Source organism: Sphaeramia orbicularis, chromosome 1, assembly GCF_902148855.1.
Source record: "Sphaeramia orbicularis chromosome 1, fSphaOr1.1, whole genome shotgun sequence".
In the NCBI taxonomy this organism is placed as follows: domain Eukaryota; kingdom Metazoa; phylum Chordata; class Actinopteri; order Kurtiformes; family Apogonidae; genus Sphaeramia; species Sphaeramia orbicularis.
In genome coordinates, this window is record NC_043957.1 from 28,048,907 (window position 1) to 28,173,812 (window position 124,906).

The window sequence follows — 124,906 nt, forward strand, 5'->3', positions numbered from 1 at the left end:
AGTCTCCAAGCAAAACACAGAATCCACCTGAGCACATCCTCCATATTGCATCTAACAGTATATTAAGTAGTTCAAATGAGCCCAACCTTAAACATGCAGCCATAAAAGGCTATTCACAGTTCAGTTCATCTGTAAAATTAATCTAAAACATAATTTATTATAGTAAAACACTAACAGGGGCCAATTTACGTGAGAATTACTACACTGACTTTTCATACTTTAAGCACATTTTAACTTAAGTAAGGATTGGATGCAGAATTTTACTTGTAGTGTTTTTTCAGTCTGCTTTTAAATAATCTGAATGCTGCTGCTGATAATTAAAGCTCCACAAGCCTGTCAAACTGCATAATGTCTCTCTTCATTTACACAGCACACCAGAATAACCAGATAGTAAAGATAAGCTATAAAACAGTAAATAATTTATGACCACTTGAGTAAGCCATTACTCCCAACCTATAAACCCTGAATAAAGTGAGTTTAATTAGAAAGTAGTAGATTTTTATTATTAAGATGAAGTATGGGGTGCAGTAAGTCCTTTATATTGTCCTGAAGTACCAGGTACAGTGGGTTGTCATTTCGCTTAACAGTGTCTTCCTTCAGCTCTTTTTAAGGACTTATGGGCTTAACCACTCAGCTTTCTCACCACAAGTTATGACTGTTTAATCCCATCAACAACAGGGATTGCTGTCAAAGTACCATTGAAGCTGACAAATGACAAGGGAGGTACAAGTGGGATTCACTTCAGGCTAAAAATGTTGATTCATGACTTCTGGCTAACTTCCTTGAAGCTTAGGGGACTTTTTCTGACCAGATTAATCTTCCGCCCTCTAACTCGAACAAGACTGAGACTCTTGCTGAGGTATTACAGTAGTTTCTCACCTACATTGCTTGAGAGATGCTGTGAGCTATTATGGAGGTGTTCCTGACTCGTTCAAGAAGTTTATAGCGGTCATCAGTTTTTCCTCTGGTCTGGCCTGTTTGTCCTGTTGGATGATTGAGTTCCTACAGGTGAGTTTTACTGCAGTGGGCAGATAATGCATGACTCTGTCTAATTTATTTCACTTCTTGACAGTGTCCATGAATGATTTATTACCCCCTGTCACAGGCCTCTGATTAGGCCACTGCTAGTTAATGAGGCAACATTACCAAACAGTTATACAAGGACACCATCCTCCAGGTCACACCCACTACCTGCCTTTAGTTGACTGGTGTCACTATTAACCCTTTTTAGAGAAGGCTCTGTGAGGTTTGGCCTAAGAGAACATTTGACATTTATAGTGTGTGTTCCTGTGTGTATGGACCAACAAGTGTTAAATACTACTGCTTAAACACTGGGCTAATATGATGTATGATGTGCTATTATTAAATCTGATATATGATGGAAATCCAAAATGTATTCAATAACATGTGCTTGATCATAAAGACAGGAAAGATTATAGCAGCTTTACTCAAATGCATAAAGTGTGATTCAAAAAATACAGAAAATTACACATTAAGTTTTTCTAATATTGGTTCTCTTGTATGTACTGTTTTAATAACACATTAGAAACACCTTAAACTGTAATACAATGAGGCAAGCATTGTCTCACTGTTAGTATTTGAGATACCTCTGATTATTTAGTATAATCGTGATAGCAGTTGCTATAGGTTTAATTTGAACATAGTAACAGGCACATAATGAGAAATTCTGAGCATCACTGGATTAATTTCCAGCGTTCTAATGCATTTTATGTCTCAAATTGTGCCATTTCTATTTCAGTTTATGATGGAAATGTGGAAAAGGCACCATGTAACAATTCACAGGGTAATGGAATATTATGACGAACATATGCACATGTTCAAAATACTCTTGGAGATCAAATCCTCTGCACTACCTTCTCCATGATGATACTCATCTCTATTCACCTGTTTAAAAACAATGGGTGAAACTAACAGAAACAAGATATTCAAGCATTATTTCCATAGTTTTCAATTGATTGGCTGGTGTTCTGTTATTGACATCATGTTATTCTTATTCTACTATGGCTTAAATGGAGAACGATTAAGTTGTACTACTGTAGTAAGTGTAATTCAACTATTTACTTATACTTACAAGGCTGGCATAAAGTTAACAAAATAGACAATAATATCACTGAAATAATTTATGACAGCCAATTATCACCTAAAATTTCAACATCAGCCCTAAAAACAATGTAGCATCATTTCATACTCCTGCTGCAACACTGAAAAGATTTTACAGAGGTGATATTACATACAGGTTTGGCATATTTAGTTATAGACTGTATATCAGTGTATCTACTAATGCACTGCATTACTGTAAGGTGTGATGAACTTTCATCTTTGTACTCACAGATTATGATGAGACATTGTAACTCTGGCTAAATGACAGGAGAAATTAACCCTTCGCGTTTGGTATGGAAGTGTAATGTGCCTCCACGGCCACCGTACATGTGCCTAAATCAGAAAAAACAATCTTATATATTTCTGTGCTAACAAGACTATACAATGGATGAATACTCTCGTGTAAAATCAACCAAGCTGGTTTTAAAAGGTCTTAACAAAGGGTAACTCCTTCCATTATTCTGTACTACTAGCTGCTGCGAGTTAAATGGCTATAAACCGCTAATTTACAGATGTATAGTAATCTATGCTAACGCTAGCTGATGCTAAAATGTTAGCCAGCCTTACGAAGAACGTTTGCATCAACGTGACTTCTAGGTGATTTGTATAGTGTCCAGTTTCAATTTAGTTATTTAACTAAACGTAAATATTGGTGTAGATTTTCTCTGACTATGAAGCTCATTCGACGGGTCTTGTGACTGCTAACTAAGACTTTAGCTTCTTGTTTGTTTCTGTCCTTGCTGATACTGATGGGTTTGTTGCTTCTTACGTGTAATGGAGATGTTTTTAGCCCAGTTTTACCAAACAATGCTTAAGATTGTCCACTTAACAGTCTATGAATACCCTCACAGCAGCCTCAATATAATAAGAAGATATTTAAAGATGAAAAAGCATGAGAGAGAGGCCTTGATCGGAATTAATTTAGATAGTATAACCCCAAATTTGGTTAAAAGTTATCGATGATTAACACACTAGATGTGTTTATTAACGCACATGTAAGTAGCAGATTGACGTTGTATTAGTCATTGTTAAGCCATATTAATATCTAATTCTGTATAAACTGGCTCTGCTGTTACTATGTAGAAACAAAGGAAGTTATTCATGAATTATGATCTTATTAAGTTCTCCTCAGTGTGGGCCTTAAAAAGTGGTAGCAAGGCCTGGATGCAGCCAATATGTATGATAATAAACATTTGTTTATTGATGAACCTTAATAAATTGTTGTACCCGTGTTTAAAGTTGGGAAATGTTAACATGATATACATTTGCCAAACAGTTCTGATAATTACTGTGATAAAAGACAGCTCACTATTTTAAGTTTTAAAGCTGAGTTTTGTTCCTTAGTGAAAGAAAGCAGGTTAATTGTGGTTTTACATTGTTGTGTAGGGTTAGAACATCATCAACATTCCTACCATCAAAAACACTTGTCATAGGAATCGTCTGATATTTTCTGATAATTTCACTTCACTTTCTTACAGAAAAAAGAAGAAAAACAAAGATAAGAAGCGAAAAGCAGCCGATGATGAAGAAAAAGTGGATGTTATTGGTATGTGTATCTACTGTCAACACCAGCATTAACTCTGCCAATGTTTTTCAGTTTAGATGATTAAAGTATGTCAGATTTTACAGATTTCTCTTAGATTTTCTTTTCTTTTTATGTGTCTTTCTTTGGAAACATGAAGAGTTTGTTCTTATACACACAAACAACACTTGTCATGTGATACTTGCCACCCAGTATTAACTTTCACAGTCAGCTTCAGGTATTTTCATATTTTTTGTTGCTTGAAAATTGTATATATGCCTGCACTGGCTTGAAAAACTCTGGAGTTGTCTGTTTATAAATGATACAACCCATATACAGTACATTGTACCCTCCTGAAACATGAAAAATCCTCTGAGCTCAACTAAAGGCTCTTATGTCAGGTTGCAGCTTGCCTCGTGTATCACTGCACTTTTAAGCACCAGTGTGTAATAATATGTCAGCTACAGGAGAATGAGGTGTCAACTTGGTGAACAGAGTTTCAGCTAAGTATGACACAGAGGGAAGATACATTTCTAATCCTAAACTCAAAGTACTTCTAATACAGTTTATTTTACAAACTCGTAGCTGCTGTGCATATGAGCATACAGCCGTGTAATGTGTCATTATATCTCTAACATGAGTCTGTCTGCTTGCCAGCCGGTTGGTGGTCTGTCAGTAGTTTTGGGGAAATTACTGGGATGGTTGCCATAGAGATGCAGAACAACGCATATGTTCATGCTCTGGATACTGGGCTCTTCACACTTGGTGCCCCGCACAAAGGTAAGAAAACACTGACATTAGTTAAAGAGAAATTAGTCCCTTCATCCAACTGACATGACTTCTATTTTTTGTTTGAAAAACTTGTGTATGTGGCTTTTCAGACTTAACACCACAGATGCATATTTAGGTCTGTGCTAGCAATATTCAAATTAATTTGTGGTAATAGAAGTTCTATAGTCTCAGTACGGTTATCAATATCAGCAGGAGTAGAGGCAGATACTGGCCATTAGCTAATGTGCAGGTTTTCAAGTCAAACACACAAACTTGGATTAATATAAAAGAACTTCAAAACTCTAAAAAAATGTTCAACTTTCTTTTTGCATTTTTTACGGAGTATCTCTCTCTGCTCAGCCACTGAATCAAACATATCACCAAATTCACTGATCTTTTAAATTTCCTAATTGCATGATTGTCCAGGCAAACACTGTGATTCAATTAGTTGTGCAACCCAATGCAAAAAAGTATAATTATATCACTTCACATGGGCCAGTAACAAACCTCTAAGATTTTGGTGTAGATTCATTAAAGGGATGGTGCTGGAAATATTTATGTATTTCAACAGTTCTCATTTTGTAAGACTTTTTTTATGTTTATTATGTATTTATTTATTATACATTTATTCATGTTTATTGTGGGTGACACGGTGGTGCAGTGAATAGCACTCGTGCCTCACAGCAAGAAGGTCCTGGGTTCAATTCAAACACCAGTTGATAGGGGTGGGACCTTTCTGTGTGGAGTTTGCATGTTCACCCCGTCTGCATGGGTTCTCTCCGGGTACTCCAGCTTCCTCCCACCATCCAAAGACATGCACTGACAGGTTAATTGATTAATCTAAATTGCCCACAGATGTGAATGTGAGAGTGACTGGTTGTTCATCTTTGCGATGAACTGTCGACATGTCCAGGGTGTACCGCGCCTTCACCCATAAGTAGCTGGGATAGGCTCCAGCGACCGTGTTGTCATATTTTACTGATTGTGGGGGGCATGGTGGTGCAGGGGTTAGCATTGTCACCTCACAACCAGAAGGTCCTGGGTTTGTTCCCAGGTCTGTGTGGGTTCTCTCCTGTTACTCTGGCTTCCTCCCGCCGTCCAAAGACATCCACTGTAATAGGCTGAGTGGTCTGAATTGCCTGTGGGTGTGAATGTGAGAGTGAATGGTTGCTCATCTTCAACATCGCTGTGACCCTCTTGAAGATTAAGCAGTTCAGAAAATTAAGGAGTGAATGAATTTTACTGATTGAATTTGTTGTCACACATTTGTTTGCACTGAACCTCAACTTGATCAGTTTATGTGCAGTTTTGCATACTTACCTTACTGTGTCATGTTTTTTTGTTTTGTTTTTTTTAATCATAAAAAGATGCACTGTGTGAATTATTCTAATGAATACAGTGCTGATGATTTCAGTCCTACAACCAAATCCCACTGCCTTATCCAGGGTGATAAATATGTTTTTGTAGCACTGAAAATGGGTACTTTACCTGAGAGAAATGGCAAATCGGGATTAGAATAATGCAAAAAGTGTACAATGTAGGACATAAGCCTTTATGCATTTCATTACACATGTCTGCATTTGAAATTAAGATGTAAATTATACAGCTGTTCGCTTATTTCAAAGTTTTACAAACTTGAAGAGCTTAAAACTCCATTTAGAGGCTGCGTTCACTGTAGGCTCCGGGCGTTGTGCATGGAGAGGATCTCCACAAAGAAGCAACTATTTAAGTAGTAAATCCAGGCTGCAGTCTGAAAAGGCTGAACAGGGGTTGAGTTGAGGGGAAGGGCAGAGCTAACTCTGAGTTTTCACCAAGTCTCTTCCTTCAGGCACTTCACAGGGAGTGGTTCTCATTGAAATCGTCTGCGCGAAAAGAGACACTGCAAACAATTAATGCAGCCCACGTTTTGTAAGAACCAGTGAAAATGGCTGGGAGATTGAAGCATCCCAATTCCCTTAGTGGGTCCTCTTCCTCTGCATGCACATAAGCTCATTTCTAAGATGAAAGAGGACGTAAGCTTGCAGTATAGAGAGACAGATTAAAGATTTCCCTTTCCTTACTGGATTTTTCTGCACAGGCACCATATTGTGAATTATACACCCTCCCTTTTAGACAGCTGCAAAAACGTTCCCATTCACCTGTAGGTCACAGGAAACATCCTGATGCTCTTTCCGCCAACGCACTGGGTCAGAATCTGACATATTCCAAAGATAATCAGCCTTTTGAAAAGAAACACGGTGTAACATTTTACCTATGATTTACTGATGCTGGCCTCATTGTTGTCTGTAAAGATCAGCTCTTTTATGACCAGGTACTGGATGATGCAAAATCCCAGGGATTTCACATTTTCATGAAACCACAAAGGACCCAGGAGACCTCAGTCTAAAATAAAGTATTTAAATGCAACACAACAGCTCCTCTCGTATCTTATTTAAATGTCTCAAATCAGGGGAACTGAACCCAAATGAGCACAGCGCTGTGTAGCCAGAGGGTTTGTGTTATTAATAATGAGAGTGCATAAGTAAAACATGAAGCAGGTCTCAAGGATAAACTTCACACAGAGGAAATTATCCACATTTTAACGATGACACATGATTGTTAATTAGCTTCAGTTTAGCACTTTTAAACAGGTAGAAATGGCCCTGTAGCACAAATGAAAACAGTGAAATCACAACCATATTGTGTGTAAAACAATACAAAAGGAACTTGAAATGTGTTACTAACAACTGGAGAATATTAAGAGAGTAACTGATTTAGAAAGTAAACGCTGTTTTTCATGTTTCAGATGATGAAGGTCCAGACCCCCCTGAGCAGTTTACCGCCGTTAAGCTCTCAGACACAAGGTGGGTGTACAAAAACAAAAATCATCCTCTGTCAACTCAATGGAAACCTACTTCTTATGACATTTTGAGTTCTATAATTGACAAATAGAACATGATTATTCATATTTGATTATTTTCCTCCTTTTATTTAGATCCTTTGTGTAAATTATAAATCAAGCATATAAAAATGCATAAATTATTCATTTGTAAAATATCAAATGGTAAATAGAAAGCAACGGTAGAGGCAAACAAAATAAATAGAGGTCTGGTCCCAGTGTTGAACTGAAATACATGCAGAGAAGCAGTGGGGATAGATCATTTCCTTCAGTATAGACACTAATACACACAGTGAGGATATTCCACTACAATAAACACTGTGCTTTCAAAACCTTACTTTTAAGATAAAATATGTCAGTATTGTTAATTTTCAGTGAAATAAAATGTCCCGTCAGTGTTTTACTATTATGTATGATGTTTTGGATTCATTTTACTGCTGCAGTATGTCACATCAAAACTTATTTATAGCACATGACAAACTTTTTCCAGTGCGTAGTTGTGAGAAATTTCTATTTAAACTGAACTTTAAAGTTGCATGAATTCTGATCTGAATGTTCAGACTGAAGTCACATTGAAAAACATCAGGTCTGTATCTGATTCAGGACCACATTTAGAAGTGGCTCAGACTAGACTTGAAAATATCAGACTCTATGTGTTTTACAGATTACATCGTCATGAAGAAACCATGAGTCATGCAAGTGAAAAGATCGGATGACTTTTCCTTACAGTGTGAACGTAGCCTGTTTGACAGAAGAAAACTATTTATGGTTTCTGGTTTTTCTAAACTGATTGGAGTCAATTCTCTGTTCAGTGTCATTGTACGATGCAAAACAGAGCATTGTCAGACAGTTTTGCAATAGATATTGGGAATTACAAAACAACAAAATAAATGATAATGTTAGGGATGCACAGATATATCACCCAAACATTGTTAATGTCCAACATCTGCCTTGTTCACTGACATTGGCCAGTGTTTTATCTGTTACATAGAATAGAATGGAATCAGGTTTATTGTCATTGCAAAATACAAGTTGTACAGTGTGATAAGATTATGTTTACATTAAAGGATCTTTCATGATTTTACATTATTGAATTTTTACCCATTCAATGATAAATACCTGAAATGGCTATTTTATACTGTATAATGAAAACATGTTTGTTTCTGTGGTTCAAAAGGAGGAAAAACATAATCTGATAAAATAAATAAATAAAAGTAGCCCTTTGACTGTTTATATTGTCATCCTCTTTGGGAAATTCATCCTTGATATAATCTATGTTTTTCATTATATTAAACATTTTCTGTCTTGTAACTTGTGTTACTAATAAGATAAGGCTTATTGTGTCTTATTCATTGATTATTCAGACATTTTGTGGTTTTCATTTTAGGATAGCTTTAAAGTCTGGATATGGAAAGTATTTGGGGATCAACTCTGACGGTGTGGTTGTTGGGCGCTCTGATGCCATTGGCTCCAGGGAACAGTGGGAGCCTGTTTTCCAGCATGTGAGTAAACACGTTGAATTTTTTCAGGGCCATTGCACAACAGTCCTCATCACTGTAAATGTGCCAGTGTTATCTAAATGGCTGGTTTTCAACCAATGTCCCTCGGCCAGATGTTAAATTAGCCATAAAACAACAGTAAAACGGTAATATTCAGAGTTAGTGCAGGGAAATCAGACCAAAACAGGATAAAAAGCTGAAAGGAATGAAACAAGTAGTAAATTATAAACAATGGAAACCAATGATATAAGATGCTGTTAAACAGAGAATAAAGTCATAACATTCAGATAAATCTTGTTAGAGGATGAAGGTGAGACACAATCTGTGTGAGACAGACAGAAGGTAAATGAATACAGAAGAGGAAAGAATGCAGGAGCTGAGTGTATTGGAAGGTCTGATTACTTTTTAACTAGATTTAGAGATTACATGCAAAGCAATGAAATGTGTTATTTATTATCCATTTGCCAGAGCAGTTTTCATGTGTCTGTCATTATTTTCTAGAGCATCAGTAGGCAACTCAATGATATGTTGAATTTATCAGTTATGTGGATTGTGCTTTTCTGTCTTGTCCATACACATTTTTGGAACCTATAAATAAAAGGAGAGACAGCTAATTATTATTATTATGCCCCCACCCACCCCAGAGGGTGGGGGGATATAGATATACCAAGAATTCAGTCCATCTGTCCATCCTCCCATCTGAGATTTTTGTCCATCCCATTTTTCAGACACTATTCACCTAGTGCTTTTCAGGAGGGGTGCAGTGCAGTTTGATGGCTGAATTTCCATTTATTTAATTTTTGAACATTTCAACTTTTTTTTAAAGAAAATTTCCAAGGCTATTCAAATGATTCTTTTCAAATAGGACACTATGTTCTTTATCTCTAGGAGAGGGGCAGAGCACAGTCTGATGGCTGAAATTCAACTTTGACATTTATTATAAAATTTTCAAACATTTTTTAAAAAGATTGCAAGTTAAGACTTGGACAGAATAATGCTTGTCTTGGTTTGACTGAACAACCCAAAAAGGACAGTTTAGTCTGGTTTACAATTATCTTTATTATTCCAATTATCTTTCTTTCCAATATTCTAATTATCTTTAATTCCAAATTCAAAATGGCTCTCTGGTTAGGCAGGGTATCAGTGAGCTGGAGGGGCAAAGGGTTGTGCAGCCGAGTGGGGGTATAGCGGGTATGCACATACGTCACTTCCCCTCTGGGCCACGCCCCTCTAAGTCAGACCGAGTGGCAAAACCCAACCTGCTCAACATGACAGAGTATAGCAGCAAACACAGCGAGACCGGAAAATGTGAAATATGAAATTAAATTAAGGACAGTTGGTCTGGACATGGATCGTATGAGCTACCAAAGAACAAGTGGCCCACGAACATTGACATGTGGCCCGAAATCACGTATCCGGACATCCAGGGTATAGGGGATCATCACTATTTTTACCTGAAACAAATATGCATGGTTTCATCGTTATTGACAACGGCTTGTCAGCTTAAATCAACAAAATTGTCAAGTTATTTAAACATAAAGTCGGCCCTCCGTTCCTTGTGATTTGTATATTTGTGTATTTACAGTGCAAGAAATGAACAAGTAATTTATAGTGGTTTCTCTCTCGATTTCACAAGCAGAATGCGCGACGGTATTAAACTGAACTCTGTCAAGTGAAGGAGTATATCTCAAAATAGCTGTCAATCAAATGGGATTCAGCCTTTCGACTGATCCTCCAATCAGCATATGGAAGCCCATCGTCCAGCCCAGCTGAGCTCCGCCCACAGCTCCATTCACCCCCAGAGACGCTGGGCGTCCGGGGGGTGGGACAACATCGTGGCATTTATCCAATTACTGTCCAGTTTTGAGACAATGAAAAAAAACTGTTCCGTGAAGTCACATTTTGAAGTCCCATTGAAGTGCATGGATGCTGAGCGTCTACAGGCAAATGCATTGACCATAGATCATATGAGAAAACAGCGCAACGGGAATGTATGAGGAGTGAACAACATCGAGTCTGTTGATTTGTGATAAAGCTGATTCTGAATGAACTCGTCTTTGAGATGAACGTGTTCTAACACATTTGTAGTCAATGAAATGTTAACATAACCGTACATATTTGACCATTTAATTGTCATAATTTTAGGGGAAGCAGAGCTTCCCTTGCAGTCTGTGAGAAATCGCCTCTGCTTTCTGCCACTCAGTAGGCGTAACCGTGGTGACTTCCGCTAGCGGTGAGGTCACATGCATACCCTCTATTTGTGAACTCCTCTTCTTTTTTCACTTGTTTGTTTGGTAAAGCATGGAAAAACAATCATTATAACCTAAAGATTAGAAAATAACAACAAATAATGATATTATACAGCTTGTAGAGCCAACATGTGCATAACACAACTATACAACTGTAAATATAGATCCGAGTGTTGCTGTATGTTAGTGTGAGACATTAAGCTAAAGATGACACTTTTCCTCTGCCTTTAACTGATCAGGGTTCCGTCCCTGAGAGACTACACTTAGCTGTAGTTCTTTCATCATCACCAACTGATTCATTATGCAGAATGCATCTTCCTTATCACAGAAACACACTGCTCACCTCGACGCTTTGTGTAACCTATAAACAACCTACCCTCTCACAACCTTGAGACTCTTTTACATCAAATATCAGGCTACGTTTTTAAGCCTGTCACAACAACCAGTCCCGCCGCATTCATATCTAATCTGTTGCCTCCTCCTCTGTTTTCTTTGTGTTTGGCCTCAGGGCAAAATGGCTCTCCTGGCAGCGAATAGCTGTTTCATCTCCTACAGCGACAGTGGGGACATCGTGGCCAAGAACAAGACAGCAGGGGATGGCGAGATGGTGAAGGTGATGTGTAAATTGTGTTCCTCAGCAAGGTTGCATGTTAATCCTTTTCATTTTAAGTGTGCAATCTCTGTGGGGACCTGAATGTTCAGATAGAAGGGGAAAGGCTTCTGACCTCACTTCAGGGAGTTCAAGGTATTTATTTAGTGCAGAACATCTTGCTCTCTAACTCTGTATGTGTGTTTTTTTCTTGAATGATAAACAGATCCGATCAAGTGCAGAACGAGAGGTAAAGCGTAAAGACGACCTTGCAGATGAGGACAGAGGCAATGTGAAGTCCTGTGAGATCAATTACGTGTACGTAACCTCTGTTGTGAGTAAATACACAGTTGATTTAAAACACAAACAGCCCGGTCTAAACCCATACTGAATTCTGTCTGCGTAGGATTGAATATCAGCAGTTTGTTTGTTTCAGAAGAACTTTTTGTGCTGCATTTTAATGTAGTTTAGGAAGGAATGAATCAGAAACCATGTCTCCATAGTGCTGTGGAAGTGGTTGATGTTAAGGAAGTTAAATCCTTTGAGTTTAATGTGCTGTATATTTGATTGATCAATTATGTGAAGTAGACTGGGATCTACACCAGGGGGTTTATTTCACAAATGTGTATATATATATATATATATATATATATATATATATATATACGAGGGCTGTTCAATAAGTTCATGGCCTCACCCAGAAATACTGGTTGTTATAATACAGGATGTTACATTCTTTCGTGATGGGATAGTGATGCTTGAACATCGATGGACCAAGTGCATTGCTGTAAATGGAGATTATGTTGAAAAATAAAATATAAATTATCAGTCTGTGTTGTTCTGTTCTGGGTGAGGCCATGAACTTATTGAACGGCCCTCGTGTATATGTGTGTGTGTGTATGTATATATATATATATATATACATATATATATATATATATATATATATATATATATATATATATATATATATATATATATATATATATATATATATATATATGTGTGTGTGTGTATTTGGGTGTTTTTTTTTTGCAGGGTTGAAATGAACATACATATTTATTTCTCATTCTCTTTTCTTCAGATGCAACAAGAAAGTACAGGAAATATGTGCACAGCCTTAAAAGACCCACCAAAAAATGGGTTCCAAAGGTTAAGGTCACTGTATAGTGTGACCTCTGACAAGAAGTTAGAAACATCTGACATGTGTTGAATGAAACCTGGTGTAAAACATCAGAAAATGAATGCAGTAAATCTCATATTGTCTGAACAAAAGTGTTAAAGACACGGTAAGTGCAAAGGGAGGTCACACTAAATACTACCACTTAGGTTTATCCTCTTGAGACCCAGCAGTGCATTTGTGTGCTCTGTAGTGGACAAGAGTTTCACAGCTTTACTAAAAAAAAAAAAAGTCCACCACAAAGGACATACCATAAATAAATAATGTGTCTAAGAAAAGGGTTGCATCATGCTGTTTCCAATCAAGGCGATTAATTAATGTAAAAACACCATAACCTCTACTTACTGGTTTTTAGGAGGTTATAGAAGCTGGTTTTTTTTCCTGAAACTTTACTTTTTACTGCTGTACATACTTCATATATATCCAGATCATGTTTTAATACAGAGACTGAGAAATGCATATATCTGGTCATTATAACTTTGCTAAACCAACAAAGCAAATGTTGGCCCAGGACTTTACACGGTACCCTACACACACGCACGCACACACACACACACACACGTATATATATATACATATATATATATATATATATATATATATATATATATGTATATATATATATATATATATATATGTTTGCACATTTTATCTTTATTAAATAGATTCAGTGGAGGGAAATAGGAGATGAGAAAGAGTAGGGCAACGATAGCAAATAGCCTCAGGCTGGAATCAAACCTGGGATGCCTCTATGTGTGATGTACTGTACCAGATGATCTACTGACTGGTCTGTAGTGTTAGCTTAGATTTTTTTACATCAGGTATTTTTTCCTCACTTTTACATGCGTTACTGTATTTATTTTTATTTAAACGATGGTGAGATTGTGATGCGAATGGTACAGACTTTATCCAGAATCTCAGGATGTTGGTGGTCTTCCATGTTTGTATTCACTGAGACTCCCAGGATGTTCAGATTGAAGCCATGTCAGTAAAAATCTGACATTTGTGCTGTTTACACTGTCATAAAAGAAGACAAATACGAGCAGCAGAAATCTGATTTAGGCCCCATGTGTTATGTTTCACAAGATTTCAGACATGTCTTGTGGGCTTTCTCAGTCGTCAATGGAAACTGTATGAATGTCATTACATGCGAGAACATGATAACAGGAAAATGTGTTAAACCCATTTCAGAGCAGAGATCCACAATGACTCCAGACCATTTTAGAACATTGCAAGTAAAGGTTGTAGTGACATGATATCAACTGTCACAGCTTAACTCCAGAGAACTGTATAATCTTGAGTGGCAGGTTTTATAATGTAATGTATTGTATTGAAGAACTGTAGCTCATGTTCTACAGTGAAGTGCAGTGTTTCCGTCACCCACTGTCCTGGTAAGGTCCTATCTTAAGAGTTTTTTTTCTCTTATTAGAGCGGACACCAACTCCAACCCTCAATTCTTGACCTTCTCATTTTTCATCATTATTATTTTCTATCCTTTCACAGTTTCATTAATATCAGAAAAGCTGCTCTGAATATCGTCATTCATATTTTAAGATGCTACAAAATAGCCTGAAAAGCTAGCTGTCAGAACAGAGCACAGAGTCTCACCTCTTCTAGTTGCATTAATGTGAACTGGCAGGTTTTCAGAAAGATGCAGAGCTGCACTTTGCAAGTACAGTACAATCTATAGGGATTACATCTGAATAGAATGAAATGATCGCTATAAGCAGAACTGTGATCAAACACTTTTATAGTGATGGTGAGGTTCATACAGCTGAAGTTGTTGTTGATGTTAAAAACAGTCAAATACAGATATTTTGGTACCTATTACCCTATTTGTTTATATTGATGTAACTGTGAGATATACCTGACATCTCCCACTCTGAATCACAAATGGCTCAGTTTTTGTTTTGTTTTTTTTTAATCAGGTCTTCACATTTATGGTACAAATTATATGACGTGAATACAGGAACATAGAACTGTTTTGTAATTTTTCTCCACATTTAACCTTTCTTAAGTGATGTATCACCATTTTTCATTATAATCTTATCATCTGCAGTTTTGCATTTTTCAGTGAAAATCAGTATTTTCCTATATTGAATTTACTGATCTGGTAGATGTTCATAAAAGCTCAGTAAATCTGAAGGTTATAATATTAAAACAGAGATAAAGTGAATTTTTAAGCAAAATATGTCATTAAATGCACATTAAACCAAGTATCTACAACCCCTGCCATTTGTTAAACTACATGAGTTTTATTGGCAAATCAGTGCAGAAGATGGTGGTGTTTCCAAAAGCTGAGAAACTTCTTATTAGATGTATTTCAGTGTATTGAAATAATTTTGGGGTTAATGATCCAAAAGTTATGAACTATTTTAGATCAGTAGATGCTTTTGCTTGCCAGTGGCCATTTAGGTCTTTTAGGATTAAACACAAACGGTTCATGAAAACTCTAAAAATGGGCAGCGACTCCTTTTTCCCTCAACACTGAGGCATCAGCATAAGCACACATTTTCCACACAATGAGCATGGCTTCCATCACAGATGCAAGTTTATTTTCTCTTTTTCATGAAGAGAAAATTATTTGAAAGTAGCATAGAGTTTAATGAATGAATAGACCTAAAATGGTCCCTGTGAATGGAATTAAATCCATTCTTCTTCAAACTGTTTTCACTATTTAGTTTTATTTATCACTGTTAATTCTGACTTTTAAAGCAATTATACCTTTATTTATTTGTTTATTTATTGCAGTTATTAAGATGTGGCTGAACTAAGTTTCACTGTACTGTTTAGTAGGGCAGTAACACTATAGTATCTTTCTAAATGAACTAGAGTTATTCTGTCCTATTTTTGTGGTTGGTCATGATCACTACATGCGGTTCACACTGTAGTTGCAAGGTCTCATTTTGTCTCTGAAATCTTTCGTCTGACCCTAGCATTAACACATGAAAAATACACATTCTTTAAAAGTGTCCACACTTTAAGACGTTGCTTCTTTTGATATTTATTTTATCACTTCAGCTCAGTCATGATTGAACAGATCATGCGTTGTCTGTATGCAGAGTATTTTCATCCTTTAAAAGAGAAGATGTTGTAATTTATGCCCTGTGTCTTGTTTGAAACTTTGAAAGTGACTTTAGAAATCGATTTATGCTCAAGTTGTCTCATTGCATCATTAATCAGACCCATGTTTTATGACAGTTTGACAGTTTACAGTTTAAGCACTATACCTTTAAACCTTCCTTGAAATGAGCACTTTATTTTGATTGAAGAAGAAAACACATCGCGCACTGATCTCTGCAGACAATGATTTCCTTCCCATTATTTTCACATCCTGCCGTTCTGCACGACAACGTTTTGACAACAAAATCACATCCCTGTGCGTGAGATTGGACCTCTAAGCTGCCGCCTCATCAATCTCATGCTTTAAAGAAGCAATTGATGGGGTGCTGTTAGGCCGTGATGGGAAAGTAAAGCATTTCAGCTTTTTCAGCTTCCTGCGCCGGCAATGTTTTATACAGCCCGTCTGTGGCCTATTAAGTTCCACACAACATGTCTGAAGCTTTTTTTTTTTTTTTTTGCTTTGACTTGTTACAGCTCTATTATTTGTTTTAGATGAGTGCTGGGCAAATGGACTCATCATGTTGACATGTTGATAATGGCTGCCCTTGAGCTTGTGTTTTGATGTAGTGTTTAGTGGCTCAAATGCCTTTCAGGATGGAGTGCAGCCTGGGAATCATAAAACACAGGCAGAGCAGAAAGAAACAACATGTCACAGGAGATGTTTTTATTTATTCATCGCATGTTTGTGCTGATATTCATTTAAATGACTGACGACTATTTTAAGCTGTTCCAGGAGCATTTGTAATATAAAATGTTAATGATGTTTTGCAATGAGAAGAGGTTAATGAGGTTTGTTGCACAGTTTTAGCTTAAATTAGATCAATACAGCTACAAATCATGTTTAAACAGGATGTTCCACCTTCATTAACAAATTCTACCATTAATGCTTTGACGATAATAAAACCCTGTGACTTGACTGTGTATTTAAATAATATACATAATATGATATGTTGACTTGTGGCAGCTGCTAGGCTTAGCTTTTCATCTTGTTGCTATTTGGGCGCAACATTTAAATACTCTGCTGTCATTACTACTCGGGCTCATTATGTGGATTAAAAAAATAGCTTCTTAGTGCTGCTGCGTTGCTTAAAAGAGAATATGTAGTTGAAATTTCAGCAGATTTTAAAAGGGTGAGTGTTTTTTCTGGATGCTTAGGTCTGTGATTCTTTCAGCTTAGCTCATTCTTTTGTTCACTGTTACTGTTTGAAATACAGGAAGAAGTTTCAGAGTTTCCAAGATCGTCGACTCAGGGTTAATGAGGAAGACTCCTCCAAGCTAAAGAGAGCCAGAATGGATGGGAAGTTTCATGAAGCTCTGCTCGACAGGTATAAAAATAAGCTCATTATAAATGGTATTTGTCAAATGACTTGTTTTTATTATCACTGCGTTGAATGTTAACTCATATCAAACTACAAATGCTTTGAATTCTTCTAAGATTTGTCACAAATTTAGATTATATCAGAGACAGGACCATGTATCTATACAAAGGTACAATTCTAAATGCTTCAGTGTTTTTCAGAATTGCATAGCACAACAAAAAAGACTTCATTCACGGTAGAGCCTTTTCATAGCAGACATGTTGGCTTGTAAAAGCAGGCAAAGCGCAGATGTCACTTATAACCTTTATGGCTCGATGGCTCGGTTCCTTTTTGTTGCCCCTGGAGACCGTTCTAGTTATTAAACATGTACAAATCAGCGCAAACCTGTTCTCCTAAATCACAGACCTCACAGATGTCAGCTGGTCAGTGGTTGAGTGTTTGAGGTTAGAAGGGTTCAAAATGGTTTAAAAAGGAAAGCAACAACACGTAGCTATGCATCATGCAACGTTAGCTTGGCAACAAAATGAAGAATGAGACTTTATTCTAATTCTTACAGAGAAATAAAAATGACTTACAGGGTGGGGAAGCAAAATTTACAATGAACATTTAGTTGTTTTTTCTCAGCAGGCACTACGTCAATTGTTTTGAAACCAAACATATATTGATGTCATAATCATACCTAACACTATTATCCATACTTTTTCATAAACTTTTGCCCATATGAGTAATCAGGAAGGCAAACGTCAAAGAGTGTGTGATTTGCTGAATGCACTTGTCACACCAAAGGAGATTTCAAAAATAGTTGGAGTGTCCATAAAGACTGTTTATAATGTAAAGAAGAGAATGACTATGAGCAAAACTATTACAAGAAAGTCTGGAAGTGGAGGAAGCAACAAAAAACGTACCAAAGCTTTTATTAAAGCTCTCAAATCCAAAATCCTAAAGGATCCAACCAAATCCATGAGAAAAATGGCAATTGAACTTGAGGTAGACAACAAGACCGTTAGAAATGCAGTAAAATATGATTTGAAGTTAAAATCTTACACAAGAACACCAAAACACTTGTTGACAACAGCAACAAATCCAACTTTAGCAATGTTTGGGAATCATGTTTATGGCCGCCTTCTAGCCCAGATCTAAACCCTCTGGATTATGCTATTTGGGGCATTTTAGAACATGCTACCAATAGAACACCACACAGCAATGTCGACTTTCTTAAAGATACTATTACAGAAGAATGGGAGAAGTTGTCACCCGAATATTTGAGGAACACTTGCGCAAGTTTCAGGAAGCGTGTGAAGGCAGTTATTGAGAAAGAAGGAGGACACATAGAATAAAAACATTTTCTATTATGTAAGTTTTCTTGTGGCAAATAAATTCTCATGACTTTCAATAAACTAATTGGTCATACACTGTCGTTCGATCCCTGCCTCAAAATATTGTAAATTTTGCTTCCCCACCCTGTATAGCTGAAAATAAGTCAAGCTAATTAGAAGTAAAATAGGTATTTAATTATTTAGGCTGCAAAAATAATAATTGTATTAAATGTTTACAAGCGTTTTGGATTTGCTTCTTTTTCTAAAAATGGTATTGTGAAGTAAAAATAAAAAGAAATGTTGGTCAAAATGGTGCGCAGTCATTTCCTTGCATTCTTGTGATTTGATGGGCTTCCATGAACCATTTTATATCCTTGTTAATGTAATATTTACTTATTATTCTCAGTGGACCGGTACACTACTGTATATTTTGTTTTTACCCATCAGCTGAGGGGCATTGTAATCGTTTTGTCGTCTGTCTGTCCATTCAATGACATAATCACATTATTTGAAGAATGCATTGAGATATCTGTACCAACTTTATACTGTGGATGCATGTTGGTATAGAGCAGAAGCCTGTTGAAAATAGGTGACCATGACCTACTTTTTCAAGGTGAAATGGCCTTGTGCCTTGTGCAGTTATAATATCTGAGTACTTTCAAATATAAAAATGTGTGTAATAAGTTTTACACAAGGACCATCTAATCTAAATTATAGGGCAGTAACTTTCAAAAGAATCTTACACTATATGTGGCCGAGGGGTATTAAAAGTATGCAGCACATTATGTTTCACTTTAGAAATTAGTGCACAGTGTGTCAAAATGTCTTTGAGAAGGTCTTCATGATTTGACTTTGAGACAGTCCTAAGTCCTCAGCAGCTTATGAGGACCATGTCTTCAAGCCTGTGAGTCTGAGTGTGGACATGGGGATGGGGCCTTCCTTACAAATGGACCCTAATTTAACACAGCCATTTCTCATGGCAGCTATTTCTCCTGACTCCAATTACAAACCGGTTGTCTTCATTAACAAGTCATAATGTCTGCTGTTAAAAATGTTTATATGAATGATCAATAAGAAGATAGTGTGTGCTGTAATGTAACATTAAGTGCAACATTTTCTCATTTTTCTGTTTTACAGGAGGAGTAAAATGAAAGCGGACCGGTACTGCAAGTGAAGACTCAATTTCCTGTGACACAGATCTTTTCATAAATGTCTTTATTTTTTACACCTGACCATTTGATCTGATGTGTAATGTTTATTTTTTATTGTAATAAACAGTGCTCTGTGAAATCGGTTGGTTGTCTTCTTCTTGTGTCGTTGCCTGAATTATTTTCAGATGACCCATATATAGGTTGGGAAATAATTAACTTAGCATTTTGTTTGCTGTGAGGTGGCTGTTTCTACTTTGGTTCATAGGTCAGGATGCTTTATTGCTAATATTTTGTTGTGCACAGTAATGTAGTGGTTAAGAAAATAATACAGTTAATTTAAAGTAATATTGTGGATCTTATTTGTAACGAGGTAAACAATTGAACACAACCTAAATTTAAAAATAAGTGGTGAAAAGTATTACATTTGGATGTAGACGATTTTTTAACAACAGATTTAAGGTTTCTAATGGATATATAGGTGTATAAATTCATTCAAGCATAAATACATGGCTGTTATTTTTCACTTCCGCATGGAAGATACCATTGGTTTGTCGACATATTTGAGGGGGTGTCGTATAAGTGCTGTGCTGTCTTATCCAACAATCTGCCCCTCACAGAGACCACAATCATATTGAATGTTTGTTTTTGTTTTTTTTAAATATCGGCAAACATGGCTGATTCGTTCAGTGCTAAGGCATTTAAGTTGTTTTATGCCCGGCTATCCGTGTCTTTTCCCCCTCCCGCTCAGTGAGTCCGCTCACTGTCACGAGGTAAACATTAGCAGCTTCTTCCGCAGCAACAAACCTGGTCCAGAGCGAAAAGGAAGGACGAGAGATTGACCGAGTTTTTCCAGAAATGGGCCGCTTCGTTTTTCTTATTTTAGCGGCATTTTGCTCCGTGACATGGGCACAGTTTATACCCCCGGTAAGAGGCTTTTCAGCGCCATTATTGCGAACTTAACCCTTTAGGTGACAAATACAGTGATATCCGTGTTAAGTAACTTAACTGAGCTTTTTTGTTTCCCTGAAGTCATGAATCCTTTTGGTTTACTGTGTTCACATGTTTTTATTCATAGTACACAGAGGACTGTCGAACAGATATGTACCCACCAAAGGGCCCTACGTAAGTAACTGTAGTTAATAGTCATTAATGACACCTGGGGACTCTTCTTCTTCAGTGAGCTGAGTCACTGATGTTTGGTAACAACTGGGATGAGTCTGGACTGAGCTCTGCTGCCTTCACTTGAACATGTAAATACCAAAATTACCAAATCCATCTAGTCAGCTGTCATGTTCTTGGCTCTTTGTTACTCAAATGTCAAGTAATGTTTGGACAACATTCAAGAATTAAAATCACATTTTCACATGTTCAGTAATAGCTGTAATTACCCTTTTGTCAATAGTTTTTTGTCAAAACAATTCTGACCACAAAACGTGCTTATCTTGCAAAAATATCAATTTTTTAACTGTAAGTTGTGTAAAACTAAATGTTTTTCTTTCTTGTCTGAAGTACACACAGGTTTTTACACACATTTACTTCCACCCACTGTTTAAAACCCTGCCATAAAAACTCTCAGCTAGAAAACCCATTATTTCCTACAGCACTTAAAGCAGCAGAAATTTAGGCAGACAGTCCAAATGTTACCAAACTTGTGTAAAAGATATAATGGATCTTGTTTTTCTCTTAAAATACACTGAGTAATTTTTATAGCCAGAAACAGGTGTTAAGGTTTCGATGTTTTCAGCTAGTTTGTATTGATTCCAAACCCAGTCACTTTACCTAGTCCTTCCACTTCATATCAGGGATTTTCCTTCAACAAAATAATGTGAAAAAGTTTCCTGTAAGTTCATGGGACCTTGCAAAATCCTTGAGCTCTACTCAAAATAGTTTTTGTTATGGATTTGGAGTTTTTCCCGTCAGAGCTAAATCCTTATCAATATTATTAGTAAATGTACTACAACCGTCATCAGTTACTTGTTTTCCATTGGGTTGAGTTTGCATTTGAAGTAAACAGCCTAAAAACCAGCATGTTTTCATATCAATAGGTGCTGAAATTTATGACCATAACAAAAAAACTCTTTAATTTTCCAAAATGAATAGATCCACTAGGTTTCACTTTCTTGCAACCAAACTTTGGTCTGTATTATTATTCTCTTTTAGACCTTGAAAGTATTAGGTCTGTATTTTCTGTTTTTTATGGTAAACTATTTTTAAAACATACCAAATATTTTTCCCACATATAGTACATTAATTAATACTTTGAAAACAGGTCATTTTTCTAATATTACATTAGTGATGGTCTTTTATTGGTATTGGTATTTGTGTGTGCATTTTATGTTCAAGGTTTTCTTCTCTTGAGTCTGTTTTTCTGTGGCTTCATGACCTTTCACAACTTACAGCATGTAATGGTTTGTTTCATTGCACATAATATGATGCAGTCTTGTTTTGTAACCTGATGACATATTTGGTTATTAGCTAAATAGTCATAAAGTATTTCTCAAGTTTATACTTAAGGCACAAGCAGATGTTTGATTTTAATAACTTAATAGTAGTTTTAACATTAAAAAAAAAAAAATGTGAATCCATATGAAAACAGGTGATGTCTCTGGAACGACCATCTCAGTTTAAGTGTATCACTAAAACTGTCTGAGCGCTGATGTGTCCTTCCTCTCAGTTGTTCCGTCTCAGAGCTTTTCCTCTCTGAATCAGGTTCAAAGGAGCTGTCAGCTGGTACACCGTGGACCTGGACTTACCCCCTAGCAAGAGATGGACGTCTGTGATCACAGACAAAAAAAAGGATGTAAGACAGATGCTGAGCTGCACGTTAAACTCGGCATATGTGTGGCTGCTTTTTATCTCCTTTTTTAACTGGTGAACTCTTCCTTTTAAGCTGGACAACATGATCCAGGCCATCAGAGACTTGGCGAATGCTTTTGTGCCCAGTGGGAGGCTGGTCGAGTTGGTCGACATTACTTTGGTGAGTGTCATCTGTGCAGTGGGATAACTGAAGCACATCCTCTTCATAAACGCTTTTACATGACTTCTATGGTTTACCCTGCAGCCTCTGATGGTGAACACACTGCCAAACCCGTTCAAGGATGAGATTAAAGGGATTGCAGCTGATTCAGGCATTCATCTGGGTAAGAAAATACAGAAGCTCAACTTTGCTTGTGCTGACGGTGTGTATAGATAAACATCTAATAATAGTAATATATATATATATATATATATATATATATATATACACACACATATATATATATATATATATATATATATATATATATATATATATATATATATATATATATACACATATATATATATATATATATATATATATATATATATATATATATATAAGACTTTGCCCTGCAGAGGTTTGTTGTTTAAATGCATTATATGTATCACTTCTATTTTCAAATATTTAAACAAAAATTACCTAAAATTCTTATTAGTGTTTAAGATGAAGAGGTATTAGGTTATGTCTAACATTCCTTATCATTTCACATCTTAGTTACCTCTTATTTTGCACATTACACCAGTTACTCAGATATTGCACATTTAGTAATATCAGTTTATATTTTTTATATCTTATGCTTATTTTCTTTTGCATCTTAAATGACACTTTGTTTTGTTTGTTTTAACTTCCTAGTTAATTAATTCTATTTTAATACATTTTAAATCCTCTTTGCATTCAGTGTGGATGGCAAAGTAAGATTTTCATTGTATAGGGGAACCTGTTTCTTTTCTGTACACATGACAATAAAATGCTTTGAATCTCTTAGAAGGGCATTAAACACACATCACAGAACACACGTCGGTTATACCTCAAAAAACTGTCTATTGTTTAACGTAGGTGAGATCATCTTGTTCAATATCTTCTATGAAGTGTTCACTGTGTGCACCTCGGTTGTTGCAGAGGATGCTAAAGGTGAGTGAAGCAGCAGGACTGTCACCGTCTAATTAAAGAATGGATCTTAGTAGTAACATCGAATCCACCTCTGCTTTCTAGGTAACCTTTTCCATGGCAGAAATCTTGATTTTGGGTTATTTTTGGGGTAAGAACCTCACATTTTCCAGTGCTGTTTCATCTATATGGCTTTGACTCAGATGTTCTCAAATAAACTTGTCTCAAACTCATCTCTTCTCACAGCTGGGATGCGAAGAACAAGTCATGGACTGTTAGTGAGAAGCTGAAGCCTCTGGTGGTCAACCTGGACTTCAAGAGAAACAACCAGACAGTGTTCAAGTCGACAAGCTTCGCTGGATATGTGGGGATGTTGACCGGCATCAAGCCGGTAAGGACTTAAGACCCAGTCAAGGTTTTCATCAGTACCAGTGGAAGATACTGAGTTTGTTTGTTTGTTGTTTCTTTTTCTTCTCAGTACTTATTCAGCCTGACTATGAATGAGCGTTTCAGCTTGGATGGTGGATACATCGGTGAGTGATGACAACAGTTTGGCCCAGTTGAGTCGTTTGTGATCAGTTCGGTGATCTTCAGTGTGTTCACATGCAGGAATCCTGGAGTGGATCTTGGGGAAGAGAGACGGCATGTGGATGAGCTTCCTCACTCGATCTGTCCTGGAAAATGCAACCAGGTACTTAAACCCTGTAATATTTACTGCACACTATGGGGATCAGGATAAACTTAATTGTCCTGCATGGGAAATTTGTTTTGGACGACAGTGCTACACACTGTCGCCTCACAGCAGGAAGGTCCTGTGTTCAATTCCAACCAGGGCCCTTTCTGTGTGGAGTTTGCATGTTCTCCCCATGTTTGTGTGGGTTCTCTGCGGGTATTCTGGCTTTTCCCAACCATCCAAAGACATGCACTGATAGGTTAATTGGTCAACCTAAAATCGCTCATGGATGTGAATGTGAGAGTGATTGGTTGTTTGTCTCTACAGTATATATCAGCCCTGTGATGAACTGGCGACTCATCCAGGGTGAACCCCGCCTTCGCCCATAGGTAGCTGGGATAGGCTCCAGCACCCCCACGACCCTAGTGAGAATAAACCGGGTTCAGGAGATGAATGAATGAATGAATGAACGAACAGTGCTACTCGAACAGTATAGTAAACAAAACACACTCAGCGACAAGATTTTGGAGTCAGCATAATCACAGACACCTAATCTACGTATTTCACCTTTATCTCATAGGTAAAATAAATAGAATACAATTAAATAATACAACGAATGAATTTAAAAAGATGAGAGTAATTCCATTCTTTTAAAAAACAATGATAAGTGTGACGTAACCGTCTCATGATTTTCCTGTTTCTGGGTCCAAACAAAGAATGTGCCAAACTTTTCCTTCTCTATAACACTGGTTCACCATGCCACAGCGCTGTGTTTATCACTCTAGACGTGCCCAGAACTTTCCTTTAATCGCTTCCCTGTTGATGAAAAGGATAAGAACGGGTGGCTGCAACTCATTAGATGGATATAAAGCCAAACGCCTGTTAATTTTTGAAAGAAACAGTGTCAGTTCAGGTTTACTGTATGTGGTGTGGTCCTTTCAGCAGGTGTAGTCAGTGACAGACACTACTTTTATCAGCGTTTTAGTGGTGGATTCTTGTAAAATAACTGTTTCGTGATAGTGTTCTTTGGCGGTGTTCTACTAGTGTGTTTTTGTTGAGTTTTTTTTCCCATTGTTTTTTTTTCTGTATTTTTTTGGTCTCTATAGTTCATTCATAGTTGTAGTTTAGCTGTAAAATAACACATTTACAGTTTCTCAAAATAATTGATAAAAAAATTCAACTCCGTCTCTTTTAGTTTTTTTTTATATATATATAACACACTGTTTTAAGCATTTATTTCATATAATAATAATAATAATGATGATGATGATAATGATGATGATGAATGGCCAAATATTTAAAGTAAGATTCTTCTGATAAAAGGTTGTTTATCTGCCCTGTCCAGTTCAGTGGAAAGTAAATGAAGTAATAATATACGTCCATGCACAGCAGCCTACATGAACTTAAGACAAAACGTGATTGAAAAACAGGCCGCAGCTGTTAACGACTACAGAACTGACACAGTTCGACTCAACAGAGTTCAAACCTTTTTTCACCCACTCTGGCACATCAGAAAAGTACAGGGTGGGTGAAAAGTAACTAGGCATTAAAAATTGATAATAAAATCCATATTCCTATTACAAATTTATTGAAACAAGTGATACATGTTCTTTATTACAAATGAAAGTAAATCTTTATATTTCAACGTATGCACCGGTGGCATCAACCCGTTTCCTCAAATGGCCAGGGATGGAATGAACGACCCTCTAAAGGACGTCGCCTGGGATAGCACTGAGAACCTCCTGAATCTGTGAAATATGACAATAAGAAAATAAGAAATCCCTATCGGTGTTGTCTGTTTAAAAAATGTTTTTGTCATGACTTCACTGATACTAATAATTCTATTAATTAGCAGTTTGTAATGACTAGTTTTCACCCACCCTGTAGTTTGTGATGGTGAAAACAGTCACCGGCTCAGCCATTTGCACATCTTTGGACCCGGAAACAGGAAAATCATGTGACAGTTAGGTCAGCACTAACCATCCCCATTAGACCATTAGTGGTTCAGTGTGTGCTTGAAGGTGTTCTGTAAGGTAACGATAGTGCATCTCTCTGCTAATGTTATATTTCACTACCACCAGCTACGAGGAGGCCAAATTCCACCTGGCTCAGACCAAGCTGCTCGCTCCCGCTTATTTCATCCTCGGAGGAAACCAGACCGGCCAAGGCTGCATAATCACCAGGTCCAGAGTATTCACAATCGATACCTTCGAGTAAGTACTGAACAAAAAATTACCTTTTTTTCTGTAGCATAGGCGGACGGGTGAAAAGTGGAGTAGTGAGGTGTTCACAATATGTCTCAAGAACAGCTTCAGCAGATGCTTGACCTGAGCTCTCAAAGTCTCTGAACCCAGGATTTCCTTTTGTCATCTCTCTGTACATCACATACATATTTACACTATTACACATCATACAGTTAACCTATAAAGACCCAAACATCCACCATCTACCAAAATCATCTACTGATATAAACTGTTTAATATCTGTTGATCCACAAATCCTATCAATCCATGTAAATAATTGGTGTAAAATGCAGTTTGTCGTCTTTTCATGGTCATCAGATATGACCCATTTGGACATTCAGAGGCTCCGTAGTGAACAACATTGATTCACCAGTAAAACCTATGGAGTTGGATCAATGACAGTGGATGGACAGACTTGATTTATGTTCAGTTAGTGACAGGTTTTGCTAAAAAAGTCACTTTTTCTTCAGTTTTCTCTATTTTTTGATATATAATCCTCAAATAATAATCCTCAACTTTACTCTGAGCTTTTATGAACATCTGCATGTTTAGTACATTAAATGTTGGAAAATACCCGATTTTCACAGAAAAAACACAAAATACAGAAGATAATATTACAATAAATTTTGATAAACCACTTAAGGATGGTTAAATATGCGGAAAAATTCATTTGGGAACTGCAACAAATGTCACACTGGGTCCTTCGGGGTAAAAACAAAGGGTTCTGTCTGTGTTTGAACTCCCTTAATGTTCCTAAAAAGATCATTTACTTTATTTTCATTTACATTTCCATCTTTTTTCCATGTAATAAGTGTCTGAAATGTGGAACTGTAATGTTCTGTTGACATTAGCTGTGAATGATTAACTGAAAACTGCTTGAAGGTTTGTATTTCACATTGTGGTGACATTTGTTTTTTTCTTATATTAATGATAGTTGTTTAAGCCTAACTATGCAAGCTTCTATTAAGTTATTAGATCCTTTATTTTAATCAGATCAGGTGAAAGTTTCTTCAAGATTAAACACTTCAAATGAGTGAATACCTGGAATAGTCACATGAATGCTGGATTTATTAACCTGCAGACCCCAGACATTGAGAGCAAATGGAGTTGTCTGCTAAATAAAATCACCTGTCAAACACTGTGAAAGCGGCCCGTTGAAGGCCTGAGTCAGGAGGTTTCTGTAGCTGATTTCAATCTGAAACCAGTCTTGCAGAAAGTTAGGTCAATCCCTGCCAGCGCTGATCACCCACTTTCTGAGGAATTCATTATGTTGCCATCTGGAGATATCAGTGCCCCAGAATCAATGGGAATAGGTACAAATTTATTTTGATCCAAGTGCGATCAATGCTCTAAATAGGTCCTAACTGGCAGTCACTGGTACATGGATAGTTCTTCTTTAATGCATTTTCTAAATCTACAAATTGGGTTTGTATTTTTGTTTTGTATGCTTGCACTTTGTATTTGAGTCCGTGTTTATAGTCGGTCGGTTTAAGTCATGAATTTTATTCTTGGTTGTTGTTTGACTGTTTGATTTTTTTTTTATCTGTCCGTATGCTTGTTTCTACCAAATAACACAAGATCAGGGATCAAGGAGGCAAGCGCTAAAATAATTTTAGCAAATTTAGTAGAAGTTCAAGTCTGTATCATTACCCTGCCCCCCAAACGGGAGGCAGGGGTATTGTTTTTGGTTCAGTTTGTTTCTTTGTTTAAAGGAGTGATATTTTGCTTTTTTTTTAAATGGAATTATGCATTTTAAAACATTTCCCTGTGGTCTACATAAACTGTAAATGCTATGCTTGGGTCTGAATTCTTCATTAATTAAACAGGTCCATCTTCAACCCTGTGTCTGAGTAATGACACCAGAAAGGTCGTTTTGAGCGCTGGCCCTTTAAATGCACATAGGCCACTTCATGGCCCAACCCCTCCAGGTTGTTGACTGTGCTGCTCTGTCCCGTTCAACCACTTGTGTTCTTTAATACAACCAACTACAGAACATTTTAGGTAATTGGCTTGATGTTTGGACATATTTTCAGTATGGACAACAAACGCAATTATGTTGTACTCGGAGAAATGTTCGGCGGAAGTCTTGACCTTATATGTGCAAATGTTGTGACATAACTAGTTGTAAAACATAACAAATTAAGCAGGAATTAAATCAGAGTGTAGAAATCCACTTGATTTTTTTTAACTAAAATTAATATAAGAAAGCTTTCCAGCACTTGGAGGGTTCAAATTCAAACTTTTTGAACTATTAAGGTCCAAATACACAAATATACCAAAGACTAATAAAATGTGAGTTTAGTAAAATATAACCCCTTAAACACTCTGGCAATTTATAAATCTATGAATTCAACCAATAGTTCTGCTACTAGTGACCCAGAATAGATCTGGTTACATTTTGGGAAAGGTAGGTCAAAGTTAAAATTTTTTATAAATTTTTAAAATCTTGTTTCTTCTACCATTTACTTATAAGGGGCTAAATTTCAAATGTTTATAAAAACATCGGTTTTGTTTCAATTTACTTCAAACTTAGTAAACATATACAGGCAATTGATATGCTGACATCAGCCCATGCAGACATGATGACATCAGCTGGATCACTGGATGCCAAAATAAGTTACAATATGTGTGAGGGGCGGGGTTTGTTGTGTCTGGCACCGTTTGTTAAGTCTCATCCCTAACATTTGTCCAGTATATTTGATAGGGTTTGAGGGTGTTGTCGTCTCCTCTGGGTTTTCCTTTAATTTGTCACCTGTCTGCCTGTGTAAAGTTCTTACCAAGATAAGAAATGTAGGACAGATTTTAATTCTTTGCTTAGTGTCCGATTAGGACTTTACTTTGCGGAACAGTGGTTTCTCTATTGGTTCAAGAGTCACAGTGTCACAGTTTATCTTGCGTTTGTCATGTGCTTCTCACACACTTTCTCAACTAGGAAGTGATGACAGCACTGTTTTTTTTTCAGTCAGCTGATGTAAGTCTATTTGGAGGCAAGTTTTCAGTGCAGCTGCTTGTCATATGATTCTAATGAGTATATTGTTTCTCAGGATTGATCTGAAGTTGGGCCGGTGGTACGTCCTGGAGACGAACTACGATCACTGGAAGGAGCCTCTGTTCCTGGATGACCGGAGAACTCCTGCCATGAAGTGTATGAACCTGACCAAACAGACGGTTAGTACTGCACAAGTTCACAGCTCTGTTTAAACCATGTGTGATAATTATTTGTTTTCTTAACACCTGATTGATTCATCTTTTACAGAACATCTCACTACAGACCCTGTATGACGTGCTCTCAACCAAACCCATATTAAACAAGGTCAGACTTTTTATTTTTCATTAATGTTCAATTAATGTAAAGTGCTTTTTTTAAAAAACAGTTCTGAGTAAATAAGTTTGTCTGTGTTTTTTGCAGCTGACCACATACACAACACTGATGCAAGTGTCCAAGGGCACGTTGGAGTCGTACATCCGTGACTGCCCAAACCCCTGCATGCCATGGTAATACATGGTCCACTGAATCCAGATCAGTTTGCAAAGGCATCACTGCTCGCATGATCTGGAGACAAAACTTAAATCCGTTTCTTTGATGCTAACGACCTAAAGAGTTCAACTTGACTATCATTTTGTAATGTGTTTTTCTAACAATTCAGGAAGACTGTGATGATGAATGAAAAATTTTTTCTGTCGTGAGGGAAATGTGTCTTGACTGTTTTTTTTTTTGTTTTTTTGTGGTTGTGTCCTTCATATGTAGCAGAATGGCATTATGGGGCAACAAGGGCCTTGAAAGAAATTAGAATGTGTGATTGTTTTTTGATAAACTTTTAAAAACCAGAACTTTAACCACCTGCAATTTCCGTCACCATTTTGTGCCTGTACACTGAAATTGTCAAATGTTCAGTTTCTGTCTCCGCATGACCTCTGACCCCTTCACACACTGGCACTGACAAACTTACCTCAGAGTCGATCGCTTCCTCTTTGTAAAAGAAATAAATGATTATCTTAAATTTTTAGATTCTCTGTTTGTTCTGTAATTATTCTGCACATAATGAGCACACATTTGGATTATAATGAAAAACAGACTCAATAAACAGAGTTTTAAAGCATAAAATACCTGACAAAACTCAATTAAGGTCACTCAGTTCCTCAAAATAAAACTATCAAGCTACTTGTGCATCTGTAAAGTTTAACAATCAATTAAAGAGACTAATGAAAAACAACTGACAATTTTTGAAGGTCCAGCGTTTTATTATTTAAAACTGATCAGTGTAGTCAGCATTTTAATTACATGGGGAAACTAACAGTAACAACAAAACTGTGTATAAAGGTGTCTGAGGAGATAAAATCTAAGTTTGAGCGCTGAGCTCTGATATAAAAGAAAAAATGTTCCAACAATCAACTCCTGTCAACCAGTCTACAGCTTAACCTCCAGTCTACTGTAATCTCTTTATAATTAGGAATCAAGTGCAGAAAAAAGATGAACTGTACAACAGTAAGGCAAGGCAGAGGCAAAAAAAAAACATTAAAAAAAAAAAAAAATCACAATTAATGTCAAACTGATCCCAGAACAGAGAACTAAGAAAAGAGCCTAAGGTGTATCAGAGCAGGAGGTTCAGAACGAGGAAAGATTCCAACAGAGGCTGAACTGTCAGTAAATGAGCAGCACAGAGCGATAACCCCATCCCAGATTATCAGTATCACATTCAACATTCACCAATACAAGTCAGTGTTAATTACGTGCACAGCTTTAGTTATCAGTTGTGTCACTGCTAAAAGTGATCACAAGTATAAGCCACTGCTCCTTTAAACTAGCAGATTAAGAATCAACAAGAATAAACTCAACTGATGGAGGGTTTAAGGATAGTGTTTCTAATCACGGGAGAGCTCTGATGACATCTGGATATGTGTTTACACACTCGGGGAGCCAACGATCTCTGAAAGAAAAGAGAAAAAAAAAAAAAAAAACAGGTTTTAATATTAATGCATGTACAGGTGGAAACAGGAGATGGTAGCTCAGTTTAGTTTGTTTTTTAACACTTATTTTCACACTTGCTTTCTCACACCCCTTCCACTGATCCACAACACTTGACATATTCACCGCACTGGTCATCTACGCGAAATGAACTGTACATACTTGTACGTCGCTTTGACACAACGTATTTGATCGTGTCAAAACTAATTTTTTCAGCCACACAGTGTAGACATAACTGATATTTTTCCCCACTACTACACCTGTAAATGTATGTGCAATTTACCGAAACATCTGATTAAAACGTTTGTGCTAGGCATCATGACCACTTACCTAATATTTATGTCATGGGGGCATTGTATGAGTGGATAACTATGCAAATAATGTAATGTAATTATATAAATCTGACACTAAATTGGATTGATCAGCCTTCTGACTTCAGTAGATTTCTGGTGTTAGTCTCACATGTTGTTTCACTTACTGTAAATGAAGTGTCTTCTAGTGAAGTCATGAGGTGTTTTATCATACTATAGTAAACCATGGCGGAAAAGAAATGGTAGTAAGCAGCCTCTCAAACAACGCTGTGACCCTAAAGCTGTTGGAGCTGTAATGCATACCTGGCTCCTTCAGTGCTTGAGCATTTCCCACCAGTCCACTGAGTGATTCAGTGTTCCCACGGAGGATCTCCACAGACAGGTTGTTATTCTGCTGCTCCTCCACTATTCTCTTCTGCAGCTCCTCCTGACGTTTACAGCACACAGAACACCCTATCACTTAGATTTCATTATAGATTATACGAGAACATGTTGAGACTGGATTTTAGTTACACACCTCACACATGACCGTGAGCTGCAGAGGCAAGTCGTCCACCTTGACAAAGTCCTCCTCGTCAGACCTCTGACTGGTGTTACCTGAGCCCACCTCCTGCACCAATCAGAGGAGGAGTAATGAGGTCATGCGATACTTTAGAATCAGAGAAAACAAATCAACTTCTTTTGCTTATTTTGAGTATATATAAATCTGGGAATGATCAAAAGACCACCCCAGATGTCCAGACCTGAACCTCATTCCATTTACATTTGACACATAATGTACCTATAAATATTCAAACAGCAGTCTCAACTTATTCTAGAGTTGTAAATGTGGAAGCACCTTGCATTCACAAAATACCATAAAATTACGACTGTCTTGTTTACAAATCTCATGATTATGTATTAATAAGGAAAGCTAAGTCTATCTTGTCTAATCTCGGCATATAAAATAAAAACCTGTTCTTTCAAAATAAAATTTAAAAAAGGCGACCGATTAAAAATGGTGTTTCTTATTCCTCCAGTGAAGTAAAAAAAAAAAAAAAAAAAAGCTTATGCATCGAGAGCATGGAAGCTACTGGAAAAAATGTCAATAGAAGCTAGGAGATGGGATGAACTGAAAAAAAATGCATCTCAGTCCTCTAATGTGGAAATGATCTGGCCACATGACATGGAAGCTACCTAAGTAAAATTATTCTTTGCTCAAACATACAAAATACTGTCACCTTTGGGAAATAATATTTTGTTTCAGTAGCCTTCAATTATGCAATGATAATAAACTAATTATTAGATCCTGATGTCATAACGGTACATAAGGAGTGTAATTCCTTCGTTTTGTAAATGTGATACTCTATGACAGGAGATGATATTGTGCTCAAGTCATACTACTTTAAGCCTTGAACCTACATCCACACTGATCATGACGGGGGAGTCTGTGTCAGGACTGCTGCTGGTGGTGGGCTCTTTGGGGACATCCTGACTCTGGGGGGCTGTGGTGTTCTCCTCAGATGCAGCAGCTGCCTCAGCTTTACTCTCCTCTTCCTCAGGCCTCTGATGCTCTGACACGTTGTGCTCCTCTCCTGTGGAATCACCAGGCTCTGGTGACCTGTTGGTGGTCTCAGCTTAAAAAAAAACAAAAGAAATTTATATGAGAAATGTTCGGTATGTGACATTTTACTGTGCAAAGTCTAAGTTTAAAAAGTGGTGCCAGGCATAACAAACCCTGCCTCTGCCACATATTTCACCCATTATAAGTAAATGGGAAGATTTTAAAAATTCATAAAAAATTTGAACTTTGATCTACTGTTCCCAAAATGTAATGAGATCTATTCTGGGTCACTGGCAATCTATAGAGTCAATCTGGTATGAATTCAACCAATAGTTTTGCTGCTTAAGACATTTGAAATTTCACCCATTATAAGTAAATGGGGAAAAAAATATTTTAAAAATTCATAAAAAACTGAAACTTTGACCTACTTTTCCCAAAATGTAATGAGATCTATTCTTGGTCACTGGCAATCTACAAACCCAATTTGGTATCAATTCAACCAATAGTTTTGCTGCTGAAGACATTTGAAATTTCACCCATTATAAGTAAATGGGGAAAAAAAAAAGATTTAAAAAATTCATAAAAAACTGAAACTTTGACCTACTTTTCCCAAAATGTAATGAGATCTATTCTGGGTCACTAGTGGCAATCTATAAACCCAATTTGGTATGAATTCAACCAATAGTTTTGCTGCTAGAGTGTTAACAAACAAACAAACAAACGAACCGAACCAAAAACAATACCCCTTGCCTCCCCTTCGGGGGGCGGGGTAACAGGCCCTCACCATCTCCGTGTACTGAATCCTTCTCTTCGGTTTTGTTCTCTGAGGTTTCTGTCTGCATTTTCACCTTAAACAGGACACAATCACACATTAGTGAATTCATACATTCAGTAATGTGAGCTAAGACAACTCATGGGAAACACTCTGACTGACCTCATGTTCCACCTGTCCATCAGTAGTAACCTGTAGAGAGGTTTGGACATCCACCGGTCCAGCCTCAAACTCCTCCATCTCCTCTTCTTCGTTCTCGTCCTCCCCGCTCCCGTAGTTTGTCAAGGCCTGGGTCTCTGCTTTTGAGAGACCTAAACAAACACAACACCAAGGATTAAGCACATACTGCACTCATGCATACTGCTACTGTGTGCATACATGAATAGTGTTTAATCATATAAGGCACAAGAGGATTAAAGGGTTATCTCAGATTCTGTCAAGTGGTTTTGTGTGAGGTGTTCATTTATAGACAAGGAAGTAAAGCCATTATGTAACTAAAAATTAAAACCAGTGATGGAATTTAAGCACTGTTTCATGTCCAGCTGCATCACTAACTTTGTTGATGCTCCTGATATACACACAGTTAGGTCCAAATATTCAACAGGACCTATTTTAAGACATCCACTTACTGATTGATAGAGGAATTCCCTGTCTGTCTCCTTCGTCTTCGTCTTCCTCTTCTGCCTCTGAAGCTTCACTGCTCTTGTTGTCCTTCCTCTCTGTTTGAAGGTAAAGCTCCTGCTGGGTCTGGTGAGCAGAGTCAGCATCCTGCTCGGCTTCATCTTGGTCCTGTAAGAGAGAGCAATACTAATGTAAAGCTAAGCCTATAGTTGATCATCACTGAGCAGTGAAGGCTCATTCTGTACCAACTCAACTCAGGTTGGCTATACAAGTCATAACCAGGAGATTTGCACCAGTAAATATACTACCAGTCGATAACTTACTGTATTTAGCATAAAATACCTCAGATTTGTGTTTAGTATTGAGGATTTAAGTGAAGGACAGCTGTGCTTGTTGATTATACTCATCGTGACTGTATGGACAGACATCATCTAAGTCGACATGCATTTAAACAGCATCCTGATTGTGTTGGGAAATTGATTAAAATGAGGTAATGTCAAATGAACAGAATAATTTATCTAAAGTGTCACAAACTGAATAAATTATCATACATTTGGCTGTATTGATTATATATCATACAAAGGACAAATTCATTAAACAAATGTGATAATTATCCTACATATGGTAACAATCCCTGGGACTTCATAGCATGGATTTTGGAAAAAGGTCACATTAAAACTTCTATTACATTATTTAATTATTTATGGGATCTTACAAAATATTAAAGCAGTACTAAAACACTGAATACGGTTCGTATTGAAGTTTGTCCCTCGGGAGTAAGCACTACTGACATCTGATCTATTATGCATCAAGCCAAAATAGTACAAGCTGTAACTTGCAAACAAATCAGACAGAAAAATTTGAAGACCAACATTACACATACCTTGGAAATAGTAAGTTTTAGACAGATTAAATTATTAAGTAATGTAAGATCTGAAGTTTTTTAGGGTTTGCGAGGTTGCATTAACTTAATAGTCATTTTCACTTTTTTTTTTTTTCAAGAAAATCCATAACGAACTGGTTGGTCAAAGGTGAACTGATGTGGAAGGTTGTTTACCTTGTCTTCATCTGAATACGTTGGAGAAACTGACTTATTAGCTTCAGGGTTTGCACTTTCCTGATGGAATGAATGAAAATGAGTTTGTTTCATGTAACATGATTCAAATTCTTCAATAACAGTATTTTGTTTTCTGCTTAAAAAACAAACCTTGAGATTATGCTTGGCTTTATAGGGCAGTTCAGCTTTCATCCTGTTTTTGTGTTTGGCTGCCAGTGTGAGGCTGTTGCTACTGTCCAAATCCTGCATGAGTTTGAAAAAGGCCAATTCATTGAAGAGGATCTCTGAGATCTCCACAAGAAGGTCCTCGCCACAGTCCTTGAGAGTACGACCCACAAATTTACTGAGAGAGTCCTGAGGAAAGAAGTGAGTGAAAATCAGTTGTAACAAAGGGTACATGTCCTCTGATCTGCTTGGACTGGCTGCACTTGAGGAACACGACAGTGGTGGTGAGTATACCTGCAGGATTCCTCCCAGCTGTCTGTGGAAAAAACGAACAAACTCTTTGCTGTCATCATTCTGCTGGGTGAGGGTAAGGACCATGCGCCGCACAGATGTCAACAGCTGAAGTGAGCACACCTCATCCATATTCTCCTATTCAGAGAAAATACAAAAATCACTGATGAACCGACTGATTATTCATCCGTTCTTAACTGAAGTGCTGATATTCAGTGTGTTACAGAAAACACTTTTAGATCCTCCTAGGTAACAGGTCAAATCCTCATTAACTGAACTTTAATGTTCAGATTTAAATAAACAATGTTTGTATTAGCGCATTTAAACTTTTTCCCCATCAAACCAAACAAATGGTTCCCATCCACCTTCTGACTCTGTTTCCCACTGTTCACTAAAACAGGGCTAAATGGGTCTTCTAGGTTGGTGCCACAAGCAGCTCAGAGTTGGTTCCACTTGCAAATATTTAAGCACCAGTCTGCTACAGAGACATTATTACATCACACTATATTTCTGTACACGTTCATTTTGAAGTTAAGATTCTTTATTTTGTCAGTATAGAGATCATATGCGTAGACATGCACCACACACCAAAACTGACCTTCTGCATTAAACCCATCACTAGAGCATGGAGGACCACACCACACACACTGCAGACTAAAGGCAGTGGGCTTGCCATATCCAGCGCCCAGGGAGCAAATGAGGGGTTAAGTGCTTTGCTCAAGGGCACGTCAGCTAGAAACACAAGTGTGAATTTCAAGAATAACAGTAACAATGGTACTCGTCCCTATGAGGTTGAAGCTTGACCAGACATATCTAACCTGGTCAGGTTCAACAGATTTCTTTTCATCTATATTCAGTTGGTCCAATTACAGTTAATCTGATACAAGATGGGCTTTGTACAATAACTGACAATAACAACCAACGGCTATGACTGATGTGGAACCACCATTTGAATCCACTATTGCATCACTAGTTAATGAGCTGGTACAACTCTGGAAACAGTTTCCCTGGCTGAGAGGCAGTTCTTTAGCTGCATACCAGGTCTGAAGCAACCACTGACCTGCCTGGTTAGGGAAAAGGTGCAGGTTTGTTTTCGTACCTTGAGGAAAGGGATGACTTCTGTCATGATAGCTTTGATCTGACGGTCCAGTTGTTGAGTGTCAATCTGAGGACAGCGCACATCACCGACTGCTCCTAAACAAACAATAATAACATATTATTTATTAAGCCATGATAAAACACCTGCAAATGTCAACAACAAAGGTGAGGGCTGAGACTGTGTAGTTTCAGGTCTTTGCACATGGAGAACTCAAGCAGGGTTATGTGATTGGGTACCTTCCAGTGATGTAGCAGGGTTAGCAGAAGGATGTTCAGCATTTGAAGCTTCAGAACCACCTGCATCTGCAGAGCTGCCATTGCACGGGTTAAACTCAGCTTTAAGTTTCATGCGTTCATACTCCCTAATCCTGGCCAGAGCTTTGTCTAAATGAATCACCGTGTTGCCTATCGGAGCAGCACAGACAGGAGAGCAGGAGAGTAAAAAAAGAGACAGAAAGAGTACACTTCAACCAATGAAGCAAGGGGAGGTAATTCAAACAAATCACCAACCAGGTTTAAACCACAGGATCAAATCTATGATGCATGAGCCAGTTTCTTTGATTTCATTCTGAGATTATTATTTTTACTAATGTTAATGTTTTTAGCTTTTGATCAAATATTGTAATACATATGGAATTAAGGTTATGTCTGAGGATGCATAACCATTGATAACTGGTCAATACCTGGAGTTACTGACTTTTAATCTCCGTTATCTCTGTCACACAGAGTTGATCCCAATGCATAAACTTGGTTATATTCCAATTTAAGCCTTAAGCCTAAGTCTACAAGCAAGAATGACCTGACTGGTAGACATGAAAAAGAGAACTTCAATCTGCTATAGTTAAAGATAATCAGCAAAGCATTTTGGCCTACAATTTTTGGGCAAATTTTAAAAGCTTCAGCCACTTTCTGTGCAGAATCAGGTGCTCTGTATGTGGTTTTACTATACCCAGGTCATCATTGGCGAATGGTTCCAGGTTTGATGAAGTAGACATGGTGCTCTCATTGCCCACAGATTCTACATCATCCCGCTTCTTGTCCTGTGCAAGCCTAACGTTCTTCTCGACCACCTCCTAAAAAAGATTACAATATATCATTTGAAACTCAAATAGGGTTCCAGCACCATTGTCACATTTTTTTTTTTATCATTTGTCATATATGCCTTGTCTACATAGCTTCAAATCCTATAAAGACATGGTAAATATGAGCATATATTGCAAAAAAACTGCAATGGTGCTTTCTTTTGCCATTTTCCTACATGAAAAATTAGACATTGCATCCATCATTCCTGTACAAAGGCATTATTTAGACAGATAAAAGCCTGGCTTTCAATTAGCACAACTCTAGGGACCTTGGCCTAGAACAAAGAACACATGTCTGATCTGGCAAAAGAGACACAGAGAGACGAGGGTCATTTTTTAACAGACAGCCTTGTTAAGCCTCACTGTCAGGTTTAATTCAAAGACAATGAATATGAGGGAGGGAGAAAAATTAAAATCAGAGAATAAAGACAGACACAGAGGGATGAAAAGAGACAAATCAGAGAAGGATAAAAGGAGACAAGGCTGACAAAGACATTAATGAATGATGTATTGAAACATAGAAGAGGAAACTAGGACCAAAAGGCGAAAGATAACCAGAAGGATTGAAAGGAAACCTTTGAGGCAGCCAAGTGCTTCAATAGTAACACCAAAGTGGCACAAAATGAAAAAAACAGTAAAAACAAGAATAGAAAGGTGTAAGAATGCCATGCTGAGAGGCAGTTATGTGTTTCTTACTGCATCGCTTGTAGCCAGACTCTCACTGGGTGTGAGCTCAGACTGAGAACCTGCAGCCCACGCCACAGGGCCGAGGGGGGGCAAATGGTCCTCAGCTGCACTCTTCTCTGTCAGGTGCCTGGTCACTATGTCCTTGAGCAAACACAGATAGGTTACATTAGGTCTATTCACGTCTAAAACAGGGTCTTTGCATGTTTCAACAAGCTGAATTTAATTTTTTACTCATTTTGTTTGAACATCATAAACAGAATTCATGACCTAACAATACTGGAAAATAGTATTAGGAGTATGGGGAAAAACATCAGTTACATTGTGGTGGTTCTTGAGGTGAATGTAGAGCAGCAGGGGCTGAAGGCAGGCGATTGCTAGTGGCTTTTTTTTACTGCTGCCTAAAATTTCTTTCTTCCCATGTAATCATACTGCATTGATATCCAAACAAAGAAACAATTGTTTCCCTGCACAAGATGTGGCTCATTTCACATGTAATATTTTCAAAAGGCTTGAGCCAAGCATTAAATGTTAGTGTTCTTGAACCAGATCTTACAAAAGTTCAACTGATGCATATGAAATTGAACGTAACATTAACATTTCAGTTTTTAGACATAAGGCAGAAGTGTCAAAGTTAGGTTTGATATTCAGTTTGCCTGTAGGTGATCTCTGAATCTGTGTAATCCAATCAGTTTTAAAGACCTGTCGAAATCACTTTCAGGATATTTTACAATCAAACATTCAAACAATTGGATTTTAAACCACTTTAGGCTTTTTCCAAGAAGAGACCTTTTACAAGTGGAGTTTTGAATTCATGGCACACAGGCTTAAAATGACTGATTCAGCTGAGTGTGTCCAGTTTAGAATTAAGTATTTATACATCAACCTCTGTTTCAGTGTGTGCATATGCCTCTGTTTACCTGTAATGAATACAGTGCTCTCTGACGTAAGTAGTCTGTGTTGAGAAGCTGCAGCTCATGGAATAGCTCGATGAGGAAATGGGGTCGGGACTCGTTCTGAGATATCAAAGTTGCCACCTCAGAGTAAATGGTTTCCCTCAGTGCCTCAAATAGTGAGAAGTCACTACTTGCATCTACAAGGTCAAGATTTCACTGATTAAGAATTGTGGTACTGACATTAAGTAATCATGTAAATAAAGATACAGTTAATAATGGCTCACACACAGGATGCTGAGGTGACTCAAAAGGAAACACAAAAATGAAGCTGGACATTTCATGGTTTACAGGTTTACCTGGTGCTTCTGTGCATGCAATTCTGTTAGAGAGGAAGGGTGTTCTCCAAGCATAGGCTGTGAGTAAGATAAATTAAAAAGTAACAACAAATTCAATTAACAAAAATTATATGTCTGGTCATGCCAAATGTGCAGAAACAAATGAAAATTACATCAAATGAAAAAAGGGTTATAATTACAAAAAATATATTAAAGGTAAGGAAAAAGCAGAAATTAAATGTAAACAAACATAAAGATGGGGTGAGAGGGTGCATGACTTTCTCTTCAACCAGTTTTAATCATACCAGAGGAGAGGTCATTTTGTTTGTGTCCCATCTTCATTTTGCTGTCTAGTTTCTCTTGTGTCAGTTTGGCCAGGAGACGCTGATTCTGATCCTTGCCACGAGACAGGGGTGCCCTCTCCTGGCCACCGTCGGCAGTGCTGCTGGCACTGTCACTGTCTCGACCTGGGATTATGCAAACAGTGAAAATAAAAACTGTAATGAGAATTCTCTCAGTGGTGTCATTAGGTCACTGCATATGTTTTTCAGGAGGTACATTTTTGAAGAGATTGTTAAAGGAGTGGATTCTGTCCCTACTTTAATACCTTCATTGTTCATGTTGTGTCCTTTGTTCCTCCTGCGACGGCTCTTCGAATTGGGGGTCTTGGTTCGAGAGGCCAGGTTTGCCTGTGCTGAGGCCTTTCGCCCAGTTTTGAAGGTCTTTGTGATGGTAGTGGGGTCGACAGGATCAGGCATGCTGCTGAAACTCCCCTGTGAGGCCCGGTCAAAGTCTTGAGGTTGGAAGTGCTGGTAGGCGATGGTTGGAGAGGAAGGGGGAGACTCTCTGGGATCCGCTTTTACAGAATGGTGCTGGATAGTGTTGTTTGTGTATGAGGTATTAAGCCAACTCACAGGCCTGAATGGGTCACATGGAAAAAAATTTAAAAATAGATGAAGTGCATTCTTTAAAACTTTTTAAAAGTAATTAAACTGAATTTTGTTCATACCCTCTCTCTGTAGTGGAGTTAAGAGGAGTGCGTTGCAGTGGAGGAGGGAAACTCATGTACTCTGTTTTGATTGAAGTATTGGGATCTAACTGCTGCTTCTGGTGCTCGGGGGTAGCCTGCCCTGCTGCACCCTGTGGGAACTCACCCATGGCAGCAGGGAAGAGTGGATATAAGTTAAAACCTGCAGAGAGAAGGAAAGAAAGTAAAAAAAACAACATTTATACTTGCCACACACACACACACAGTGTGAGTAGTGATAGACTGACTAATCAGTTGCCCAATTAATGGGGCTGATTAACTGCCATTCTAATCAGCATTGACTGCCAATTATTTCACATCAGTAAAATAAAAATTGAATGCACACACTGACAGTGGAGACAGTCTTGTCAGTGTGGCTCTTATTAAGCCACACTAACATTCATCACTTTCAATTTAAAATAATTATGAAATTATGTTATCAGATGGAAACAAAAACAGAACAAATCCACGTTGTGTATCAGCCAGTTGGCCACTATGTTCTCTAAATAACTGGCACTACCATCAGTCATTGAAAAAACACATATCAGCCAACCACTTGTCATCAATAGTGCCCGCCCCCTCTGGGGTTGAAAAAAACAAACCAAAAAAAAAAAAAAAAAAACCTAACGTTAGAAGTTATTTTTTAGATCTTGTGTACATTTAGAAGTTTCTCTTTCAGACTTAGATCTTTCACACAACATTAAGCAAACCATATCTCAACTGGTGCTGTACATGGCTGCAACAATTTTTCTCCAATCAATGCTTGTTTTGACTTGCTGCTTAGCAAATATGGCCCAAAAACTTCCATGATTTTTTTTGTCCTTGTTGATTCATAGAGATGTTGCAAGAATTTGTATGAATGCAAAAAACTCCTACAGCTGATACTTCTGATAGTGATAGTGTCACACTTCACATGTGCTTTACATCATATTACTTTGTAGAACAAGAGAATAATGCCTTTTTACAAGACAAAGAAAAAATATTAAATGTGTATGTCATACTGGGAGGGAAAGGGGATAAGGCAGCTGCTGGCATGTTGTTGGTTAGAGGTTGCAGGGTAGAAGAGAAAGGAGGGCCCATGCCATGAGAGACTGAGGGACAGGAGCTGGATTCCTGGGATGAAGTCTGCTTTTGAGTCTGCCAACCTGCTACTGAAGAGGGTGGAGGCTGCTGCTGCTGCTGTTGTTGTTGCTGGCGGAGCAGCTCATTCAGTACTTGCTTCAATCTGTAAAAGAAAATTAAGTATGAATACAGAATACAGGAAATTTAAAAAAAAAATTAACAGCTTGACAGCATCATACACTATTGCACATAAAGTTGGAATAAAATATTTTTCATTTTGTCTCATGAAATGATTAAGATAATGTGATTTATTTTTGATGGATAAAGTGCAACTGGGACTCAGTATGTAATCCCTGTACCTGGTCAAAGGGGATTACTGATGTGTATAAAAGCCCATTTAGGCTTGCTTTACGTATGGAAATAGGTAAGTGCATTTCAAACGTTGTCAAATGTCACTGCCTTCATACTCAGATGCGTCCATTGTGTTGGAATGAGCATTAGTCAATCATTCACCAGAGGGTGCTGCTCTTAATTATCATACTGGCCAAATACCACAAAGAAAAGTTTTTTGACAGGAAGAAGAAAGTCAGTAAGAGTAAACATGGTGACGACAGAAGAGGTATTACTAATGTGGATACTAACATTGAAACTGAGGAGGGTTAGTTGTCATACATATGTCGGTAGTTTTTCACTAACTGACACAGTCGCACTTTTTAAAGTTCCACAATTTCTGAAAGTTATTCTTTTCAAATCTCAACACTGCCTCCATGGATCCTGCTGCTTCTGCTCCATTTTCTACATTGGGTTACACATGCACAAGCTCCCAGCGAACAGACAGAATTATGAACATAATGAATGCAGAGGACACACAGAACACTCCATCCGTATATGTATGCTTCTCTAACATAGAGCACAAATGGACCTTAATTGGAAATATTAAAGGAATGTGTCTGAAAACAAAATGATTCCAACTTCACGAGCAATAGTGCATTTAAAAAAGCTATTATTTTACCTTTGTACATTGTTTTGCTGCCAAGCCAGCTGGGTGTAACATTGGTTGAGTTGGTGCATCATCAGTTGGACCTGTGGTGATGACACGTTGTTGGGCAGAATGCTGCATTGACCTGTCAGCAGGGTTTGCAACATATATGACAGTGTCTGTGGAAGAACATAACATAGGACAGGTGAGGCATTATCAACCTGCAGTTATAGAAACTATTTCTTCAACCTGACTGAAATCATTCTGATTACAGATTCACATTTAACAGTTTACATTGACACAAAATAAAACTAATATGTATTTAATCAGACTCGAACACACACAGTAGATGTACCCACATGTAACTTTTTTCTAAAGTCTGGTAGATTCCAACTTTGTTCATCAAACTACTCTTCTACTTTGTTTGAAGCACAGAGTTGCTGCATGTGTGTACAGTATGTTCTCAGTAAACCAACCTGCTGGTCCTGCAGAAGAGTCTGACACATGCTGGTGCTGAAGTCCAGCTGTTTCTGCAGCTGGCTGACCTGTTCCTGCCAGTGACACGAGCCTTCGGCAAATGACAGATCTGATGCCCAGCGGAGGTTCTCTTGCCGTCGTGTACCACTGTGCTGGTTCACGGGCTGATTCAAACTCCTAGACTGCTGCTGCTGCTGTTTGGTATTGACCTTACTATTAAACGACAGATGGCCATTACCCTCACCTGAGAAGGTTGGAGGAGGCTTCAGGTTGCTGGAAACAAAAAAATGGGGACATGAAGACCCACTATATGAGGCAGCTATTTATGTTCACATAATCCTTTTGCTTCCACTGACACAGACCTTCCTTGATTCTTCCTGTTGCTGAAAGACCGCTGATTCCTGCTGGATGAGTAAATGTGGATATCATCATCAGTGCTGCTCTCTGCACATTCCTCCTGCTCCTCTTCCTCCTCAGCATCCATCCCTGACTGATAATCATCCACTTCATCATCGTCATCAACATCAAGGTGGCAGGGAGTGGAACCCCAGGTAGCCATTGTCCTGGTGACACATCAGCAAATGTTGCCTTTTATGAAATAATGATCACTTCCTATGTGTCTATGATGGAAATGCTACAATGAGAACTCCTCTGCTATCTGCCATATCCATAAGCAAAGCAGAATGGAAAAGAATAGGAAATATGCAAAATAACTCAAAAGTACCTTAGACCTTGTGGAAGAAAGTCCCCTACCTTTCATCCCTGCTGACAGACAGTGTGGCTATGGTTTCTTGGTCATCAATCCTATGAGGGGAGTCACTGCGACCGCTGCGTCTCTGATGTTCAGCCATCAAAGACTCTAGATGCTTTCGACGCTGTCGCAGTTCTTCCCGCAAAATCTGGTGACGACGCATCTCTGACCAAAGCTGCTAGCATTCAAGAACAGAGACAAAAGGTAAATATGATCAATAAAGCTATGATTTAACATGTGTAATGACAGTCAAAAGATTTTTGGCCTGAAGAGTGGATTCTGGATTCAGTCACCTCATTGTCAGTGACTGAAGAAGTTGCAGCTTCTGGGGCAGTTGGTTTGAGCATAGCAGAGTTGGTTTTGGTTCCAGAGCAGGAAGAAACTTGGATGGCTGCTGGAGTTGAAACTGCAAGTGGGACTTTCCTCAGCAAGCCCTGCTGACTCACTGTGCTGGACACAGATGACTACAACAATGGCCCCAAGAGATACAAGGAGATATTTTACACAAGTAAGCAATACTTCTGTTTGAAGGAATTAATTAAAACTAGAAATCTTTCTGACATGCTATCAGATATATGGATATAGATATAGGGAACACGCAGTTTCATTCTAAATAATGCAAGTAATGTTAGCAAACATAATAAATAATATATAAATGAAGTGCTTACAGTGCCTCCATGTAAAAGGATATGACACATGAACAGGGGATTTAAATGGGCCTTAATATAGAATTAAATCAGAGATTTCTCTGAATTTGAACACGGCAAGACACATTTAATGCAAACTTACAAGTCAACAAACAGCTTATGTAGGTGGTTGTGCTATAGGTTCAAACTTCACTTTTAGGAATCCATAAGACATTTCTAATCGCACCCATAAGTTTAATAATCCTACATATTTACAGCCAGTTCCAATTTAAAACTGTTTCCCAAAACCTGACCTGACATGTCGGAGCATGAATGTGCACATAGTGTATTTGTGTGAACTTACCTGAATATCAGGGCAAGCCCACTGCAGGTCCTGGATCTTGCCCTGGATTTCAATGAGCCTCTGGCGCTCTTCATGGAGCTGTTTCAACTCTTGCTTTTGCTGACGTAGTTTCTCTACATATAGTTTCTCCCTGTGCAAATAACTCCAGGTCAAACTCTCAGAGCATTCAACACACACTTGAATCAAATGTACAGGTTGTCAACAGCCTTTATTCTACTTTATACCCATACCTGGCCTGGCTTGACAATGTGAGATCTCTGGGATTCTGTTTGCTTCCAGACCCCAGGGCCCCAGGTCCAGTAGATCTAGTATTATTTGGCTGTTGATGTAATGTCTCATCTTCATTAGCTGTTGTGCCATCTGTGTCATCACTCTGTGTACAGACAGGAACACAGAATTTAGCGTGTGTTCAATTAATTAAGCCTGTTTCAGAAAACCTATTATTCTTGTTCATTGAATAAACAGAAAAAAAAACATTATTCCACCTCTGCTGTTTTGATAAAACTTTTTGTTGTGCTTCATTTTTCTGCTATCTTGCATTACGCCTGACTACAGAATTACCACCAACAGCTGTTGCCCTCAAGTTCCTAACTTCTAATAATTTAATATAGACCTCTTTTAATGTCTAAGTTATAGGGTTTGTTTTATTGCAGTTATTTATGTTAGATCTGTTAAGGTATGAAACCTTTGTTTAAAAAGCAAAAAAGATAATCAGAAATGTATATTTTAAATACATCATTAAAACATGTTTGTTAATTACATGTTCCAATGTGTAGTGCATGTAAATGGCTCTTCTTCACTGTAAGATTTTTGTGCATGATTAAACTTTCATCAGGCTTGGCGGTGGGACAAAACTAAAAAGTCAATCACGATTCATTTTTTTGGGACACCAGAGGTATAAGGATAGAGGGTGTTGTATGTGGTCAGACTGTAAAGTCCTTTTAGAGTAATCTCTGATTTGTGATGTTGAGCTGTATGAATAAAACTTAAATCATTTGAATTGAACTACATTTCATGATTGCAACAGCACTAAGCTGTTATAGCCTAAAACAGTCCAATGCTTTAACACACAGGTGTCAAACATACGGCCCGCAGGCTAAAACCGGCCCTCCTAAAGGTCCAATCTGGCCCCTGGGATAAATTTATGAAATGGAAAAATTACACCTTAGATATAAACAATCATTTTAGTTCAGGGGCTACATTCAGCCCAATTCGATCTCCAGTGGGTCAGACCAGTATAATATTATCATAATAACTTAGAAATAATGACAACTCCAAATTCTTCTCTTTTAGAGTAAAAAAGTGAAATTACATGAAAAAGTTAACCTTTACAAATATCCTGAACAAATATGAACAACCTGAAATGTCTTAAGAAAAGTAAGTGCAATGTTAACAATATTATGTATGTTACTATATGTTTTGTGTATATGTATAGATCCACTGTGACCTGTATGCTGCAATGCACATTAGCAAATGATAAATTGAGGCATAATATTGTTAATATTGCACTTAATTTTCTTAATAAATTTCAGTTTTTTTCATGGCTGCTCATTTTATTCACATTGTTTTAAAGATAGTTTGTGGATGTAAAAACATTTTATCATGTAATTTTAATTATTTCACTCTAAAATATATAGAAAAGTTAAGAGTTGACATTATTTCTATATTATTTCACTGGTCCAGCCCACTTTAGATCATATTGGAAGGATGTGGCCCCTGAACTAAAATGAGTTTGACACCCCTGCTTTAACAGCTTTGATTTCATTCTGTCACAGACTAAGACTTCCTCTAATGCTTTGATACTATCCTGTGTCTCACCTGAACCATGGCCACCAGTTCCTGCAGCTGCCGCAGTTTCTGTTTAGCTGTACGCCGATGGACCTTCTGAACAAAAGCTGCATCATTACCAAGGCTGCTCCTCCGACTAGACCCTGATGCATCACTGTCCGCAGCCACAGCGTGCGCTCCTTCATCATTATCAAGACAGTCCTCATCCTCATCTTCATCCTTCACCTGATTATAGGAAGTGTCCCTATTATACTGACATGCTAAATGGAAGCAACATCAGTGGAAATTTATTAATATTCTCTGAAAACAAGACACCGCTTTCAACACCTTGTCACTAAAAAAAATTTTTTGGTAAAGTTGCATGAATGTACCAATAACTGATGGGATGTTGAGGCTGCGGAGGTTGGCTGCTGATCGGTTATTGATCTCACATTCTGTGTTGAGTCTGCCATCACGATTGTTTGTGCCACTACTTCTGACAGTGCGGCTGTTGGTCAGGCTGTTCAAGTCTGACCAGTTCCCACCACGCTGTGGGTTTCTACACAGACAAAGGAAAAACATGCATCACAAAACCAGTGGGTCAAACATACACACTATGGTCTAAGGACTGACACACACACACACACCATCATACTGTAACGTGAGCCTGGTGACAACATAATGTGACCTTATACTGCTTCTGCAATAACAGTTTCAGTATAATTAATTACACCTTAAAACCTGCTGCTGAACTGACTTACAATCATCAAAATCCCCAACATTTACAGACATGAAAAAATATTTTAGTATTTCTTTGTATTCATCTATTTTCACAAATGTACCTTATGTTAGTAACAGGCTGACGGTTCTCCTGCTCAGAGTCAAACATGGCCTCAAACATGGACCCATCTTCTGTCTCATCTTCCTCCTCTTCTTCCTCATCATCATCTTCTTTCACATTAACTGCATCCACCATCATATCAGAGGTCTGCTCATAGTACTGAACCAACTCCCGTAACTCATTTAAACGCTTGTGGACCTCCTTAAGCTTCCTTTATGGGTATACAGAAAGACAAGAATAGCACAAACACATGAATTAGATACAAATGTTCACAATAGTTTTATAGTAACACAGAAAATCTCCATGTAAATAGTGGAGGCACAGCATGTTTTACAAACAAAAGTTAGCACTAGTACACAGGAGAATTTGTAGCAGGCACTCTTTAAGTATTGTTATTCTACACCACTCTATAGTACAATGCCTGGCTGAAATCTGAGTCGTCTATTCAGCTGCTTGCAGCTTTTTTGTACTGTATGTGTACCTGAGCTTGTCAGTAGAATTGGAACTGTCCTGGTGTTGTGAGTGTGACGGATGGAAGGAAGTGGAGGCCGAGGCTCCATTAGAACACAGAGCAGATGGACAAGTTGAAGATCCAGCCATACTCAGACTGCATTGTGTTGATAAACCTCGACCTGAAGGGAAACCACAAACAGGTCGTTAACACTGACGAGTAAAAATCTAGACAATAACTGTAGAACTAGAAAAAGTTTTGGAAGTTTTCTTACAAGAGTTGTTGTTGAGTGTCTGGTCTCGGAGTGAATGCAGTTCCTGTAGGATTTTGTCCATGGTCTGTTTCTTGTCCTGGAGCTCCTGAAGTTTACTGAGTTTGGCACTAGCAGCTGCTGCATCCAGACCAGTGTGAGGACCAGAAGCAGAGTGCAGGAGGGGTCGGTGTTGAGGTGGGCCCACAGCCTGGGGAGACCTGGACCAGCAGACCTCTCTGGAGAGGGAGAGACTCTCAGCCTGACGACGGTTATCTGGCACTGCCTTAGACTGCAGGGTACAAATTAAAATTACCTTTTTAAATAGTGAAGATAAATTAATGTTAAAAATGTATCTGACATGTTAACTGAGACAGTAAAGGGGAGGAAAGTCAATACCATAACCTACTCAAACAATCCTACAATGATTAGGCCTATTCTTGATAATCAGAAATAATTTGCAGTGCATCGCTGTCTGTCCTCCTTATTACAGAGTTATACCAATCAATAGGCCAGTTTTCAGTTTGGCCATGGCTGGTACTATATTTTGACATTAATTTGACAGTGTGTCCTGTAATCTGTTGCAGTTTTGGGGAAAACATGTTATTTAACAGTCAACTGTTTTATGAAGATATAACTTAATTTTCCCTAAAACAAAAATAGGACCAATGGCCCTGTAGCTTACCGGCCAAATTAAAAGCTTTGGGAAATTTATCCAGATGTCATTTATTATCACCCAGTTATGTGTATTTATTATATTACAGAAATAGCCCATGTTTTGGTCATATTCCAATCAGATCTGTAAAAAATTTAAATTCCAACTTGTTATCATTGATATTTACTGATTTATTGTATCAATCCACTTCCTATCTGTTATAATGGGAAAATTTTTCAAAGTTGCACCAAATCCAGACCCAGATCTGGATCGAAATGATTTCAATACCTTGTGTTGACATCATCATAAAGAAGCTGTATACCAAGTTTGAAATCAATCAGAACTGTAGTTTCGGAGAAGAAGACGATTGAAATTTTTTCCCCATAAGAGCCCATGTTAAATTTTCTGTAAGTTCCCAGATCCAGAAGAAGATCCTGATCAGCATGTGGCCATTATGTTTTGGTCATCTCCCTATCAGGGCTGGACTGTAGACATTTCAACTTGATAACATTTATATTTACTGAGTTATTGCATCGATCCACTTCCTATATGTTATAATGGGGAAATTTTTCAAAGTCGCACCAATTCCAGAATCAGATCCGGATCCAAATAATTTCACTAACTTTTGTTGACATCATCGTAATGAAGCTGTATACCAAGTTTGAAGTCAATCGGAATTGTAGTTTAGGAGAAGAAGATGATTGAAATTTTTGTAATGGACGACAGACGACGACAGACAATGCCAACAGACGCCGCCGCCGGACAGTAGCTTACAGCCTGTCGGCCGGTAAGCTAAAAACAAAGACTGTATTCTACCAATTATACGTCTTAAATACAATGATTGTGTAACAGGTGGTCATAAAAAAAATTCTGAACTTATCAAGAGTATTGCAATCTGTACAGCTCTGTTCTTATGCAGTGATTTGATGACATGAAGGACATTAGGTTTACACAGAAGCAGTGTGTACTATACCTGAGAATCATGTAGCTGGTTGTGGAACCGCTGGATCAAATCGTTCAACTCGTCATTCAGTTCTGATGTGATGCTCAGGCCCGATACACTACCTGTGGTTTCAGTGACCACTGATTCAACATAAAACGGCAAAAAGATCAGGACACATTTGAGCATTTGTATGATAAGTTCTACATATATTCAACATTAATTAGTCCAATTATTTCAATACTGATAAATGGATATGTACAAACTATGATGCTAAAATTCTAAACTGTGCAAATCCTTACTGTTAATCGATTATTGACTGCATTTTATTGATGCAATACTGAAAAAATGTATATCAAGTACAAGCGATACCTCTTGCTTTTGAAAAATCCACTACACAGTGCTGCAGTTGACCTTCCTTTAACTTCAATAAAACTCAAAGACATGCCTTTGACAGTGTGTATGTCTCACCAGTGTCTTCAATCACAGCCAGTGCTCGTTCAGCACTGTGCTGCATGGCCATCAATGCTTCCTGCCGGCCCTGAAGAGCCCTGAGCTGTTCTTGCTGCTCCAGCATCTTCTTTAGCAGCTCATGCTGCTTTCGCAAATTCTCTAACTCTTCCTTTTGGTCAGCTCGCACAGCTTCTGGCCTACCACCCTACAGAAAATACACCAACATGACATTAGTACAAACCCTAAATTGAACAGTGACAGCAATACCGCATGTCTGCTACTCAGCAAGAATACTCCTGGGGTCTTGTAAGGGAATGACAAAGCAAACTAGGAATGCACACATTCACTACATTTACAAGTACAATGATATGCAATTATCTTATGATAAATAGAGAGACACTTCATTCTGAATTTGATATGGGTCATGTAAAAAGCATTTTGGATGATTTAAGCCTGGTTGGGAATATGGGCTACTACTTTCCAATTAAGACACAGACCAGAATTTGAAATTTGGCATTGTGCAACACACAACCTCCTGCCCGTTTCCAGTCTGTTTTGTGCACAGTATACAAACCAAAGGGGCAAGGACCTCAGCTCTGTAGAGGTGCACTTTCTCAATCATTTTTTAAAGACCATTCTGGTCTCATTTGTTTTATATGGAAAGCAATCTTCAAACTGATTCTCTTAATGAGATCTTCAGTCAGTCCACTATACAAACCTCTCTCTCTCTCTCTTATGAGTAATGGAAAATTTAAGCTTAACAAAAAAAAGTGACTTGATTCATATCGTGATACATATCAATATCATCTGATATAAAAAAAAAAATTATTGTGATATAATTTTTTTTCCCATATTGCCTTGCCCTAAATTGGTGTAACAGATTTTTGGAGACAGCTCTTAAATGTACGCACCGTTGCATTGGAGGCATCTGAGGAGCGCACCTCAATGTTAAGAGAAGTGCTCTCTGCCACTGAACCTGAACCCACTGCAGAGTCCAGAGTCCCCACATCATCGTCATCATTTTCCCGCGCCTTTATAAACAGACATCAAATGACTCAGAATTAGTTATCGGGCAAATACAGGGAACGTTTATTTGTCCTATACATGAAAAAGGACAAAAGAAAATCACTCAAAAGACAACATCCAGTACTTGATGCTCAAAACTCTGAATGACTGTATGAACTTAAGTTGATAACGAAATAACAAAAACATACATTGCTTGTAAATACTAATGTACCTTCAAAAGGTACATCATCTGGTAGTGGTTGATGATCATTTACACATAATTTTCCATCATCATTCCATTATCCATATATTGGCCAAGCATTGGTATCAGCCAGTATCAACCACATTGAAGGCCATTGGCGTATCAGTAAATAATTAATTCACTCATAGGATTGCCTTTAAAAAAAAAAAAACAACAAACCAAAGTACAAATGGGTAATAAATAATAACTAACACAAAACATGTCAGACCTGGTGACAGACCTGGTGAGCAAATTGCTATCTTAAACGAGTATCTGTCCAGAATTTTACAAATGGTGCACCCAACTGTACAAAAAACAAAAATGTCCTAGTTTTATTATGACATTAAACATGACCTGAGCAATGGAGGTGTTGTGGTGGAAAAAAGAAAAAGAACCCTTTCAAACATGTGTATGCCAGAACGAAGACACACACTTGCATCATTTCAGATATGAATAACCATCAAAATATTTATGCAAAAAAGCCGCAAAAAATTCTATCCCATGTTGTAACCTAATACAAGGAGAAAAAAAAAGGATGGATTTTGAAAAGACAAGACTCACCAGCATTTTCTGCAGGAACCGTAAGTAGGACTTCTCCTGCTCTTTGAGGTGCTCGATGAGATGAGAAAGGCGTTCCACGTTTGCCGGTACATCATTCTTCTCTACCAGGTCATCCCGCATGGAGCTGGCCTTACTGATGTACTCCCGGATCTGGACCAGTTTACTCACCACCTGAGACCGCGGCACAAAAAACAATAGGCTGACGTTAACACTACGAGTATTAGAAGTGTAAATGAAGACAGAGGAAGAGGAGAGGAAAGGTGAACAGGCATCTGTAGCTGTATGGCTCAGTCTGGGCTAAACAAGGGCACAAAACTCACTGGGCACCAAGGGCGGCATATTTATATATTGCCCTAAATGCTGCCGAGTTTCAGCTGCACTCACTCTCCCTCCCTTTTGTCCTAGTTTTGGTTTCTCAGGGTGCAGTGAAACAGACACACATTTACACATGAACAGGAACTGCCTCCAATTATAACATTGAACTAAAATAACAAGTAGTCTAAAATATAATACTTATCACCACTATTCCGATAGGATTTTACATGAAATACCTAAAACAAAGAAAATGGGGGTTCACCAGCATGCAGGATTATGGAGAACATCTTTGCAGAAAAAGCATTAACAATTGCCATTTTCTTGATTTTCTGATTTGTAATGTGATTTGCATTTTTATTGTTTTTACTTTATTTTATTAATTCAGTTATATTTTTAATTCTTTTTTTTCCCTCTGTGTATTGTTTATTTCCAGCAAGGTATTCTTATAAGCCTTTTTTGGCTTCTAACCTCTCCTGCACAATGATGTTACTTGTTTGAATGTTGTTTTTTTCTTTTTTAATTTTCTCTTGCTGTTTTATGATGTGCAAATAAATAAATAAATAAATAAATAAATAAATAAATAAAGTCAGAATGACAGGGTACAGAATCCTAAAAAAAGTTTCATATATCAAACAGTCCAGTTTGGCTTACATGGATGCTCTCATTTGGCCTAAAAAAAAAAAGGTGTCAAAAAGATGGTAAATTGTTATATTACATTATGACTTTGTTCTATGTGGACTCAATATTGTTTTCAAATAACTTGATATATCATATACATTCCCCTCATTCCTATATGAGCAGTACCTAACATTTGCTTAGGTATCGGTAGTCTACAGTTTGACTCAAATACAAAAAGCTAAACTGTTGAATTAGTGGAAAAATGTTTGAAGTTTGAGTTTATTATGTGAATTTGCCAGCTGTTTTGAAATTGTTTTATATGTATTTAAATAAAATGTTAACAGCTTATTGGTTTCTTTTATCATACTCTGCTTTTTTGAGTTCAGACATTGTTTAGGCACCAGTACCTTTATAAACAGCATTTTAGCATCAGTAATGGAGGAAACCCGAACAACACTCAACCGAAAATGGTTAGGCTTTCTGAAAGATTTTAAATAATAATATAATATGTTTATAAGATGTCTGTGTAAGTTCTCATTTGCCCGAGTCATCGTTCTTCTTGGTAGTTCATCTAGGTTCAACTGGAGTGAAACAAGTCCAGTTGAACCTAGAAGAAGTACTACCAAGAAAAAATATTTATAAGATGTTTAAAAATATCAAATAATAGGCCAACAATGAAAGAAAGGAAATGAAAAACAATGTCAAGTCAAAACCAAATATTACCTGGCTGCTGTCAATTCTTGCCTCTCCTCTCCCATATTCCCTGTGAACTGTAGGCAGTGCTCTGTCAATGCCACCACAGCTGAGCCTTGGCGTGTCTTTAACTGGAACCACAGGGGCTAAAGTATCCCTGAGTCCTGGGCTCTGTTTCTTGGTTTCCTTAGTGATGGCTGGGGTGGCTGGGGCAGAGGAGGAGGGAGGGAGCAGCTCCTTGCTTTTGTTCGTATTAACATGTAGAGGTAGGAAATTGTACGGTTTCTTGTTCTCTCCAGCTAACTGGCGCTGGTTGTTGGCTGCTGTGACACGACCCTGGGAGTCACTGCCAATGCTCCGCTAACAAAAAAAAAACAAAGTATTTACATTCAGAAGTTTATCACACATTAATCAGTTAACAATAAATTCAGAAACTAATTGAAAAAGAGTATGGAATGTCATTTTAAAACCAACGCAACCTCTGAACAAATAAAAAAAATTATTAAAAAAGTGTCTTATATATTTACATATTTTATCTATTATCTTGTCCTGCCTTTATCTCTGCTGTAGATCAAGGTCAACCTAACAACTCCATACAAAACTATGAAAAATATTCTGCTCCCGCGTCATCTATGGCCTTCTGTGGTACTTGGCCATGTTATCACTCAACAGGAAATACAACATTTTATTTTACTTGACAGTGTAACAACCTTTAAACCTACTATATCAGCTGGATTAATGGCATTACAAATCTTTTGAGCCCAGTTGTGATTTACGATGCAAGTAATGTGGAAATCTTAAGTCATACAGCTGCACAAGCATGAAAAGTCCTTTTAATGCATATAGGAAAAACTTAGTACCAAGCACATAAACAGAAATTAACAGGACTTTTAGAAATGTCAGTTCCTTAAATGAGGCTTGAACATCATAAAGGATTTGACTTTGTTTTAACATAGTCTCTGAACTCTTTTCTGTATAAAAAAATATTAATAATTAACATACTATTAGGTTCACTTGTCAACAATTCAAATGCCCAAAAATGTGATTTATCTCAATGTACCAAATCCTCAGTTTTCAATGAGTGCACATGGCAATGTTTGTCATGAATTGATATGAGCAGTCAGACATATCAGAACTCCCTTCTATGAAGAAAGTGATAAATATTTGGAGAAAATATTTACATCACACTACAACAATCATAAAAGAATCTTGTCACCAAAACATTGCTCTAACTTATCTGCAGACAGTAGTACATTTAGTTTTTGTCTATCAACCTATTCACTCGTCAAATCTGTCTTCACAAACTACTGCCTGTGCATTCATATGGCTTCTCACATGTCACTCAAGCCATATTATGTACTAGGACAGTAGTTACTTGCCACATTTTTTTCTCTTTTTCTGGCGGGAGTACAGCAGTAGTGTACCTCATCCAGGTCTGTGAAATTGATCCTCTGACGCAGCTTGTCCAGTTCTGCCTGGTCTGGGACAGACATCTGGGTGGTATACTTAATGTGGGGAAAAGAATGAGGTGTGCGTGCTCTCCTGCGACCAGCCCCGGGAGTGGACTCTGGTGAGATATCATTGGTCAGGCGGCTTTCCACCACTGCAGCTGACAGTTTCTTCTTGTTTTTCTCTGAAGAACGGTTAGCTTTCTTCTGTTGTACACCCCAGTCCTAACCAACATGAAAGAACGTATTAATATTTTTTTTAAAGGAGTGATATTTTGCTTTTTTAAAATGAAATAATGCATTTCAAAACATTTCCCTGTGGTCCACATAAACTGTAAATGCAATGCTTGGGTCTGAATTCTTTATTAATTAAAGTCCACAGGTCCATCTTCAACCCTATTTCTGTGTAATGACACCAGAAAGGTCGTTTTGAGCGTTGGCCCTTTAAATGCACATGAGCCACTTTATGCCCCACCCCCTCCAGGTTGTTGGCTGTGCTGCTCTGTCCCATTCAACCAGCAACTGAACATTTTAGGTAATCGGCTCGAAGTTTAGACATATTTTCAGTATGGACTACAACCGCTGCTGCTGACAAACAATTATGGCGTATCTGGAGAAACGTTCATTGGAAATCTTGACCTTATATGTGAAAATGTTGTGACGTGACTAGTTATAGACATAACAAATTAAGCAGGAATTAAACAGGTTGTAGAAATCCACTCGATTTTTGCCAAAATGAATATAAAGATAGCTTTGCAGCACCTGGAGGGTTCAAATTCTAACTTTTTGAACTACTAGGGTCCTCAAATACACAAAGACTAATAAAAGTATGTTTAGCAAAATATGACCCCTTTAAGTTATGGAGTCCGATGTGCATGGAGTGTATTACTGATATTTTGAAAACATGGTTTGAAAAGCCTTAAAAAACTGTTTTATGCCTATGGTTTCTAGCCTATATGGTCTTGATCAGGTCTCACCATGTTGTTGAGCCGGTCTTCCAGACTGCCATTAGTTACAGTCCAGTTGTGTAGCTCCTCTGTACTGTCATCAAAAGGAGTCCCTCCGGTTGCCATGTTAGCCTCTTACACTTTCTATAACTTCACAACAAAAGGCATACTGGTCACTACACAGACCAAAAAACAATGAGCAACCAAAAAAAGATAACTTTGGGATATACTAAAATATCCCACAGCTGAAAACTAGTAAGGCATCTATTTACACTTACAGTGTACTTAAAATAGAGGAATGAGTGCACAAACGTCACATTTAATCGTTACCCAACCCAAGTTACACCCAACTGCAGGTGATCGCAGTATAAAATTAATTTAACGTTAATAACACAGATACATTGTGAAGTCAGTACATACCAACACACACGCTCTAGCTGTATCTTTCCTTCCCAAAACAAGTAGGTTAATTTTAGCTAGACTGCGTACTCGCTCTTTATCAGGTCAAAACCAACTTTAAAACATCAGTAGATCACCTGGCTAATATTCTCAACTGTGCGTTAACGTCGGCTACCGTTGGATTGTGTGTTGTGGCCCGCTCGGAGTCCCGGGAACAACAATGAAATGTTCCCTCCTCCGCACAGGCAGTTAGCGCGAGTGTTTCGTCACTTGTACCCAAAAACTCGAGGTAACATTGGCAGGAAAGCCAGAATGTTACGTGACTGCAGCAATATTACAGCCAAGCATACGCAAATCTTAACGAATGAGAGTACACAGCCTGATTCTTGGTGAACTTTACTAGCTTAACATTTTTGACCTAGTTCCTTTCCGCAATCGCCATGGTAACACGTTGTAACCCCGACCCGCACCAGATAATCCACCAGTTAACATCACTGTAATTTTATCGGACAACATCCCAATAACTGTTTTTGTCGAACAAAATCTGATGCTAATGTGCTGCCGGTGTCACCAGTCTTTAAAGTAGCTGGCTAACGCTACCTAGCTTGCAGCTCACAACGATGCTAACTTTAAATGTCTTCGTAAAGTTCAAGCTATCATGCCTCTTTTCAACTCACGTTACCCTAAGATGAAAGTCAAAAATAGAAATGATTATCAAAGCTGTGGTTAAAAAACAATTATGACTGGCCGACTGAAGCGTCTGCTACAAACAAACACTGCATATAACTGCAATAACTGTCATATTAATTAAAACTATGCTAGCTAAGCAAGCTTGTAATTTCAGACAAGTTCCGTTGAAATTAGTTACCATTCAGAAGAAACTGGGAAAATGGTTGTTCCCCGGCGTTTCATATATTGCAGTACTATGGTCTAACAATTGTTTTTGAGCCTTAAAGCCATATAATGAAAAATAATGCCTCATCGGTCCCCAACGCAGCAGCTTCTGTGTGATAGTCTCCCGTTATAACAACCCCATACGATAGAGGGCGGTATAGCAGCATTCCTTACCATAGGATACAGGAAGTGATTTCCCGGATGCAGTATAATATTGTCGTTCGCAGTTCGTTTATCATCGAGCTGTGTACTGAAATGCGGAGCAGAGTAGATTAAATCAAAGAACAGAAAACGACATTATATATGTCTCATTTTCACCTGTCTTCGACATAGCGTACTATTTGGAATCCAATTTTTACATTTTGTTTTCCGCCGTGAGTTCCCTCGCCATTAGCCGCTTAGCTTTTAAAGCTAACTTAAGCTAAGTAGCTAAAAGGAGCTAACTCGGCTACGTTTTTTCTACTAAACACCTACTTAAGAGACACTGTAAGCCAACGTTCACGAAGAAGAAGTAATTATGGGCTCTTCAAAGAAACACAAGGAAAAGAGCCGCGACAAGGACACAGAGGAGCGCCGCCGTGAGCATAAGAAACATCGCCACAAGGACCGAGAAAGAGACTCAGACCGTGATGGGACCCGGGACAAGGACAAACGCAAACGCTCCAGATCCAGGGAGAGAAGCGGGCGTGAGAGCCGCAGTAAAGGCGAACGAAGCACCGGTGAGCCCCGTGTGAAAAAGGAGAAAGTAGATCTTGGATATGAAGGGAGCAATACGGAAATTGAACCCCAGTCTGCAAGCGGAGATGCATCTCTCAGCATTGAAGAGACTAACAAGCTCAGAGCAAAGCTGGGGCTGAAGCCTCTTGAGATGAATGAAACCAAGAAGGAGCTGGGAACTAAAGAGGAACCAGTTGTAGCAGAGACCATTAACCCCATTCTCATCCAGCAGCAGAAAGACATAAAGGAGAAGCTCGCAGCCATGAAAGAAAAACGCATCCTGAACCAAAAACTGGGAAAAGTCAAAACGCTTGCAGAGGATGACTGGCTGGATGACACAGCTGCTTGGGTGGAGAAGAGCCGAAAAATGGCAAAAGAAAAGGAAATGGCAGAGAAAAGAGCCAAACTCCTGGAAGAGATGGATGAGGAGTTTGGTGTGAGCAGTCTGGTTGAAGAGGAGTTTGGTCAAAGCAAACAGGGTGCATACACAGCCAGAGATTTAAAAGGACTCAAAGTACAACACAAGGTGGATTCATTTAGTGAGGGCCAGAGTGTCATCCTGACGCTGCAAGATAAAGGTGTGCTTGAAGAGGAGGAGGATGTACTCGAAAATGTTGGACTGGTGGATAAGGAAAAGGCTGAAAAGAATGTGGAGCTGAGAAAGAAAAAACCTGACTACAAGCCATATGAAGAAGAGGAGAGTGTGGATGACATGATTGTTTTTAAATCTCGCTCTGTGCTGTCAAAGTATGATGAGGAGATTGAGGGGGAAAAGAAAAAGAGTTTCCGCTTGAGTGCAGGGGGATTTGCTGATGGAGAACGAGAAAGGGAGCTCCAAGCCATGAAAGAGTCTCTAAGAAATCAGGCTCAGTCTTTGGAAATGCCTGCTCTCACTATTGCCTCAGAGTACTACACACCACAAGAGATGGTTGGCTTTAAAAAAACAAAACGCCGTGTGAAGAAAATCAGAAAGAAGGAAAAGCAGTCAATTGCAGATGATCTTTCCTTAGATGATACTCGTAGTTCTGATTTTGGTTCCAGGACACGCGGTCGGGGTCGCAAACAGGTGGATGAAAATGGTGAGGAAATAAAGGAAGATGAAAACAGTTTGCCACCAGACATTCCCCAAATGTCTGATGATGTCAGGATGGCAGAAATGGACATCAGCGATGACGAAGACTTTGCACCACCTGAGCCAGCTGCGATTGAGGAGGATGAGGCTGAACAAGAGCTTCAGAAACAGCTAGAGAAACAAAGGAAGCTGAAGCAAAAGCAACTCCTCAAAGACTCTGGGGAGAAGGTGGCAGAGCAGCTGAAGATGCTCAACAAAGGTGATCGTGATAATGACCCTGAGAGAAGGAACAACATTGTGTTCAATGCTACATCTGAGTTTTGCAGAACGCTGGGAGATATTCCAACTTACGGTCTGTCAGGAAACAGGGAGGACCAAGAAGACATCATGGATTTTGAACAGGAAGAAGAAAAAGATGATGCTGGGGATTCAGACTCAGAAATGGATGAAAATGTTGGGTGGAGCACAGTTAACTTGGATGAAGAACAGAAACAACCAGACTTTTCCACAGCCTCCACCACTATTTTGGATGAAGAGCCCATTGTCAACTCTGGCCTTGCTGCTGCTTTGTTGTTATGTAAAAACAAAGGCCTGCTGGACACTCAAATGCAGAAAGTGGCCCGTGTCAAAGCACCAAAAGGCGCCCTGCCCAACGGCGACTACTGCATTGAAGACAAGATGGGCTTTGACGACAAGTACAGTCGTCGAGAAGAATATAGAGGATTCACACAGGAGTTCAAGGACAAGGATGGTTATAAACCTGATGTCAAGATTGAGTATGTGGATGAGTCCGGAAGGAAACTCACTCCAAAAGAAGCTTTCAGGCAGCTGTCACATCGTTTCCATGGGAAAGGCTCAGGAAAGATGAAGACGGAGAGGAGGATGAAAAAGTTGGAGGAAGAAGCGCTGCTGAAGAAGATGAGCAGCAGTGACACACCTCTTGGGACTGTGGCTTTGCTTCAAGAGAAGCAGAAATCTCAGAAAACACCATACATTGTGCTTAGTGGGAGCGGAAAGAGTATGAATGCAAATACCATCACAAAATAAATAAAGTGTCTACCAGCAATATACCCAGATGTTAACATACATTAAGTGATTCTTAAGTCAAGTAGATGCTTCAGTTGTATGTTTAATTCATCCAAGTGTCGTTGTAATAACACATTGAACAATAAAATCAGAAAAAAAGATTTTGGTATTTGTTTTGTGTGTTGCATCACTTAATGATTCACTGAAAACATGTATGCATCACTGTTTTCGAAATACAAATACATAAGGTAGTAATCACCAATTATTAACTGTTAATTTTTTTCTGTATTTGGGGAATTTGAATACTGAAATGGCTCATTTTAGCCAAGACCACAAGTTTAGTCCTCAACATGATTCCTATGGTCTAAACTGACATTAAAAACATCACACACATTTAATAAAATTTGACTGCCATCTCTTGTGTGGTTTGAAATAACTAGTTACCTATGTGATTAAATAACTATATATTTGATTCACTCAAAGTTGGACATGGAAAGACCACACATTTATTCAAGTCCTCTTTGTATAATTATGAGTAACAATATATTTCTACTTCGTTACAGAGCAGAGGGGAGCATTGCACTTTTTATTTCACGACTATTTATTTGACTTGTTCCTTTAACTTTTTTTAAAATTGAAACATATAATGGAGTACTGTTTACAGATCTAAACTACTATCCCAATATACTACATCATCAGAGTCATAATAATTTATTTACCCCAGGGGAAATTGTTCTGATATAGTTGCTCTGTGTAAATATAATAAAAAGTAGCACTAAAGAAATTATCAATACTACAAAAAAGTGCTCTTCATGCTTCCCTCTGCAGACCAGTATCACGGAGATGCTAATTTCATTTTCCAGCAGGACTTGGTACCTCCCCATACTGCCAAAAGTACCAATACCTGGTTTGAAGACCAGCGTATCCCTGTGATTGATTGGCCAGCAAACTCACCTGACCTATTATGAAGAAGAACATGCAAAACACCAGACCCAATAATGCAGAAGAGCTCATGGCCCCATATCAGAGGTACCTAGGCTTCCATAACACCTGAACAAGGCAACAGGCTGATCGCCTCCATGCCATGCCACATTACCACAGTAGTTAATGCAAAGGGAGCCCCAACCAAGTACTGAGTGTTGTACATGTTCATACTTTTTAGTTGTCCAACATTTCTGTGTTCATTTTTTTTTTTTATTGGTATTAAGTAATTTTCTGAGATTCTGAATTTTGGGTATCATTAGCTGTAAGTTATAATCATCAGAATGAAAAAAAATACACACCTGAAACATATCAGTCTGTATGTGATGAATCTATATATAAAGATGGGTTTCACCTTTTGAATTGAATTACTGAAAAAAATCAACTTTTTGATGATATAATGATTTGTTGAGATGTACCTGTATAATACACACATAAATATAAAAAGCTTTAAATACACACACATCTAGATCTATAACTAGCTAGCTAGCTTGCTAGCTAGATAAAACACAATTAGAACCAAAATTTGAACAATGTTTACGAGACAAATACTATCAATATGGTAAGTGTAAGAAATGTACATAAATAAGTGTGCAAAATATTGTTGTGTAATTATTAAATTATTTCCATAATGCTGTTACAAGTGCCTGTATATGATAGGCAATATTAAATATTCCATACTAATATAGGAATTAACAAATATATAATAATACAACAGAAAGGAGCCAGTCTGCAAAATGAGTAGTTTGACTTAAGTAGGATTTTGAACGAAAGACTTTTGCTTAGTAGAATGGAGTACTCTTCAATATTTCACCTTATGCACCCCCAAAGGCAAATTCAACTGTCTGTTACACAAATAGAAGGAGACAAAAATTAAAATAAAACCAATATGAGTACATTTTTCTCATTTTCATTAAAAATTGTGTTGATATTACATAGGCAGCTGTATGAAAGAGGTTGTCCACTCATTCTTTTTAGAAAACTAGTGGGACCCAGAATGACATAACCTTAACCTTCTACGTTATTCATTAATTTGATAATAACATTAATAATTAGACAACAGTGACGCGTAAACAGTCCATTTAGTCATGAATGTGACTTGTAAAGTACAATTTGTATGTGTGTACAAATCTGATTTAAAAATCTTGCATAACACAAAATATTACAAATTCAATAAAGAGATGAGCAGTATATATTATTAATGATATTATTAATATTACTGACAACACATACCAATTTTCTAACAAATAACACATACATTGAGATCATAAGATACTAAAAATAATTAATTTGAGGGTTTATTTTACTGAATTTCTGTATAAAATCCCAGGTGGGTAGATTTCCAAAGCGGTAGAAGTCGTTTTGCCACCTGTTTTCCCGGTGTGTTCGTGTCCGGTCCGGATACTGGAACTGAAGTGACTGGTTCGTGAACTAACTCGAACTTTATTCTGTTGCACAACCTGTAGGAAAGTAGTTAGCAAAGCTAATGCTAGCCAGTCATCGTCGCTTTCTACAGCACCAACAGCTAGCCGTATGCATGTCATTGATGGCTGGAGTGTTGCATAAAAACGGTAAGTGTTACAAACAGATAACTTATCTTTATGTTGCTAAAATATGGGACAAATAAACGCTTGAATTTTACAGCCGCAGATAATTGTTAGCATCGTCTTTCGACGTGTCAGCTCGTTTGACAGCTTCCTGTTTTTTAGCTAGCATGAAGCTTAGTGACGGACAGTGTTTTAAGTAGCTTTAATGTTTGTTATGTCGCGTCTCGTTCCACGAAGTACCTTCTTAAACTGCGTGTATTTGACACACATGTCTGTCAAGCTGGCATAATTGGTGAGTGAATATGACAGTGTCTATTTTGTGTTAATCTTTGTGGCTTGCTGTTACAGCGCAGTAGGTTAGCTTAAGAGATTATTAGGAGACACGACTATACTCCACTGTTTTTTATGGCTGTTTTTATAGATAGCGCCGACGCAAGGTAAGTCTAAGCTGCAAGATAAAAAAAAAAAAAAAAAAAAGAGAGACTTTAGTAAGGACGTTTGGGCTTGGCTGGAATTATTTTACCTGCGTAGATGTAAAACAGAAGCTGCAATTTTATTCATATTACAGCATGTGTAAGTCTTATTGATGCAGCCAGTTAACTAAGTATTAGGTTACTCTCGAGGATCTCAATTTCATGTGAATGTAATTCCAAATTCTTCTAAAGCTTTCAAGGTAGAGTTGTGATAACGTAGTTATTAGTATAAATTAAAGGGGTTTTTTTGCAAGCTAAACCACTATTTTGCTGAGGATACTGCTAGAGACGGATAAACTCTGTCATATTAGGCTATATCTAATATTATTGGCATTTAATGCAAGTAACATTAAAATGTTTTCGGAACCTTGTGGCATATCTGTAAAATCTAGTTAAGAACAATGTGTAAATGCATATTAAGTCAAATGTGTAACAATAAGAGAAGATAAAACTATTGATTCCACATTAGGGAAATTCACTGATTATGGCAGCAACAGGAAGTGCAAGGAAATATACATGTATAAAGATACAAGGTAAACAATACAGAAATAATAATAGTAAGAAAACTTTACAACCTGTATACATATTTCCATAAGAGGTAGAATTGCAGTATGTCAGATAGTTCAGATGGGAGACAAACACAAAAGAGCTACACTATTGTGTTGTGTATCTGTCTGTGGTAAGGGTGAATGACATGTGGTAGCATCCCGTTTTACTTTGTGTGTGTATCAGTCTGCCACTGAAGGAGCTGCTCAGAGCCTCCACAGTCTGGTGCAGTAGTAGGCTAAAAAATTAATGTTGTACATTCAGCCCTTTGTTTTCAAGTAAGATTGTTTTCATTGGCTAATAGGTGACTTTAAAAACAATTGGTAGTTGTAGAAGCTGAAGGTCCTGCTTTGAAAATACTTTGGTGGAAAGAAATAAAGTGAGAACAGGCTTAATAGCGCACTGCAGTACTTTTTGAAGAACTGAGGACCTCAAAGGGAGCTATGTGGAAAATACATACATGGCCTTGCCCAGGACATCATAGTTAACCTATGAATTTTTCAGCATACCCTTGTACATTAGATCAAAATGTCCTACACATCAGTGATTGTGATAAATGTTTTTGTTAACACAGGCTCTAACCTCAACTAGTGAAACCAGAGGCTGTTGTGATGTCGGAGTCTAAACCCCCTACTCCAACCCCAGGAGACACATATAAGGGTTGGCTCTTCAAATGGACAAACTATATAAAAGGTTACCAGAGACGTTGGTTTGTTCTTAGCAATGGACTGCTGTCTTACTATAGGTAAGTTAGTTGTAGTTTATAATAGCAAAGACATTAATATTCCACATTCTGAAGCAATTTTACTGTTATCTTCCAAATTAAAAGTATTAATTTGATTATGTTTATTACTTCAGTTAATGTTTTTTGCACTTGAATCTAAAACACTCCCAAGTATTTAAGTATTTTGCTATTTTTTCTGTTTTATCATTGTATTATTATATTTTGCACTGAGGGGTTTGTAAAATGTTCAGCTATTTGGCAATATACTCATCCTTCTTAAATACCAGCAACTGAAAAACACAAAGCTAACTATCTGGTTTGTTCAATTTTCAAGCATCACTGAAAATCAGCTTTTAAACACAAAGACATGACATGATTTGACAATTTTCATGAAAATATTTATTAGTGGCTGATGGAAACATATAAGCTAAGCCCTCGTTCAGTGTATCCTTTGTTCCTCTCCAGAACCCAGGCAGAAATGGGCCACACATGTCGTGGCACCATCAACTTGGCCACAGCTAATATCGCTGTGGAGGACTCGTGCAATTTTGTCATTTCCAATGGTGGAGCACAGACCTATCACTTAAAGGCTAGTTCCGAAGTGGAACGTCAGCGCTGGATCACTGCTCTGGAACTTGCCAAGGCTAAAGCTGTCCGCATGCAGGCTGAATCTGGTGAGAGAGGAACAAAGAGACTGAGACATAATATTCAAATTTCATAGAATCTTAAACATAAACAGCATGTGCCTGTCTGACATAATCTGTATTTCTCTGCCCATGGTATTTTCGGTGTTTTCTCATGACATGGTGTTGTTTTGGGTCATATATCACCAGATGACTCCGGTGATGAGTGCCCTGCTATGCCCCCAACCTCTGGACAGGGTGGAGGGGGCCGTAACTCAGAAGTCCAGTCCACACTACGCACACTTGGCAGCAAAGTTGAAGACCTGACCACCTGCAATGATCTCATTGTTAAACATGGATCTGCTCTCCAAAGGTATAAGTTATCAAACTTCACAATGTTTGATGAACCAATGAAAGAAACAAAGGGATGACCATTTGTATTTATTGTGTTTCATTGCTCAGTCATTTAATTTTTCTTAATGTGGGCACAAGATTTAGAAAAAGGTCATAAAAAGTTTAGCAGGACACAATAACAAAAGTGTAAAAAAAATTAAATACAGGCACAGATATGTTTAACAACTGTCTACACACAATTCAACCTTGCTTGCCAAATGCATGCAGTTTTATTTTTGAGGTTTGGTACAACACAATAAACTGTAGCAGTTCAAATTATTTAGATTTCTCTATCATTTTAGTTTTGTAAACACAGTTGCTGTAATTCAATTAGTGGAAAATGTTTTTCTCACACCTAATTGTTATTTGTTTGTTGTCATTAACAATATTCCTGCCTCACACACAGGTCTTTGTCTGAGCTGGAGGGGCTTCGTGTCGGAGGTGACATGGGCGAAAAGATCAGACAAGTCACAGAGAGGGCAACACTGTTCCGAATCACCTCTAATGCCATGATCAATGTAAATCACACAAATCCAAGTCACTGATAATTATACACCATTGTTGCTGAGTTGCTGATGCATTTGCTCTTGTGTTTGTACGCTCCACAAGGCATGTCGAGACTTCCTGTCACTGGCCCAGAACCACAGTAAGCGCTGGCAGAAAGCCTTACAGGCTGAAAGAGACCAGAGGATAAGACTGGAGGAGACACTGGAGCAGCTGGCCAAACAGCATAACCACTTAGAAAGGGCTTTCAGAGGAGCTACAGTCCTGCCCTCTTCATTCAGCAACCCTGCCTTAGCTAACAAAGGTAAGACTCTGATTCCCAGCTCCCCTGTCTTTTTAACAACAAATGAGGATAAATTAAAACCTGACTGGCAAATCTTTCTGTCAATAGCTGCTTTTGTATTCAATTGAAAATCCAAATATGTCAAATGAAAAAATACTTAATAATTTCATTATTCATTTATTACTTACAACAACACAAATAACAGCATGTTTTTCATACGTAAACTTTATGTTCAAATTAAAAATAAGAAATGAAATAATGGCCATTGGTCAAATTTAGGTTTAGGTTAGATTAAGCTTTGATTCCTCATTAGACCACAAAATTAAATTCGGGTTTTATTTGTTTATCATCTTTTCAATGTAATGAGCAATTTTTTTATTATTTTTTTTTCTGTCAATAACATAAAACCTTCAACATGGTCAGATTATATTTAACATATAAAATAGATATTTTTATATAGAAAACACACCATTCTTAGCCAGTGACTGAAGAAACATATATTCTTAGATATATTTTGAATCTTTGTTGAGCGAGAAAGTCTCCAGAGAAAGCATTAAGCCAATTTTACGTGAACATTTTCCACATCATGCAAAAGGCAAAAACATGATTAAATTAATTCAGTATATTACTCAGTGCTGATTTAGCTTGATTGACATTTGCTGTTAAATGTGCGTGATTTAATTTCTAACATTGTAGTGAATTATCAGGTCACATAGATTAAATAAATTATACTTTCAAAACCAAGTTAAGCCTATGATTGTGTCTTTCATTTCCCATTTTCGACATGAACATAAAATGTAAAAACAAATAATAAACCATTATTTGTTTTTATTTGTCAGATTCATAAACAAATAATGTTTTCAATTTTCCAATTTTGGAATCTCAGTACAATGAAATGAAATGGATAAATGATGCTTGGAGTTTGACCTTTCCTCCCAAGATCGAAGCTTCCTCCCTTTTGTCTTACAGAAATAAATTTTCTCCATTTTCATTTTCTGGCTTTAGGTGGTGTGTCAGGAAAAGGTGATGCTAGTGATGAAGATGATGACAATGAGTTCTTTGATGCTATGGAAGATCCAGCAGAGTTCATTACTGTTCCTGCTGATCCCAAGTATCACAGGTTAGTAAGGCTGTCCTGTAGCAGCCACAATTCCCTCTCTGTGTGTGTTGTTTTGTCGTTAAATGTAACACTTTATTTTTGTGTCCACCAGGAGATCTGGTAGCAACGTTAGTGGGATCAGCAGTGAGACTGGAATGGACGATCAGTCTGTAAATGTGGGTTAAAATCCCTTTTCCCACCATGTACTAATTTGTGTTACACTTTTCCTCTGTACATGAAACCTTCAATTTATGACATTTAGTTTCTATTCTTTCAGTTTGATGAACTATCTTTGGCATCTAATCCGGACTCTCCACAGTCCCTTGAGCTTGAGCCAGTTCGACAAAGACGAACTCGTATCCCCGACAAACCTAATTATTACCTCAATCTGTGGAGCATCATGAAGAACTGCATTGGAAAGGAGCTCTCAAAGATCCCAATGCCTGTAAGAAACCTGTGCATGTGAAGTATGCAATCTAAGCAACTGCATCCTTAATACTTAAACCAGAGGTATTAATTCATTGTTTCCGTCTCTCTCACGCTGTACCTACCAGGTTAATTTCAATGAGCCTCTTTCAATGTTGCAACGTTTGTCTGAAGATCTGGAGTACTATGAGCTGCTGGACAAGGCTGCGAAATGTCAGAGCTCTCTGGAGCAGATGTGTTACGTCGCTGCATTCACAGTCTCGTCCTACTCTACTACTGTTCACCGCACAGGAAAACCTTTTAATCCTTTGCTGGGCGAGACCTTTGAGCTTGATCGGCTCAGAGAGTGTGGCTACCGCTCCCTCTGCGAACAAGTATGTCAGAAGCCAGATATCACTGAACAGTTGAACACACTTGGCATGCTATGACAATCAGTAAAATCAAGGAATAGTCACACACTACTTGTAAACTTCTTACACCAGGTATACACTATCTGATTTTTGGCTGTTCCACATGAAAGAAATATAGAACTATATTTTGGTCACAGGAAAAAACATCGGTGCTACATCAGGCGATCACAGAGGTTCAAAGACAGTTTTTGTCACATTCTTGCAACCAAAGTGACTGCAGCTAACACCTACATCTACTAAATAACCAGCAGGAATTCAGCCTGATGTATTGATCAAGTTGTCCATGCTGAACTTCATAACTGCAAGCTTTCTATCAGGGCTGTTTCTAGCTTTGTGGGGGCCCAAGCAAGATGCTGTTTGGGGGCCCCTAGTTTGTCAAACTATGATGAAGAGATTCCTAAACCCTTTAGATTCTAAAGTTTAGATGGTCTACTAAGATGCCACAATCTATTACACTTCATAAGCAAAACAGGCTTCAGTAAAAATTAAACATCTTAAGTTGAGCCACTCAGGCAAGTTAAACTGATTAAGAAAAAACAAAACTATAATACAAGGAAAACAACAGTCCTCTATATGTCAATAAATAAAACAGATTTTAAGTGTTTATAAAAAAAATACTTACTTTAAATAAGTAAGTACAACTGCTGAGATAACTTGTTTTTGATGCCATTTTGGTGTTTGTTTTGTTAAATAGTCTCGCTAACAGGAATGGTAGGTAGCTGTCAATCATTCCCATCTTACCTGTCGGTGGCCCGCTATGTCACTAACTGTGTGACAGTACTTTCCAACGAATATGACCTAATAAAGCCACAAAAACACCAGCCACAGCTTATCATTGCAGTTTATTTTATTTATATCCTGAGACACTGAATCAGAACAAGAGCATCATCCTCATATGATCTTGACCTTGTTATCTTCCATTCTCAGGTGAGTCACCATCCACCTGCTGCAGCTCACCATGCTGCCTCTGAAAAGGGTTGGAGCCTCAGACAAGAAATTACTCTGGCTAGCAAGTTTAGAGGAAAATATCTGTCCATCATGCCCCTCGGTGAGTGCATGTCCACATATTTGGAAAACAGGTAGCATGGAACAATTTACACAGACCAGGCCAAAAAAGTCCCACACAGTATTTCACTGGATGCCCTTTAGACTTGATTACAGGGCAAATTTGCCATGACATTGTTTATACCAAGTAATATGCCACAGTACATGTCGCAGCATTTATTTCCATCACAACTTTTTCACCAAGATGTTTTATTGATGAATCCTGGCATCGACCAATCTTTATGCACTCTATCAAACTGATGATTGCTTAAGAAATAAAAACCTCATTGGTTTTTCCTTTTTTTGTTAAATCCAGGTGGAGACTTTTTGTGGCCAGGCACTGTACTTTAATGCTATATGGGGAGCTCAAAAATATAACATTTAAAAAATAAAGTATTTGAGAAGGTTATAGAAAGACTACTGCCATCTTAAATAACTGTCTTTCTTTTCTCAGGTTCAATCCAATGTCTGTTTGAGAAAAGCAACAATCACTACTCATGGAAGAAAGTTACTACAACAGTACACAATATTATTGTTGGAAAATTGTGGATCGACCAGGTAACATTATTACACACAAGTAGACGTCTTTATGACCCTTTCAGATAAAATGTTTCTGTGTGCTGTGCTCACATAAAAACTGTTTTCAAAACCACTTGTGAGATTATATCATTACATCATTTGTTTTGTTTCTGTCTAGTGAGATGCTCCTAGAGTTTTTTTTAACTGTATGTTGTGGGAAATAATGAAGATATAAACTCACTCTACAGTTTTGTTTTTTGTTTTGTTTTTTTCAGAGCAACACTTTGAAAAGCTAATCTGTGTTTGCACATTACACACAACCAGCTTCCTGACTGTGAAAGCAAATCTAACATGCTCACTTAGAAAAAAAATTTAATTCTAAGAAGGGTTTTTCTGTACAAATACATAGGTTTGTTGTGAGCTGCACATGTGCTTTGGTGGGCAGAGTAAAAACCTGCTGTGGTGCAGTGCACATTACTGGAAATCATGCATTTCAGAGCTCAGTGGGAGCTATGTTGTGTTGTGTCTGAAAGCCACATCATGGAAAGCTTAGCAGTAAACATGAGTGCTTCATCCTGTCTTCCAGTCAGGGGAGATAGATGTGGTGAACCACCGGACAGGAGACCGCTGTCACCTCAAATTCGCACCTTACAGTTACTTCTCCAGAGATGTACCCAGAAAGGTGGGTTTTAACTTGACTTTACTACTTTTGTTAAATAATTGTGACTATATGAGCTGTATGTGTAAATAATTATTATGATTATTTATGAGGAAAAATATAAATTTACAGTTTTGGAAATATTTACATATTTGAAATGGCTTGATGATTATCCTTCGTTTAAAAAAATAATCACTAAGATTACCTGCACAGTGCCTGTATTGATATATTTTCAATGAAATCCTTAGAGCTGCCTGTTACATTTGTAACTTAATGCTGTGTTTTTATCTCAGGTAACAGGAGTGGTGACAGATAAGGATGGGAAAGCCCATTACGTGTTGTCAGGAACCTGGGATGAGAAGATGGAGTTTAGCAGGGTAATGCAGAGCAGTAAAGGTGAAAACGGCACTGAAGGCAAACAGAGGACTGTGTATCAGACGCTCAAAGCCAAAGAAATCTGGAAAAAGAACCCATTACCGTAAGTTTTAAGTTTGCTGATGATACAATTGTTTTGAAATTTGATAGAAATATATGTTGTTTGCTCTGGATGAAATATATGACCAAAGTATTTCAATGTCTTTTTTCTATGATTTCACAGAGAGGGGGCAGAGAACATGTATTACTTTTCCTCACTTGCATTAACACTGAATGAACCCGAAGAGGGAATAGCACCGACAGACAGCAGGCGGCGGCCGGACCAGCGGTTAATGGAGGACGGACGATGGGATGAGGCCAATGCAGAGAAACAGCGGCTAGAAGAAAAACAGCGAACCGCCCGTCGAGAAAGGGAGAGGGAGGCTGTGAAGGCTGTCAACTCACCTGAGGAAGGTAAGACAAGATAAGATATGACTTTATTTCTCACACCGTGGGGAAATTTCACTGTTAACAGCAGCAACACACAAGCGAGTGCAGTGAAAAAGACGAGTAGAAAAACCACAAATGAGTGAAAAATTAAACATAAAGACAAAAATAAGAAATTTGGTATTTATATAAATATAGAAATCAAATGAAATATTATTTATATATTTACTTTGTGGTTGCACATGGTGTGATATGGGGGTGTGGGAGGTTTACTGAGAACTGTTGTATAGTCAAATAAGGATGAGGAACATAGCAAAGAAAATGCAAAGAGATTTTCCTGTACATGTCTTTTGTTTTCTGTCCATTCATCTTTTTTCCACTTTGTCTCTGTCTTGGAATGCATTGTCTGCTTGTCTTTGTCTCAACCTTAAGCTGTCACTGAGGATTCAATCAATGACTCTGCCCTGAAAAGCAAGTACTCTTCTCTATGCCTTTCCCTTCTCCTGGTTTACTCCTTATATAGAGTGTAGCAGTAAAACACATGTATGTTTGTATGTGAGAGATACAGGTGTGAAATGTTCTATGTCATTCACATTGTACCATCCCCTCATCCATTTCTGTTTATTCAGCTGATGCAGGGGAGGCTGGCACACAAGCAAGTGAGGTTTCTGATGAAAGCAAGTATCACTTTACTGCTTAATGTAAAGCATGGATTTTTAGAGGTACTCTGTGTAGCATTGTGACAGGAAAAGATGATACAGCCACAGAAGTCTTCCATGAACAAAGTGGTTTCACATGTCCTCAGGAATGCAAATTGGCCCCATGACAGAGATTTTGCTTCTTACAGCTTCTAGAAACTGCATTTGAAAAATTGCAATTTGAGCAGGAACTAATCCATGTACATTTGTATCATTCTTTTTTTGACATGAAAAACAGGGCTTTAAAAAAATATACAGTACTATGTAAAAGATTTTATCCACCTTTAACTTTGCTGTTTTTGCATGGTTGAAATGAGCGTACATATTTATTTCTCATTCTCTTTTCTTCACAAACAGCAAGGAAATACAGAGAATTTGTGCACAGCCTTAAAGACTTAAAAGGCTGAACTAAATTGGTTGTGAAGGTTAAAGTCACTATTTAATGTGATCACTGGCACCAACAATTTCACGTTTAGTTAGAGATCCTGGAAAAGAGGTGAGATGGTGATCCCACGTTTTTGTCAATATTGACCGATTTCCACAGCCAAGCCAAAGGAGTAACAGAGGTGAGACAGGCTGGACTTTTACACAGTGGACCTGCGTTCTGGAATCAAGGGGGTGATGATGCAGCGCAGTGTATAGTGTGACATATAACTTGTGCATTGGAAATACCCCGAGCATATCTTCTATCTAGCTAATCTCTCCAGAGTTGGCCCGTCTTTCACCGTTCCACAAATGTTCGCATGCATAGAGTCCTCTGCCCGTAGTGACAACAGCTCATGGATTTCAGCGTCTCCCCACTTCAGTATCTTTCTGCTTGCGTTGATTTGTTTGTTTACTGTACACAGCCCGCGTTCATCTTTAAATCCCCTGGTGTGGGGGTCGCACATGCAATACGTCATCAAAACGTCACACTTTGGCTGTGGAACGAGAGGTGTTCCATTTACATAGCGTTCCAGAATCATGATTCCACCTTTATCATGGCTCTGTTACTACCTCCAGAGGCGTTACAGAACTGTGACAGAGGTGGGACCAAATGATCCCACTTTCGTTTACACAGACATCGTTCTGGAATAAAGGTGAAATATTCCCAGAACAGAAGTGCTGTGTAAAAGGGGCTAATTAGAAACATCTGACGTGTTGAATGAAACCTGGTATGAAACATCAGAAAATTAATGCAATAAATCTCATATCGTCTGAACAAAAGGGTTAAAGACATGTTCAAATGAGGTCACACTACATACTACCACTTTGGTTTATAGAAGCTGTTTTTCCCTGAAACTTTTTTTTCTCCTGTGTGTACTTCCCATAGATCCAGATTGACTCTTAATGCAGAGGCTGAGAAATACATATGTGTGGTCATTATAACTTTACTAAACCAACAAACATAATGTTGGCTTAGGACTTTTGCACAGTACTGTAGAACGATACAAAAGGGGCAAATGATATCAGTAGCAACTATCAAAAGTATAGTTATGTTGTTCGTCAGTATCGACCCAGAACTTCACAATTGGTGCATCTACCTAAATTACCTATAGGTGTGAATGTGTGAGTGATTGGTCGTTTGTCTCTATATGTCAGCCCTGCGATGAACTGGTGACATGTCCATGGTGTACCCCACCTTCATCCGTAAGTAGCTGGGATAGGCTCCAGCGACCCTAGTGAGGGTAAAGCAGGTTCAGATAATGAATGAATGAATGTAATACAAACTTTACAATATAAATTAAAACAAAAGAATGACACAGAATTGTGTTTTAAGGTCAAAATCAAATATAAAACATCTCAGTTAAAACTTTGCTACAAACATTATTAATTAAAAAGCCTAATTGCTCATTTTCCAATTTTGAGAATAAGAATGAGTTAAGATGAAGGTACATGGATTAGGAAATCACATCTTTTCTTCATGCCAATACTTACATTATTATATTCCATAAGAGTTACATTATGGCTTAAATTGAATAAAGGTTGCCTAGTGCAAGCAGAAAGACTGAAGAGGCTGACAGAAGCTAATGTTTTCTGGTTTGCTATGATTACAATTGCATGTGTTCATGATCACAGTCTCAGTCATGGTCTCATTACAGATCCTTTGGTTTTTTTAGGTGACATGTGGCTCATGATGCTACACACAGTGCTTACAAGGAATTGGGAATTGTGTATGATTGGGATTGTTTCTGAGTTGACTTATCTTATACCTGTTTGTACTGGTGTTCAGCTGACACAGAGGACTCACCCCCTCACACTCCGGTTGCATGCAAGTAGCCCCCCACATTTCACTCTCTGCTCATCTTTGTATCTGTCGTCATCAGATTACAGAGATTCATCCTTTAATTTTCTTTTTTTCAGCCCCTTATGGACCATCACTCCTCCCTTACTTAAGCAAGTATTCTTATCTTGTGAGCTAAAAATAGCCCAATTTACATACAATTTGTAGCAGTTAAATTGAATTTACGTTACACTTATTTTCCATCATTTTGTTCTTACATCCTTTACGACTTGCCCTCTTAGTGGAAGGCAAGGAAGGTCCTTATGGAACGCCAGTGAAAAGCAAGTACCATTAGTGTTGCGCCCCATTATCCCCGTTTGGTCCTGTAGGTCTAGGAGTTTTAGTGACCGTAGCTTTAGGCTGTAGTTTATAGAATAGGTTCAGTAAGCCTTTTACTAGAGTGGTAAACAAATTGTATTAAAGTGTCCTGGTTCTACGTCTGAAGTTAACAGCCTCTGTTGGAATAAAATGCATCTGAAGACTAAAAATATACATGGGGGATTGGAAGACTTGAGTTAAAAGCTTTGTGAGAGACATTTCCAAGTCCATGCCATCTTATTCCCGGACATGTCTTAAGACAAGACTAATACAAACAAGACTCACAGCTGATGGATTCTTCATCAGTGGGACAGTTATGTCAGTATAATTAATTCTAATAGAGCTTAAGTGAAAACTAATGTACAGATATAGATCGGTCTCATAATTTGTTATTTCTGTGCTTTTGTAAAAGAAACAACAGACTAAGTGTAGCCCTTACTGTAGCCTCTGCAATCTAGATGCCATTAGGCTACAATTAATCAGCCAGATAACAGAATAATAACTGATCTTCAGCTTAAAGTTTCCGTACATCATCACAAAACTAAATGACCTCGATTACAACTTATCATAATTTTTTAGTAAAGACAACACAAAAACATGAACTTTACATCTATAGGCAGAAATTTAGGTCTAACTAAATGAATGTGACAAAATCTTAGGGAGACATTTCGCCCTGAAGAGATGTATTTCTACGCAAGATTATATGTGAAGAGAAAATATAGATTAACCGATAGTGGATTTTTAAATGTCAATGAAACAATGAGAGTTAGGCAAATTAAAAAAGGATAGCTAGAATATCAGTAGTCAGAAATGAACCATCTTTGACTTGTTTAGAAATGGTATAACTGTTGTGAACATTAAAAACAAACTAATAAACATAACTAAATACATCAATATATCTGGAACTGAACATAAATCTAACATAAGGCTGCAATTCTAGTGATTTAATTTTTTGAGGTTATTCAGTAATTTTAGTTGAGACCCATACGGCACAATCACAGCCAACTTTTACTTCTAAAAAATGTATTATTTTGCTACCAATTAATCACTGCTTAAAACTACATAATTTGTCTAGTAAGTATTCATACTTACCTTTGTCTTATTATAGTTGTTACTCTAGACCAGGGATCACCAACCCCGGTCCACGAGAGCTACTATCCTGCATGTTTTAGATCTGGGGTGTCCAGTCCTGGTCCTCTAGGGCCTGGATCTTGCATGTTTTAGATGTATCCCTCTTCCAACACACCTGATTCAAATGATACGCCTATCATCAAGCTCTGCAGAAGCGTGATAAAGACCATCAGGTGTGCTGGAAGAGGTAAACATCTAAAACATGCGGGATAGTAGCTCTTGAGGACCAGGGCTGGTGCTCTAGACAAATGTGTCTGACGTCCTTAAAGTAAATCATACCACCCAGTATTAATAAAATGCAGTGATTTACAGGGTTATATTTACCTCCGCCAAGGAGGTTATGTTTTTGCCAGGGTTTGTTTGTTTGTCTGTCCGTTAGTGTGCAACATAACTCAAAAAGTTATGGACAGATTTGGATGAAATTTTCAGGGTTTGTTGGAAATGGGATAAGGAAGAAATGATTAAATTTTGGTGGTGATCGGGGGTGGGGGGGGCCCACGGGGGGGGGCCACTGATCAGCCTTGGCGGAGGTCTGCGCTCTCCGAGTGCTTCTAGTCCTACATGTGACCAGTTGACTTTGATCCCCAAGATTGTTTTCTATGTCATGTCGCTGCTCCATTTAATCCTCAGTGAGATGACAGCGCTTTCATATGAGAGTTTCTGCATCTATCTCTAAGTCTTTCAGCTTTCTGAGAACATATCAGCCTAACATAAGCATGATATGTTGTCAGGGATAAGCGGTTTCTTTAGTAGCTTCTCCACAAGCTCACAATTTTCCTTCTCTCCAGGCGCCCACCCTGATAATTACCAAGCATTGTGGTTCGAGAAGCTCGACGATCCTGTATCCGGAGAGACCCTACATGTCTACAAAGGAGGCTACTGGGAGGCGAAGGACCAGGGCAACTGGGACATGTGCCCTGACATCTTCTGATCACTGGCAGGACAAGTCCAACATAACCAAATGAGAAGACGGTGAGAAGCGGCCCACCACCTCGACGACAACACAAGCAAAGAAGCAAGTCCAACAGCCGCTTAGCTTCATCTCTTCACCTTCTTTCCTGTTCCAGCTGTGGTTTTCTCAGACCCAAAGGGACCGGGCTTCACTCTGAACATAAACACAATGCACATGTAGCATTGTAGTAATATTACAGCTGGTTAGTGGTCGGACTTTGTTGTCACTGCCTCGCGGACACTGATGTTTTTTTATCGGTGTCATTGCTGTTTCTTTCAGCCCAGGGTTTTATGGTACAGCCTTCATTATGTAACAGGTTGCTCCACCCTTTTTAATTCATCCCAAATATACAAATTTTGCTTTAATAGAGAGACCGTCTATTTAATTTATAATTTACGTGTTTGTTTTTGTGGGACATTCCTGCGTAGGATTTTTTTTTTTCTTGCCCTAGACGCTATTAAAAATCCAAATGAATCAACACCCGACAGTTTTTAGTTCATTACAGATTAAAAGTAAATCTGTTCAACTACTTTTAGAGCACATGGGAGGTATCAATTACACAGGTGTGAGTGGCTTAAAAAAAAAATATGTATAATATATGAATTGTTGTTAATGTTCTCGATTTGTACAATTATTTTTGACAAGTAAAGCATATGAAAAGTCACAAACAAAGGTGTGATTCAGAGTTTGCCTTTGATATTATGATGATTTACGGTGCTACATTATTCCTTTAGCTAAAATTATTTATCACAAACTGATTTTCACAACAGCCTTTTTTTCCTTCTTGCAATATCAAAAGCTGTGATTTTATTTGGGCATTTAGATTATTCATGCAAATTGTTTCTAGAAGATGGCAAATTGGAAGAAGGAAATTACAGCTTTATTATATGATTGAAAGCACAGCCAAGTTGTTTGTATTTTTGGTTTTTTTTTTTGTTTTTCTTTCAGTCTGTTAACATCTTCTACTTCTACTCACTATAACGTACATGATGGGATTTCAGTGTGCAGTGCAGGCTTTGTAGGAGAATATACATAATACTTTTACCAAACAGTTGTCTTTGTACACCAATAGCAATATTGCTAACACAAAGACCAGAACATTAGTTTACTCTATTTAAGATAAAAAGCTTGTATGCCCAAGAAATTTCAGACTCCAATCATTGTTTCTGCTTTTACTCACACCTGGATCAACTACTTTAGTTCCTCTTCACAACAGAGCATCACTATTACTTCTGGCTTGGTACTAAGTAGGGATGTTAGGAGGTGAGGTCTTGCGTCTTCCCGGTTTAACTTCTCAATCTTAGCTTTATTCTAGATTTTAGTCCTTGTGTGCTGCAGTCGTACATTTCTAACAGCAATAAGAGTGCCTCTGTGTGATTACATGTGGCGCAATATGAGATGAGAGACAGTAGAAAAACTTCAAACATTGTCCTTGTATTGTCGGAAAACTGGAAAAAAGAAATCTACATTTAACTTTACATTCAAGTGTACTTAAACGGAGAACACTGAAATGGAGTGAAGACATGTTGAAAATTTTTCTGTGTAAATATATGAAGTAGTAATTAATTAATATGTGTGATATTAACTGGTAGTGTTGAGAGAGAATCTAATGCACTTTTTTCTTTGTTTACTCAACTGGATTCATTGTCTGAACTCAGTGTCGAGTCACCTTCTATCAACTAGTTCTGCTTTCAATTCTAAGTTATATTTCCATCTCCTGCTCAGAGTTGAAATGCATATATACAAAGAGTGTGGGTGGGGATTTAACATCTTTACTACACTACAGAACAAGTTTACAGGTTCTGTCTGTCCTGTTTTGTTTTTTAATATATATAATCTTGATTTTAGACATTGGTTTTAAATGTGTAGCACAATTTTTCTGTTTTTTTTTTTTCTTTCTTTCCATTAGTTGTTTGCTTTTTTCTGTTTTTTTGGTGATGTTTACCCTACACTATGAGGATTGTTTCTATTCTGCAACAACTTGTCATAATTCCTAAATAAGGTGATTAATAACCTAATACTGCACTTTAGTACAGTACATACAGTCTTTTGTTGTCATTGCAGGTAAAGCAAAGGTGGAATTGTATTTATGATGACTGCATTCTATTTAGATGCAGTTTTCCAGTATTGTGTAACTTTACCAATAGGCGTGGCCTGCTGGGAAACTAATTCTATAGAACTGACATTGTTATTAACTTCCACCTGTCCTGTGTGTGTTGTGACAACTCAGAAGTCTGGCCTAAAAAAAAAGTTATAACACATACCCCTATTTTATTTGTGTGATAAAGAGTTGATTTATTATTATATATGTCAGAGATTTGTCTACATTTTTCTAAACCTGTATTCAGTCATGGCTGACACATATGTAAGTAAAAACATACATATGTACTGACTTACTGTTCTGATCATATGTTTGACTGTTTGTCCTTCAATGCAGTGTTTTTTTAGCAGGTTCATGTTAGAGTCTGGAAGTATTAAAAGGCTGAATGGAAATGAAATCCAGATTTTTGGTGATCATTATTGTTTTCCTCTTTGCATGCAGTTTTCCCATTTTAACTCTTCATTATTATGTTCCCCTTTTTTTTTTTTTTTTTACACTTGTTGAATGTTTAATGTCTAAAAGGATCTCCATTAGCTGCCACCAAGGTGACAAGCTAATCTTTCTGGGGTCCACACAGAAGGGAAATAGAAAGCACAGAACATAACAATACATGACCATCACAATTCACATTTATAACAACGCAGATCTAAAAGCAATAACCATTATAAACATCATTAAAAACATAAAACATCAGAAAATATGAGATTATTTGTTACATTCATGAGTTGCATCAATCAAGAAAATAACATACACAACATTCCATACAATATACTTACTCAGATGTTTAAGTAGTGTTTTCTCAGGTGATACTTGAGAGATGATTTACAGTTTGTTTACCATAAAACTTGGTGAAACAAAATCAAACATTTACATTCAGTGTCTAATCGCCCTAATGGATCATGTCTGATGACCATGAAAAGGTGACAAACTGCATTTTACCTGAATTATTAATAGAATTACTGGCTCAACACCTATTAAACATTTTAGATCAGTAGCTGCTTTTGGATGCTGGTGTCTATATGAAGATAAATGCAGAAAGGCAGGCCTATATGTGTGTAAATGTAAAATAATTATAATGAAAACATTTTATGTCAGAACTGTAGTACTTTTTTGTTCCTTTTTATGTACAGCAGCAGTTAATACTGGTGGTTACCATGGAAACAACACTAGCACACCGTTTTTATTTATTTTATTTTTTTTTTACTTAAAATACAAACAAACAAACAAACAAAAAAATACAGTGTAGTTTTTATTTCGCTTTCGTTGCGTGCTTTAAAATACATTTTAGGGAAGTGTTTGTCCGTATGTGTGTGTCCGTGGTTCTTATCACCGCCCACTAAACGGGAGGGGCGGGTGAGTAAAGTGAGCGCGTCCCCGGTCGCATGACATCAGCATCTTTGTTTACTAGCCACTCATAGCTAGCTGCACGTCCTCTGCTTCAGCACTAGTTCTTTGTCGCTTTGGGTGTGCTGTTTATCATACAGGGTGTGTGAGTCCAGTGTGTGCTTTGCGGTTACCTAGCTGGATTCTAAACATGTCGGTAAATGGTCCCGGAGACGACTGCACCGATGCAAAACGAGGCGATGGACTACGGTGAGTCACGTTTACTGTAGCTAGAGATGTTTAACCACGGTGTTTTATTGTTGTCTCACAAAGAGGAGATAAATGCTGACGCTCGGCCTTTTCACTAGCACCTTTTATGCATCTGTTGCTTCTATTTCCGTAAGCTTTTAACTCAGGATGTTTTTATATCATAGTAAACAAAGCTCACATGCAGGCTAGGATGCTACTTATGTTCCACTGACTCCGCATCTGCTCGTTCTTAGCCGGTTCTTGGTTTGTTGTTTGTTGTCCTTCAGGTCAGAGGGCTCCACGCCTGCCTCTGCTCCCGTGGAAGTGGATGCAAAGCCCGGTTCCCACAGCTTCAGATACAGCCTGAATTTCCCCAGCATCGGCCAGTGCATCATCATCAACAACAAGAATTTTGACAGGAGAACAGGTGGGCATTAAAACATTCATGTCATCTGTATGTGACCACTGAGACCCAACATCCTGTCTCTGTCATTTAGACCAGAGGTGTCCCACTCATTTAGGTTCAGGGGCCACAATGTGATCTCAAGTGGGCCAGACCAGTATAATAATAACAGTGAGAAAAGTAAAATTACACCATAAAAATATCTGCATGTACAGAAGATCCATCATAAAACATCTGAATAACATGAACAACCTGAAATTAAAATAAGTGCAAATTTAACAATATTATGCCTCAGCTTTTCATTTACACGTGTGTATTACAACTCACCGATCGCAGTGGATTGACAGAAATACAAAACAATTAGTAACAGGCATATTGTTACCATTGCATTTACTTCTCTGAAGACATTTCATATTTGTTAGGGTTACTTATATATATATATATATATATATATATATATATATATATATATATATATTTTTTTTTTTTTTTTTTTTTTTTTTTTGTGAAAAGATAGTTTGTAAATGTAAACATTTGTGCATAATTTTTACATATAGGGATATAAGGATGAGGGTTATTAATTGTCACCATATGTTCACTGTTGTTTATGTATATATTTCTTTGTTTTAGTTATTTATTACTTATTTATACTCTGCCAATTAAGAAATGCATAGGTAAAGGATTATATGGGTATGTGTATGTGTACTTGTATGATGTGTGTAAACGTATGTACATGTATATGAATGTGTGTGTGTGTGTGTGTGTGTGTGTGTGAATAAATATAAAAGAGTAGTGTAGAAGGAAGAGGGAGATAAATATATATTATTAACTCTTTCATGCATAGTGGTCACTACAGTGGACCGCTATTATGGGTTTTGTTGTTTTAGTTGCATATCACCCAACACGGTGAATGCTTATGCACCGTCTCATACACTGCAATTCATACCATTACTGTAACTCGATAAACCTGATCTGCAGTAACATGCTTTGAGTGTATATTCGATTGCTAAATGTTATTAGACTGTAATTAAATTTTCTTTCACAAAACTTTTTTTTTTTTTTTTTTTGGGGGGCGGGGTACATTATCTCCGTGAAGTGAGTAATAAGTAGTATTAGAATATGATAAAATGTGAGAGAAAACATCAGATTAGCTGCATTAAAAATGTTTTTATTGCATAGTTTTCACACAATTTATCACTTTCTGATATTGTGTTTTAAATACACGTTTCTTTGCTTCAAAAATTAAACACATGGCATCCAGCTGAGTGGACATTTCTGTAACTCCATGAAGAATTGGTTCATTAAAAACAAGTCTATCACATTGTTTTGTTTTGTTTTTGTCATGCCTAAAGAGGAACAAAACCACTCAGGAAAAAAAAAATCTTGACTCTGGTTCTCATAATTCATGCATGAAAGGGTTAATATTTTATGGAGAAGGGGCTGGATTAAATAAATTGCACTTCTTCCTACCCCTTTTCAGGCATGTAAATTAAACTATTGTGGTGTTCTTTCTAAGATTGTCTTGATTGTTGATTTTTGTATTATTATTTATGTTTTACTTGTTCACATATATGTTAAATTTCATTGCCTGTTTGGAAATCAATCACTCATTCATTCAATCAGTCAAACAGTAAAACAAAGAGAAAATTTGGAGTTGTCATTATGTGTAGGTTAATATAATTGTATTTTACTGTAACAATCCATTTGAGATTGAATTGTGATGTGCTGAACTAAAATGAGTTTGATTTTAGTTGATTGTTAATATCAATGTAATTGTTACATTTCACAAAGTCATCCCATTGGCCGGATTGGATCATTTGGTGGGCCGGTTTTGGCATGTGGATCATCGTGTGTTTGACACCCCTGATTTTATACTGTAATAAGCAAATAGCACATCTATTTACGTAATGTGTCTAATCTGAAGTTAAACATGCATGATCATAACATTAATAATTACTTGGAACCCCCGTTGTGTTATGACACTTATTGCTCTAAGGCAGGCTGGAGCTGTGCCATGTTTAATGATCACCTTTTCAGTCGCTTGGTTAAAATGAGCACTGTTGAAACTTTTATTAGGGCTTCGACTGTAGTACTACTAGATTTTCTTGTGCGGTCCCAGCAGTAGCATATCCAGTTCCCAGTTACACAAGATTCTCCTATGCTTTCAGAATGGATGATTTTGTTGAATAATAATAAAGTGATTCAGCCATATTTAAGCTTGTTGCTCCTCCAGATTTTTTTATGTTAGCTACATTCTTTTTGTGTGTGCACTGTTGCATTTAATTACATTTTCCATGTCAGCAGCTCCCTATGCAGCGGCTCATATGTTAGTTCAGGTCTATGCATGACTTGAAGCATGATTTGACATGTGTCACGATGGTTTGATAAGTTCCTCTTTTAAATTTGATGTAGGCTAGATTGTGCATGTGAAAGTCAGTTCTTGCTTGCTTGAGATATGACTAAGAAAGGAAGCCATCACTGTAACGGCACTTGTCTTTTGGTTGTTGATTATTTTGGGGTAGGAGGAGTGTCTGTACCTGATGTCTCTGGTTATTGCAGATATGAAACGTTACACTGATCTTAGTTCTTGTATAACTGAAGTGAAATATATCATTGTATGATGAAAAGCTGTCAGTGCCTGCTCTTCCTTTTCTCACATTGAAGACAAACAGGATATTGCTTCTGCCTATGTTCACCTCTGTGTATGTGTGAAGATGTAGCATACCAACATATGTATCAGGCTTTTTCAAACTTACATTGACACACTGAATATTTAGACCACGTTATTTATCTTGTAGTCCATCTAGCATATGAATTAATGAGATGGTGTCAGAAAATCTTCCCTTTGCCCTGTAAGGCTACACTGTTAATACAAACACTTCCTGAGCCACTGAGCTAGTTGCACTTTGGTGAATCTTGATTAACATCTAACAAAATGGCACACCAAAACTGATTCCAGCCATTGTAACAGATGTGTCTTCTGTCTGTTTGCAGAGATTACATCTCTCTTGGGTGCATTTTTAAAATTTTTGGCATCATGACAAACCTGTCTAGCAGCGTATAGAGTACAGATAACTGCTCAACCACATGATTTCATGTGATGTTGGGCCTAAACCACTGATGTACTTTGCACTGTAATGGACAAAGTACATCAGTAGCTAGGCCCACATGGGATTGGCCTGTGTGGGAAAATTCATTTCATTGTTTCCAGCTCTTCAAGTGACAAGAGATGCCAATTCCTATAAATATATGCTCAGTAGATTTAACTCAGTTGTCATCAAAATTTGGATCAACAAGATCAACTAAGGAGTAAACTTTCCTGTTTGAGATCTGGTTTGTCAGTGTATGTATACCTCGGCTGAAACAAGCCATAAAAATAATCCAATATGATTTAGTGAAAATACTGTAAATCAGTTTAACGTCTCTACAACAACATGCAATGATGCATAGTCATGATAAAGCACATTTTCTGTAAAATCAACAAATAAATAGTTTATATAAAGTGACAACATGGAAACAGCTGTTTATTACATTTTGATCTATATGGACATTTATTCATACTTGATAAATTTTCTCATTTTAAACATTTAAACTTTTCAAAGACAGACAATGTTTTGACAGTGGAAGACTCAGTGAAAATGTAGGCCTATAGAAATTCGTGACAAACTTTGGTCCCAAGGAAATACAAGATTTTTCTTTTTGGTCTCCAGCTTAATAAGGTTGGAAATCTCTATTTATGATTAAAATATAAAAGGAAACACTTTTCAGTTGTAGTTGTAAACAGGAAAATACCAGTCATATTGTTGAACATGATTCTTGTGTACATGGTTAAAGTTGTGAGTGGTTTCTTCTCTGTGGTACAATGTGAAAAGTCACATTTTCTGGTGCATTTCAGACTTTTCTTTCCTAAACCACATTCATGTGACAAAAGACTCCCTGTGTTTTTTGTCCTGGCCAGTCCTGTTATGCTCTGTGTTCCACTGACTCAGTCTCTGTCCTCCATGTTTGACTGTGCTGCTTTCATGCAAATTTCAAGCAAATAGATGTTTTTCTATCATTACCCAGCACCATTACACAATAAGCCCTACCCTTTATACCACCTCCTTACTCTATGCAGTGATCATAAACTTTAATGTGAGGGATCCAAAACACTATGTCACTTTAAAAGAAGACTGTAGTACTCTTTTTGTTGTTTTCTCAGAGTAACAGGTCTCTTTGTTTTGTTTCATAGGCATGAATCAGCGAAATGGCACAGACGTGGATGCAGCCAACTCCATGAAAGTCTTTGCAAAGCTGGGTTATAAAGTGAAGGTTTACAACGACCAGACAGTTGAACAGATGAGGCAGGTTTTAACAGCTGGTAAGTAAGATGAACATACCTAAAAATTTACCCAAAATCTCTTCAGAAACAAACTCCTTTCAGCTGTTGCTTTTACACTTTATCAACATCTGTCAGAAACATATAATAAGGCTTTGACCTTTTTTTTTTCCAGTTTCCAAGGAGGATCACAGCTGCTCAGCCTCTTTCGTCTGTGTTTTGTTAAGTCATGGAGATGAAGGTGTTTTCTTTGGAACAGATGGCTCAATAGAGCTTAAAAACCTCACATCACTTTTTCGAGGCGATCGCTGCAAATCTCTGGCGGGAAAACCTAAACTGTTCTTCATCCAGGTTTGTCAGAGAATCATTTTCTTTTCTGAACCAACTAAAACATGCAGTCATCAGAGTTTTTCTTTTTTCTGTTTGTGAGTAGGCTTGCAGAGGTACAGATCTGGATGCAGGTATTGAAACAGACAGTGTAGATGACGAGACTACCAAGATCCCTGTGGAAGCCGACTTTCTCTATGCCTACTCCACAGCTCCAGGTTGATACTCGTGCACACAGTCGCATAATTTCTGTCTCCTTGTGATATGTCATATTTAAGCCCCTTATTCTGATGTTTTACCCATTTATCTACAGGTTACTACTCCTGGAGGAACACAATGACTGGGTCCTGGTTCATCCAGTCTGTGTGTGACATGATCAGCAAATATGGGAAAGAATTGGAGATTCTGCACATCATGACACGTGTTAACCACAAGGTGGCAGTAGAGTTTGAGTCTATCTCCAACTCACCAGGCTTCCATGCAAAGAAACAAATCCCATGCATTGTGTCAATGCTGACCAAAGAGATGTATTTTTCTCCTTGATGTCTGTACATCATAAGATGCCAGTGTAGCCAGGCTTTGTGTGAGGCGACGGGCTTCTATGTGCGTATGTGGGATCACAAAAGGGTTATTGGGAACTGTTATTTTCATTTACAATTTCTCACTGAAAATATGCTTGAAACCTCAGTTGACAGTTTTTTGGGAGAGTAAAGTGATGAAGAATTGCTGTCATATTTCATAGGTTTGGCATTATAAGGTTTATGTTAAACTGATCATGTCATAAATAATGCCATACACCATATATGGCATTATTTATCAGGCTGCCAATTATAGATTCCTACATTTCATTATGATCACTGAGTTCACATTTGATTTTTTTTTTTTTTTTTTTTTTTACACCACTGGCAACTTTAACTAGATGCATAAATTGAGACTAAGAAATGATGAACCTGTTGATAAAAATTTACATTATGCTGACAGATATGTTTTCGTTGTTATATGATCATGCATGATAAACACAAAGCAAAAGACAGCCTCAGTTAATCATGTGATACCACTGATCTCCTCTCCAATACCAAGTGAAACTCAAGCTAGTTATCACTGATGGTGATACTTTATACTAAAGAAACTGGAGACAGTATGCTGGCTCTCTGAAGTAGAATGCTGGCCCTTTGAAATAAATGGCAGTGAAATACACAATGAAATAAATACAAAAATGAGTCAATACCTATATTTTAATATATCTGTCAGCTGTCAATCAAAACAAATGACACTGATGATTAAAGGTCCGTCTTAACTCTGTTATGCATTAAAACATACAGATTATTAGCAATTGAACAGCCATTTAATCATGACGGGTTTCAGAATAATAGAAGTGGCAGATGGATGTGATCTAATGCAGGGGCACAAATCTCACCCTGAGCTGAAAGCTACTGATGGTGACGTTTATTCCACTGCTTATTTCACTGAAGCCTAGATTCATTTTTCTGTGTCATAGTCACTATATGTGTGACATGGAAGGAGAAATATTCCTCATCATCTTTTTACTATTTAGCCTAGATCTCAAAGCGATGAAGTAGTTACTTTCTACTGTCATGATGAAGTTACTACATTTAAATATTGATCTTTTGATATGAGAATTGATCCTAGAAAGGAAATGACAGGAAATGATAGTGAGGAATGACAGTGAGGAATAAGAAAAAACATTTTATTTGCATGCCACTACACTCACCATATGAACATCTGACCAATCTGAGCCCTTTATAAATGGTCCGTTCATGCATTCACACCATTTCCCTGATCAGATAAAGCTCCAGCTAGTCAAGCTGTACAATTATGTGGCACAAGATGTGTTCTAATCACGCATGACATATTTTTCCTCCTTATTGTGCAGGCCTGAGGTACATAACCTTGTAATTCCAAGCTCCTCCTTACCTCTTTGCTGTTTACAGATATCACATTTCAGGGAAATCTATCTAAGCCAGTTCAATGGGACAGTTGACCTGTTTTTAATCATGTAACCATAGATGGTACAGATGCGTTAACTTTTATATAAATCAGAGTTCCACTTGTTCGAGAAGAACTCTGCTTTGAAGGGATTTTATGTATGTTCTGTGCCTGTTTTTATACACCACTGTGGTTTTATTCAGTGGAGTCACTCGATATTTGCTCTAAGGACTGAACAACCCTCAAAAAAAGGATCAGTTTTTTTGAGAAGGTAAATTGAAAGATAATATTATTAAGAATAAATAATCTTTTTGAGCATACTGAAAAGAGTGTTTTTAAAGGTCAAATTTCATGTTTTTGTGTCCTCAGTCATTTTGCTGTAGACACAAGCTTCAGACAATGTTAGACATAAATTGGTAAAACCAGACTATTGCTGCAAATTGAAGGATATTTTCAGTCTTTGACTACTTCTAAACTGTCTTTAGCTGACTTATGAACTGTGAGCTGAATTTGTGGATGTGTAAGTGAGGCATGCATCAATACTGTGTGTTCATCATAGACAAAGCATATTTTAAGGTCATTTTTAAAGTAAACTTGGATTTAGTATGTATATCATTTCTATAACAATATTTCAGTGATGTTTGACAACCTGGATTTTTAAGTAAATATGCTCAAGTTTTCTGTCATTCTCTCTTTTTTTTTTTAGTATTGCACTGTTTTCTAAGCAATTTCACTCTGACATTGATTAAAAAAAAATCCAGAAAAATAAACAGCACTAGTCATTGTTTTGTGTTTTCAGGATATTTGTGAAAGTGTTAAGATCGTCTTGACTGACAGACATACTTCAAAATTACAAACACTAAACAGGGTCTATTTGTGTTCATTGTCTTGAGCGTAAACAGGCAGGATTACACCAGATTTGGCTGGCCTGGAGGTGAGAAGAACTGGGCCACCAGATCCCAAGGCCCTGGGCCAAAGGAAACTGGGCCTCAGATTCTTTTACTGCCAGGACTGAAACACTTTACCTAAATCAGCGTCTACAAAAAACTCTGTTCAGTATTGCCTTTAAATTATCAGTATAGCAAACATTTCAATACTTCCACCTGATTATCAATACTTAATCCCCACTCATTTTAAGAACATCTTATTGTAAAAAATACAGTAAATCTGCAGGATTAGCAATAACAAGTCATTGCAATGTAATGTGACTGTTGTAAGCCTTTTGTTTGCACAAGCCAATGCAATAGCCTGCAATAATAGTTTTTGGTGAATTGTTTTCACTGCTTTCCTATAGTAAGTTATAAATGGACAAAGGCTGTCTAATATTATTACCAGTAGTCTAAAAGGTTAAAGTAATGTAAAGTTAAAGTAAAGTAATGCACTTTACTCAGATATATCCATTTTATACTATTTTATACTTATACTCAGGGGTAAATGTTTAACTTTTTACTCCACTACATTTGACAGCTTTAGTTACTTCTCTGACTTTTTCATCCCCCTCCTGTCTGCTGAAAACTACAGATCTCCAAATGTGTTTCTGAATGTGAGAAACAGAAGGATCGTTTATTGTTCCTTTTCCTTAAGCAAAATGAACTCCTCAAAACGGGTCTGTTCTCTGAGCTCATGAAAAATATACTTTTTACAGGTGTGTGGTTCTCACAGGATAGTGATGCTACAAATGTGATTATCATATAGAATATGATGCGTTTCTATAGATTAAACCACCCAATATATTAAATATAATAAAATTGCTCAGATAATCTCTACTTTATACATGTCTATCAGTAAAATGCTACATACACATTCATGCAGAGGTGAAATTAATCCAAAGACATCCTATATAAATCATCATCTTTAATAAAACATCGACAGAGACCATTTTACTGCACAATAACTACTTTCACTTCACATACATTTAGTGAATTTTTCTGACAATAGTGACAAATTATGACTTAAGGTTTAGGTAGCATTTGGCTTCATGCAGTTTTCACCTGTACTTGGGTTTTTTCATGTTTCAGTAAGTGCTCATGCTGAGTAAAGAATGTTTTTCCAGTGGTGATTATAGGGTATCACATGTACACTTGTAGGTACAGCTGAAGGAATATTCATCCCAACAAGTTCACTGTTAGTCCACATGAAGGTGCTGAAGAGCTGAGCCTGTATTTGAATCCCAGAAAACCTCCCCATATCTGTGGTCTGTACGGCCTGGATTTGCAAAAAGTTGGAGAAAAAAAATTATATTACTGAGTGATTTGATTAATCCATCTTTATGGTTGTTTTTGTTTGGTTTTTTTTTTCTATCTATCTATCTATCTATCTATCTATCTATCTATCTATCTATCTATCTATCTATCTATCTATCTATCTATCTATCTATCTATCTATCTATCTATCTATCTATCTATCTATCTATCTATCTATCTATCTTTATTTATTACATTTGTAAAGCAAATATTTAATGTGTTCTGCCAGATTTCTGCAATACGTGTAATGGCTGATGGCTTTGTAAGTCATATTTATTTAAGAAAATTATGAGTTTTCTCAATTTTATCATCGTGGTTCACAAAACATCTCCATAATTTTATACTTATATATATATAATAGTCATATCATTTTTAATAAAAACTATATTTAAATACCTGAACACTTAAAGACCTAGAACAATTCCGTGGTGAATTCGAGATGATTTTCTCTCCTCCATTTAATCTTTCCATTGATTGATTGCAATTTATTATTTTATTCTCTGCACTTTCTGGTAAAAAGAAAGTATTTCCCTATTTCAATTTACTGATCATGATGATTGGAATAAATTCAAAGGTTATTACAATGGGCACAGAGAAAACTGAAGAAAAAGCAACATTTTTAGTAAAATACATTATTAACTGAGCACAAAAATGAGTGTCTACAACCACTTTACTACAGAATCCTAGTGCTATACTTTAAGTGCAGTCATTTAAATTATGTGTAGTGGGAAAGTGCATCTAAATTGATACACACTAAGGCCCTTTCAGCAACTTAACCCTTAAGGACACAGAACTTTCTTTGTAGAGACTTCCACATTAATTTTCATTAATGATTTATAACCATAAACCAGTGGTTCCCAACCTAATTTGGCTCATGAACTCATTTTAACATCACAAATTTGTGGCAACCCCAGACATTAAAAACTGAGACATTTTTTTGCTAAAATTAATTTGTTTTTCATCATGTACTAGTTTGCTATACTATGTTGCAAATTAATGTTATAACTTTAGAAAACATTTAGTCTATATAATGTATATTATTATGGACGGAGGCAGAAAAGCCAGGTGTAGATTACTGCACATAATGAGAATTTTATTTCCTTGGTCAGGATATGTACAGTCAGTCCAGCTTGGATTTACAAGGCTGACAATTAATACTGAACGAACAAGAACTTAAACTATGAATTATGAAAGAGCTGCAGCATCTGAAACGGACCACAATGAACATTTGAAAGATAAACAGTACCACAGTGCTTCAGTTTCAGCTTCACTTTGTCATGTCTTTTATGTACTCACCATATATTTTTTATTAGTAAGTTTTTATTTTTTTAAATTTTTATCAGTTAATAGAAATTTCAGGCGACCCAATTTGAATTTCAGGTGACCCCAAGTGGGGTCCTGACCCCAAGGTTGAAAAACTGCCATAAACCATAAAAGCTCAGAATAAATTCCAAAATTATTGTATCACAGTAGAGAAAACTGAAGAAAAAAATGATGCTTTCAGCAATATATACCATTAACTGTATATGATTAAATGTTCACTAGGGAGCCTCTGAATATCCAAATGGGTCATATCTGATGACCATGAAAAGATGACAAACTGCATTTTATCTGAATTATGTACAGGTATTGATAGAGTTATTGATTCAGAAGTTATTCAACATTTTAGATCATTACATGCTTTTGGAGGCTGTTGAGGTCATTGAGGAAAAAAAATATTGAACACAGTTAAACCTTTGGGTGAGTTCATTGTTTTAGGTTTACCTTATTATTGACCATATACACCATATGTTCAGTTATGTATTAGTTGTCACTGGAAGTTGATGCCATAAAACAGGGGTATCAAACATGCGGCCTGGGGGCCAAAACCGGCCCACTAATGGGTCCGGTCCGGCCCGCGGGATGAATTAGTGAAACACAAAAATTATACTGAAGATATTAACAATCAAGGATGTCAAAATAATTTTAGGTCAATTCCATATAAAGTGGGTCAGACCAGCAAAATACTATCATAATAACCTATAAATAATGAAAACCACATTTTTTTCTCTTTGTTTTAGTGTAAAAAAAAAAGTAAAATTACACAAAAATGTTAACATTTACAAACTAGCCTTTTACAAAAAATGTGAAAAACCTGAACAAATATGAACAACCTGAAATGTCTTGAGAGAATTAAGAGTAATTGTACCAATATTCTGTCTGTTATTAAATGTTTTGTGTATTTGTAGATCCACTATGATCTGTAAGTTGTAATGAACATGTGAAAATGAGAAGCTGAGGCCAAATAATGGCATAAATTGTTAAAATTGCACTTTTTAAAAAAAATAAATTTCATTTTGGTCATGGTTGTTCATGTTTTTCCACATTTTTTTTTAACCCTTTCATGCATAGTGGTCACTACAGTGGACAGTTATTCTACAGCTGTTCTATTGTATATTCATGGATTTTGTTGTTTTACTTGCATATCAACCAACACAGTGGACACTTCTGCAACACCCCATACATTACAATTCATACCATTACTGTTCCTGTTCTTGCTAAACCTGATCTGCAGTAACATATTTGAGTCTAAATCAATTGCTAATTGTTATTAGACTGTAATTTAAATTTCTTTTAAAACAAAAAGTTGTTTTTTTTTGTTGCATATTATAGGATTGAGTAATAACTAGTATTATAGTATGTTAAAATGTGAGGAAACATCAGATTCACAGCATTAAAAATTATTTTATTTCATAGTTTTCGCACAGTATGTTTGGAAGTACATGTTTCTTTGCTTCAAAAAGTAAATGTATGGTGTCCAGCTGAGGGGACATTTTTGTAACTCCATGAAAAATAGTTTCATAAAGAAATTTCAATCACATTGGGGTTTTTTTTATGCCTAAAGAGGAATAAAAACATTCAGGAAAAAAATATTTATTTCGGTAATCATAATTCATGCATGAAAGGGTTAAAGGATGTAAAAAAAATTTGATAATATAATTTTACTTTTTTCACCCTAAAACATAGAAATTAGACATACAAATCTTGGAATTGACATTATTTTTGTATTATTGTTATTATTTTAATCATCCGGCCCACTGCAGGTCATATTGGGTCGTATGTGGCCCCTGAACTAACATGAGTTTAACAGCCCTGCCATAAATACTTTAGTAAACAGCTTTCATTTAAACGAGCAGCCCTTGAACGCGTCACGGCGCTAGTCCTCGCCTGTTTCCTCCAGTGTTCTGTAAATAGGCTTTAATACTCTTTGACACTTGGGACAGTCGGCTGCGGTGGACGCGTATCAGGTTGCCGCTTTTCCTGGTTTTACATGGAGCACCTGCGTTAAATATGATCTCGCAAAGTGAGTTTTCCTTTTCCTTTTCGCCTTGTTTTTTCCAACAACTTCAGAGTATCAGCCACTTTTGCAGGAGAACTTCAGCCAAGCGACACAACAATGCGCTCCAGTTCGGACGCGTCTAGTTTTCTCTGATTTCCTTTTGGGGTTACAACTAACTTTGCAACACCAAAGCATGGAGAAGAGTCTACAGATAGCCCCGCATTCTCTAGCTCTGGTCCTGTCGCAGGTTGGTAAAGATGAAGAAGAGGAGTCACCGTCTTCATCCTCACCGGCCGTGCGCTCCGTGAAGACGCAGCATCATCACACCGGCTATGAGGTGTTTGCCAACTTTAAAGCCGTGAACATGCAGCACTTCTGGAACAAGGCGCTCACACACGCTTTGTCCGAGATCTACTTCCTCGGGTGGATAGATGAACATGTACTGCTGATCCAAGGGAAAGAAGTCCACCTCCAGGTCCTCAGGAACGGATGGACGAGACGGACTCTCAAACCTCCACAGGGATTTAACATCAAGTACATAGGTGGGTTTGTTGATCCAAGTGTGTTCAGGGGAGGATAAGTTGAGTTTACTTTAAAAAAAACAAAAAAACTGAGGAAACCGGTTGCCTTAAAAGAGTTAAGTAATGAGTAATGAAAACTTGAGTGTATTAAACTTAAATGCTTGATTTGAATGGAATTGCAATTTTAAGTACAACACACTAAATGCCAAGTTAATTTAACTTAAAATTTGTTGCAATGTCAATTGCTTTGTATAATCATTAGACTCAATATCATCAGTTCATTTTACTCAATTCCAACTTCATTTAACCCTTTCATGCATTAATTGTGAGAACCTTAGTCAAAAATTTTTCTTCAGTGTTACTGTGATCGAGTTTTTTTCCCCTATGGAGTTACAAAAATATCCATGCATTTAATTTTTGAAGTAAAGAAACATGTGTTTAAAACCCAATATCAGAAAGTGATATGAAAACAATGAAATAAAAACATTTTTAATGCTGCTACTCTGATGTCTTCTCACATTTTAACATATTCTAATGCTAGTTATTACTCACTTCATGGAGATAATATGCAAAAAAAAAACCTTCTTGTCCAACAAATAACAATTGATTTACACTCAAACATGTTACTACAGATCAGGTTTATCAAGAACTGCAAAGTTACAGTAATGGTCTGAATGTCAGTGAATTGGATGGTGCGTAAGTGTCCATTTTGTTGGCTGATATGGAACTAAAACAACAAAACCCATGAATATACAAGAGAACAGCTGGAGAAGAAATGTCCACTGGAGTGGCCTATGCATGAAAGGGTTAAAAGATTTAAGTAATGAGTAATGAAAACTTGAGTGTATTAAACTTAAATGCTTGATTTGAATGGAATAGCTATTTTAAGTACAACACACTAAATGCCAAGTTAATTTAACTTAAAATTTGTTGCAAGGTCAATTGCTTTGTATAATAATTAGACTTAATAACATCAGTTCATTTTACTCAATTCCAACTTCATTTAAAGTCAAGTCTTTTACATTACCAATTACACTGTTTGATTATTCACCTTATTATATTGCTAGTTTTATGCAATTTGTAAGTGCAGGCGTATCTTTTAATTGATAAGACATTAATTTAGAAACATCTGACATGAACAGGAAAGCCATTGTTCTTCCTATGGCTCTCACTCATGGTGCAGCTCTACAAAAATACAAAAACAAACACAAAAAGGCCAATAAAACACGGCCATACACACATTAAGTCAAAATTAACACTAACGCCACAACCCCCGCTGAACCCCTGCACATAAAAAAAAATAACACATTTTCAACAACATGCCCAATACCCATAATGCAATGCAGAGATAAAAAGGTGTTGTCATGACTAAAACTTAGTGATTTAAATCCATTCAACTTAAATTTTTTCATACTTTCGACTATGTCTACAAACTAGTAGAATATACTAACATTTTATAGTAATGTAATAAAACTTAAATCATTTAAGTACATTGTAATTAAAGCATTTTAATAAATACAAAGTCCGGGTTTACAGTGTATAGATGAAAATACATAAAAACACAAGATCATAACCTATAAATAATAACAACTCCAAATGTTTGTTTTTATTTTAGTGCAGGGGTATCAATTTGAGAATTTATGAAATGCAAAATTTACACTGAATATATGAACAATCAAGGGTAAGAGTCAGAGTTATTTTATTTCAGGGGCCACACACAGAACTATTCAATCTGAAGTGAGTCAGACCAGTAAAATACTATCATAATAAACTGTAAATAATGACAAATTTAATACTGTCTCTTTGTTTTACTGTAAAAAAAATTAAAATTATATGAAAAAATTACACTTACAAACAGTCACTTTACAAAAATGTGAATAAACTGAACAAATATGAACCACCTGAAACATCTTAAGTGCAATTTTAACAATATTATGCCTGTTATTAAATGTTTTATGCCTCTGTAAATCCACTGGCATCTGTAAGTTATAATGGAAAACAGATTTTGGACACTGTTAAAATTTTACATAATCTCAGATGTTACTGTGAAATATTTGCGGGAGAAAAAAAATGTGTTTTAAAAGGTGTGGCTGCATCAGACATACACAAACAAATGCTAATGAGTATTTTTTGTTTATTATTAACAAGAAAAAATAACAAAACTATATTCAAGGAACATTATTTCACTGAAACATCCAGTTTTGACCTCGATGGAATGGTGCACATGCAGAAGTGAGCATGTGGGTTTGGAGAATGGCACAATATTTGAAGTTCAGTGACTTAAGAGTGATTCTTAAAGCAATATATTACACTGCATGCATGGGATGTCCAAAAAATGTTTTCCATCACTGTAAAACTGCACATATTTTTCTTAGGAAATTTCAGGTTATTTACAGTTGTTCATGTTATTCACATTTTTCTAGCTTTTATAACTTTGTCACCTTCATGGATGCTAAAAATTATTTCTTAATTGTTCTCATCCCATCTGGTTACTTTCTGAGTTTAGTTTTCCTCACTGTGGGAGACCAGCAGAATGACTCACTACTCCCTCTAGTGGTCACATAAATCCATCAGACCATGGGTGTAAATCAGTGTTTTTCAACCTTGGGGTCGGGACTGAAATTTCTAGTAGTTGATAAAAATTAAAAAACTTACTAATAAAAAATATCTGGTGAGTTGACAGAAACAATCCCAATCCATAAAAGACATGACAAACTCTGAAGCTGAAACTGAAGCACTGTGGTACTGTTTATCTTTCAAATGTTCATTGTGGTCAGTTTCAGATGCTGCAGCTCTTTCATAATTCATAGTTTAAGTTATTGTTTGTACAGTATTAATTGTCAGCCTTGAAATCCAAGCTGGACTGACTGTACATATCCTGACCAAGGAAAATAACATTCTCACTTTGTGCAGTAATCTACACCTGGCTTTTCTGCCTCCGTCCAGAATAATATACATTACACGAGTAAAGACCAAATGTCGTCTAAAATTAACATTTATGTGCAACATAGTATAGCTAACTATTACAAACAACAAATTAATGTTAGCAAAAAATATGTCTCCGTTTTGAATCTCTGGGGTCGCCAGAAATTTGTGATGTTAAAATTGGGTCATGAGCCAAAAAAGGTTGGGAGCCACTAATGTAAATAGATCCAAAGTGTATCTCTACAGTTCACTGCAGTGGCATCTTTCACGGAATGTCAGAGCTCCTTATTCTAAATACTCTGATGATACTTTTAGGTTATTTTTTTCATATTTGAAAGCCAAAATACTACATAGAGGAACACTCAAGTAGAAACACCACCATAAACATCAGCTCCGCAAAGTGAAACATAAATCTTCTCCCAACTTGTCAAAAAGACATTGACTATTCTTACCATTTTTAACCAAATGGCTAACTGATTATTTGTGGACATTCCTGCAACCCACACACCCTCTCTCTTACCCACTCATCATGCAGGTGAACAAGTGCTTATGAGAACTTTCATCTACAGGGGTTGGACAAAATAATGGAAACACCTAACATTGTGGCATCATAGAAGGTGTTTCCATTATTTTGTCCAACCCCTGTATAGCCTTTTGACCTCTCCTCTCAGTCATAGCGATTACAGAATAAAAACGATAAACACACACCATGGCAAAATCTATCAGTTTTAAAAGGGTTACTCGTGGCTCCTTCCCTGACACCACAGTATAATGAATGAATACATTACTCCCGCTTTCTGTCCCTTTAGGGATACATTTTTTTCTCTTCAGTTACACAGACATGGTGTATCAAGTATCATGGAATTGTTGCGTTGTATAATGAGTTATTCCATACTTGATTTTTGTGTCTGTTCGAGGCTCCACTTGTTGCTTCCAGTTGCTTTTATAGCAAAGAAATGCAGCAAATTGGTAAACTAAGCTGAACTTCCTCTCTTTTTTTTTATCGTAAGTTAAATTCATATTCATTCCCCTGAGGTTCATATTGTGTGATATTGACTTCTCCTTCTATGAATCCAGTTAAAAATCTGTTGGCAGGTCGCTTGAAGCCAGTTGAAGCGAGTTTAGATAAAGATTTAGGCAACGTCTCACCTTCTAACCTTAGCAGCTCCATATAATTTTGAGCTTACTCATACAGATTTAAGAGTTAGAACTGAGACTTGGTTTTAATTGAGTTGAACATTCCCACACACGTACTCATCTACATCTGACAAGGCTGTAATTCATGTCTGTGTTGGGACAGGTTTGGACAACTTAAGGTACTGTCTGGAAGTCTGTTGCACCCATCATATGCAATGATTTAGAGGCAGCTTGTCATGGATAGATCATCTTATTAATGTCTACTTCACAACACAGTCTTAGTTTAGATCATCTTTTCTGTCAAGTGCATCAAACAGAAGCGCAGTAAATAGAAAAATTATCAAGGGAAGAGATAATATGATTTGGCAAAGTGTTAGATTTCAATATTTGTGTTACTTCTCTTTGTGTAACGTTGACTGATGCTGCAATATCTCATAACAGATGTGCAACTAATCTAACAGGTTATTTTCAGAGCAGAACTTGAAATTTGTCATTTTACATTTTACATCCAACAAAGACCGACTAGACTCTTCATTGTTGTGACTTATTTGTGTATTTTAGCAGATTTTCAAATGTTATCACTTATAATCAGATTTCACAAGTAAGCTATTAGACAATGATTATGTAGTTTCTTGAAAAACCCCAGTAAGTGCAGTCCAAAGGCAGTAACAGACCTGATTAGCCGGTCTGCTTTTCTATCTGCCTGTCAGAAGAGGTGACAGAGCTTCACTGACTCTACCAAAACAAACATCGATAAGCTGTGGAATGTTTATCTATTAGCTAATAACTCACCAAACCATGTAACCAACACTGAACGTGCATATACTGATGGTTCAGATGCAATGGAGATGTGGTTCAACCTATAGTTTTTAATACAGAAATCCACTTCTAACTCATAAAGACCCAAATATCCACCGGCGACCAAAAGCATGTACTGATGTAAAATGTTTAATACCTGTTGATCCACTAATCCCATCAATACATGTTAATAATTGGTGTAAAATGCAGTTTATCATCTTTTCATGGTCATCAGATTTGACCCACTTGAACATTCAGAGGCTCCGTAGTGAACATGGAAACACCGTCATCTTCTACAACATTGATTTACCAGTAAAACCTATGGAGTTTGATAAATAACAATGGATGGAACCACTTGTTTTATGTTAGTTATTGATATCTTCGCTGAAAAAATATTTTTTTCTTCTTTTTTTTTGTGTTTCTGATATAATAACCTTTGAATTTACTCTGAGCTTGAATGAATATCTACATGATCAATGAATTAAATATAGGAAAATACATGATTTACACTGGAAAAATGTAAAAATACAGAGCATAATATATAATAAATGGTGATAAATCACTTAAAAAGATTAAATATAGAGAGCAATTCATTTGAGAACTGCCACAAAAGTAGCACTGGGTCTTTCTGGGTTAATGTTGAAAGGTAATCACTGTTTTTTTTATTAGTTGATCAGTTGTTTGCTCTCCAAAAGGTAAAAATATGGGCAGCAAATGATCACATTTAAAAAGCAAACTAACCAATTAGTTGTTGCAGCTCGATGTAACTCATGGCATAAGACTGTGTTCATAAATACCTGCTCACTAACAGATTATGCTGCAGCAGAATAGAATAGTGAACTCCTGCATTAAATGAGGAGTTTCATCTATCGCAGTTCATCTGGTTTTTATTATCTGGATTAACTGATTAGTTGCTTAGTCTATAAAAGGTCAGAAAATCATGAAAAATGACAGTGATGATGTTCTCAAATGCCCTGCTGATCCACTGGTCTACAAGTAAAATGCTTCCAGAATAGAAGTAGTGAAATTTTACCACTTGTGAGTCACCGATAAAGAAAAATTAAGTCAAAAATGCTGGTTGGCTGAAGTTTCCAAGATACAGTCTTTGGTCAAAATGTGAAATTCAAGAATTAATGAGAGAATGGGTTTTACCCCAAAGGAATATTTGTCTCAGAGCTTCCAGATCTACTTCAAAACACCGTCTGCACATTACAATACATTCACTTTACAGGTTCTATCTAGTTGAAGATTTAGAAATCTATTGTATAAATGCACATTAACCAATACATATATATATATATATATGTGTGTGTGTGTGTGTGTAGTAACACTTTGTCATAAACCTTAAAAACATCAGCAAACCAGCACTTTTGTCATTTGTTTTCCGATTAATCTTATTGAAATATGTAACATTTAGTGCATTTAATCACTGAGGAAGATAATTTCGAAACAATTGTAGACCAGTGACCATCACAGAGGATGAAAGAAACCAGGAGTTATTCAGATTTAAGAATCAGGATCTAAAGATACTCAAACCAATTGATCATTTATCAAAATAGTTGATATTTGGCAGTTGATGGATTATGTTTGGCAGCTGTAATTTCATCCTTTTTGCTCCTTGACGTCGCCTAAAACTACTCTACTGTGCCACGGGTATTTTTTAATGAATACAGTTAAAGCTGATTTTTCTTTACACAACGGATAAAACCCCATCCTAATGAATCTTTATTTTCTCTTTATTAACTTCATTTGTTCTTTTTTCTGTATTATCGTAAAAATCCATACGGTATTTATTTTGTAGCATGAGCTACGAGTTTCTGTGTGACTCATTTTCTTAGCTTTTAAGATGACAGTTTCTGAGGCAAGTTCAAACAAAGTTCATATACATTTTTACAGGCGTCTATAGGCTATTTATTAACCATATATGTCGGGGGGTCAATATAATGTGTAGTTCTATGCATGGTGCACTGATATGTTTTATTAACAATTGACTGAAGGAGTAGATTTCTTTGGAAAAGACATCTTGCACAAAAAGCATTGAGCATTTTACAGATTCACTGACAAATTCATATTCATGTCAAAATACAAACTTTAAATAATTCAATGTTTTATCCCAAAAATATGTGATCAAGTTAAAAATAGAATAATGCATTAGACAATTCATCGGGATATTTTCAGCAATAATTAGTTGGATGATTGATAGACACCTGTATGGAAGCAGAAATAATGTTAACATCATTCCTGCAGCCATACAGTAGTAGTCGGTTTTCCATTGGACATCTGTGCAAAACTTTGCTTATATTTACTAAATGTCGAGAAAAACAGAAGTGCGTAATGTCGGTTTTTCCATTAAATCACAAAAGCGATGATTTGTTTATTTATTATCGCGAGATGACACGAGAAGTCATTCCATAAACATGGCAATGAACGTAAATATTGTGTTGATTTACAGATATATTCATTATTATAACATATTACCCCTCTATCCCATACTAAATTAAAAAGTGATTGGGTTTCCTGGTGTGTCCACACATATCGCGACATGTTTCTTCTTCTTCACTTGTTGTAACGTCCATCATCTGTTTTTTTAATTCACCTGATTTAACTGTGAAAAAAGGTCTTTCCATTACAGTTTTGTGTGATATACCATTTGCGTTACACCCAAAAAACCACCTCTCGCCAGCACAAAAACTTTTAATCAAAATATGAGACTTTTGGCAAAATTGTCATTTTTGCATTAGGTACATTTTTATGCACAAGTTATTTTTGCACAGTTTGAGGGTCAATGGAAAAGCGACTACTGTTCACATTCTGGCAGGCCACAAAACAAAAAGCATCATTGTGTATTTTCAGCTGTGTGGAAACAGTGTTTTTAATACTGACAATTCAATCTGATTAACTGAGGGACTTTGTATCCGTTAGCAGGTTATAAACAATGGGCTGGGAGGAGTGTGGGCTCTTTAGGAAGGAAAAGTGGAGCAGTGGTTCAGGAAAAGTCTGTTGCAGTGCATTCCCCTGGTGTAGAGGAGCTCTCCAATGGAAGGAAAGGGAGGGTCCCAGCAGAGAATTGGGGGAAATGTTTGACGCAGCACAGAGATTCATTACCATGTATCTAAATGTCAGATCAGGATGTGATGAGGCTGTTGTCCTAAAAACTGTTTTGTGAATGTTTGTAGTGTCACATAGAGAGTGTTTTCATAGACGGTCCACTGGAGGGCAGACCACAAACAAAAATGTTCCTATTTAACAGGAAGTTAAATGTATTAGGCCGCATACACACTGGCTGCCAATTGCATTACGGTTATACAACCTTTTTTTTTTAAATCAATATGTCAATCTAAACAATGCAACATTTGGTTTATGTAGGATTTATCTTGCATGGAGGTTTCATTGAAGGACTTTTTATTGGCAATAGTAATAAAGATGGGGCATTCCTTTGGCGTAATCTGTAGCACAGGCTGTTAAACACACTCTTATTTGTAGGTTATCTTATATCTTATGTATTTCAGTGACTAAAACAATAGACATATAGCCAAATTTACTAGTTTAATTATGAATCTACTTTGAAATTTCCTCTCTAATACTCTAATACTAATAACATGTCTTAGCTACATTAGCTATTAGCATTAATTAGCATTAGCATTACATTGTTAAATTATAGGTTATCCTGCCGATTAAGGAGGCTAGCTGCAATTTGTGTGCTCACAATTTTATTACACTTATCTAATACAATAGTGTTTGTTTACATGAATGAAGTAGCTTAAAATATTTGGTGGTGAGTGGTATTTAAATCATCCCCAGCTTGTCCAAAGTCAGCACTCACCTCTAGCTCCAAAACATTATGACAGATGCATGCTAAAGTCGAGGCTTCAAAACATCACAGTGTTTACGTCCACTTCTTTTATACAGTCTATGGTCTGATTATTGCTTCACACCTCGTAAACATCCATGCATTTTAGACCCATCATTTCCATTCTTATCTTTACATAGACATATACATAGAATGCCTGAACTTTTGCTCAGCTTACAGAATAATAATAAAGTAGCTTACATGATTACACGATACACTGCTAATTATCCAGTCTTGGTTAAACATTGCAAGTTCATCATCAAACCTTCTTCTCAGAGACAATCCATCCTTTCATATCATGGTTGACAACAGGCTACAGTCACACACATTTTGAAGCACAAAATTATATTATGAGGTGGGGCATTCAAAGTGGATCTCCATGCTAATTTCAGTAGTTGTAAAAAACCATACATTGACATCTTGGGGAGGACATGAAAACTTGTATTTCTTCAGACTTTGCGGTGATTTTACCTGATAATTCAACATGTAACCACTATACATTCTCACCGATTTTGTGTTGTGAAATTTTTAGCTGGTATTTAATGTTAGCTGATAGCTAAGCTAATTTTACTTAGTGTCAGTGGTGCAGAGGAACAGAAGAGAATTACTGAGACGGGAACAAGTGTCAAGATTTTCACAGAATCCTAGAAAACAATGTAATGTAAGTTAACATATGTACAAGTAACTAGGGCTGTGTACTGGCAAGAATCTGGCGATACAATATAAATCACAATACTAGGATCATGATATGATATATCACGATATATCATGATGCTGTTAAAAAGACACTTTTTTGTTTCTTTGTTTTTTAAAGATTATTTCCAGGAAGAAATGAATTACACCAGAAAGATGTACAAATACTAAACACATTTTTAATTGATCAGAACAGGATCTAATGCTATCACAAATTTTTTCAAATTCTCCTAGTTTCCAAAGGAACTAACATCTGCCTCTCTCAGACAGTAAAAAGGGCTTTTAGGAGTTAGCAGTGTTAAATAATAATAAATAAGATATAAACAATAAAGAAAAACAAAAAACAAAAATGAACCTCCATCATATCTGCATTAAATAAATACCTAAAAATATCAATACAGTACTTTTTAATATTGATACAGTGTTGTGAAAACAAATATCATGATGTACTGCAGAACTAATATTTAATAAATATATAACACTCCTACAAGTAACCAAGACATTTATCATTAACGCTGCACTAAAAATATTACAAATTGCCCCTTTAATACACCAAATTTTACAGTCATGCCTACACTTAATTTATTTATTCAATTCAAGTTGTGTAGATAAACTCATGAAATCCTCAGATTTTAGTTTGTGGAACCTCTAAACATTTGTCTATTTTTGGGAGAATATCAGACATTGGTAATCAAAGCAGAGCAAATAATATATGCTCCAGTATATTTTACATTACATCACCAAGCTTTTCAGGGAGATAATGTTTAAAAATGAAATGATTACAGCTGGTATAGATGTTAAATTTCTTTCCACTTCACTATCAGGACATTCTCCCACCATCTGCCTTGTTAGTGTAACTGTGTTTTGCAGAGCTAGGTGAAGGATCGCAGGTTCTAGCGTCGATGCAGGACTATTTTCTGCCCATATAACAGACAGTCGGTCCGTCAGTCCTCGTCTATGTATGTGGTGTCTGTCTACTCCTTTCTTGAGCAACTGGCTCTTTAAGGGAACAGCACTCAAAGGTAACAGCTATGAGATCATCGGCTTGCGTCGTCATGGCAACAAAGGCTGTTGCAGCACTACTGACAAATAAAATGGCTGGCGTGGTGTCACTCTCCCTCCCCTTCTTTTTCTTCTTCTTTCCTCTTCTACTTCTTCTTCTTTCCTCTTCTACTTCTTCTTCTTCTTCTTCTTCACCTCCTCACCCCTCCTCCCCATCCCCCTCCTCTCCTCTTTGGTATCACTGAACTGGAGCAGATTGCCTGTGACACTGTCCCCCTCCATCCGTGCCCTGTCCTGCCCTCTCACTTTGCTCCTTATTCTTGTCCCTCCAACCGTCCATTCACACTCCTCACATGTGACTCAGCAGGAGTCTGCAGGGAGGAGGAGATGCCACTTTGGACGTGATTAAGGTGATGCTTTTCTTGTGCTTGTCTGAAAAAGCCTGCTCGCTGAATCAACCGGTGAGGAGAAGGACACACAAATAATGAGCACCTTTAAAATGATTCTCTCTGGTTGTCAAGCCTTACTGTTAGGTGAGATGCACAAAAACACGTATGGTGGTTTAAGGGGGCCCTCATCTTTCAGGAGAGGATGGGTGGGGTGAGGTTGAGAGATGGGAAGGAAACAGTCCAAACCATGAGCTTTTCCCCTGGACATCATGTGAAAGCTGGATATCTTTTTTTTTTTTATTTGTGTGTTTCAAGCTGTTGATATTTGCTCTCCTCTCTGCCTTATGCATGTCCTCAATCTCTCTCCCTCTCCCTCCTCTCTTACATCCTCTCTTCCCCTCCCCTCAGCCTCAATCACCCAGACACAGATGCATGCATGCTCACGCAGAATTGCGCGCAGCAGGCGGATGCGCGCATACACACACTCTCTCACACACAGACATCCACGTCCACACACACACTCTCTCTCTCTCTCTCTCTCTCTCACACACACACACATACACACTCTCACACACATACTCACACACCCTTCCTGGAGGTGCTGGGAGCAGCTGCAGCATTAGCGTTGAAAGAGATTTGCCGTTGACTGGAGTTTGCATCCCCCCCTCCCCGTGTTAATGAATGGATGCTACGGCGATCGGCTCGGGAGTCTCTTCCTCTGGATTGCGGGAAACGGTGGATATTTATTCTTGAATTTATTTATTTATTTCTATGCTCTCCATTTTTTTCTCCCCACCCTCTCCTGGTGTGCTGTTGTCGAAAGGACGATGGGGTCTTGTGCTTGATCGGATAAAGATGGAGGTGAACGTGGCATCTCCGCTGCTTGGCATACTATTGAGGTTTCACTGCCCGTTAGGGTGAATGGAGCTTTTATTTCTTTTTTTTTTAAGTGGGCTCTTTTGTTTTCTGGGGAATCGGCGAGCACTCCTGTGGTGAATTGAGCTATTGTCGAGGACTGGGCCTCTTAAAGCTTTGAATCTCTGACCGTCCATCCATCCCCTCCTTTACTTCCATCCCCTGTTACCTTTTTGCGCACAGGAACAAGAGGATCCCAAACGGATCACTGAGATCTCTCCTCACCGTACTCCTTGCTTCCAATGCCCCATTTCCCTCATCTCTACCCCTACCCCCCCGCCTCCTCTCTCCTACTCCCTCCTCCCACATCAGAGCGGCTACGTAATGTGCCTCCCTACGCATGCAAATGGGGATGCTACAAATGGTGGCTGGGACTGATGCCGATGAAAGGGTGATGCCTCGCGCAATCACCTGCACCTGCGCCGCCGCTGCCATCGCTCCAGATCAGCCGATGACAACCACCCACAGTGTGAACAGAGTCATTTGTAGCTTGCTTGCGGATGTAAATGAGACGTGTGTATGTGTGTGAAGGTGCACACTGGTTCCTGCCATGTCTGGTGTGTGATCGCTCTAGCGGGACGTTCTTACTGATGCGGGGGAGGCACTGAGCCCGAGGTTGGTCAGCCTCCCCCTGCACACCCTCCCCCCCCTTCCTTCCCCTCCTCCCCATTCCACAGCCCCCCCTCCTACCCCACGCCCCCTTCTTCCACAAGCCCCCCGGGGGGTGAAGGCCACCTGGTTAAAAATAATAATATTAATAATAAAGGGGTGACGATGAAGAAGAACCGCAGCAGCAATCTGCGGCGGGCCTGGCCCAGCTCGGAGCTCACGGAACGTCCACTGGAGCACAATCTCTCCCGTAGTGAGAAAGACATCCGTGTGCAGCAGAAACAGCATCTTCCTCCCCCTCCTCCTCCTCATTTCTCTCCGTCCCCGCCAAGTTATCGTGCGCCAGGTGAGTGTGACACGCCCACAGCCAGAAGCTCCACCCCCTTTACGCACAGTTGGTAAAGTTAGCCCGAGTTTGATCCTGCGGTAGCAGGTGTAGTTTTCATACAACAGAGCTAACCTACAAAATGTCGTCTTCTGTATTTATCAAATGATGGGAAATTAGAATGTAGACCATGGAGAAATGATTGCATAAGTAATAATTACAGGTGTATTAAATAGTATGTGACTGTATTATAATCTCAATACTTAGAAGTTCAGTGATACCAGTTGTAACATACAACAATACAAATATCCATTTTCTACCATCTAGTATGAAAAAACCACACACAGCACAGGTTGCATTTTGTACAAATTCACTGGCAGATCGAGCTTTTCTCCTGTCTGCTAAAGCCTCGTAAAGCCACATAAAGCTTAAGGGCCTGAGATACTGAGCAGAGATAACGTCATCGTGTTGCTTAACTGACCATTGAGATGTACAATGGTGAGCAGGCAGGGGCCTGTGTGGATATCAGCACAGGTAGAACAACTATGGACTGGAAATGACAACAGACTTTTGAAAATTAATCAGTCATCCATCAAACAAAATGTATCTTGTAGGATATTCACATGCAGATGTTGAATTACAAATCAAATCTTTAGACTTTGATTTGATAGTTTGTGCTTTGTATTATGTAGTCCTCTATTTATGACCAAATTTAGGTCAGAGGACAGTGACACTACAGCTCAGATGCGGCAACGGTGGAATCAGCAATGTGTTGCTTTACAATCTTTCATCAGGGCAGATGTTTTCTCTTAGAGAGGCTTGAGGCCGGCCCGTCTGCTCGTAGGATGATCTCACTACTCACCATATCACTCTGTTGACACAAAACCCAGCTTAATTCAACAAAGGCATCAACAAATTTCTTGCACATAGGCTCTCTGTAGAAATACCGAATTATATTTGAATTTTGTTGCTTTTAAACAGATATACAATCAAGGATTATGTAAGATTTGTGTCCTGCTTGTGAGATGATGTGATTTGAGAAACGAGGTTACAAGGATTCAGGTGATCTCATACAGTACTACGATTGCTGCAGCAGCTGCCTTGCTTTGCTAACCTACGAGAAACAGGAGGAACGAGAGGCTACGGAAGCAGAGAGAGGAGGGGTGCTGTTTGACCATTACATCATAGCTTCACACGCTGCGCCTGCTGTTCATTCATGATCTAACAGTAGTGTTTGTGCCCCCTCCTCCTGTAGGTGACGTGTCTCCGATCAGTATGTCACCTATCAGCCAGTCACAGTTCATCCCGCTGGGGGAAATCTTGTGCTTGGCTATCTCTGCTATGAACTCTGCCCACAAGCCGGTCAACCAGGAGGCTCTGGTGGAGCACCTCACTGCCAGCTTTCCAGGTACGCTCCTCTGACCTTGTTCTTAAAGTGGGACATGCAGAAACTGCCTTTGAGAACTCAATGTAGTATGTTAGAAAAATTACACATTTTGGAAATACTCTGAAAGCTAAAAATGTCTTAGGTCCATTAACGAATACATGTGTCACATTTGGGTACATTTTGTTCTATTTTATGCTTGTTAGCAATTTTTTTTTTATCTGTGATCCTCTTTCTAAATAAAGAGAATCATACCTTCCATAGTCATCTTTGCTTTTACACTTCTACAATACCAGATTGGATGCGAGTTGAACTTATAAGTTGCATCATTTCTGTGTAAAAACCTAACAGGGGGTGATGTAATGTCAGGCAACACAGGGCTGTGCAGGACAAAGGTTATGAGCTGTGATGTTTAAAACAGGCCATCTATTATTTTATATTATGCTCCATCATTTATTTAGTTTTGTCACAATATTCACAGCAATATTTTTCACTGTTTGGACACTGCATTCTTCCATTTGGCACAGATGCAGGCAGAGAGCTTATATCTGGTTTTGATATTTTAGACTTATTTTATTTGAAACTGTTGAAAAGTATATTCTATTTGCCTTTTTATATTTGATATTAATATTTTCTGTTTTGTTACATGCCCAATTGAAAATTTTACATGGTTATAAACAAAAGGAGAAAAGTAATACAGCACATCATATAAAGGTAGCTTTTATTTGTCAGGTAAAAAGTGCAATAACCAGTAAGTGGTCATGTAGTTTTGTTTTTTTTTTCTTATATATATTATATAAAATTTTCTTCACAACCTCAACCAGTCCTCCGTACTCAATACTTATTATTACACCAGTATTAATCATAGCTTAAATTGTTTGACATCAAGTAGTTTATATAATTTATGCTGTTACAAATGTTTTTCCATGACAAGCACAGGCGTTTCAAGACCTTTTTTTTATCATTTAAAATTATTATTGATGATAAAATACTGAAAGCTAGGTCTGAAAAACATCTTTTATAGTTGTGGTTGATGATTGTTTAGCTGTGGAGAGTGATTACAATTTTTTTTAAGTATGATATTTTTTTCTGGTCTTTTTGTGCCTTCTTCCTGGTAAAAATATATTGTAAAAAAAAGTAGACTCAAGCTAACATGGACACTAAAAAAAAGCTAAACATTTTCATTATATTAAAAGTAAACTGACAAATCCACTAATGGAAGTCACAGTGAAATTGAAAAAGAAACTCAAAAAGAAAAAATAATGGTGCATTTAAATGTAACAATTTCCTAAAGAAGCAGATGTTCACAGTGTCTTGTCCTTTATGTTTGTGCTTCTTCCAGGCGTGCCTACTCCCAGCTCAGAGGTTCTGCGACATACATTGAACATGCTGGTGCGGGAGAGGAAGATCTACCCAACTCCAGAGGGCTACTTCATTGTCACTCCCCAGACCTACTTTATCACACCCTCCCTCATCAGAACCAGCAACAAGTGGTATCACCTGGATGATCGGCTGTCAGAGCGTCAACCACAACAACAGCAGCAGCAGCAGCAGCAGCAACAACAACAGCAGCAACAACAGCAGCAGCAGCAACAACAGCAGCAGCAGCAACAACCTCAGCAATGCACTTTGCCTCAGTCCAGCAACATCACGCCATCTACCCCTGGCTGCTTGAGAGAGAGGCCTGCACGCAAGAATAACAATGAATCATACAATTCCTTTCGTGAAGATACGTCCAGACTTCATGCCTCAGCGCTCCAGAGTAAGTCACCAAAGGAGCACAGGGGTGACTCCTATCAAAGTAAGCCTTCCAGGGATCACAATGGTGGAGAACCACCAAGCACGTCAGCCAAGGAGCACAGAGGTGATCCGCCATCATACCCTTATCCCCCACTTGCCACTTCTCCTCCCGTCCAGCAACCGCCTCAAGAATCAGCCGATAAGAGCAAAAGCATCACTTCTTTCCCTTATAAAACAGACACTCTGACCAAAAAGAAAGAGGGAAGTGGTAGCGGCAGCGGAACTGGAGAGAAGCAATCCAAAAGGTTTGGACTCAGGCTCTTTCGGCTGAGTTTCAAGAAGGACAAAATGAGGCAGTTGACGACTTTTTCAGCCCAATTTCCCCCAGAGGAGTGGCCTCTTCGTGACGAGGATGTGCCAACCACCCCTATTCCTCGCGACGTAGAGATGGAGATAATCCGCCGAATCAATCCGGAGCTAACAGTGGAAAATGTTGCACGGCACACAGCAGTGATGAAGAGGCTGGAGGAAGAGCGTACACAGAAGAACAAGGCAGGGTCTTCAGCTCAGCACAGCGCACGCAGCAGGAGAGGAAGGGGCCACAGGAGGGCGCCACATGGTAAATCCCGCTCACACAGCAAACCTAGAACCTCCAGGGGAGACCCGTCTGAGGGTTCAAACTGGGACCTCGTATTCATGGAAAGGGATTACCGCTTTTTTAGCCACTCGTTAGTTCGCTCACCTCGGGAGGCCATGTACACACTGGAACGTAGGCGAAGTGGAGGCACGACATACCTGGTCCACAGTAATCCCAACATTACTGAATCATACTGCCCTGTTACCCCTGAGTGGGATGTTTCTGGGGAGCTTGCAAAGAGACGGACAGAGATGCCATTTCCAGAGCCTTCCCGTGGGACTTGCCAGTCCAGAGTGCAAAGAAGTCACAGTCACAATCAGGACAGAAAGTCGCGTCATGAGAGATCGGATCAAGCAAAAGAACGTTCTCGGTCCATGGACAACTCTCTTAAAGGCCCGTCAATGGGGGCACCAGAAGACTTTGAACCCCCGCTGGAGGAGCGTAGTCATTACTACACTGATGATGGAACCCTGCGGGCCACACAGAAGTCCTCCCACTACTCAAGGATCATGTTCTCTGCTGCTAAGTTCCACTCTGATTTTAATGTGCCTGATTTGGGGAAGGGGAGTTTAGATGAGTCAAGGATCCGGAGTACAATGGAGAGGAACAAAAGCAGAGACAGTTTGCCGACTTACAATGAGCTAATGGGACTTTCTCCGAAGCCCTCAACAGATGAGTACTTCCAGTGCAATACGTCAAATGAAACAATCCTAACTGCCCCTTCGCCTCAGGCAAAATCAGAATATGACACATTAACCTCATCAGGGGGACTCCGAAAGGGCTCTCCGGCTGACCGCCAAACGCCTCACCTCACCTCTCCTCACACGATGGAGTACAAAGAGGATTTGTCGGCAGCAAAGGGACAGAGTGGCTCAGTCCGACTGACTCCAAGCCAGACGCCAGAGCCGGTGCAAAATGCGCGTTTGACGCCACATCAACACAATGTAGATCCTGGAGGGGGAGGTGGAGGTGGTCTGGTGATCAAAAGAAAAGAGATCTTCAGCAAGGACACTTTGTTCAAACCTCCACACAATGCCTTGTCCACAGGCTATGTGGACAGCAGCTACACCAAGTCTGGCACATTGCGGAAAGCCTCACATGCCAAATCAACCGAGGCCCTTGACAATCCTGAGCCCCAGCAGCCTTCCAATTCAGCCACTTCTTCAGCGTCACCTGCAGTTTTACAAGGCTGCTTAGAGCCAACAGTCCCCTCAGCTTCCTTTGACTATTATAATGTATCAGACGACGAGGAAGAAGAAGAGGCAGAGGAGGATTTGCACAAAGAGTTGGCAACAGCAGAGGACAACAAAGACCATGGGGAAGGGGGTGGGAATGGTGGAGGTAGTGGCGGTGGTGGGGAAGGGACCATGCAGTGGCTCTTGGAGCGAGAGAAGGACCATGATCTGCAGAGAAAACTGGAGACCAATCTCACGTTACTCAGCCCCAAGGAGACAGAGAACAGCAGCAGCCAGAAGTCGGCCCACTCTGCCCGGTTGGACAGCATGGACAGCAGCAGTGTCACAGTGGACAGTGGATTCAACTCCCCCAGGTATGTATAAAAATGAAGAGTGCACATGATTCAAAGTATTTAAAAGGTTGGGTTTGTACTAGTATTGGTGGTAGAGTGCGGCACTCATGTTCAGGTACTACAAAAAACACTTTTCTGAATTCATCCTTTGCTGTAAAACCATAAACTGATGTAGAATCTTTATAACTTTACTGAGAATCATTGAAACAAGACAGTTGGACAGATTCACACATTTGTACCTCATTATACTGTAAATGCAAACATTAGAGCCAGGCTGATTTCCTGTATTTTTTGGGCCAGTGCTGCTTGATCTATCAAAGTAACATTTTTTGTAAGTTTCCTTAAAATCAGTAATCAAAAATCTATGACAAAGACAAGTATTGGATGCAGGACACACACAAGAACATGATTATAAATATAAATAAATAATTATAAATATACATATATATAACTTGATTAGAAAAAACCTTGACATGCACCAAATATTCTGTCAAAAGTTTTTATTCCACAAATTAGCATAAAAAATATACCAATCTTAACATCTGAGAGAGACTTATGATACTTCAGGCTGACTCTAATTTTGATGCCTTAAAATGATTGCATTGATGGTAAAGTCACTGAATTACTCAAGTACAACAAAAACAAACTCATTCTCCTTTTGCTTTTAACTATTGTATTGACACATATAAGCCTTACAGTATCACCCATAACATTTTTACACTAGAGGACAAAGATCATAGAAATCATGGTGATAACTGTGAATGTTTTTAGGGGGAGAAAAAAGGAAAAATCTGACAAGAGTGGTCACATCAGGATGTCAGTGGTCCCATCTATAGGGCACAAGGGTTCACTGAATGGTTTGATATATGATTTTTTTTCTGGAAGAATGATGTTGATCTATTGTAGAAGGATAGAAGCCTCTTTAGACACTTTTTGGTGGTTTTCCCTTCAACCTGTCAATAGTTGTGGAGTATTTGTTAATTATTATAACTTAAATAGTAGTGGAAGAAGCAGTCAAACTCTTAAGTAAATGTACTCATATAATAAATGCAGGGTTTCCCCAGTTTTCAGACTACTTAGGTGCTGTTCGTGTTCAAGCATTTTTCCAAGTTTGTGAGTAAGATACATGGTAGTGGAGTCCGGAGGTCCTTACCCAAGAAATTTTAATGTTAAAAAAAAACATTAAAAATACAGAGTTTCATTGCCTCTGATAGTTTTTGTTATCATACTGTATATCTGTACAAATCTGTTGAAAAAAATCATCAAAAACTTTCAAAGAGCTTAAAAACAAAACTTACTGAAGTGCACCAAGGACCAACTCTTCAATTATTATGTCTGGAAAGAGTCATTTTAGATAGTTCTGATGCTCTCCATATTGGTTTTACATAAATCAAGTTTAGTTAGTGATAGGGGAAACCCTGAAAGGTATTCATATTAGAGGTCGAATGATGGCAGATTTTTAAAAGCTGATATAATGTCAATGCAAAGCAGGAAGAAGCTGATTAATCAACCAATATCATCCCTGCCCCTCCTCCCAAAACCTGAACTGAAAATGTGTTATTCCTGTCTTTCAGTTTATTATATTATATTTATTGTAATTTAAGTCATCTGTTGAACTGAACTGAAGTTAATGCAATCTGAATCACTGATCCTCAAACTCACCATAAAAAAATTAAGGATGAGTTATACCACTTTATTCAAAGTTAATATTTATTTTAAAGAAAAAACACCTAATTGTTTAGAACCCTAACAATCCCTAATAATCATCAATCAGCCAAACCAATCGATCAGTTTGTCTCTAACTCAAATATAAAAGTGTGAACAAATTAGAGCATAAATATATACTGAAATTGTTGTAAAAAGTACTCAATTTACACAATGACTCTTTTCTCTCTCTCTCTCTCCATATATATATATATATATATATATATATATATATATATATATATATATATATATATATATATATATATATATATATACATACATATGTGTGTGTATATATATATATATATATGTATATACACACACACACACATATATATATATAAAAAACTTGGCAGTTGATTATAATTGTACTGCAATTCTGTAGTTCACTGTTGAACTGCAGACCTTTATTTCTTATCTACCTTTTTTAAAAATATATCTACCTGAAAAATAGAAGCTTGATCTTTTTTTTTTTTTGTTTTTCAAAAAATGTTTGTTGCATTTTTGGGTTTACAGATTACAGTCCTGTTTGTGAATTTATGTCAGGCATAAATCAGTAAATATTGAAATTAGCATTTCCAGACACAGATGTATAGATTCTGATCTGACAGTGTGTGTGTTGATGAAAACAGGGATTTTAAAAAATGTCCCATATGTCTCTCTGACCGATAATCAGTACTTACATAGCCCTAACTCAGTTATGATTTATCTGTTTCAAACTGTTATATGTAAAATCACAGGATTAAGATTACTTCTTTAATCTGATTAGTGACAAATCCCTTACTATAATTTTCAAGTGTGTGTAATAAGTAAAATAAATAATTGAAAAATACATGCAAAGTAAATTGTGTTATGTTGTAAACAGCTGGAACAAATGACAGGAATCATCTGTTGTGATGAACCCTCAGTGGATTATCTCACTTTATAGCATCTTTTAGCCTCTTTTGAAGTTTCCCAGCTCACAACTTCCCTTTATTTTCTCTAAAGTTAAAATCAACTGAGAAGGTGATGTCAGTGTTGATCTAACTCACTAATGAGAATTTACGTTGTATTGGCAATGACCTTCCTTTCCTGCTGGAGATATTTATGGCACGTCATTGTCCGTCATCTTCCACCATTTCCTTTCTGCATTTCATCTGTCTGCTGTCTGATACTGACAAAATGTCCAAAAAAAAAAAAAAAAAGAATTCCTTGCATATTTGTATGCCAATGAATAGATATATCACCAAAGAAAGGCTGTTTTGCTTCACAGTTATTGCTTGCTGTAATTAAAAAAAAAGAAAAATTTTTTTGGCTTTCTGATATCATAATTATGTGCCTAACTTGTATATGCCTGGCATGGAGACATTCAAATAAAATGACTGAGTAAATACAGTTTACTACGTAGTTAAATAGAGAGTTCTTTCAGACATGCTAACTGGTTGACTAAGCTAATATAGCGTTTGATTCATCTTAATCACTAGTGGTGAAACAGTACATGTAAATGATTATTACTCAATATCTAACAGTTATTTTAATGATTAATCAATTATTACTAATAATTACTAATAAGAAAGTGATTAAATGAGGCTAGTAAGTAGATACTATTGACTTAGCTGAGTAGCACTTATCTTGACAACTAGCTATATGGCAAATATATCATTGTATTCCAGTTGTTTTAATACTTACAAAACTATTTTACTCAATACACATGAATTACTCAAAATAGGTTTGTAATCAAAACTGGAATATATTGACATATTTACCATATAGCTAGTTGTCAAAATAAGTACCACTCAGCTAAGTCAATAACATCTTCTTACTAGCTTTATTTAATCACTTTCTTGACTTGGTAGTAATAATTGTTAAATCATTAAAATAACTGTTAGATATTGAGTAATAATCATTTACATGCACTGTTTCACTACTTGTGTGTAAGATGAATCAGACACTATCTTAGTCATTTTCTGTGAATGTCTGAATGCCAGGCATATACAAGTTTGTCAAAATGAGCAGTCAAAATGCCTACAAAGACAAAAGTTTTGTCTCCTGTATGCTAACAGAGCTGTACACAGACCATATGCAATTTATGCTAGACGTTCGTATAATTCATTATTTTATTATACTACCAGCTATTTTCTATTAGAATGAGCTTAATATTTCTCTGAGGGCTGTACACAGTTAAGAAATTTCAAGAAAAATAAAGACATGTATTTTATGCCTTAAAGTTAGGGTTGCCAACTCCCTGAAATTAAAATAATTTCAGGGAAGGTTGGGCTGGCCAACCCAATTGCCTTCACCGCTCCCGGGGTGGTGAATTTATTTTACCTTTTTTGTGTGTGTGAAAAAGTGTGTCCGTTTTCAGCTCAATACAGGACGCGCACTTTTGTTTCTAAATACAGATTCTTTTTTTCAAGGGACAGTTGGCAACCCTACTCAAAAGGTAGCCACATGAACAGCAGGCTAAGTTAACACTAAACTTAAACGACAGGCTATCAAACCTGTGTTTCTATAGCAACATATTAAAAAAACTGTAATAAATTAGAAAGCAACTAAAAAAAAGGACATTTCTGAAGAGGATGTGGATGTGTTTTTTTGTTAAGTACTAGGCTGCATCTTTTATGTGCAGTTTCCTCCTTTTTTGATCCTTTCTGTTTTCATTTTTAGCTCTGCATCTACAGCTGATCTGGTTTTATAGCTTTAATAATGTGGGATTATCCATCTCTAGTCTGCAATGTATGGTTTAAAATAGTTTTGTATTTTAGTGGTAATCCTCTTTGTAGCTAAGCACCACGCAGTCTAAATACTATGTTTTTTTTTTTTTTTCCCTTTGCTGGTTTTATTTCACGATGTTCTTGAAACTAAGTATTTGACATTGTCGCATGTCTTATGTGCAGGACACGTGAAAGCCTTGCATCCAACACATCCAGCATTGTGGAGAGCAATAGACGGCAGAATCCAGCGTTGAGCCCAGGCCACATTGGCACCAGTAGTATCGGACTGCCATTCAGCTTTCGTGCCATCCCAGAGCCCCCCACCACACAGCCTGAGAAACTCCAGAAGTCATCAAACTGCCTAGCTTCCATCACCAGCGTCTGACAGGCAGCACAGACTGGGACTGTACAGGTGGTGGAGGAGACGGGAAGTGAGGTTTTTCACCATTTGGTCTTCACTTTCGTTAACCAATACACACACATACACCCAAACACACATCATCAGACTCCTGAGAATCAGTTAATTGGGACTGTTACAAAAACTGGCATGGCTTCAACAGACTGTTACCACAGCTTCAAGAACTCTACTGCAAAAAAAAAAAAAAAAACAGATGAAAAATGACAGACAGATAGAACATCACAACCGCTGGAGGTGAAGAAACCTACCTGAAGTACCTGGATTTTGGTGACATGGACTCTAGTTTGGCTTATATCAAGATTCTTGATTACTGGTATTGGAAAGTAGTAGACTATAGGATTCAAGTTACATTTGGAAATATCAAAAACTTTTTATATTACTTAACGATACATGTCCAATTAAATGTTCTCCTTCCTGAAGTAGCGTCAGTTCTTCAGGACGATTCAATGTATCAGCACAATGTCGAGACAATAAAAGTTGATCCTGAGAACAATGAATGAAAGATATAAAAACATAAATCAGCTCAGATTTGTGTAACGCAATGCAAATGATGTATGTATACTCGATACTTTTGATATCCTAATTATTATAATGGTGGTATTAAAGATGCTATGTGACCAAAATGATGTTTTGGAAAAATTTACTGCTTTTCACCCCTCACATGTACACGACAGAATAACACATGATGCCTTGTGGAGTCAGCTGTTCGTTGACATTAACTCCATTTGTTAAGTGTAACAGTAACTAACATTGTACATTGTTGCTGCTGTAGAGGAACAGAAGAGAGACATGGGAGAACCGGAAAACGAGGATTTTCACTTACAAAACAGCTTCTTCCGCATAGAAATCATGAGCATGCTGTCACCGTGGATGTTAGCAAATGAGACACGTTAGCTTGCAAAGGGAGTTAGTTAATGCCAACAAAGTCTTGCTCCCAGTACAACATATGCCCCAACATGTGCACATCTTACATATTCAATTGTTAAATCACTCAGATATTGACAGGATTCTCCATTATTAACATATAAATATAGTTTTATCTTTACATTTATTTTAGCTTTGTTACAACAGTATTCAAAGCTGCCGTGCTTGAGTTTTTGTTGTTTTGGGTAGAAATTCCATAATTCTTTTAATTAGTGCGGTCAAACAATTAATATTTTTAGTCAGATCAATCACAGGGTTGCTGGGGATTAATTTCGATTAATAACAATTAAATACCATTAATTTTTAAACAATATTAACCCAGTTTCATTTTGCACGAGCAAACAGGAATATATATGCACTGAACGTGTTTATTAAACACCATCAACAGTTTCAACACAACAACTTGAAACAACTATTCTGTCGTGGGTTTTTGTACTCATATTTCCATCCAGAGGGCCAACGTGCTGTCTGTCATCCTTATGGGTTGGTTCTGCTGCCTGTCACTAACAGATCAACTGCCCATTTGTTCATGCGTGACAGTAACTCTACTTGCCCTAAATGCATTGGCAGAAACGTTCAGAGTCATTCAGATGGGCTAATTGCGTTAATGTGTTCATTTTGACAGCCCTACTTTTGATATAATTCTTATTCCAAATTCTATGAGAGGATACAAGACCTCTTCCCACTTCTGGACACTTGCTCTTCTGCTCTTCAGGCTGTACAAAATCTAACTTGTGACAGGAGATTTTGGCTGCTCATAGGTGTGTTCACACAGGTAGTGGGTTTAGTACATGATTGACAGCTGTAAAAATGATCACTTGTAAGATTTCCTCATTGTAACTTCACTGCTCTATTTCGTTAAGATTACGAAAGTGGATTCTCTTTTCCACAGTGGCATGAAACAGCATCAGGTCATGTTTACATTCAGACTTTTTATTCAGATAAAGAGGAGTTTAATCTGTATTTACAAATTCTTGCATTTTCTCCTGTAGGTTTAAGCTCAACTACTCAGGGTGCACATGGTGAATTATGGGAACTGTAGGCAAGAAGAGGAGACTATGTGACCACAGTCACTGTAACTGAAACATACTGAAGAATCGAGGATGTTAAAGGAAAAAATGAAAAAATTACATTACATTAAAGTTCAAAGAATATAGTTTCTATTCATAAAACAACATTGGGTTATATACTCTCCATTGAGCTCCATGTTCTATTTGGTGAAATTAAAACACTACTTCTGGAGAGGAAACATATTTTCAGTGCCTAGTCAGAACATTGTGTAATTGATCTTATGTTACACTACACTGAAAAACACTGCAATTGTGCCATTTATAACACTTACTCATATCATAGCAGGAGTAAGGTAGAGTATAATAAAAAGCTTCGTGTATTATTTTTCATTAGTATAGTAGTTTTTGGTGACACTTCATATTGTGGTACACATGTTAAAAATAGTTTTTTTTATAAACATACATATTAGCACTTATCTTGTATTACAATATTCTACTTCTAGATCATAAACTAACAGTAATTTTCAGTAACATCATGCCATTACATTTTGAGTTTAAATATGAAATGTTTTTGACATGAATTATGCACTTAATCTGCGAGTAGTACCTCAACAATAGTCATTTTTAGTGACAATATTTAATAAATGACTGATGCTACAAAACTACAAGTGTTAATCATGTCCAAATAAATCTAAATAAAGTCAAAGACATTTACTATAACAATTCACATGTTAGTCTTCACATCTAGTATATCCACTTTAGGACATAAGTAATGCCATTAACAGAGCCTAATCTGATGTCACAGTGTTACTGTTATTGCTGTAACATTATTACCATGTTCCTTGGGGAGATCCATTGCAACTGACCAACCGTCTTAAGTGCTGTCAAGGGACAGTATTCTTGCTCCACTAACACCTAATCATCAAGGCTTGTAATTAAGATCATAATTCATGTGCGACTTTCTTACTATCAATAAACAGTAATTAGGAGAGTACTGAGGGAAAACTGTTAGTTTTGTAATCCTATAGTATGTAGATTAATGCATTAGTAAGTGATTTATAATGAGAGGTATAGAGGTAATATGTTACTAACATAAGCAACTACTTTTAAGCTGACAGTGTTAATTAATATAAAGTGTTACCACCTATTTAACTCATAAGGACCCAGTGTTACTTTTGCGGCAGTTTCAATTTTTTTTTTTCCTCTATATTTAACTTTTCTTAAGTAATTTATCGCCATTTATTTATTATATTACCATCTGTGTTTTGCCTTTTTCTCTGTGAAAATTACATATTTTCCAGTGTGTAATTTACTAATTATGTAGATGTTCATAAAAGCTCAGATTAAAGTTAAGGATCATTTTGTCAAAAACAAAGAAAACTCAACAAAAAGTGACTTTTTCAGTAAAATATATAAATAACTGAACATAAAACAAGTGTCTCCACCCACTGTCACTGATCTAACTCCATGGGTTTTACTGGTAAATTTAGCGTTGTAGAAGATGACTGTGTTTTCACATTCACTACGGAGCCTTTAAACTTCCAAATGGGTCATATATGATGACCATGAAAAGATGACAAATTGCATTTTACACCAATTATTTATTGATAGGATTAGCGGATCAACAGGTATTAAACATTTTAGATCAGCAGATAGTTTTGGTGGCTGGTGGATGTTTGGGTCTTTATGGGTTAATCATAAATTCCATATTTCTACTGATTCTATATGTATATGAGTTCAGTTAGTTGCTGTCGATCTTCATGTCCTTCTTAAATTTCGGATTCTGAAATTATATCACATAAGGGTTACATCTCATTGTCATAAAAACCTCACGGGAAAGTAAAAAAAGTGTTGTAAATGGTTACTTCAGTCTGATGTGGACAGGTAGGTGGAGCTAGAATAAAACCAAATTCAACATGCTTCTGTAAGAATGATGGATTATTGTGAAACTTTACAGCCTGACCATGTCAAACTGACACTGTCTGCAACACTACATTAATCCTTCCAGAAAGTTTTATGTCAGTGCTGCTCTTGAGCAACAATACAAGTTCAACCTGATTTCTGTATTCTCTCACCTTAAAACATGCACTAAAATCACTTGTTTAATTCCTACTTCTATCACAAAAACTAAATACACTTCATTATTATGCCTTGGTGGAAAGCATTGACCACTCTCTGAGAATGCTTCACACTGGGCGCCCTCTGGTGGTTAACTCAAAACATCACAGTGGCAACAAACACCTGATGTGTATGAGGCACCAAATGTGTGACCACTGAAGCTCATTAAACTGATCCTATAAAGGTAAGTGGCTTGTCCTGGCCTTCACAGTCTGGACTGTCAAAATATGTGGGTCAAAATATATTCACAGCTTACAAGAGCAATTAGTCAGAAATATCCAAGTACAGATGCTAAAATATATCTAAAATAGACGTCCAAACCTTTAGGTTGTCCAAAAAATGTAATACTTAACTGAAATAATACAGATGATTAGATTAAGTTACACTTTTATGCATTATAATTTTTTTTTCTGTGTTCCTTTAATTGCCTTTTTCTCTCCAGTATAATTATAACATGCTACTTCCTTTGGTGAATATTGTCCAAATAATGCCTCACATGTGTCTATCTGAATACTGAATACAAAGAGTTTAGGAAGTAAAGTCACAACTACTGTTCACATCATACACAGCAACTTTAAGCATAACTCTGAGTCCTGTCACATCCAAAAATATTCTGATGACTCAGCTATTGGGGCATGTATCAGGAATCAGGAATAGAGTACAGGGATCTGACCAAAGCCTTGTGTGAATGGAGTCACAAAAACTGCCTCCAACCAAACACCTCCAAAACCAAGAAATGGTGGAGGATTTTAGAAAGTCTAAACCTGCTCTTCAGCCAAACAACATGTGGGGTGGACACTGAGAAGGTATTGACATGTATATGTCTGTGTGCATTTTGATAACATGATGGACTGGTTGTAGCCAGTGCATTGTTCTATGCTGACGTTTGAGCTGAACTGTGGTGGGGTTTGTTGTGGACCGAAGCAGATGGAGCTGCACTCTGGTGCACTCTGGCCCAATGTAACCAATGTTCTCTCTGTGTTTGCGTGGGTTCTCTTTGGGTTCTCTAGCTTCTTTCCACCATCCAAAGACATGCACTAATAGGTTAACTGGTCTAATCTAATCTAACTAATCTAAATTGCCTGTTGGTGTGAATGTAAGAGCGATTGGTCATTTGTCTCTATATAGGCTAGAGTACCCCTGCGACCCCCTTGAGGATAAAGTGGTTCAGTAGATGAATGAATGAACGAATGAATACTCCTACTCCTACTCCTACTACTACTACTCCTACTCCTACTACTCCTACTACTACTACTACTACTCCTACTCCTACTCCTACTCCTACTCCTACTACTCCTACTACTACTACTACTACTACTACTCCTACTCCTCCTACTACTACTACTACTACTCCTACTCCTCCTACTACTACTCCTACTACTACTACTACTACTCCTACTCCTACTCCTACTACTCCTACTACTACTACACTACTACTACTCCTACTACTATTACTACTACTACTACTACTAATACTACTACTCCTACTACTACTACTACTCCTACTACTATTACTACTACTACTACTACTACTACTACTACTACTACTAATAATAATAATAATAACACTGGTCTACAATTTTTTAGAAATGATTTGCTTCAGAGATTAAATGTGCTAAATGTTACGTATTTTAATAAGATTAATTGGAAAATAAATGACAAAAGTGCCGGTTTGCTGATGTTTTCAAGGTATATGATTAAGTGTTATTAAACATATATATTGGTTTATGTACATTTATATAATAGTTTTATAAATCTTCCACTAAACAGAACCTGTAAAGTGAATGTATTCTAATGTGCAGACAGTGTTTTGAAGTAGATCTTGTAGCTCTGAGACAAATATTCCTTTTGAGTCAAACCCATTCTCTTGTTAATTCTTGAATTTCACATTTTGACCCAAGGCTGTATCTTGGAAAGTTTAGCCAACCAGCATTTTTTACTTGATTTTTCTTTATCAGTGACTCTCATATGGTAAAATTTCATTACTTTTATTCTGGAAGCATTTTCCTTGTAGACCAGTGTAATAATAATAATGATAAACCAAGCATTTCAGACTATTCTTTCCTCCATTATGTACTTCAGTTGCTGTTTGAAAGTGGAGACTTCATAAGTGGGAAAATATGACTTAATGAAGGAAAAAATAGCCTGAAATGTTTGGTTTGTCATTATTATTATTTAGCATAAGTTTTTTTCACTCATCAGATTTTCCCACCTATGCAGTCCCCACTTTCAAACAGTGACTAAAGTAGTACATAATGGAGGAAAAAATAGTCTGAAATGCTGGGTTTGTCATTATTATTATTATTATTATTATTATTATTATTATTATTTTTTTTTTTTTTTTTTTTCATTCATTCATCTTCTGAACTACTTTATCCTCAGGGAGGTACTGGAGCCTATCCCAGCTATGTTTCAGCTGAATGCAGGGTTCATCCTGGACGTGTTGCCAGTTCATCGCAGCTAGAGCTGACATACAGTGACAAACAATTAATCACTGTCACATTCACACCTATGGGCAATGTACATTTACCAATCCCTACTATATTTCAAGATAATTTGACCAAACATTTCTGTCCCATGTGCATTCACACTTACAAAGACAAATTTCATAAATGAAAAGTTTATAAAACTCTCAAAACTTATACTTTTCCTGAATTATACAATAATGCCATTTTATTGGCTGTTTGTAAAGTGTTTTTAAGGTTTGTTTATACTTTGACTTCATAGATTTCAGGGTAGTTTGGGTTGCTTGGCCACAGATGGTAACACACTAAAACAGATGTGATAAAATCATTAAAATCGTGGCATGCATATTTCTTCATCCATATGTTTTAAACAACACTGTCTGCCTGTTTTGCCACCAACACCTAACTGGACATGACAACATTGGTCACAGTTTACTTCAGAGATCAAAGGTCAATCTTTTTATGACCTATCCATCCACATGGTAGAGGTCAAAGGTCCCAACTTGCCAAAGCTTGAAGAAAGGGTGTTTCTTATACTCTCTGTCTTTGTGTTTCTTATTGTAATATGATTTTGTCAGTACTCAGTGCTATGGCATTTCTTTAATGAAAATGTCTGAAAGATACAGAGTCTGTAGAAACGTGTGCCAATAAATTCTTGTATGTGAAGTGTATCCAACACAATAATTTTCTTTATGATTCTTGAAAATGTATTCTTACAGACATGCAGTACAGCTAAAGTGCATTTGTTTCCAGTATTTTATTGTAAAAACGTGGAGGGGGAGAAAAAGAATAATACTGAAAAGCACAAATCATATTCATCAAAATCTAGAATCATAATATAAAACTGTTTCTAACACATAATATTAATATCTGTAACAGTGATATGTTTAATGGTAAGGGTTATTATTCTGTTGAATAAACTTAATGTTTTAGGGATAAACTTGATCACATACTCAGAAAACTTTATGTAGCCTAATAGTTATGTAATATTTAAAATTTAATGCATTTTGTTAATGAATGTGGCAACAATAGCACCTCCTAAAACTATAAACTAAATAACCAAGCCCCCACAGCGTAAGATGTGAGTCCCTGCTATAAACAACTGCGTTTTAACTTAAAAATGTCTGTACTTCGGTGACAGTTGTATTGACATTCACATGTAATATGTATTTCCCACCAGAAGATGGTGCTGTTTGGAAATACTGCATCAAATCCCCTACTTAAAGAAACAACATTGAGTATTTCCAGACACCACCATCTGCTGGTGGGATACATATATTACACAAGATAAAAGAGCAATTTCATAAATGAGACGTTTGTAAAAGTCTCAAAGCTAAACAGATTGTACTTTTCCAGAAATGTACAACGATGACATTTTATTGGTACAATGTTTTTAAGGTTTGTTTATATGTTGACTCTGTAGATTTCACCATAGTTTGGGTTGCCTGACACCAGATGACTACACATTAAAAAATATGTAATGTACAACTCTGCTCATTTGTCACCAACACCTAACACACATTGGTCAGTTTACCTGAGAGGTCAAATGTT

The 124,906-nt window shown here is 37.4% G+C and overlaps 7 protein-coding genes across 23 annotated transcripts; 6 read left to right on the top strand and 1 right to left on the bottom strand.

Annotated features, from left to right (window-relative positions):
- Positions 1-2,443: 2,443 nt before the first annotated feature.
- frg1 (FSHD region gene 1) lies at positions 2,444-19,858 on the top strand. Of its 2 annotated transcripts, none has more exons than XR_003935428.1 (9): positions 2,444-2,564; positions 3,600-3,667; positions 4,301-4,423; positions 7,200-7,257; positions 8,680-8,794; positions 11,549-11,653; positions 11,856-11,963; positions 17,147-17,257; positions 19,705-19,858. XR_003935428.1 is itself a non-coding variant. In XM_030134064.1 (9 exons), exons 1-9 carry the CDS (start codon positions 2,506-2,508, stop codon positions 19,739-19,741), a joined length of 768 nt encoding a protein of 255 aa, XP_029989924.1. In that variant the 5' UTR covers positions 2,444-2,505; the 3' UTR covers positions 19,742-19,858. The 2 variants fall into 2 exon arrangements, 1 of the variants encoding a protein (XP_029989924.1); XM_030134064.1 differs by having other exon boundaries at positions 11,856-11,947.
- A 623-nt stretch (positions 19,859-20,481) lies between these two features.
- On the top strand, positions 20,482-30,549 carry asah1b (N-acylsphingosine amidohydrolase (acid ceramidase) 1b). The gene is made up of 14 exons (XM_030134052.1): positions 20,482-20,642; positions 20,794-20,840; positions 22,428-22,518; positions 22,609-22,695; positions 22,780-22,858; positions 23,578-23,652; positions 23,734-23,779; positions 23,875-24,019; positions 24,107-24,161; positions 24,238-24,319; positions 26,383-26,514; positions 29,589-29,712; positions 29,801-29,857; positions 29,954-30,549. Exons 1-14 carry the CDS (start codon positions 20,574-20,576, stop codon positions 30,041-30,043), a joined length of 1,179 nt encoding a protein of 392 aa, XP_029989912.1. The 5' UTR covers positions 20,482-20,573; the 3' UTR covers positions 30,044-30,549.
- A 199-nt stretch (positions 30,550-30,748) lies between these two features.
- pcm1 (pericentriolar material 1) lies at positions 30,749-58,261 on the bottom strand. 9 transcript variants are annotated; one of them, XM_030133984.1, is made up of 40 exons: positions 58,104-58,261; positions 56,867-56,980; positions 55,866-56,114; positions 54,472-54,801; positions 52,816-52,986; positions 51,920-52,039; positions 51,027-51,213; positions 50,589-50,701; positions 48,985-49,252; positions 48,741-48,891; positions 48,261-48,470; positions 47,811-47,977; positions 47,470-47,699; positions 45,882-46,024; positions 45,652-45,781; positions 44,955-45,125; positions 44,664-44,839; positions 44,273-44,473; positions 43,910-44,183; positions 43,467-43,612; positions 42,394-42,617; positions 41,375-41,555; positions 40,973-41,283; positions 40,671-40,832; positions 40,387-40,443; positions 40,055-40,227; positions 39,147-39,278; positions 38,318-38,441; positions 37,606-37,773; positions 37,370-37,464; positions 36,274-36,408; positions 35,965-36,168; positions 35,815-35,874; positions 34,766-34,925; positions 34,299-34,447; positions 34,149-34,212; positions 33,223-33,437; positions 32,339-32,431; positions 32,125-32,248; positions 30,749-31,472 (listed from the first exon to the last, which is right to left on the bottom strand). In XM_030133984.1, the coding sequence occupies exons 2-40, from the start codon at positions 56,960-56,962 to the stop codon at positions 31,447-31,449; spliced, it is 6,390 nt and encodes a 2,129-aa protein (XP_029989844.1). In that variant the 5' UTR covers positions 56,963-56,980; positions 58,104-58,261; the 3' UTR covers positions 30,749-31,446. The 9 variants fall into 9 exon arrangements, with proteins under 9 accessions (XP_029989844.1, XP_029989869.1, XP_029989861.1 ...); XM_030134009.1 differs by having other exon boundaries at positions 44,664-44,836; positions 50,589-50,698; positions 56,867-56,986; XM_030134001.1 differs by having other exon boundaries at positions 50,589-50,698; positions 56,867-56,986.
- Positions 58,262-58,321: 60 nt separating this feature from the next.
- sart1 (spliceosome associated factor 1, recruiter of U4/U6.U5 tri-snRNP) lies at positions 58,322-61,105 on the top strand. The gene has a single exon (XM_030134042.1). It carries the CDS (start codon positions 58,647-58,649, stop codon positions 60,963-60,965), a length of 2,319 nt encoding a protein of 772 aa, XP_029989902.1. The 5' UTR covers positions 58,322-58,646; the 3' UTR covers positions 60,966-61,105.
- A 2,276-nt stretch (positions 61,106-63,381) lies between these two features.
- On the top strand, positions 63,382-79,835 carry osbp (oxysterol binding protein). Of its 7 annotated transcripts, none has more exons than XM_030134080.1 (21): positions 63,382-63,496; positions 65,066-65,236; positions 65,681-65,889; positions 66,049-66,211; positions 66,638-66,749; positions 66,841-67,039; positions 68,024-68,138; positions 68,230-68,293; positions 68,395-68,562; positions 68,672-68,917; positions 69,881-70,001; positions 70,452-70,555; positions 71,103-71,198; positions 71,468-71,652; positions 71,773-72,002; positions 72,408-72,446; positions 72,605-72,652; positions 74,886-74,924; positions 75,017-75,049; positions 75,179-75,217; positions 77,174-79,835. In XM_030134080.1, the coding sequence occupies exons 2-21, from the start codon at positions 65,103-65,105 to the stop codon at positions 77,314-77,316; spliced, it is 2,487 nt and encodes an 828-aa protein (XP_029989940.1). In that variant the 5' UTR covers positions 63,382-63,496; positions 65,066-65,102; the 3' UTR covers positions 77,317-79,835. The 7 variants fall into 7 exon arrangements, with proteins under 7 accessions (XP_029989940.1, XP_029989956.1, XP_029989964.1 ...); XM_030134089.1 differs by lacking the exon at positions 63,382-63,496 and adding an exon at positions 63,626-63,764; XM_030134096.1 differs by lacking the exon at positions 72,408-72,446.
- A 989-nt stretch (positions 79,836-80,824) lies between these two features.
- On the top strand, positions 80,825-88,257 carry casp3a (caspase 3, apoptosis-related cysteine peptidase a). Its single transcript, XM_030144648.1, has 6 exons — positions 80,825-81,031; positions 81,298-81,437; positions 85,645-85,773; positions 85,907-86,082; positions 86,165-86,276; positions 86,372-88,257. The coding sequence occupies exons 1-6, from the start codon at positions 80,973-80,975 to the stop codon at positions 86,599-86,601; spliced, it is 846 nt and encodes a 281-aa protein (XP_030000508.1). The 5' UTR covers positions 80,825-80,972; the 3' UTR covers positions 86,602-88,257.
- Positions 88,258-93,482: 5,225 nt separating this feature from the next.
- stox2a (storkhead box 2a) lies at positions 93,483-117,464 on the top strand. Of its 2 annotated transcripts, none has more exons than XM_030138866.1 (4): positions 93,483-94,109; positions 107,987-108,139; positions 109,458-112,041; positions 116,604-117,464. In XM_030138866.1, the coding sequence occupies exons 1-4, from the start codon at positions 93,761-93,763 to the stop codon at positions 116,803-116,805; spliced, it is 3,288 nt and encodes a 1,095-aa protein (XP_029994726.1). In that variant the 5' UTR covers positions 93,483-93,760; the 3' UTR covers positions 116,806-117,464. The 2 variants fall into 2 exon arrangements, with proteins under 2 accessions (XP_029994726.1, XP_029994734.1); XM_030138874.1 differs by lacking the exon at positions 93,483-94,109 and adding an exon at positions 105,211-106,752.
- The last annotated feature ends 7,442 nt before the right edge of the window (positions 117,465-124,906 follow it).

Excerpts from the sequence above, each read along its gene's own strand:
- frg1 (XM_030134064.1), top strand. The coding sequence starts at position 2,506 with ATGGATGAATACTCTCGTGTAAAATCAACCAAGCTGGTTTTAAAAGGT. Across the intron at positions 2,565-3,599 it reads TTAAAAGGTCTTAACAAAGG|AAAAAAGAAGAAAAACAAAG; the intron begins GTAACTCCTTCC and ends ACTTTCTTACAG. Across the intron at positions 17,258-19,704 it reads CATGAAGCTCTGCTCGACAG|GAGGAGTAAAATGAAAGCGG; the intron begins GTATAAAAATAA and ends TCTGTTTTACAG.
- asah1b (XM_030134052.1), top strand. The coding sequence starts at position 20,574 with ATGGGCCGCTTCGTTTTTCTTATTTTAGCGGCATTTTGCTCCGTGACA. Across the intron at positions 22,696-22,779 it reads AGTTGGTCGACATTACTTTG|CCTCTGATGGTGAACACACT; the intron begins GTGAGTGTCATC and ends TTTACCCTGCAG. Across the intron at positions 23,653-23,733 it reads TGTTGCAGAGGATGCTAAAG|GTAACCTTTTCCATGGCAGA; the intron begins GTGAGTGAAGCA and ends TCTGCTTTCTAG.
- pcm1 (XM_030133984.1), bottom strand. The coding sequence starts at position 56,962 with ATGGCAACCGGAGGGACTCCTTTTGATGACAGTACAGAGGAGCTACAC. Across the intron at positions 38,442-39,146 it reads GTCTGGCTACAAGCGATGCA|GAGGTGGTCGAGAAGAACGT; the intron begins GTAAGAAACACA and ends AATCTTTTTTAG. Across the intron at positions 37,465-37,605 it reads CCCTGCTACATCACTGGAAG|GAGCAGTCGGTGATGTGCGC; the intron begins GTACCCAATCAC and ends TTGTTTGTTTAG.
- sart1 (XM_030134042.1), top strand. The coding sequence starts at position 58,647 with ATGGGCTCTTCAAAGAAACACAAGGAAAAGAGCCGCGACAAGGACACA.
- osbp (XM_030134080.1), top strand. The coding sequence starts at position 65,103 with ATGTCGGAGTCTAAACCCCCTACTCCAACCCCAGGAGACACATATAAG. Across the intron at positions 68,918-69,880 it reads ACCGCTCCCTCTGCGAACAA|GTGAGTCACCATCCACCTGC; the intron begins GTATGTCAGAAG and ends TTCCATTCTCAG. Across the intron at positions 71,199-71,467 it reads CCAGAGATGTACCCAGAAAG|GTAACAGGAGTGGTGACAGA; the intron begins GTGGGTTTTAAC and ends TTTTTATCTCAG.
- casp3a (XM_030144648.1), top strand. The coding sequence starts at position 80,973 with ATGTCGGTAAATGGTCCCGGAGACGACTGCACCGATGCAAAACGAGGC. Across the intron at positions 85,774-85,906 it reads GAGGCAGGTTTTAACAGCTG|TTTCCAAGGAGGATCACAGC; the intron begins GTAAGTAAGATG and ends TTTTTTTTCCAG. Across the intron at positions 86,083-86,164 it reads CTAAACTGTTCTTCATCCAG|GCTTGCAGAGGTACAGATCT; the intron begins GTTTGTCAGAGA and ends GTTTGTGAGTAG.
- stox2a (XM_030138866.1), top strand. The coding sequence starts at position 93,761 with ATGGAGAAGAGTCTACAGATAGCCCCGCATTCTCTAGCTCTGGTCCTG. Across the intron at positions 94,110-107,986 it reads ATTTAACATCAAGTACATAG|GTGACGTGTCTCCGATCAGT; the intron begins GTGGGTTTGTTG and ends CTCCTCCTGTAG. Across the intron at positions 108,140-109,457 it reads CCTCACTGCCAGCTTTCCAG|GCGTGCCTACTCCCAGCTCA; the intron begins GTACGCTCCTCT and ends TGCTTCTTCCAG.